This window comes from Patiria miniata, unplaced genomic scaffold (genome assembly GCF_015706575.1).
Source record: "Patiria miniata isolate m_02_andy unplaced genomic scaffold, ASM1570657v1 HiC_scaffold_28, whole genome shotgun sequence".
Taxonomy (NCBI): Eukaryota; Metazoa; Echinodermata; class Asteroidea; order Valvatida; family Asterinidae; genus Patiria; species Patiria miniata.
The window spans coordinates 6630735-6739627 of NW_024037067.1; the positions used below are offsets into that span (position 1 = coordinate 6630735).

The 108893-nt window shown below is 39.6% G+C and overlaps 2 protein-coding genes and 1 long non-coding RNA gene across 5 annotated transcripts; 2 read left to right on the plus strand and 1 right to left on the minus strand.

Annotated features, from left to right (window-relative positions):
- The first annotated feature begins 24137 nt into the window (after window positions 1-24137).
- LOC119734708 lies at window positions 24138-26128 on the plus strand. Its single transcript, XR_005272101.1, has 3 exons — window positions 24138-24369; window positions 24491-24561; window positions 24975-26128. It is a non-coding gene; the product is annotated as an uncharacterized LOC119734708 (long non-coding RNA).
- Window positions 26129-29699: 3571 nt separating this feature from the next.
- Window positions 29700-96643, plus strand: LOC119734831 (mannosylglucosyl-3-phosphoglycerate phosphatase-like). Of its 3 annotated transcripts, none has more exons than XM_038208405.1 (16): window positions 29700-29769; window positions 38912-39135; window positions 54711-54965; window positions 63608-63694; window positions 64346-64485; window positions 66250-66375; window positions 71493-71615; window positions 72637-72805; window positions 78280-78375; window positions 79654-79821; window positions 81273-81445; window positions 84333-84535; window positions 85843-86051; window positions 91829-92022; window positions 93739-93897; window positions 94839-96643. In XM_038208405.1, exons 2-16 carry the CDS (start codon window positions 39045-39047, stop codon window positions 95052-95054), a joined length of 2409 nt encoding a protein of 802 aa, XP_038064333.1. In that variant the 5' UTR covers window positions 29700-29769; window positions 38912-39044; the 3' UTR covers window positions 95055-96643. The 3 variants fall into 3 exon arrangements, with proteins under 3 accessions (XP_038064333.1, XP_038064335.1, XP_038064334.1); XM_038208407.1 differs by lacking the exon at window positions 29700-29769 and adding an exon at window positions 33348-33366 and having other exon boundaries at window positions 94839-95054; XM_038208406.1 differs by lacking the exon at window positions 29700-29769 and adding an exon at window positions 37003-37197 and having other exon boundaries at window positions 94839-95054.
- A 7928-nt stretch (window positions 96644-104571) lies between these two features.
- On the minus strand, window positions 104572-107474 carry LOC119734940 (protein SYS1 homolog). Its single transcript, XM_038208581.1, has 3 exons — window positions 106998-107474; window positions 106136-106203; window positions 104572-105353 (listed from the first exon to the last, which is right to left on the minus strand). The coding sequence occupies exons 1-3, from the start codon at window positions 107157-107159 to the stop codon at window positions 105113-105115; spliced, it is 471 nt and encodes a 156-aa protein (XP_038064509.1). The 5' UTR covers window positions 107160-107474; the 3' UTR covers window positions 104572-105112.
- Between the last annotated feature and the right edge of the window lie 1419 nt (window positions 107475-108893).

The window sequence follows — 108893 nt, forward strand, 5'->3', positions numbered from 1 at the left end:
TTTTTGGCTTTTCCGCAAAGTTGCGGAAAAGCCTTTGTTTTTGTTCTCATTTTTTTTTTTTTTTTTTGGTCTTCTTTTTGTCGCCTAAACCCCATAGACTTTGTGCACGTTTTTCTCAACGCCACTTTTGGCATTAATCTTTGTCATACATCATTCAAAGTTAGCATAAGCATAGTCCCTATAGCAAAGATGTGTCCCAAAGATTGACGTCATGGTGACGTCATCGACTAATTTATTATAGATTTTTGAATATTAAATTTTTCCCATAGACTTTGTACACAGAAGATTAAAAAAAATTGTCGATTTGCAAAGGGCATTTTGACTCTTTGCCAGTAATTCATTTACACACAATCTTTGTCTAAGCAAAGACCCTAATTTAAACAACATTGTGTAATGATGACGTCATGATGACGTCATCAGGTGTGTATTTATAGGCAATTAAATTGTGACACTTTTAATATTCAAAAATGCATAAGAAATCAACCGTACGCGTCCGCAGCATTTTGTTGCCGGCAAGAGGTAGAATAGGTTGAGGTCTTTATTTTATTCACTGTGCGTGAAATCACGTGACCCTTGCTTCCGGTCGAAAAAGGCCCAAACCGGAAGTGGCTTATCATTTGAAAGTGGTAATAGATATAAACTTGCTTTTAACGGTGTTAGTCTCTTGGCCAATAGTATTCTTCAAATCATCTACCGATGACGTCATGCAATCTTCGAGCGCCCTCTAGCGACGGGTTGAAAATTAGCAAAAATGTATTTTGAATAGATGTCTGTGGCGAAGTTTGTCGTAATCGCCTAAATATTGGTGTATATGATGACCTTGACCCACTTAAGACGTGTGCAAAGTTTTAGGCAAATGACGTCATCAGACCGGAAGTTACAATAAAAAAAGACCCTTTTTTATTTGAAAATTCCTGAAAAATCAACCATGGCAGTTTTTATATTTGTTTTTACTTTAATTGTCGATTGAAGGGTAGGTCTAAAACATTTCAAAGTTTCGAGGCGATAAGCAAACTCGAACATACCCTGTGCACGCTTAAAACTTCACGTTGACAATACCTCTGCTTCAAACATGCACAGGACAGGACGTCCACAATGTACATGTACATGTACATGCACGTACGTTGTACATAGGCACGTACATCGTATGTCAGTCAGCCTGCAGCGCACGTGTTGCTGAGGTCAAATCCTGTCCACAGTGACCGTTTTAGCCGATTTTCGGCTAACTTTGACAGATTTTATGTTCATGCATGCGCATAGACATGGACGTATTATAGCACTCTTGGCATTAATCTTTTTCAGATATCATTGAAAGTTGCCATAAGCATAGTCCCTATAGCCAAGACGTGTCCCGAAGAGTGACGTAATGGTGACGTCATCAAGTGATTTATTATGGATTTATGAATAATTAATTTTTCTCATAGACTTTGTACACAGCTTTCTCCACAAGTCTTTCCCTATACAACACTGATATATCTTACTGAGTAGTTCTGAACTTCGGCTGAGAATTACTATGAGAAGGAAAAAGAAATCGTATTTTTTACGCCTTTCATTTGATTGAAAATATTCCCAAGAGTTAGAATAGCAAGTAATATTTTATAAAAATGTTTCAGTTTAAAGGAAAATCACGCATTTAAAGGTGCAGTTTTTCTGCTGTGGGATTTTTAACCTATTGACTTTGTACACGTTTTCAAGCCACCATTTTCGTATTTTGGCGATCTGGAATCGTCATCAAAGTTATAGCCAAGAAAGACCCTCATACAAAAATTATGCCAAGACTATGACTCACGATGACGTCATCACCTAATTCTTTATTGATTTTTGAAAATTTACGTACATATTGTGAAGTCTTATATCTACAGAAATGTAAGTCCGATTGGGTTGAAACTTGTATGTGGCTATACCAGGATGTGTTATAGATTAAAAAATGAGGTGACGTCATGATGACGTTATCCTGAGATTTTATATAATATTTATTTGTTTGGACTTTTAGCCATATCTCCCGAACGCAACATGCAAAATGCAAAATTCTTTTTTGCATTTGGTCTGTTATGTAATAGCTATTTGCACAAAACATGAAAAAAAATGTGTGACGTCATCATGACGTCATCAAAATGCGATTTTGCAAAACTCATATAAGGAAAGGTCCAATTGTCATGAAACTTGGTGGGTAGGTAGTTAATCATACTAGTATGCAAAGTTCGAAGTGACGTCACGATGACGTCATCAACAAATTAAAATTTTTGTCGATTTCAAAGTGTGTTTTCGACTCTTTGCCAGTAATTTATTTAGATCACTCTTTGTCCAAGCAAAGACCTTGTGCACACGCACATACATCGTATTGCCGAGGTCAAATCCTGTCCACAGTGACCGTTTTAGCCGATTTTTCGGCTAACTTTGACAGATTTTATGTTCATGCATATTCAGGGAATATTATTGATTAAAAAAAATCATAATGCGGAAAAGCCCTATGTTCTGTTGCAAACAGACATAGATCTCTAGTTTTTTTTTCTTCCTCTTCCTCTTCTTCTTCTTCTCCAAAAAGCCCATTCAATTTGTACACGTTTTTTCTCTACACGACTTTAGTGCTTTTGCAACTTCGGATTTTCATCAAACTTATACCAATGAAGGACCCTTATGCAGGGATGATCCTAGAACAATGACGTCATGATGACGTCATCGACTAATTTATTGTATATTTTTGAATATTTAATTTTTCCCATAGACTTTGTACACAGATTTTTTTTTTACAATGTCGATATACGAAGGTCATTTTCGACTCTTTGCGAGTAAATCATTTGCACCATTCATTGTCCAAGCAAAGACCCTAATTCAAACAACATTGTGTAATGATGACGTCATGATGACGTCATCCTGTGTTTATTTATAGGCAATTAAATTATGACACTTTTTAATATTTAAAAATGCATAAGAAATCAACCTTACGCGTCCGCAGGATTCTGATGCCGGCAAGTGGTAGAATAGGTTGAGTTCTTTATTTCATTCAGTGTGCGTGAAATCACGTGACCCTTGCTTCCGGTCGAAAAAGGCCAAAACCGGAAGTGGCTTATTATTTAAAAGTGGTAATAGATATGAATTTGCTTTTAACGGTGTTAGTCTCTTGGCTGATAGTATTCTTCAAATCATCTACCGATGACGTCATGCAATCTTCGAGCGCCCTCTAGCGACGGGTTGAATATTTTCAAAAATGTATTTTGAATAGATGTCTGTGGCGAATTTTGTCGGAATCGCCTAAATATTGGTGTATATGATGACCTTGACCCACTTTAGACGTGTGCGAAGTTTTAGGCGTATGACGTCATCAGACCGGAAGTTCCGTTGAAAAGACCTTTCCTTTTTCAAAAATTGCTAACAAATCAATCCATACAGATATAATATTGATTTGCCCATTAAATGATAGCTTAAACATTTGCCTCAACAGTGCCAAGTTCCGAGCTTGTGAAATTGTTCACACAGTTGACGCAGCGTCGGCAAATTATACCCTTGCGCAAGTTGCTGCAGAGAGAGTCTCATCCACATGTAAAGCAAGCATATACCGCAAGTGTGTGCGTGTATTCATTGACCAGATTCGGCATCGCATGCTTCCCATACACCACACACGCACGTGGTCGTGAGGGCGCGGACCAAGCGCCACATTGTCAACTCATGAATATTAATGTCCCTTGTTGAACAACTCTAGCCCCTACAGCAAAGGTGTGTCCTGAAGATTGACGTCATGGCGAGGTCATCAAGTGATTTACTATGGATTTATGAATAATTACTTTTTTCCCATAGACTTTGTATGCAGCTTTCTCCACAAGTCTTTTCTATACAACACTGATTACTGAGTGGTTCTGAACTTCGGACGAAAATTACTTTGAGAAGGAAAGAGAAATCGTATTTTTTACGCCTTTGTCATTTGATTAAAAACATTCCCAAGAGTCAGAATATCAAGTAATATTTTATAAAAATGTTTCAGTTTAAAGGCAAATCACGTATTTAAAGGTGCAGTTTTTCTGCAGTGGGATTTTTAGCCCATTGACTTTGTACACGTTTTTAAACCACCATTTTGGTAACTTGGCAATCTTCAATCGTCATCAAAGTTAAAGCCAAGGAAGACCTTCCTACAAAAATAATGCCAAGAGTATGACGTCATGAAATCACGTATTGAAAGTTGCAGTTTTCTGCAGTGGGATTTTAAGCCCATTGACTTTGTACACGTTTAACTTCGTACAATTTTTGAAGATGATTTCTATTTTAAAATTTAGGTAGGTACGGTATACTATATTTCCTACGCCTAATAAAACCACCTACAGCGAAAAAGCCATTTGCTCCGTGCATAAGACGGACAAAAGTCTAGTTAGCTGTTCCCAATTTCAATTGGGAACAGCTATGTTTTCGTTAAAGTTTTTTTTTTTTCCTTTTTTTTTTTTTTTTTTTTTTTTTTAGCTGTTTCGGTGTACACACCAAAACAGCTCTTGTTTCTGTTATTTTTTTTTTTCTCTTTTGTTTTTCAGACTTTTTCTCATAGGATAACACGTGTTTTCGTTCTACAAGTCACTTTTGGCTTTTTTTCAAATCCGATCGACTTCAAACCTGGCACACACTTAGACCACCATCTGAAGATGTGCACTGAAACTTTTCGTCATGCTGACGTCATCACGTGATTTATTATAGATTTTGAATATTTAATTTTTCCCATAGACTTTGTACACAGAAATTAAAAAAAAAATGTCAATTTTCAGAGGGCATTTTCGACACTTTGCCAGTAATTCATTTACACCAATCTTTGTCCAAGCAATGACCCTAATTCAAACAACATTGTGTAACGATGACGTCATGATGACGTCATCCGGTGTTTATTTATGGGCAATTAAATTGTGACACTTTTAATATTTAAAAATGCATAAGAAATCAACCGTACGCGTCCGCAGCATTCTTTTGCCGGCAAGTGGTAGAGTAGGTTGAGGTCTTTATTTCATTCAGTGTGCGTAAAATCACGTGACCCTTGCTTCCGGTCGAAAAAGGCCCAAACCGAAAGTGGCTTATTATTTAAAAGTGTTAATAGATATGATCTTGCTTTTAACAGTGTTAGTCTCTTGGCTGATAGTATTCTTCAAATCATCTACCGATGACGTCATGCAATCTTCGAGCGCCCTCTAGCGACAGGTTGAATATTTTCAAAAATGTATTTTGAATAGATGTCTGTGGCGAAGTTTGTCGGAATCGCCTAAATATTGGTGTATATGATGACCTTGACCCACTTAAGACGTGTGCAAAGTTTAAGGTGTATGACGTCATCAGACCGGAAGTTATAATGAAAAGACCCTTTTTCTTTAAAAAATTCCTGAAAAATCAACCATGGCAGTTTTTATATTAGTTTTTACTTTAATTGTCTATTTAAGGGTAGGTCTAAAATATTTCAAAGCTTCAAGGCAATAAGAAAACTCGGACATGCCCTGCGCACGCTTAAAACTTCAGGTTGACAATAACTCTGCTTTAAAACATGCACAGTCCACAATGTACATGTACATGCACGTATGTTGTACATATCGTATGTCAGTCAGCCCGCACGCAGCGCACGTGTAGCTGAGGTCAATCCTGTCCACAGTGACCGTTTTAGCCGATTTCCGGCTAACTTTGACAGATTTCATGTTCATGCATAGTCAGGGACGTAGGATAGACACTTTTTGTATAGAATACGCATGTACATGTTCATTCGACCTGGATGAAACTCCTTTACGGCAGTCATTAATAAAACGGTCGAAACAGCTCAGTGTTTGTCCACAAACACATTTCTAGTTTTTTTTTTCTTTTTCCACTTTTCCCCATAGGTTTTGTACACGTTTTTATTCTACAAGCCACTTTGGCAATTATTTTAAATCCGATCAACTTTAAACTCAGCATAGTTATTAATCATCATCTGAGGATGTGTGCCGAAACTTTTCGTCATGCTGACGTCATCACGTGATTTATTATAGAATTTTGAATATTTAATTTTTCCCATAGACTTTGTACACAGAATTTTTTTTTAAAATGTCAATTTTCAGAGGGCATTTTCGACTCTTTGCCAGTAATTCATTTACACCAATCTTTGTCCAAGCAAAGACCCTAATTCAAACAACATTGTGTAATGATGACGTCATGATGACGTCATCCGGTGTTTATTTATAGGCAATTAAATTGTGACACTTTTAATATTTAAAAATGCATAAGAAATCAACCGTACGCGTCCGCAGCATTTTGTTGCCGGTAAGTGGTAGAATAGGTTGAGGTCTTTATTTCATTCAGTGTGCGTGAAATCACGTGACCCTTGCTTCTGGTCGAAAAAGGCCAAAACCGAAAGTGGCTTATTATTTAAAAGTGGTAATAGACATGAACTTGCTTTTAACGGTGTTAGTCTTTTGGCTGATAGTATTCTTCAAATCATTTACCGTTGACGTCATGCAATCTTCGAGCGCCCTCTAGCGACAGATTGAAAATTTTCAAAAATGTATTTTGAATAGATGTCTGTAGCGAAGTTTGTCGGAATTGCCTAAATATTGGTGTATATGATGACCTTGACCCACTTAAGACGTGTGCGAAGTTTTAGGCGAATGACGTCGTCAGACCGGAAGTTATAATAAAAAGACCCTTTTTCATTTGGAAATTCCTGAAAAATCAACCATGGCAGTTTTTATAATAGTTTTTACTTTAATTGTCTATTTAAGGGTAGGTCTAGAACATTTCAAAGCTTCGAGGCAATAAGCAAACTCGGACATGCCCTGCGCACGCTTAAAACTTCAGGTTGACAATACCTCTGCTTGAAAACATGCACAGGACGTCCACAATGTACATGTACATGCATGTACGTTGTACATATCGTATTTCAGTCAGCCCGCGCGCAGCGCACGTGTTGCTGAGGTCAAATCCTGTCCACAGTGACCGTTTTAGCTGATTTCCGGCTAGCTTTGACAGATTTTATGTTCATGCATAGTCAGGGACGTATTATTGATAAAAACTAATCATAATGCGGAAAAGCCCTATCTTCTGTTGCAAACAGACATAGATCTCTACTTCTATGTCTATATCTCGTACAAACAGACCTGTTCCCAAAAATATATTTTCAATTTTATGTTTTCAGAACCCAACCAGCTTCTCTTCGGAAAATGTGTCCCGAACAAGACCATCACCGATTCATATTATAATTTCAATTTAATAGTAAAATGTGTTTAGAACAAATCATTGAATCATTTTGTACTGTGCAATAGACAATCAAAAACATGTTGGGAACAGCTCTGTGGTTGTTCACTCACAACCACATAGTTCTAGTTGGCTTTTCCGCAAAGTTGCGGAAAAGCCTTTGTTTTTGTTCTCATTTTTTTTTTTTTTTTTGGCTTCTTCTTTTTGTCGCCTAAACCCCATAGACTTTGTGCACGTTTTTTCTCAACGCCACTTTTGGCATTAATCTTTGTCATACATCATTCAAAGTTAGCATAAGCATAGTCCCTATAGCAAAGATGTGTCCCAAAGATTGACGTCATGGTGACGTCATCGACTAATTTATTATAGATTTTTGAATATTTAATTTTTCCCATAGACTTTGTACACAGAAATTTAAAAAAAAATTGTCGATTTGCAAAGGGCATTTTTGACTCTTTGCCAGTAGTTCGTTTACACCAATCTTTGTCCAAGCAAAGACCCTAATTTAAACAACATTGTGTAATGATGACGTCATGATGACGTCATCAGGTGTGTATTTATAGGCAATTAAATTGTGACACTTTTAATATTCAAAAATGCATAAGAAATCAACCGTACGCGTCCGCAGCATTTTGTTGCTGGCAAGTGGTAGAATAGGTTGAGGTCTTTATTTCATTCAGTGTGCGTGAAAACACGTGACCCTTGCTTCCGGTCGAAAAAGGCCCAAACCGGAAGTGGCTTATCATTTGAAAGTGGTAATAGATATGAACTTGCTTTTAACGGTGTTAGTCTCTTGGCTGACAGTATTCTTCAAATCATTTACCGATGACGTCATGCAATCTTCGAGCGCCCTCTAGCGACAGGTTGAAAATTAGCAAAAATGTATTTTGAATAGATGTCTGTGGCGAAGTTTGTCGTAATCGCCTAAATATTGGTGTATATGATGACCTTGACCCACTTAAGACGTGTGCGAAGTTTTAGGCAAATGACGTCATCAGACCGGAAGTTACAATAAAAAGACCCTTTTTCATTTGAAAATTCCTGAAAAATCAACCATGGCAGTTTTTATATTTGTTTTTACTTTAATTGTCGATTGAAGAGTAGGTCTAAAACATTTCAATGTTTCGAGGCGATAAGCAAACTCGAACATACCCTGCGCACGCTTAAAACTTCACGTTGACAATACCTCTGCTTCAAAACATGCACAGGACAGAACGTCCACAATGTACATGTATATGTACATGCACGTACGTTGTACATAGGCACATACATCGTATGTCAGTCAGCCTGCAGCGCACGTGTTGCTAAGGTCAAATCCTGTCCACAGTGACCGTTTTAGCAGATTTTCGGCTAACTTTGACAGATTTTATGTTCATGCATGCGCATAGACAGGGACGTATTATAGCACTCTTGGCATTAATCTTTTTCAGATATCATTGAAAGTTTGCATAAGCATAGTCCCTATAGCCAAGACGTGTCCCCAAGAGTGACGTCATGGTGACGCCATCAAGTGATTTATTATGGATTTATGAATAATTAATTTTTCTCATAGACTTTGTACACAGCTTTCTCCACAAGTCTTTCCCTATACAACACTGATATATCTTACTGAGTAGTTCTGAACTTCGGCTGAGAATTACTATGAGAAGGAAAAAGAAATTAAATTTTTTTTACGCCTTTCATTTGATTGAAAATATTCCCAAGAGTTAGAATAGCAAGTAATATTTTATAAAAATGTTTCAGTTTAAAGGAAAATCACGCATTTAAAGGTGCAGTTTTTCTGCTGTGGGATTTTTAACCTATTGACTTTGTACACGTTTTCAAGCCACCATTTTCATATTTTGGCGATCTGGAATCGTCATCAAAGTTACAGCCAAGAAAGACCCTCATACAAAAATTATGCCAAGACTATGACATCATGATGACGTCATCATCAAATGATTTATTATGGATTCATGAATAATTAATTTTTCGCATAGACTTTGTACACAGCTTTCTCCACAAGTCTTTTCCTATACAACACTGATATATCTTACTGAGTAGTTCTGAACTTCGGCTGAGAATTACTATGAGAAGGAAAAAGAAATCGTATTTTTTTACGTCTGTCATTTGATTGAAAATATTCCCAAGAGTCAGAATATCAAGTAATATTTGATAAAAAGGTTTCAGTTTAAAGGCAAATCACGTATTTAAAGGTGCAGTTTTTCTGCTGTTGGATTTTTAACCCATTGACTTTGTACACGTTTTCAAGGCACCATTTTTATAACTTGGCGATCTGGAATCGTCATCAAAGTTACAGCCAAGGAAGACCCTCATACAAAAATTCTGCCTATACTATGACGTCACGATGACGTCATCACCTAATTATTTATTGATTTTTGAAAATTAACGTACATATTGTGAAGTCTTATATCTACAGAAATGTAAGTCCGATTGGGTTGAAACTTGGTATGTGGCTATACCAGGATGTGTTATAGATTAAAAATGAGGTGACGTCATGATGACGTCATCCTGAGATTTTATATGAATATTTATTTGTTCGGACCTTTTAGCTATATCTCCCGAACGCAACATGCAAAATGCAAAATTCTTTTGACAGATTTTATGTTCATGAATATTCAGGGCATATTATTGATTAAAAAAAATCATAATGCGGAAAAGCCCTATGTTCTGTTGCAAACAGACATAGACCTCTAGTTTCTTTTTCCACTTTTCCCCATAGGTTTTGTACACGTTTTTATTCTACAAGCCACTTTGGCAATTATTTTAAATCCGATCAACTTTAAACTAAGCATAGTTATTAATCATCATCTGAGGATGTGTGCCGAAACTTTTCTTCATGCTGACGTCATCACGTGATTGATTATAGAATTTTGAATATTTCATTTTTCCCATAGACTTTGTACACAGAATTTTTTTTTTTAAATGTCAATTTTAAGAGGACATTTTCGACTCTTTGTCAGTAATTCATTTACACCAATCTTTGTCCAAGCAAAGACCCTAATTCAAACAACATTGTGTAATGATGACGTCATGATGACGTCATCCGGTGTTTATTTATAGGCAATTAAATTGTGACAATTTTAATATTTAAAAATGTATAAGAAATCAACCGTACGCGTCCGCAGCATTCTGTTGCCGGCAAGTGGTAGAGTAGGTTGAGGTCTTTATTTCATTCAGTGTGCCTGAAATCACGTGACCCTTGCTTCCGGTCGAAAAAGGCCAAAACCTGAAGTGGCTTATTATTTGAAAGTGGTAATAGATATGAACTTGCTTTCAACGGTGTTAGTCTCTTGGCTGATAGTATTCTTCAAATCATCTACCGATGACGTCATGCAATCTTCGAGCGCCCTCTAGCGACAGGTTGAACATTTTCAAAAATGTATTTTGAATAGATGTCTGTGGCGAAGTTTGTCGGAATTGCCTAAATATTGGTGTATATAATGACCTTGACCCACTTAAGACGTGTGCAAAGTTTAAGGTGTATGACGTCATCAGACCGGAAGTTATAATGAAAAGACCCTTTTTCCTTAGAAAATTCCTGAAAAATCAACCATGGCAGTTTTTATATTAGTTTTTACTTTAATTGTCTATTTAAGGGTAGGTCTTAAACATTTCAAAGCTTCGAGGCAATAAGCAAACTCGGACATGTCCTGCGCACGCTTAAAACTTTAGGTTGACAATACCTCTGCTTTAAAACATGCACAGGACGTCCACAATGTACCAGTACATGTACATGCACGTACGTTGTACATATCGTATGTCAGTCAGCCCGCGCACAGCGCACGTGTTGCTGAGGTCAAATCCTGTCCACAGTGACCGTTTTAGCCGATTTCCAGCTAACTTTGACGGATTGTATGTTCATGCATAGTCAGGGACGTATTATTGATAAAAACAAATCATAATGCGGAAAAGCCCTATCTTCTGTTGCAAACAGACATAGATCTCTAATTATATGTCTATGGGTCCAACTGATAATCCATATTGGGAACAGCTCTGTGGTTGTTCACAACCACAATTTCTAGTTAGCTGTTCCCAATTTCAATTGGGAACAGCTCTTGTTTTCGTTAAAGTTTTTTTTTTTCCTTTTTTTTTTTAGCTGTTTCGGTGTACACACCGAAACAGCTCTTGTTTCTGTTATTTTTTTTTTTCTCTTTTGTTTTTCAGACTTTTTTCTCATAGGATAACACGTGTTTTCGTTCTACAAGTCACTTTTGGCTTTTTTTCAAATCCGATCGACTTCAAACCTGGCACACACTTAGACCACCATCTGAAGATGTGCACTGAAACTTTTCGTCATGCTGACGTCATCACGTGATTTATTATAGATTTTTGAATATTTAATTTTTCCCATAGACTTTGTACACAGAAATTAAAAAAAAAATGTCAATTTTCAGAGGGCATTTTCGACACTTTGCCAGTAATTCATTTACACCAATCTTTGTCCAAGCAATGACCCTAATTCAAACAACATTGTGTAACGATGACGTCATGATGACGTCATCCGGTGTTTATTTATGGGCAATTAAATTGTGACACTTTTAATATTTAAAAATGCATAAGAAATCAACCGTACGCGTCCGCAGCATTCTGTTGCCGGCAAGTGGTAGAGTAGGTTGAGGTCTTTATTTCATTCAGTGTGCGTAAAATCACGTGACCCTTGCTTCCGGTCGAAAAAGGCCCAAACCGGAAGTGGCTTATTATTTAAAAGTGTTAATAGATATGATCTTGCTTTTAACAGTGTTAGTCTCTTGGCTGATAGTATTCTTCAAATCATCTACCGATGACGTCATGCAATCTTCGAGCGCCCTCTAGCGACAGGTTGAATATTTTCAAAAATGTATTTTGAATAGATGTCTGTGGCGAAGTTTGTCGGAATCGCCTAAATATTGGTGTATATGATGACCTTGACCCACTTAAGACGTGTGCAAAGTTTAAGGTGTATGACGTCATCAGACCGGAAGTTATAATGAAAAGACCCTTTTTCTTTAAAAAATTCCTGAAAAATCAACCATGGCAGTTTTTATATTAGTTTTTACTTTAATTGTCTATTTAAGGGTAGGTCTAAAATATTTCAAAGCTTCAAGGCAATAAGAAAACTCGGACATGCCCTGCGCACGCTTAAAACTTCAGGTTGACAATAACTCTGCTTTAAAACATGCACAGTCCACAATGTACATGTACATGCACGTATGTTGTACATATCGTATGTCAGTCAGCCCGCACGCAGCGCACGTGTAGCTGAGGTCAATCCTGTCCACAGTGACCGTTTTAGCCGATTTCCGGCTAACTTTGACAGATTTCATGTTCATGCATAGTCAGGGACGTAGGATAGACACTTTTTGTATAGAATACGCATGTACATGTTCATTCGACCTGGATGAAACTCCTTTACGGCAGTCATTAATAAAACGGTCGAAACAGCTCAGTGTTTGTCCACAAACACATTTCTAGTTTTTTTCTTTTTTTTTTCTTTTTCCACTTTTCCCATAGGTTTTGTACACGTTTTTATTCTACAAGCCACTTTGGCAATTATTTTAAATCCGATCAACTTTAAACTCAGCATAGTTATTAACCATCATCTGATGATGTATGCCGAAACTTTTCGTCATCGTGACGTCATCACGTGATTTGTTATAGAATTTTGAATATTTAATTTTTCCCATAGACTTTGTACACAGAAATTAAAAAAAATGCCAATTTTCAGAGGGCATTTTCGACTTTTGCCAGTTATTCATTTACACCAATCTTTGTCCAAGCAAAGACCCTAATTCAAACAACGTTGTGTAATGATGACGTCATGATGACGTCATCCGGTGTTTATTTATAGGCAATTAAATTGTGACAATTTTAATATTTAAAAATGCATAAGAAATCAACCGTACGCGTCCGCAGCATTCTGTTGCCAGCAAGTGGTAGAACAGGTTAAGGTCTTTATTTCCTTCAGTGTGCGTGAAATCACGTGACCTTTGCTTCCGGTCGAAAAAGGCCAAAACCGGAAGTGGCTTATTATTTAAAAGTGGTAATAGATATGAACTTGCTTTTAACGCTGTTAGTCTCTTGGCTGATAGTATTCTTCAAATCATCTACCGATGACGTCATGCAATCTTCGAGCGCCCTCTAGCGACAGGTTGAAAATTTTCAAAAATGTATTTTGAATAGATGTCTGTGGCGAAGTTTGTTGGAATCGCCTAAATATTGGTGTATATGATGACCTTGACCCACTTAAGACGTGTGCAAAGTTTTAGGCGTATGACGTCATCAGACCGGAAGTTATAATGAAAAGACTCTTTTTCCTTAGAAAATTCCTGAAAAATCAATCCGTACAGATATAATCTTGAATCGCCCATTAAATGATAGCATCAACATTTGCCTCAACAGTGCCAAGTTCCCAGCTTGTCAAATTGTTCACACAGTTGACGCGACGTCGGCAAAAAATACCCTCGCCCAAGTTGCGGTAGAGAGCTTTAAAACATGCGCAGGACTTCCACAATGTGTATAGCACGTACACGTGGCTTTGAAACGTCGTTCAATGTACATTACGTCCCTTCATTCTCGCCAAAAGAGGGCAGCACATAACTTTTACGGTTGTACTTAAGGCACAGAGCTTAAGTTTCATGGGATCAAAATAAGGAAAGCTGCGCGTCACCAAAAAAATATAACGGCACACCGTATAAGCTGAATGGCGCCCCCATTCGCCTATCAGTAGACTTGTCTCAGTGATTTTTGTTCTGCTTTAGGGGAAGTTTGACACATGCATTTTCAAATATATATCACACGTTTTTATTCTACAAGCCACTTTGGGAACTATTTTAAATCTGATCATTTTTAAACTCAGCATAGTCATTAACTATCATCTGAGGATGTATGCCGAAACTTATCGTCATCGTGACGTCATCAGGGGCCACGTGACATCTATTTATAGATTCAATGTTTACAGCCTTATAACTATAGAACTAATTGACCAATTGATCTCAAATTTGGTAGGTATACAGATAGGGAAGTGTTATAAATGAGAATTGATATGTCAAGGTCACGTTACCTTCACTTCCGGTTTTACCGGAAGTGGTTATTTTAGACCCCTATATCATATCTCATGAATTATTAATCTGATTGGGTTGAAACTTCACATTGATACAAAGCTATATTGACAGATAATTATATTGCATTATTATTTATACTGTGCACATAATTATTGTCATGTTATGACGTCATGAATATTTAATGAGGCAATCTTTACAGTCCTATAACTATAGAACCATTCGACCGATTGATCTCAAACCTGGCAGGTATACAGACTGGGAAGTGTTACAGATAAATATTGGTATATCCGGGTCATGTGACCACTACTTCCGGTGTTACCGGAAGTGTTAATTTAAGACCCTAATTATCATATCTAATGAATTAGAAATTTAATTGGGTTGACACCTTATACATGTATTAGTATTAAGCAACATTAAAGGATAAATATGTAGCATTATTATTAATGGGCAGTTTAATGTTTTCATGTTATGACGTCATGACTATTTAATGAGGCAATCTTTATAGTCCTTTAACTATAAAACTATTCGACCGATTGATCTCAAACTTGGTAAATATATAGACAGGGAAGGGTTATAAATGAAAATGTATATGTCAAGGTCTCGTGACCTTTACTTCCGGTTTTTACCGGAAGTGCAATTATGTAAGATAATAATTTCAATTTTAAAAGTTAGAGATTTTTGCAAAAATCATTACATTATTTTCTACTATCCAATAGACAATCAAAAACAAGTTGGGAACAGCTCTGTGGTTGTTCAGTTACAACCACATCTAGTTTTTGTTATTTTTAGTTTTTAGCTGTTTCGGTGTACACGTCGAAACAGCTCTTGTTAGCTGTTCCCAATTTCAATTGGGAACAGCTATTGTTTTCGTTAAAGTTTTTTTTTTTCCTTTTTTTTTGGCTTTTCCGCAAAAAAGCGGAAAAGCCTTTCTTTTGTTTTCATTTTTGGCTTTTCCGCAAAAAGCGGAAAAGCCTTTCTTTTTGTTCTCATTTTTTGGCTTTTTCGCAATTCTTGCGAAAAAGCCTTTCTTTTTGTTCTGATTTTTTTTCTTTCTTCCTCACCCTCTTCCTCTTCCTCTTCCTCTTCCTTTTCTTCTTCCACTTCTTTATTGCACAAAATCCCATAGACTTTGTACACGTTTTTTCTACACGCCACTTTTGGCCTTAAAACAATTCCGATTTCCTTCAAACCTGGCACATACTTAGAACATCACCTGCAGATGTGTGCCGAATCATTACGTCATGCTGACGTCATCACGCGATTTATTATAGAATTTTGAATATTTAATTTTTCCCATAGACTTTGTACACAGAAATTTAAAAAAAAATGTCGATTTTCAAAGGGCATTTTCGACTCTTTGCCAGTAATTCATTTACACCACTCTTTGTCCAAGCAATGACCCTAATTCAAACAACATTGTGTAATGATGACGTCATGATGACGTCATCCGGTGTTTATTTATAGGCAATTAAATTTTGACACTTTTAATATTTAAAAATGCATAAGAAATCAACCGTACGCGTCCGCAGCATTCTGTTGCCGGCAAGTGGTAGATTAGGTTAAGGTCTTTATTTCATTTAGTGTGCGTGAAATCACATGACCCTTGCTTCCGGTCGAAAAAGGCCCAAACCGGAAGTGGCTTATTATTTGAAAGTGGTAATAGATATGAACTTGCTTTTAACGGTGTTAGTCTCTTGGCTGATAGTGTTCTTCAAATTATCTACCGATGACGTCATGCAATCTTCGAGCGCCCTCTCGCGACAGGTTAAAAATTAGCAAAAATGTATTTTGAATAGATGTCTGTGGCGAAGTTTGTCAGAATCGCCTAAATATTGGTGTATATGATGACCTTGACCCACTTAAGACGTGTGCGAAGTTTTAGGCGAATGACGTCATCAGACCGGAAGTTATAATAAAAAGACCCTTTTTCATTTGAAAATTCCTGAAAAATCAACCATGGCAGTTTTTATAATAATAATAATAAAAGAACATTTGTAAAGCGCCGGTATCCGCCAAAAATAGGCGCTCATGGCGCTCGAGGAGAAAGTCAAGTTAAGATTGTGTGTTGTGAGAGTAAGCTTGTTTGTACAGGTAAGATTTTATGTTTGTCTTAAATGTTGTGATGGATGGAGATGATTTGATAGCCAGAGGGAGTTGGTTCCACACTCGGGTTGACGCTGCCGCAAAGGATCTGTCACCCCACAGAGTGGAGGTCCTGGGCTCGTGAAGCATCATGAGCTCACTGGAGCGGAGTCCGGTGCGTGCTGTTGAGTACGGGTGGATGAGGTCGATGAGATACTCCGGCGCATTGCTGTGGAGGATTTTGAACACGAATAGGCCGAGTTTGTATTTAATTCTGTATGATACTGGAAGCCAGTGGAGATCTGCTAGTACAGGAGTGATGTGAGAATGTTTACTAGTGAGAGAGATTAGTCTGGCACTGATGTTTTGTAGTCGCTGCAAACGGTTTAGTTGATTTAGGTTAATGCCATACAATAGTGAATTGCCCATGTCAATTTTGGATGTGATGAAAGCGTGAACAAGTATTTCAGTTGTGTGTTTGTCAAGATATTTTCGTATGTGTCCGATGTTACGGATCGACATGCAGACTGATCTAGAGATTGATGTAAGGTGAGGTTCCATGGATAGAGATGAATCAAAGATAATACCAAGATTTCTGACTTGATTTGATGGCATGATGGTTGAATCACCAACCCTTATGGATGGAACATGAACTTTGCACGATTGCTGCTTTGAACCTATGATGATAAATTCGGTCTTTTCATCGTTGAATTTAAGCCAGTTTTGAGTCATCCAAGAACGTACGTCATCAATTTATATTTGTTTTTACTTTAATTGTTGATTGGAGAGTAGGTCTAAAACATTTCAAAGTTTCGAGGCGATAAGCGAACTCGAACATACCCTGCGCACGCTTAAAACTTCACAATGACAATACCTCTGCTTCAAAACATGCACAGGACAGGACGTCCACAATGTACATGTACTTGCACGTACGTTGTACATAGGCACATACATCGTATGTCAGTCAGCCTGCAGCGCACGTGTTGCTGAGGTCCAATCCTGTCCACAGTGACCGTTTTAGCCGATTTTCGGCTAACTTTGACAGATTTTATGTTCATGCATGCGCATAGACAGGGACGTATTATAGCACTTTTGGCATTAATCTTTGTCAGATATCACAGCTTTCTCCACAAGTCTTTTCCTATACAACACTGATTTATCTTACTGAGTAGTTCTGAACTTCGGCTGAGAATTACTATGAGAAGGAAAAAGAAATCGTATTTTTTTAACGCCTGTCATTTGATTGAAAATATTCCCAAGAGTTAGAATAGCAAGTAATATTTCATAAAAATGTTTCAGTTTAGAGGAAAATCACGCATTTAAAGGTGCAGTCTTTCTGCTGTAGGATTTTTAACCTATTGACTTTGTACACGTTTTCAAGCCACCATTTTCATAACTTGGCGATCTGGAATCGTCATCAAAGTTACAGCCAAGGAAGACCCTCATACAAAAACTATGCCAAGACTATGACATCATGATGACGTCATCATCAAGTGATTTATTATGGAGTCATGAATAATTAATTTTTCTCATAGACTTAGTACACAGCTTTCTCCACAAGTCTTTTCCTATACAACACTGGTATATCTTACTGAGTAGTTCTGAACTTCGGCTGAGAATTACTATGAGAAGGAAAAAGAAATCGTATTGTTTTTTTTACTTTTGCCATTGGATTGAAAATATTCCCAAGAGTCAGAATATCAAGTAATATTTCATAAAAATGTTTCAGTTTAAAGGCAAATCACGTATTTAAAGGTGCAGTTTTTCTGCTGTGGGATTTTTAACCCGTTGACTTTGTACACGTTTTCAAGCCAAAATTTTTATAACTTGGCGATCTGGAATCGTCATCAAAGTTACAGCCAAGGAAGACCCTCATACAAAAATTATGCCAAGACTATGACGTCACCACCTAATTTTTTTATTGATTTTTGAAAATTTACGTACATATTGTGAAGTCTTATATCTACAGAAATGTAAGTCCGATTGGGTTGAAACTTGGTATGTGGCTATATCAGGATGTGTTATAGATTAAAAATGAGGTGACGTCATGATGACGTCATCCTGAGATTTTGTATGAAAATTTATTTTTTTGGACCTTTTAGCCATATCTACCGAACGCAACATGCAAAATGCAAAATTCTTTTTTGCATTTGGTCTGTTATGTAATAGCTATTCTCACAAAACTTGAAAAATGTGTGACGTCATCATGACGTCATCAAAATGCGATTTTTCAAAACTCATATAAGGAAAGGTCCAATTGTCATGAAACTTGGTGAGTAGGCAGTTAATCATACTAGTATGCACAGTTCGAAGTGACGTCACGATGACGTCATCAACAATTAAAAAATAATTGTCGATTTTCAAAGTGCGTTTTCGACTCTTTGCCAGTAATTGATTAAGATCACTCTTTGTCCAAGCAAAGACCTTGTACACACGCACATACATCGTATTGCCGAGGGCAAATCCTGTCCACAGTGACCGTTTTAGCCGATTTTTCGGCTAACTTTGACATATTTTATGTTCATGCATATTCAAGACATATTATTGATTTAAAAAAATCATAATGCGGAAAAGCCCTATGTTCTGTTGCAAACAGACATAGACCTCTAGTTTTTTTTTCTTCTCCTTTTTCAGACTTTTTCTCCATAGGTTTAACACACGTTTCTTCTGGCAGTCCACTTTGCCACTTTTTTAAATCCGATTGATTTCAGACTTGGTACATACTTAGACCACCACCCACAGATGGTCCTAGAAGAAATTTGTGATCGTGACGTCATCAGGTGTCAGGTTACGTTACATTAAAGATGCATTATTCCCCATATGTTTTGTACACGTTTTAAAACACTCCAGTTTGGCATCTTCGTCAATCCGATCGACTTTAAACTTAATTCATACTTAGAACACCACCCACAGATGGTTCTAGACGAAATTCGTGATCGTGACGTCATCAAGTGTCTGGTTACGTCACATTAAAGATGCATTTTCCCCCATATGTTTTGTACACGTTTTAAAACACTCCAGTTTGGCATCTTCGTAAATCCGATCGACTTTAAACTTAATTCATACTTAGACCACCACCCACAGATGGTTCTAGACGAAATTCGTGATCGTGACGTCATCAAGTGTCAGGTTACGTCACATTAAAGATGCATTTTCCCCCATATGTTTTGTACACGTTTTAAAACACTCCAGTTTGGCATTTTCGTAAATCCGATCGACTTTAAACTTAATTCATACTTAGACCACCACCCACAGATGGTTCTAATCGAAATTCGTGATCGTGACGTCATCAAGTGTCAGGTTACGTCACATTAAAGATGCATTTTTCTCCATAGGGTTTGTACATGTATTAAAACGCTCCATTTCGGCACTTTCGTAAATACGATCGACGTTACACTTGGTTCACACTGAGACCATCACCCACAGATGGTCCTTGAAGAAATTCGTGATCGTGACGTCATCAGTTGTCACGCTACTTCACATTAAAGATGCACATTTTCCCTATATGCTTTGTACACGTTTTAAAACACTCCACCTTGGCACCTTCATAAATGCGATCGACCTCAGACTTAATACATACTTAGACCACCATCCACAGATGGTCCAAGAAGAAATTCGTGATCGTGACGTCATCAGTTGTCACGCTATCTCACATTAAAGATGCACATTTTCCGTATATGCTTTGTACACGTTTTAAAACACTCCACCTTGGCACCTTCATAAATGCGATCGACCTCAGACTTAATACATACTTAGACCACCACCCACAGATGGTCCTAGAAGAAATTCTTGATCGTGACGTCATCATGTGTTGGGTTACATCACATTAAAGATGCATTTTTCCCCATAGGGTTTGTACACGTTTTAAAACACTCTACTTTGGCACTTTAGTAAATTATGCGATCGACGTTAGACCTGGTACACACTTAGACTACCACCCACAGATGGTCCTAGAAGAAATTCGTGATCGTACCAATGCCAAGATGGGTTATGAATGAACATTCATGTGATGTCATCATCAAATGTCATGTGACGTCCCTTAAAGGTGCATTTTGCTCTTCATTGACCTATATTTCCAGACCTTTATGTTCGATTTGGTTATAACTTGACATGTACTAGTTATAACTTGACATGTACTAGTTTTTGGCTTTTCCGCAAAGTTGCGGAAAAGCCTTTGTTTTTGTTCTCATTTTTTTTTTTTTTTTTGGCTTCTTCTTTTTGTCGCCTAAATGCCATAGACTTTGTGCACGTTTTTTCTCAACGCCACTTTTGGCATTAATCTTTGTCCTACATCATTCAAAGTTAGCATAAGCATAGTCCCTATAGCAAAGATGTGTCCCGAAGATTGACGTCATGGTGACGTCATCGACTAATTTATTATAGATTTTTGAATATTTAATTTTTCCCATAGACTTTGTACACAGAAGATTAAAAAAAATTGTCGATTTGCAAAGGGCATTTTTGACTCTTTGCCAGTAATTCATTTACACCAATCTTTGTCTAAGCAAAGACCCTAATTTAAACAACATTGTGTAATGATGACGTCATGATGACGTCATCAGGTGTGTATTTATAGGCAATTAAATTGTGACGCTTTTAATATTCAAAAATGCATAAGAAATCAACCGTACGCGTCCGCAGCATTTTGTTGCCGGCAAGTGGTAGAATAGGTTGAGGTCTTTATTTTATTCAGTGTGCGTGAAATCACGTGACCCTTGCTTCCGGTCGAAAAAGGCCCAAACCGGAAGTGGCTTATCATTTGAAAGTGGTAATAGATATAAACTTGCTTTTAACGGTGTTAGTCTCTTGGCCAATAGTATTCTTCAAATCATCTACCGATGACGTCATGCAATCTTCGAGCGCCCTCTAGCGACGGGTTGAAAATTAGCAAAAATGTATTTTGAATAGATGTCTGTGGCGAAGTTTGTCGGAATTGCCTAAATATTGGTGTATATGATGATCTTGACCCACTTAAGAGGTGTGCGAAGTTTTAGGCATATGACGTCATCAGACTGGAAGTTCCGTTGAAAAGACCTTTCCTTTTTTAAAAATTGCTAACAAATCAATCCGTACAGATATAATCTTGAATTGCCCATTAAATGATAGCGTAAACATTTGCCTCAACAGTGCCAAGTTCCCAGCTTGTCAAATTGTTCACACAGTTGACGCGACGTCGGCAAAAAATACCCTTACGCAAGTTGCGGTAGAGAGCTGTAAAACATGCACAGGACTTCCTCAATGTGTATTGCACATGCACGTACGTTGTACATACGCACATGTACATCGTATGTCAGTCAGCCCGCAGCGCACGTGTTGCTGAGGTCAAATCCTGTCCACAGTGACCGTTTTAGCCGATTTTCGGCTAACTTTGACAGATTTTATGTTCATGCATTGTCAGGGACGTATTATTGATAAAAAAAATCATAATGCGGAAAAGCCCTATGTTCTGTTGCAAACAGACATAGATCTCTATTTTTTTTTTTTTCTCTCCTTTTTCAGACTTTTTCTCCATAGGTTTAACACACGTTTCTTCCACCAGTCCACTTTGCCACTTTTTAAAATCCGATTGATTTCAGACTTGGAACATACTTACATCACCACCACCCACAGATGGTCCTAGAAGAAATTTGTGATCGTGACGTCATCAGGTGTCAGGTTACGTCACATTAAAGATGCATTTTCCCCCATATGTTTTGTACACGTTTTAAAACACTCCAGTTTGGCATCTTCGTAAATCCGATCGACTTTAAACCTTATTCATACTTAGACCAGCACCCACAGATGGTCCTAGACGAAATTCGTGATCGTGACGTTATCAGGTGTCACGTTACGTCACATTAAAGATGCATTTTCCCCATAGGGTTTGTACACGTTTTAAAACGCTCCATTTCGGCACTTTCGTAAATCCGATCGACGTTACACTTGGTACAGACTTAGACTATCACCCACAGATGGTCCTTGAAGAAATTCGTGATCGTGACGTCATCAGGTGTCACGTTACTTCACATTAAAGATGCACATTTTCCCCATAGGTTTTGTACATGTTTTAAAACGCTCCAGTTTGGCATCTTCGTAAATCCGATCGACTTTATACTTGGTACACACTTAGACCACTACCCATAGATGGTCCTAGAAGAAATTCGTCATCGTGGCGTCATGAGGTGTCAGGTTACATCACATTAAAGATGCATTGTTTCCCTATTGGTTTTGTACACGTTTTTCTTCAAACTGAACTTCGGAAGTACTAGTCTGATTGGGTTAAAACTTGGTACATGTATGCATATTCACATGGATGTGTTATAGATGGAAATTGAAGTGACATCATCATCAAATGTCATGTGAAGTACCTTAAAGGGGCATTCTATTCTTTTATAGGTCTATATCTACAGAACTAAAATGTTCGATTTGGTTGTAACTTGACATGTACATATTATAATGTGCTGTTATAGATGACATTTTTAGTGACGTTACTGATTGTACATCCCGTGCTCAGAGTATTTCAAATATCCGAAACAGCTTGTGTTTGTCCACAAACACATTTCTAGTTATTTTTGAGATAGTCGGTAGCTCTATGTAAGAACTATCTCCTGCTTGAGCATAACGGTTTACGTTAATGTAAAACGCGAGTATTTTATCGACTACCCAACCTGATCCTCGATTTGTATGACTCGCGTGTTTTTCTTTTACTTGATCGATCGCTTCTTTAAGAATTTGCTTTACCTGACTCTCCCTCAAAATAACCACATTGTTACTGATAAAGGTAAATTCAGCAGTCACCCGTTCTCCATCAGGTACATTTTTAACATATCTCACTGTAATCGCAATCTGAAGCTTCATGTTAGTGAGTTCTCTCAGTTCTGATACGACTTTGCATTCGATCTGTCGCTCGTGAGTGCGAAAAAAAAACAGTTCAACGTCATTATTAAACTGTCTCGGAATCAGTTCCCAGTTACGAAAGTTATTTCTAAACCTTCTCGTACCTCTGAAGTCAGCCTCTTGAAAATCTTCGGGAGATTTAAATCTCTTGATCGCTGAGAATAAATCTTTTTTTAAAAATCGACCATTATAACCCGTCGGTACGTATTCTAGATTTTGTTCGTCTACAATCTGTTTGAGCTCATGTAGTGTCTTTTTCTCAAGCGTTTAAATTTACTCTCTTCAGCCCTTATGGCTTTAATATAGTCTCGACGAGTATAATTTTCTCGTTCATCGATCTCTATATTATTTTGATCAACGTAACTCTTCAATGCAGCTTTAACCCACCGCGAATAGCCTTTAGGTGATGGCTTTGAGTTGGTCTCCATTTAATATATAGAGATATTATCTCTTCAAATATGGACTAGATAATATTTTTTTTATTTTATTTTTTTTGAATAAAACCAAAATGTTTATCCACTGACATCAGAATTAGACTCGGGAATAAAGAGGGCCAACTTTGAATTACAAGTACATTGAAAGTGAGTTGACACTATTCGAGAGTGCATGAGAATGCAGATGAATAGATTTTGAGCGCTCAAAATCTATCAGGCTTGAAATGGGAATTTTCTGGTACATGTACGCACAATTGTGTGTTGGAAAACACCCATTGCACAATTGTGTGTTGTGTAAACCCCAGTTCTAGTAAACTGTTTGATTAGTCATGATCATCACAGTGTTTCATAGTAATGACGTAGTTTATTTTTTGTTGTAGTTTTCGGAAACAGGAGAATATTACACAATGCACAATTGTGTGTTGTGTAAAACCCCAGTGACGTAGGTTATTTTGGTTGTTGTTTCCTGAAATTTGAGAATATTACACAATGCACAATTGTGCAAGGTGTTATAGTCTCGAATTGGAATTTTCTAGAGATTTCCAAAATTGCAACCACTTATGAAACACTGTGATGATCATGACTAATCATTTTTTTGGTTATATAAGTAGACAAATGAACAGTCCTGCCATTCAACAGACATTCTACCCAGCAGATAGACGTTCATCAGCCTAGCAGCATCAACAACTGCAGTAAAAATACAGAGCAGTAATATCTACACTTGTTTTAATCAAGCAACCCCCACTGAAAAGGTAAACTATAAGCTTTGTTTTTCACTAGAATTTTTAATAAAAGTATGCGAGGGAGCTGTACAGTACGTAACAAAGTTTTAAAGTGAACTTTTAACTGTTTAAATTATTATTATTTTTTCAGATTCCTAAAAGAGGAATTGAGACACAACGTGAAACCCAGCAATCCAAACAAGTTGTCTGCACCATCGAAAGGTAAACATAAATATTCACCCTTGACTAGTGTGGTATATTCCCCGTAAATTGTATGAAAAGTACTCACAATAATCGGAAGAAAACGACACAATTTTGCAGTAGCGCGTACAAGACTCACGTTCCACACAACAACCTTTTACTAAGTACAATTTCAACCCTGGAGGGCACTATCACACAAATGCATGTCGACTAGATTTTTGAGGAAGGATATGAGCAGTTGCAGAGCACATAACAATTTTTGTAAATAACTTTCAACTTTTTAGTATTTGTATTTTTTCCGATACAACAGCAATCATGACTACTATTTGTAACAAAAGGTTGTCTGAATACTACATCAAAATTACCATTTCATAAAACGGATGAAAATATATATATGCCACTTTATTTATTATTTTTTCGTTCTCTCGTTTTAGAAACACTATGGAGATTCCAAGGCAGACCATTGGCATAACTCACGTTGAGGAGGGTCTAAACGAGGCTAACGGAATCATTTCCTCGTTCAGCGACTGGTGTGTTGTGGGATTCGTTCAATGCTTACAGGTAGTAGCACAGGCAAAAGAACTGATAGCGACTCCACAGTTTAATGATCACGTTGAAGCCCTTCAGCGTCGTTTTCGTAATCCACCACCACTCCCCATTTTAGAAGTACACATTGATGAACCTGAAGATGAGCAGCCTCGAGTACCAAAGAAAAACCCTGTAAATCACCAAGAAATCTATGAAAAAATAAAAACCCGTTATGAGCCATGGCGGCAACCAGTAAATGAGGATATTCCAGCTGTACCTGTAAATCAACGCCATAGTTTAAGTTATTTAGAAACATGTATCAAAGACTGTAATAAATTATACAAAAATGGGGAAAACAGGGTTTTGTTAAATGCAGCAAGGTTTGGGGAATGGTTAGAAGTGTCGTTTCAAACATTTCGAGAAGATAAGAAAAGGGGAGGGTACTTTCGCCAAAATTCGATTTATGGTTAAAAAACAATTGCGGCATTTGGGAAGAAGTGGGCAAAAGTATTGAGAGAATTTTACGATCTAACAAAGGATTATCCCCAATTAATTTACTGCCGCCTACCCTTAAGTTTTTTCCGAAAAAACAAAAAGCATATAGTGAATTTTTTTAGCATACACGACAAGGAAGGTAGAAAATGGGGACACCGATTAGATTGCAAATGCAAACATTGTGGCCCCTTGTAAATAAGATATTTAACCATTAGCACAATGTCTGGATGTCAGTGGTCTCGAAAAGAGCATTTTGTATGAAAAACTAAAATGTGCTAGACAATTATTTAAACAGAACTCTGACATCATGCTTACGAATAAAATTTGTTTGACAAAGAAAAGGGAACTGGCAGTTCCCTTTAGTTCAATAGAACTAGTGATGACATCATGCTTATGAAAAAAATTTGTTTGACAAAGAAAAGGGAACTGGCAGTTCCCTTTAGTTCAATAGAACTCTGACATCATTTTTTGATCTATATTTATTATATTATATATTGTTAAAGTTATATGTTTTAATGGTAAAGTCAGCCGTTTTTAATAAAGTGAAAAACTCAGACATGTAAACCTAAGAAAACGTTGTATATCTATTTATTTATAAGTATTGATAGAGGGCGCCACCAGTTGCTGTGAGTCTGTGTAAAGATCTCCAAGACGGCGAAAGATATTAGATAGTAAGAGCCTGGTCTGGTGCCTAGACAGAGGGAAATATGGGGTTTGTCGCCGTACCCCCCCCCCCCACTTATAATATAACAACTCGGAGAGAGAAGAGATATATTTGGGGAGCTAGAGGGGGAGATTATTTGGGGAAGGGGGATCTATTTTGGGGGAGGGGGATCTATTTTGGGGAAGGGTCATTTGGAGGGGAGGGGGTAATTAAGGAGGGAAAGATAATGGGATTTGGAATAGTGCCTGTCCATCTCCCTACTTCTCATGTAGTGGGGGAGACGACACCAGCCTGGCCAACCCAGGAGGTACACACTTGGGTCTTAATAGTAGGGTTGATCGCTTTCAGGTGACTCACAGTGTAGCACTGCTGTGACTGGTCAAGAGCATCGGTCAATGTCTTCTCTATCGCGGTAAAGCATGTGTGTTGATATGCTATACACTGCTGGTCGTCAGCATATGAAGCGCTTTGCGAGCGAGTCTGTCGGTTGGTAGCTTGTATAGATGTTGTACAGGAGAATACAAGCACACTCCCTTAGGGGAGACCGTTCCTTTGAAGACGTCGTACTCTACTCTGCCATTGAATTCTACAAAGAAACGATAATTCTTCAGTAGAACACCAATAAACTGGGTAAGGGTCAGGTCTGCCGTCATGTCCAGGATCTTCTGAAGGAGTTGGCAATGGTTAACAGTGATATAGGCAGCTGTAAGATCAACAAAGACAATGCCGGTGATCTATTTTTTTCTGCGGGAAGCCGTCCTCAATGTACAAATGGACTGAGTGAGGTTTAGAAGCTGTCCAGTTGTAGATTTGCCGGGACGGAAGCCTGCCTGCCTGTTCCTGTATGTTTCTCAATGAAGAGGCAAGACAGTTGAGGAGGAAATGTTTCAGCAACTTGATTGTGTGACCGCACTTGACTTTTTTGGGTCAAACTAACCGAGACTATTTAGAAGGGATTTGGGACTATAAGTTTTGACCTGCAGTGGGTCTTTCCCAGGTTTTAGGGGGCGATTACCTTTGATTTTTGCCACACTTTAGGTATTGTTTGTGTGGCGAGGCAGGTGTTGAAGAGCTGGAGTAACCAATTTGAGTCGTTTGATCCAAGATGTTTCAGTTCTTCGGTGAAAATGTTATCCAGTTTGGTTGCTTTCGTGTTCTTTATTTATGCCAGTCGCAAGTTTATTAGCAGAGAAGGATTTGATGAAGCCAAGGTCGATGGCGGGGTCTTTCTGGCGGAGCTTGCGTTTCGGTCGCTTTACCATTTAATAGCAGTTGTTGTGGGCTATTTGGTTGGCAGTGATGTTACAATGCTGTTTACTAGGCTCTGTGCGGTCATTGCTGAGCTTTTTGATTATACTCCAGGCTTGGAGGCCATATTGGCTTCTTGGCCATATTGGTGGTTACCACAGGGGTTTGCCACAAGCTTAGATAACAGAAGCTGTTCTGATATGGCTGTTATTAATTCCTCCCCAGCTGAGATGGTATCGACAGCAAGAGGGTCGTTTTCATACAGGCGTTTGTATTTCCTGTAAACGGCAGCCCCTAGAGATGTTCTTGCACCACCACATCAACAAACCGATGTCATAGTTATCGGGGGTTGGATCAATGTCAGCTAGATGGTGTTTGAGCTCATTGGTGAAGCCTTCCCAGTTGGCCTTACTATAAAGTTGAAACGGCGGCGGAATGGAATTGTTGCGGAGAGACAGCAGCAGTCACTTTGATTCCAATAGGGCGACGTCGGGTCTTTGGAATGGGGTCAAGGACCATCTTGTTGGTCGAGGCGATATTATTTATCGCCTCGACCAACCTTTATTATAAGCGAGGCGATATTGTGGCTCACAAAGGCTAGAGCAGGAATGAAACTTTATCTCCAGCTTCCACAGTGGAAAGACTTCGGCCTCCATTGTCGAAAGACTTATCGGCAGTTTCGCATTGCAGGCTCAGTTGACTTGCTAGCTTCGGCCAGCGATTCCAAAGCGTCGCCGTCTGTGGTGGAATGGTAGCCAATGATGCTGCTGTGGCTATTAAATCCCCGATAATTATGCCCGGCTTTAACTGTTTTGTGGATTGTGGCGGTGGCATTAGGAAGGGGCGTCCGGGTGGTTTGTAGACAGATGTTATGATGACAGATGTCAGAACTTTGATGTTCTGGTCATCGGATATGGAAGTTGACTGGATGACAGTCCCAGTTTTGACCCCCCCCCAAAAAAAAACCCCAACGCACTCCCTTACTTCTCGTTGGGGCGCTCTGACATCATTGTCAGTGTCACACCATGAATTTTTGGTCTGTTGTTGAGACTACGGTGCATTTCTTGCAGGCAAAGGACACCGCACTTGGTGTTCTTGCAGATATTGGCAAGAAGGTAGTCTTTGGTTGTCCATGTCCCCTCAAAGTTAGCAGATATTACTGTTAGCGCCGGCCTTAACAAAGGCCTCCGGGAGTCCACTGCTGTGCCCTGCTGTGGGTGGGGTGGAGATGACATCTGGAATTTGGAGAGACATCTGGAATTTGGGGAATCATCTTCTTCCTCCGTCGATGTTAATCAGATGAACAGCTCGTTGGTTGAATTGTTTTTGTTTCGTTGGTTGCAGTGGCACTGGGACTAAGAAACAGGAAATACCATTGGCACCAATAATAGCCAATACCCTCAGCGGCGCCTCCACAGATGCAGGCTTCCATGCTTTCACTGGAGCTAAGCAGACGGGCAAGTTTACGATGAAGGGCAAGCTTTATTGTTGGCAGGCACTAAATTAGTGTTCTGCTGAGGTGTTATCTGCCTTTGCTGCGTTGGGAGCTACCTGCAAGCTGACAGCCGCAACAGAAGGAGGCATCAAGGCATTTGTATGCCAACCTGTCACGTTACTCGAGTGACGACGATGATGAGGGGGATGATCCTTCAATTTAGTTCTGACACTGCAGCAGTTTGTACTGCTGCTATGGTCGGCCATGGACAGAATCCTTTATAAACATTAGACAGATGAACATGTGTCTGCTGGAAGATCTAAACGTGTATGTACATGTATGTAATGTTCCAGCAAAAGATGTCATGTTAATATTTAAATAGTCGAAAATATGTTGATGTTTTACTGGAAAATTCAGCTGTTTATACTCCACACACTAACAGGACTTTAAAGACGCATGTACTTAGTATAAGAAGCATTATTAAAAACCCCAAAGGGGTAAATGGATACTTAATGAATACTTAAGCTCCGCTTTCTAACACCATGTTGTGTGCATTTTGACCCGTTTTGGGGTATATTATGGAAAATAAGATTAAGGTATCAGAAAATGGTCAGAAAAAAATGGCAACATCATTTTTTTGTAAGTTAAAACATCCCAGAAGATGGTCCAACCTATTGCCAAAAATTAACATTTCATGCCAACGGAAGTACATTGGCCCCCCACTTGAAAGTTTGTCAAAAAGTTAGACCTAAACAAAACTGGGCACGTGAGGGCGCTGTGCTACTTTCTTTTGCGAATCCGATGTTTACTTTCTCATCCATCACTTCAGCGACGACTCGACTCATCATCAACAGATTTAGTGAGTTCAATTCAATTCAATTCACTTTATTTTCAACGTAAAAGAAGACAATCAGAGTTAAATGTATACAAAATATGTGGATGGGGATCCGTAAAAAGCAATGCTTGTCGAGTAGAGATCCCGGACCCCAGTTGCAATACAAAAATTTACAAGTTACACACACAACAACAATGTCACAAACAACACAACACATAGGATTGGTTGCCATATTATCGCGGTACTTATCACGTTTCTCGTTCGGAATAGAGATTGCCCACTAACCTTCCCGAATTGTCCTGTCTTTTGTGTAGTATAACTCTTCCTTTTCAAATTGATATAAAAAAAATCCTTCGGTGGTGTGGTGTATTCCGTGTACGATGCCTGTGGAAATTACGGTGGCCCACAACTGTCACGGCAAAAGCAAAAGCGCCACGGCAAGCGCAAAAGCGCCGCGGCAAGCGTAACAGCGCCGCGGCAAGCGCAACAGCGCCACGGCAAGCGCAAAAGCGCCACGGCAAAAGAAAAAGCGCCACGGCAAAACAAAAAGCGCCGCGGCAAAAGAAAAAGCGCCACGGCAAAACAAAAAGCGCCACGGCAAAAGAAAAAGCGCCACGGCAAAACAAAAAGCGCCGCGGCAAGCGCAAAAGCGCCGCGGCAAGCGCAAAAGCGCCACGGCAAGCGCAAAAGCGCCACGGCGAAAGCAAAAGCGCCACGGCGAAGGCAAAAGTGCCACGGGTTTATTGGGAAGGGGCGTAATCATACATGCCGCTACTACATCAAAAAATAAAATGGGAAGGAGAATGGCCGCCACCAGGAATTCTTATTAAGCACAGAATTTAATTCTTTGAGAAGTGATTTTATGGCTGAGAAAATAGCAAGGCCAAGGAAAACCGGTCAGGAAATAAATCGTCGATATTAATTTGTTGTAGGATAATTATTATTCCAAGAGAGTTGCTGCCGTGAATCAGAGTTTATCAAGGAGTGGGACTCGCTATCGGCACCATCAGGGCCGTTCCTCATTTCTTTACATTTCGTGGGATGCAAACAATTACAAGGACGGGAGGCTCTGTGAGCTGATGCATTTTTGAAAACTTTTTTTTCCCCTTCCGACTAGCATGCAGAGAAGAGTTCCGTTAATTTGAGCCTTTTTTCACAGGTGTGTATACCAGTGTAGGCACGAAAGTGAGCTGCCCAGAGTGTATGAGTTATTTTTTTTTTCTTTTTCAGTATATCATACACATCTATAGGAAGTCGATTAAGGCTCTCCTGCAGGGCTGCGGCAGTGGGGGGGGGGGGGGGGGGGGGGGGGGGGGGGGGGGGGGGGGGGGGGGTAAGGCTTGTCAACACGTAACTCGCCCGCGGGCCCATTAGGTTAGAAATTCCCAGAGAGCGGGAATTTCAAAACTCTTCGCTGAACGTTGCTTGCACTGACCGGTTTTCCTTGCTATTTTCTCAGCCATAAAATCACTTCTCAATTCATGGTGGCGGCCATACTCCTTTCCATTTAATTTTAGATGTAGTGGCGGCATGTATGATTACGCCCCTTCCCAATAAACACGACTGAGTTGAAGCCTAACTCACAAATCGAGAAATGGATCGTTCTATTAGACAGTTGCAACGCTTTCGACAGAGGAGGTTAGGTCGTGGATTTCATGTACGGAACGTAACACAGGCGAAGACTTTGGATATAGAATAAGAAAGAAAGAAATTAACTTAAAAAAGGGGGGGGGGGGTAAGGGAGAGACACTAAACAAAGGAGAAGTGTTATCGTTGAGATGCACAGTTCTAAGCTCTTCTATGAAAATTTGGTGGCTCTGAAAAGAGCCGTTTGCTTTGTTTCGAGTGAATACGGAACTATTTGATGCCGGAAACAAGCCCTCTTTCTGCCCTGCAGGCTGATTCTGCGATGATGTGGAAGACTTTCCACAGGGCAACTCATCATCGCTATCGCTAAGCATCATGAGGTCTTGTTCGGCTTGTTGGTTTCTTGAGCCGGGGGTGGGTGGGCCAATGAGTTCTAGGTTCTGAGTTAATTTCTTTCTTTCTTATTCTATATCCAAACTCTGGGCAGCTCAATTGTGTGCCTACACTGGTATACACACCGGTGAACTCATGGGCGTCGCCAGAATTTTTTCTAAAGGGGGCAAAACATATTTTTCCCAAAAAAATCTTGTATTTCTGAACAAATTCTCGATTTCTCAGTTTTAGACGGGGGCAGGGACATTTTGCCCCCCCCCCCCCAACTCATTCAATTTACACCACTATGACTTCGCGCCTCTTTTTCTTTTCTTTTTTTCTCTCAGTTTTTTCCCCTTCCTTTTTTGTGTGCTATTCCAGGGGGGGGAGCGCCCCCTTGCCCCCCTCGCGACGCCCATGGGTGAACTAAGTCTCAAATTAACGGAACTCTTCTCTGCATGCTAGTCGGAAGGAAAAAACTCTTCAAAAAAATGCATCAGCTCACAGAGCCTCCCGTCCTCGTAATTGTTTGCATCCCAAGAAATGTAAAGAAATGAGGAACGGCCCTGATGGTGCTGATAGCGAGTCCCACTCCTTGATAAACTCTGATTCACGGCAGCAACTCTCTTGGAATAATAATTATCCTACAACAAATTAATATCGACGATTTATTTCCTGACCGGTTTTCCTTGGCCTTGCTATTTTCTCAGCCATAAAATCACTTCTCAAAAAATTAAATTCTGTGCTTAATAAGAATTCCTGGTGGTGGCCATTCTCCTTCCCATTTTATTTTTTGATGTAGTAGCGGCATGTATGATTACGCCCCTTCCCAATAAACCCGTGGCACTTTTGCCTTCGCCGCGGCGCTTTTGCTTTCGCCGTGGCGCTTTTGCGCTTGCCGTGGCGCTTTTGCGCTTGCCGTGGCGCTTTTGCGCTTGCCGCGGCGCTTTTTGTTTTGCCGTGGCGTTTTTTCTTTTGCCGTGGCGCTTTTTGTTTTGCCGTGGCGCTTTTTCTTTTGCCGCGGCGCTTTTTGTTTTGCCGTGGCGCTTTTTCTTTTGCCGTGGCGCTTTTGCGCTTGCCGTGGCGCTGTTGCGCTTGCCGCGGCGCTGTTGCGCTTGCCGCGGCGCTTTTGCGCTTGCCGTGGCGCTTTTGCTTTTGCCGTGACAGTTGTGGGCCACCGTAGGAAATAGACATGCGCGGAGTGTGCGAACGGAGGTGGACTCCCTTATTATCGCGGTATGCGGGAAGTGGTTTTTATAATGATCTCAACTTTTTTATTCATAGTTAATGTTTGACCAAAACATCCCCTGAATAAAGTCTGATATTTTCCCTGTAAGTTCAAGTTGCTTAAAGACTATTATGTCTGCAGGATGATTTCTTAAGACCCTGCCCTAATTCCCCCGAAAGGAGAACACAACTCACTGAGGCAAGTCTACTGATTGGCGATTGGGGGTGCCATTCACTTTACACGGTGTGCCGTTTTATTTTTGTTAACGCACTTGATCCCGTAAATTTTTTTACGATTTCGCGGTGCAAATATCGTCCTTCGACTTCATTTTACATTTGCAGCTGAAGAATGGGAACCAGACAGTGGAACTTTCATGGAAAGAGCACCATTAAAGATTTATGTTAAAATAAAGATTGTACCTTTTAGCAGACACGGTGAGGGAAAATTTGCAAGTTTTGGAAAACGCTATTATTTATTAAAAATTGTTAAAAGTCCCGAAAGACACAACATTTTTTAACAGGGTTGGCAATTTTTTTGATTCAGAAAAATAAATAAAAAAAATCTGATTTATTTGATTTAAATCAGATTTATTTGATTCAAATCAGATTTTTTGATTTTTTTTAACTTTCAAAATATTGATATGTCTAAACATGTGTTTAAATCTCCCCATTCACCCTCGCACCCTCAATCCATCACAAAGGAGTTTACATGTTCCTATAATACCCAACATTGAATTGAATCAGTGATTTAAAAAAAATCAGTTGATTTCTTCTACATGTAGTCTACGTCATTGGTTCAATGGTACATTAATACTAAAGACACTTTAAAGGTGCATTGCTTGATTGATACAGCTGAGATACGTTGTGTGTGGATATGAATAAAAACTTGATTTATGGTACGTGTACATGGTATACAAAAAAAATATGACAGTTCTCAATGGGCATGTTGATTTCATAAATATGCTTCTAATTTCAAAACCGGAGGCACTGATCCTTGTGTAACTTATAGTGTTTGATTGATGGTCCAAGGTGGAGAACAGAAATCAGGCCTTGCACCTTTAAAAGGTTTTATACAAATCTCAATCTAAATTTGTAGGGAGAAACGTTAGGAAAAAGACTATCAATTGGGACTTTTAATACACCTCTTGATGGTTCATGTAAGACTACACCAGCACAGTTGATTCACAACATTACTGTAAACAGATCAAGGAATGATTAAAGCTACCGTGAGTGTGCTCTCTTTTAAAATCAAAAACTTTGAAGAAAAACTTTTAAACTCGAATCTTGACTTGATCAAAACAACAATTTGTGTAATTCTGCAAAACCTAAATTGAGTCGATGTTGATGAGTAGGGGTGTTTGAATGTGTTAACAACATCTTACACTTTGTAATTAAGTAGGTCAGTTGATTTAAATGATTAAAATGACCCTCAATCAATTGATTTTGCCAAAAATAAGATTTTACAAAAGAGTGATTTCAATCAGTGATTTTTATAAAAAAAACAGTTGATTTAAATCGCAATTTAAATCAGTGATTTAAATCAACGTGATTTAAATCAGCCAACCCTGTTTTTTAATCGTTCTTTTTATACAACTCGGCAAAAAGTCCTTAATGACTGGTGAACTGGATAAAAATCGCCACTTCAAGGAGTTTTGGCAACGCCAAAAAAAAAATTTCCCTTGCCCCGATAATAGGGATGCGGCGATAATAGGGAGTCCGACTAAGTGTTGCAGCGTAACTAGGAATCAACGGATTTGTAAATTTGGTGCGCCGAAACTAGGACTTTCAATTTCGGTATCGCATTTGTAAATCCGGTGCAGTACCGCCTCGGCCTCGTTCACGAACATAACATGGCACGGACGGTAAAACAAGGATTATTGGCTGTTTCGGCACTTTTTGCCGAAACAGCCTTTGTTTTCGTTAAGATTTTAATTTTTTTAGCTGTTTCGGTGACACACCGAAACAGCTCTTGTTTTCGTTAAGATTTTTGGCTTTTTCGCAATATTTGCGAAAAAGCCTTTGTTTTTGTTCTCATTTTTTTTTTTTAGCTGTTTCTGTGACCCACCAAAACAGCTCTTGTTTTCGTTCAGATTTTTTTTGTGGCTTTTCCGCAAAGTGCGGAAAAGCCTTTGTTTTTGTTCTGGTTTTTTTTTTTTTGGCTTTTCTGCAAAGTTGCGGAAAAGCCTTTGTTTTTGTTCTTTTTTTTTTTTGCTTTTCCGCTTAAAAGCTATTTATGCTATGTTTGTCCTTTGCAGTCACTTTTTAGAGTGTTTAATACAGTTAAAGGTTGTTTACAGTGCTTAGAATAATTCCAAAAATAAAGCTCTTTCACATTCATATGCCCTGCGATGACGTCATCTTGAAAATCCTTCTCAATGCACATTTTGTGCAATTGTGGAAGTAGAATAAAATTATAAATATTAAAAAAATCATTAAAAAAATCAACCGATGACGTCATGGTGACGTCATTTCCTATTTTTGTTTATTCTAGTGCCATTATCTACCTACCCACCAAGTTTCATGACGATCGGACCTTCCCTTATATCCGTTTCAAAAATCAAAATTCAAAAATTCATATAAAATCACATGATGTCGTCATCATGACGCCACCTCCAGTTTCACCTATAACACATCCCGGTCTACCTACAAACCAAGTTTCAACCCAATCGGACTTACAGTTCTGTAGATATAGTACTTCAAAATATGCACATTTGTGATGACGTCAGGTGATGACGTCATATGCTTAATTTGAATGATGTATGACAAAGTTTAATGCCAAAAGTGGCGTGTACTAAAATTGTGTACAAAGTCTATGGGATTTTGCATGGAACAAAAAGAAGAAAGAAAAAAAAAAAAAAAAAAAATCAGAACAAAAAGAAAGGCTTTTTCGCAAATTGCGAAAAAGCCAAAAATAAAAAATAAAAACTTTAACAAAAACAAAGGCTATTTTGGCTGGTTGCCGAAACAGCCAATTAGATCAAAGCCAGCACTTGTTTTGTTGGGCAAATTACTTACAACATCAATTATTTCTTCTTCTGTAACAGGAGATAAAAAAAATAAATTACAGTTTTGATTTGAGACCGCGCGAAAAAAGAAAAAAAATTAAAATTGCTACCGTCAGCTAAACCTAAAGTTTTTGATAGCCTACGTGATTTATTAATCGAAGACGTCTGATCGGTGAGTAAATGTTCATAATATTACCTAGAAATACAATCTAAGGTATCTCCTAGGCAAGGAAGAATATCAACTTCGTTATTAACGACAAATGTAGGAAAGAGGGATCAGGTTTTTCACTTTTTCAATGTTTGTGCATAACCCTTAGTCGTGTTGGGCGCGTGGGCTGGGCGTGATCGATTGATAGCACTGCGCTATCGCATCGGTCAATCGTGACGGTTAGCTCGAACTTTGTGTGCCTTAAAAAAAAACCAGGAGTAACTATAGAATGCAGGGCCACATCGGAATTTTTTTTTTGTAGTTGGATGCGATGTGAGGAGTGGGGTTGTTGAATAGAATGGCACTCTTTTGAGAACGAAGCAACGCAGGTATATGAGATTACTACGGGTATGAACGTAGATGTGTAACAAAATATAGAGGGCGGCATAAAGAGTGAATGGGCATGAAGCAAATTGTGATGAATAGAGGACACTGTAGAGAGTGAATTATTGACGTTGAATTACACATGAATTATAGTACTTGGAATTAATACCGAGTGAGACGGCTTGGGATGCCATGGATGCGTGGATGCGCAGATGCGGGGTGGATGGGCATGAAGTAATCAATAGAGGGCGCTTTATTTACCCCAGGACCCTCTACTTTATTTACCCTAGGACAGGACCCTCTACTTTATTTCCCTATCTAAAACCAACCCCAACCTACACACTCATTCCGCCTTGGATGCGTGGATGCGCGGATGCGTGGTGGGCATGAAGTAAATTTTAATCAATAGAGGCGCTTTATTGGATGCGCGGATGCGTAGATGCGGGGTGGGCATGAAGTAAATTTTAATCAATAGAGGGTGCCTTATTGGATGCCTGAATGCGTGGATGCGCGGATGCGGAGTGGGCATGAAGTAAGTTTTAATCAATAGAGGGCGCTATAGAAAACCGACTGCGCATCCATGCAGCCATGGATGCGCGGATATAGAATGGAGTGGCCCTGTATTCTATGGTTGTACAATAACGGGGAGCAAAAAACCCCAGAGCCGTGAATTAAGAAGAAAAGGTGTTCGACTGGTGGCAGCATGATCGACCGACATTACCGATGCAGGTATACCCCGATGCGATATAGCATCACGATCGATCAATAGCGCAGTGGGATTGACCCATCAAACAGATCGACCGATCGCGCTCAACAAAAACAATTTATAAATTATAGCGCATTACTCAAGCTATTGTGTGGCCAATTAATATGGCCCTCTTTAAAAGGGCACTAGGTCCTTCAAGTCCTTTAATGAAGGTCATTCATTGCAAGTCCCTACTTGACCCAAGACTAATGACTAAAAGTAAAACATGTGTAAAAGTGACTTTTTGTTTTCTTATTAATACTAGGCTGTATAGGGGCCAGTATATACACAATAGTACAATATTCATACATCATGACATTGTTCCTAAGGCCTGATCCGACCGTATCATGACCGTTATCGGTAGGCCTATATGTTAAAGTTGAGGTTAAGTTTTTGAGAAAAAAAATTTGCATGGATTTTGATGAAACTTGGATGTAGTGTCCCTTGGGTGGGAAGACATTACTGAGGTGAAAGGCAGGATTGGCTGATAAAAATCACTTTGATTTAAATCACTGATTTAAATATTTTTTTTAATTCACCGTTAAAATCAGTGTTTTGTAAATCTTATTTTTTAAATTGAATTCACTGATTCCAGTTACATGTAATTACAAAGCGTAAGATGTTGTTAACACATTCAAACACCCCTACCTCATCAGCATTGACTCAACTTGCATAGGTTTTGCATAATGACCCAAAATCATTGTTTTGATCAAAGTCAAGATCTGAGTTTAAAAGTTTTTCTTCGAAGTTTGAATTTCAAAGACAGCACACTCACGTTTGCTTTAATGATACCTTGATCTGTTGATAGAAAAATTGTGAATCAACTATGCAGGTGAAGGCTTACCTGAACCATCTAAAGGTGTATTAAGTCCAATTTATTGATATTCTTATTATGATACTTTATTGATGTTCTGCACCTTGTATGAAGGACCATCAATCAAACACTTTAAGTTACACAAGGATCAGTGCTGCCAGTTTTGAAATTAGAAGCATTTTTATGAAATTAACGTGCCCATGGAGAACTGTACTCATATTTTTTTGTATGTACGCTGTACACGTACCATAAATCACGTTTTTCATTCATATCCACACACAACATAATATCTCGGCTGTATTTATCAAGCCACTTCAGAAAATAGGCTGTTGCCGGATTGGTCGATAGAACTAGATTCACAACATACACATGCTGTATTGAAGAAAATAATATCATATTATTAATTAATATTTTATTAACACCCCCCCCTCCGCTCTGAGCCTCATGTATTTGTGTACACACAATTTGTACGGCTCAAAAGTTTCCCTGGAAAGAGTTTACACTCATTAATTGTCACATGAAAAGGTCGGGTGTGTTATCTTTTAATTAGAGGAAGTTGGATAGTATTCTCTAATCGTTGCGTGTGACCACCCCACACGACTTGCAACTGAGACATACTGTAACCACTCAGTCTCGTGTCTGGATGAATTGCTTCAAAGCTCACAGTTTTTAAAAGGTGAAAGTTTAACCTTTTTAAACTGCAGTGCTTTACTTACATGCGTTTCTTGAATTATGAGTTTAAGTCCTTTATTGTTTTGACTTATTGGCTTCGCCTTGGGTGCTACGCGCCCCTCGGGTGTTAAAAACACCACATCCCACATCACAGCAGTCAACAATTATTACCTGTATGTTCCATGAATATCCATAAATTCTTGACACTGCAGACACCTGCACACACCATGGCATTTATAATGTAGCAACAGTGATGAGAGAATGGGCCGTCCGTACAGTCACACAATGAGAGGCAGTAGGGACTACAGTCGTTGATTGCCTGCCGCTGGGAGGGAAGGGCCGGATATGGGCACTACCTGCTCCTTTGGGTCCACGGCCGTCAAACATCAGGATGAAGAGGTCGTCAGGTGGAGAGGCCATGTGCTCTATGGCAATGGTGAGCTTTGGTTACAAATATTCATCTTTGCTTGATGTCCCTGTGTGCCAGGGCAAACTATAGGCAAGTAATAGTGCATGAAAGTCCTGGTACCAAAACCCTGTGGTACCAAATACCCTGTGAAATCATTCTGCCTGAATTGGTATCATTCGATCATTGAAGGTGTTCTAAGAAAAATGTGCCAATGTGCTTAGTTTGTAGGTGCGTCGGCAACAGAGTTCAGTTACAAGACCCCAAAAATTGTGCATACATTTTCTCTGTTTTCAGGAATATTATCCACTGAGCTAAAACTTCAACAAGTTAGTGGTAACACTTACAATGTAAATGCACCAATCATAAGATTTTGGGCAATTTTGTTGCTTCAAATGAAAACAATGTACAAAACGCTAATGTTCCCTTGTAACTTTAGAAGTGAACTTATAAGTAGTACTTGTAATAGCAGCTTACAGCAGTTGTTCCCGATGTACGATACATGCCAAGCTATATAGCTAGTGCAAGATTGGTGTCTGATTGTACTGCATACAATTTATCAGACTCGCACCAAGAAACTATCATTAGATTAACACCAGTGCAGACCATGCAACAGTTTTGTACCCCCCCCCCCACCTCTCTCTCTCTCACAGAAGTATCATTTAGGGCCCGTCTCCATTCATATCCAGGACAAGTTCTGGACAAGGTGCGGTATATACTGCATTTGTCCCAGACATGTTCAGGGGAAATTTTTATTAGCAAACTGCTCGACTCACCAATTGCGGGAAGATTGCCGGGAAGTTCTTGCTCAGAATCCTGCAACTTATACCCGATGCAATGTCGGCAACTTGTCTGGAACTTGTCCCGGATATGAATTGAGATGGGCTCTTTATACTAACTTGTGAAACAAGACAGATTAGAACAGATTTTGCAAAGCCCTTCCATCTTTGGAGTTGCCCAACGACATCCACACATACATGTACCGGTACATGTACACGTGTACATACTGTACATGTACGTACATTTTGTGAACTGCTAATAATACAACACATAAAATAATTTTTTTGTCGCTTGAACTATCACCCCAGTATGCACACTGCTCAAAGCCCGCCTTTGGAAAAGTGATAGCATGCACTTTCCAGTGCTCAGTGTGCTGGGAAGGATTGCTAATGAATTCTTAACGAGTTACTGCCATGCATGATTGATCGCAGTAATAGTGGCCATTAATTTTAACCACCCAAGCTGACAAAAATCATTTCCAAGGTTAATTTTCTTGCTGTGGATTGAAAAGCGAGATAATTGTCTCCAGAACAGTGTAAATTGGTCATAAAGTATACGGTACATGTACATGTACATGTACAATTGAATGGATTACCTGGTCTTGAAAATCGTGTGTACATCTACATGTATGTGTAGAACCCTTTTTTTAATGACCGTTTTCCTTTTATCCACATAATATGTGAGGCGTTCTGGCAAAATGAGACGGAGCCGGGCACAGACCGTAGTGGAGAAAAATGCAAAAAAACCTGATTGGGGTTGATTTTTTTCGATATTCGGATTAATTCATTATTTGTTATCTTTGATATGTCTACTACACATGTGTTAAAAAGCTAACTAGTATGTAAATGTGGAATTCAAGTGTTTTTAAGGAAAAACAATTGGCATATTTCATTTTCACAACAAAACTCAAAACTTTAATGGCCTTTTTCTCATTATTATACTCATTTGACATGTCGTTAAATGCAAACTTTAAACAGCCTTATAACTTGTCAACGGAATGTCTGATTGAAATGCAACAAACAGTATTGTAAGGAGAATTTTATTCTCTTTCCTTATATCCATAAACCCTCACATGATTTCAACCTCTGCTCGGTTCTGTCTCATTTTGCCAGAATATATGTACATGTATTTTTCAGTTTAATTTCTCTTCTGCAGTTTTGAAAATGTTTGCTTCATGTTCTTTGTACATGTATAATGATTTGTGTTTTTTTTTGTTTTTTTGCATTCATAGAAGATTCAATGCATTTGATTTGTTAGTAGTAAGAAATACGGGAAGTGCTACAACATGTAGAATGAGAATTGACACACATTGTAAAATTTTGGTGAAGAATTTTGGTGAAGAAAACAATTCTTGTCACTTGGGGATTGTAGGCCCTACTGTTTTTTGGGCTACATGTACATGTAGCTACATGGATTTTAACAAAGGGAACCAGTCATCTATTGATGAATGGATGAAGTAGGAAAAAAACAATTAATAATGGATTATAAATGAAGAATGGGTCATTGGTTATTAAACTTAACACTTTGGTACATGTACTGGTACATCACACATTACTTGTGCATGTAAATTTGTATGGTGTGTACATACATGTGCATGTTTCCATATCAACCCGAGTACCATTTTCCCAAAAAAGAGAGACAATTAATGATGAAGTGCAGACCTGTGTGGTACATTTACTGTGTTCAGATAGTCAGTTGTCATGGCTGCGAGGTGAAACCTATTGTGACCAGTCTAATGAGGACTTTTTGAAGTATTCTGGATAAAAAGGATGAGTACAGATTCTCCATTGGAGAGGCCAGTGGGGGTGATCTCAGAGAATGAGATGGATTATCAGTCCAAGGGGGATGTAATCTATCCTTAATCCTTGAAGCTCAGACCGGAAAGCTATAGGGTTGCAGACCAGTAAATAAACTGCCATAGACCCCAATGATAAATGCCCCCACTTAAATTCAGGAAAAATACTCACAACTCTCCAAGGTATTCCAGACACACATCAAATAAAAGCTAGTTTCATCATCTTTCATTTTCTTTTCAATTTTCGGGGGGTTAACTGATGACTTTTAGGACAAATTTCCATCCGAAGATGATCACCCCTTAAAATGGTCCTGAAGCCCATCGCCATTTTGAAAAAACGACACCTACACTCCATTGCAAAATAGAGCGCTTTTAGGGCTCCAATTTTATCCAAACTGCTCAGAACTACAAGCTCACAGTCCTGTGCACGGCTTCCACCACATATTTTTTACAAACCCTCAAGTTCATGGACCACAATATGCTCAAATATAGCGAAGAATTTTAGGGCATGCAAATCGTGATTTGGCCTGCGTAGGCGATTTCGGACAGATTTACTGACCTGCAACCATAGACCATTATCATGTTGCGGCCATCGTGATTTTTTCCCATTCAAATCAATGTAACCAAAACGAGGCTGGAAGGAAAAGTAGTCTGGCTCCTTTTTGCACAAAAATCATTATCATTCAGTACTGTTATTGGGTACAGGGAACATGACTAAAATAGTGGCAGCATGATAAAGGTCTATGGCATAATAATGCACAGCATTTGCAAACATTACAAAACAAAACTAGAGGTTGTAGAAACAACCACACGGTGTTGGGCCATGGATTACCGCAAACTTTGCCACACACATCTACTCAAAATATGCATGTTTAAATCCATGTTTGACTTTTTCAACATGCCGCCAGAGGGCGCTCTAACATTTGATGACGTCACCTGTAAAAAATTTTACGCAAATTTCGCCACATACATCAAGTAATAATGCATTTTTCACTTTGTTAACCTGCCGCTAGAGGACGCTTTAACATTTTATGACATCACCTACAATATTAGGCAGACACTCACATCGTTGAAAGCAAATTTGTACCATGCCACACACATGGATCCTCAAAATGCATGTTTAAATCCATGTTTGAAGGAAGGGTCACATGATTTTGCACTTAATACCGAAAATTACCACCCTGCAATATTGTATCGATTGCCATAAAGAACAAAATCAAATCTGTAGCGGTTGATTTTACATTGATTTTCAAAGATTAAATCTAGAAATCTTTGATTGCTTGTAATACGATACTTGATGACATCATTGTGATGTCATTACCAGAAAGTTCAAGAGCTATGGTAACTGTGCTGTATATAGCCAAATCTGGGTCGCACTAAAAAGCGTCAACACATGACAGAAGCGTCAACACACCGTCAACACATCCAAAACACATTCTGAATTGACAAAAATGGTATATAATTGTAAAGCATAGAATAAAAGAGAATTTCCATTGGATTGAGTTTCCATTTCGTTGTTAAAAATATAGTATTTTCACGCGAAAAAATGACCTTTCATCTTGACTTCGCATAAAGCTTGGACTACACCATTTCAAGTAGGGGTGTGTAGGTAATGACATTATCTTGCCATAAACAAGAGAGGGATACCAGATCTGTGAGGACTGAGGATCGGAGTGTTGGATCATTATTTTTGTGAGTTGTATTTATGTTTCATTTACTTTATTGAAATGGACATCTTTTGGTATTGGCCGGCCGTGCCCTCTCTGTTGGTTTATTGTACAACGCTATCACCCTTTAGCTTAATGGTATGGTCCGCACTGCCACTGAGGCAACATGGCAGCCAATTTTGGAGCGGCACGGAGAGCGCAATTTTCAGACGTTTTATCTATTAATTTAAGCCAAAATCTTGTTTCTGTCCATACTGTATGGGTTACATACTGCTTTTGTCACTTTTAATGCATTTTGGATGTGTTGATGCTGTGTTGACGCTGTGTTGACGCTTTGGAGTGTGTTGACGCTGTGTTGACGCTTTTTAGTATGACCGCCAAATCTTGATTATATCTGGGCAATTCTTTGGTAACGGAATTACGCCCATTTGTCACTTTGTTACGGATTATTCTTTCCCAAGAAAAATATGTTCTATGCTAGGCAACTAATCTAAACATGGAAAGGGAGCCAAGACCCAATACAATTGATTGACCGCTAAAAAAAAAAATCCCACAATATAACCCTTTAAGGGGTGGAGCTTAATATCGGTAACGGAATTATGGACGGAGGACAAGCATATTTGAGTTCTCGCATAAATTAATAAAACTCTCTGAAGTTTTGAAATTTTAAAATTGGACACTACCTGTTATTTGTAGAGTTCAGGGTTGTTGTTAACTTCAATGCAGAACAAAGTTGGAAAAATTATCACTCTTTTCATAATTTGCATTTTAATCACGGTAACGGAATTACGCCTGGGCGGTAACGGAATTACGCCATAGGTTTACATGTAATAGGTAAATGCAATACATTAACATTGAATTCAACATAAACTCATCACAATACAAATTTTAGAAGTTTATAAAATGGCACAAGGGGAAAGCTAAGTGAAAATTAGCAGATCAAAATAGTAAATGTAGGCCTAAACATGTCTGGCCTAAACATGTCTGGGCTTCATTTTTTTAGGTCAAAGGTCAAGGTCAAATGAAAGCAGTCTGGTGATGGCTGCATTGCTGGTTAGCAATGTATATTTTTTTGTACCGAAAATCGAATTTTACTATGAACAATTGTATTATCAAATTTCACTAGTTTATCGTGCAAAATACAATAAAACTGTACTGGTTGGCATCTCTGAGCAAGGGAAGATCTTAAGAAAGTAAAGAAGTACAAGTACAGTCTGGTACTCAACTTTCATATACTTGTTGTGGAATATATTTTCTACGGGTACCAGACAATAGCTTTGGCAACACATATTTAAAGGGAATGTACATTGTACATCATTGGCTTTTGCTGTAATTTTTAGAAATGAACTATTTGAGGGGTTAGTATAATAGATCAAATATTGTTACACTGACATGTTTGAAGTTTTGTGTTCGAAAATGCTGGAAAAACCAAGAAAAACAAAACTGTTCAAGTAGTCTGGTTCCTTGACTCCACTAAAGATAAAATGGATCAATTTATACATGTAGATGCCGAAAAATTGTAGGGTAAGGGAACCAGTCTAGCTGGCCTGCACCCGTTTATGAATATGTAACCAATAGCAAACAAAATTTGGACTGAAAAAAGGGTACAGTTGGAGCAGAAGTTGCAAAATTGTTAGGTTTTTTTAACGGTGGTCTGCCGACCACCGTTGGAAATGTATACAAAAATACCATTTTCTTGAAAATGACTTCACACCAGGTGCCATAATTTTACACGATGCTTTAGACTGTCATTTACCAACACCCTAGTAAGGCATTTTGTAAAAACTTGGTAGTTTTATTTTTCGATGTTTGCAAATGTTGTTTATTCCCTTTAAGCATCCGAACAACTATTAGCATTTTTTAAATAGTAAAACAGAAATATTAATGGAACACCTGATTATTTTTAATTGTATAATACTAATAGCAAATTAAAAAGGGAAATAATTTAACTAAGTAATTTAGTATTTAAAGTTATTGTCCAAGGTTACATGAAAATTTCCTATTCAATATGTCATGTACATGAGCTGGAGGAAATGTGCATACTTTGTGCATGCGTAATTCCGTTACCGTAATTCCGTTACCACTTGGAAAAGTGCCAAGAAATTACTATTTTAAAGTTTTTATTTTTCATTTATGTTTATAGTAGGGTCTTTTCTCAACATACATGATTTGAAGAAAAAAAACAAGAACATTTGTGAAATAAGTAACTTTTGCCATTTTTTCGGTAACGCAATTACGTGCTAATTTTGACATTTTTAAATGAAGGCCTACACAGTATACATATATATATTTATATGTATAGATTTTTTATAATGACCCTGAGCAATGTTAGTAACTTGTAACATTATGAAATAAATCAAATTTTTTGCCCGTAATTCAGAAAGTAATACATAAACAAAATTTTATTTTTTTACCAAATCTAAAACGTTTTTAATCATAAGTTGCAAAAATAACTTTTTTTACCAGAAATATGTATTTTTTTTTCAATTTTGTTTTTTTGAACTGAATTCCCCATTTAATTGAGGTCTGGAAAAAGTACAAAAAAGGTTTAATATGTAAATATTTATTTTTGACATTTTTTGCTCTCCCATGGAGAATTGCCCATCTATCACGGTATCTTTTTTTAGCAATTTCTTTAAAGGTCTTTTCATTGTAACTTCCGGTCCGATGACGTAATCAATTCTTTTTTGCGCACAGGTCTTGTCTGCATTATGGTCATGATGTACATTAATTTTGAAGCGATTACCGTAAACTTCGCCATAGACATCAAGTGAAAATGTGTTTTTGACATTTTTTAACCTGCCGCTAAAGGGCGCTCCAACGCTTCATGGCGTCACCCATCATTTTTTGAAAAGGTCAATCCAGGCAGACACTAACATCGTGAAAAGCAAGTTCATTTCTTTTTCCACTTTCAAATTATTAGGCACTTCCGGTTTCGACCGGAAGGACGGGACACGTGATTTTACGCGCACAAGATAAAATGAAGAGCATGTAGTATCATGTCGATTCCCGCAAAATTCAGGTTCCGGTCTCTCACGGTTGATTTTATATTGAATTTCAAAGATTAAATCTATTATTTTTTGGAGTGACATCACGTGACCCACGATGACGTCATGATGACGTAATTGAAAAAAACTACATCTTCAGTGGGTTGTGCATTCATGTATTGACAGTTGAAGTTCATGTACGTTTTCATTTTGACAAACAGTTCCGGAGAAGAATTGTGTCTAGAAGAAATTTAAAAAACAACAAAATCAACTAGAGTTTGAGGAAAAACACACGGTGTTGGGCTAGAGGTTTTGCTTTTTTTTGCATTGTTGATTATTGTTGTTGATTGTTGATGTTAGTTGTTGATGTTGATGTTGATTGTTGATTGTTGATGTTGATTGTTGATTATAGTTGTTGGTAGTTGTTCATGTTGATGTCGATTGTTGATCGTTGATAATTGATTGTTGATATTGATTAACAATTATTGATGTAGATTGTTGATGATTGTTGATGTTGATTATTGTTGATGTTAATTGTTGATTGTGACTGTTGATGTTGATTACTGATGTTGGTTATTGATGTTGAATGTCAGATTGTTGATTTTAATTGTTGATGTTGATTGTTGATGTTGATTGTTGATTGTTGATGTTGATTGTTGATGTTGATTGTTGATGTAGATGTTGCTGTTGATGTTGATTGTTGATGTTGATTGTTGATTATTGATGTTAATGTTTATTGTTGATTGTTGATGTTGATTGTTGATGTTAATGTTGATTGTTGATGTTTATTGTTGATGTTGCTGTTGATTGTTGCTGTTGATTGTTGATGTTGATTGTTGATGTTGATGTTGAGGGTTGAGGGTTGAGGGTTGAAAAATAGCGCGTGGAGTTATTATACAAAGGATAGTTAAAAAGAGTCAGGTGAGGATCTGCACGCGCGTATGCTGCTGTACTATAAACTTATATAGTACATGTACAATTGTTACAATAACCCATATAATAGCTTAAATCTCTAAAAGTAAAGGTCGCACACCATTGGCGCAATACAAGATATTGCTCGCCATACCCTCTTGACCCCAATGTGCATGTTTTTAGAAAAAAGCGCCCAATTTAAAAAAGCGCCCAGTTGGGCGCTTTTGCCAGCCCGATTTTTTAGCTTCATATGACGGGAAGTTCCCTTTTACGCAATCGCAGCGCACTGTTTTTCGGGATTTTCCCTTTGTACGCAATTATCCCCATGTGCTGTACACGCAATGTACCTGGCATTAAATGAGCGTTTCAATGCGTAGGCGTGTTCAACTTCAAACTTCAAGGGGGCTGCAGGGCATCTTCTAGTAAACTTATTGTAACAAAACCTTAGGAAGTTTTAGACCTATTATTGAAGTGCCATTTAAAGCACAGAACTGGATTATATCTCGGACGGTTGATTTTTTAGCATTTTTCAAAGGAAAAGAGGTCTTTTCATTGTAACTTCCGGTCTGATGACGTAATCATTTTTTTTTCGCGCACAGGTTTTGTCTGCATTAAGGTCATTATGTATATTAATTTTGAAGCGATTACCGCAAATTTCGCCACAGACATCAACTGAAAATGCGTTTTGGACATTTTTTAACCTGCCGCTAGAGGGCGCTCGAACACTTGATGGCGTCACCGATTATTTTTTTGGAAAGATCAACCCACCCACAGGCTAACATCGTTGAAAGCAAGTTCATATCTTTTTCCACTTTTGAATTATTAGGCACTTCCGGTTTCGACCGGAAGGAAGGGTCATGTGATTTTACGCACACAAGATAAATTGAAGAGCATGTATTATCATATCCATTCCCGCAAAATTCAAGTTGCGGTCTTTCACGGTTGATTTTTTATTGAATTTCAAAGATTAAATTTATCATTTTTTGAAGTGACGTCACGTGACCCATGATGACGTCATGATAACGTAATTGCAAAAAAATACATCTTCAGTGGGTTGTGTTTTCATGTATTGACAATTGAAGTTCATGTCACTTTTCATGTTGACAAACAGTTCTGGAGAAGAATTTTGCTGAGAAGAACTAAAAAAAAAAAAAAAAAAAAAAAAACAATAATAGTAAACTCTTACAATAACAATAGGTGTTGGGCTCAGGCCCAACACCTAACTAGAGTTTGTGGGAACAAACACACGGTGTTGGGCCATTGTTGATGTTGACGTTGATTATTGATTGTTGATGTTGATGTTAATGTTGATTGTTGATTGTTGATGTTGATGTTGATGTTGATGTTGAGAGTTGAGGGTTGAGGGTTGAAAAATAGCGCTTGTAGTACAATCAGCAATGAACTCTCAAACTATTTAACTGTCAATGAAACAACATCAGAACGATCCAACGATATAACTACATTGATAAGCGAATTATTTGCAAATATTTAAGCGACGAAGAAGCAACCAGTGCAAAACCAAAATGGCACTCATTACACAACCAATCAAAGTGATCTTACTCAGCTGATAGTAGAAGTCAATTATCAGTTCAGTTTGTGGCCTCAAACTACTACAGTTCTCCCAAAATGAAGTGATTTCGATCAATAATTCTCTACAAAATAACAGCCGTCACGTCGCTTTTCACTTCCGTGTTCGATACTTGGTTACTGAAAAAGCGCCCTCCATCGGCACTTGCAAAAAATGTAAACAAACGTTCATTCATAAATTTTTCTGTCCGGAACAAACGTTTCAAGACGTAGGCGTCGTCAACTTCACATTTCAAGGGGGCTGTATGCAGTGGCGTAGCCACGGGGGGGCGTGGGGGGGGGGGGGGGGGTGACAGCCCCCCATGAAACCTTGTCGCCCCCCAGTCGCCCCCCCCCCCCACTGAGATTTTGAGTTTCACAAAAAATTATCATTGATCTACATGACGCCCCCCCCCCCATGAAATGTTCCAGCCCCCCCCCAGCGCCCCCCACTGAAAAATTCCTAGCTACGCCACTGGCTGCATGACATCTAAAAGTTCACTTATTAGCACGAAACTTGAGGAAGTTTTAGACCTACTTCTAATCTGCCATTTAAACCGACAAATCGAGATCAAATCCCTCAGGGTCGATTTTCCAGGAATGTTCAAAGGAAAAGAGGTCTTTCCCTCTAAATTCCGGTCTGATGATGTAATCAATTTTTTTTTCGCGCACAGGTCTTGTCTGCATTAAGGTCATCATGTATATTCATTTTGAAGCAATTACCACAAATTTTGCCATTTTTTAACCTGCCGCTAGAGGGCGCTCGAACTGTTCATGACGTCACTGATCACTTTTTAAAAAAAATGTCAACCATCCAGACACTAACATCATTGAAAGCAAGTTCATATCTTTTTTCCACTTTCAAATTATTAGGCACTTCCGGTTTGGACCGGAAAGAAGAGTCACGTGATTTTGCACGCACAAGATAAATTAAAAGTCATGTCTAATCATGTCGATTCCCGCAAAATTCAAGTTGCGGTCTCTGACGGTTGATTTTATATTGAATTTCAAAGATTAAATTTATTATTTTTTGAAGTGACGTCACGTGACCCGTGATGACGTCATAATGACGTAATTGCAAAAAAGCACATCTTCAGTGGGTTGTGCATTCATGTATTGACAATTGAAGTTCATATACATGTATGTTTTTCATTTTGACAAACAGTTCCGGAGAAGAATTTGCAAATTTTGCATAGGAGAAAAGTAAACAAACACAAAAATACACTAGAGTTTGAGGACAAACACACAGTGTTGGGCTAGAGGTTTGGCTTTTTCGCATTGTTGATTATTGTTGTTGATTGTTGATGTTGGTTGTTGATGTTGATTGTTGATTGTTGATGTTGATTGTTGATTATAGTTGATGGTACTTGTTCATGTTGATGTCGATTGTTGATTGTTGATAATTGATTGTTGATATTGATTAACAATTATTGATGTAGATTGTTGATGATTGTTGATGTTAATTGTTGATTGTTGATGTTGATGGTTTTTTTGGTTAATGATTGTTGATGTTAATTGTTGATTGTTGATGGTGATTGTTGATGTTGATTACTGATGTTGGTTATTGATGTTGAATGTCAGATTGTTGATGTTAATTGTTGATAGTTGATGTTGATTACTGATGTTGGTTATTGATGTTGAATGTCAGATATTTGATGTTAATTGTTGATAGTTGATGTTGATTGTTGATTGTTGATGTTGATTGTTGATTGTTGATGCTGATTGTTGATTGTTGATGTTGATTGTTTATGTTGCTGTTGATTGTTGATGTTAATGTTGATTGTTGATGTTGATTGTTGATTGTTGATGTTGATTGTTGATGTTGATTGTTGATTGTTGATGTTAATTGTTGATGTTAATGTTGATTGTTGATTGTTGATCTTGCTGTTGATTGTTATTGTTGATGTTGATGTTGATTGTTGATTGTTGATGTTGATTGTTGATTGTTGATTGTTGATTGTTGATGTTGATTGTTGATGTTGCTGTTGATTGTTGATGTTGATGTTGATTGTTGATGTTGATTGTTGATGTTAATGTTAATGTTGATTGTTGATTGTTGATGTTGATTTTTGATGTTGATGTTGATGTTGAGGGTTGAAAAATAGCGCGTGGAGTAATTATACAGAGGATAGTTAAAAAGAGTCAGGTGAGAATCTGCACGCGCGTATGCTGCTTAACTGTAAACTTATCTAGCACAATTGTTACAAAACCCATTAAATAGCTCATATCTAAAGTAAAGGTCGCACACCATTGGTGCAATACAAGATATTGCTCGCCATACCCTCTTTACCCCAATGTGCATGTTTTTAGAAAAAAACGCCCAATTTAAAAAAGCGCCCAGTTGGGCGCTTTTGCCAGCCCAATTTTTGAGTATCATATGACAGGAAGTTCCCTTTTACGCAATCGCAGCACACTGTTTTTCGGGACTTTCCCTTTGTAAGCAATTATTCCCATTTGCTGTACACACAATGTACGTGGCAATAAATGAGCGTTTCAATGCGTAGGCGTGTTCAACAAACTTCAAGGGGGCTGCAGGGCATTTTCTAGTAAATTTATTGTAACGAAACCTTGGGAAGTTTTAGACCTATTATTAAAGTGCCATTTAAAGCACAAAACTGGATTATATCTCTGAAGGTTGATTTTTTAGCAATTTTCAAAGGAAAAGAGGTCTTTTCATTGCAACTTCCGGTCTGATGACGTAATCATTTTTTTTTTCGAGCACAGGTCTTGTCTGCATTAAGGTCATTATGTATATTAATTTTGAAGTGATTACCGCAAATTTCGCCACAGACATCAACTGAAAATGCGTTTTGGACATTTTTTAACCTGCCGCTAGAGGGCGCTCGAAAACTTGATGGCGTCACCGATCTTTTTTTGGAAAGATCAACCCACCCACAGGCTAACATCGTTGAAGGCAAGTTCATATCTTTTTCCACTTTTGAATTATTTGGCACTTCCGGTTTTGACCGGAAAGAAGGGTCACGTGAATTTGCACGCACAAGATAAATTGAAGATCATGTATTGTCATGTCAATTCCCGCAAAATTCAAGTTCTGGTCTCTCAAGGTTGATTTTATATTGAATTTCAAATATTAAATTTATTATTTTTTGAAGTGACGTCACGTGACCCATGATGACCCAATTGCAAAAAAATCATCTTCAGTGGGTTGTGTTTTCATGTATTGAAGTTCATATCACATTTTCATTGACAATTGAAGTTCATATCACTTTTCATGTTGACAAACAGTTCTGGAGAAAAATTTTGCTGAGAAGAACTAAAAAAACCCAACAATAATAGTAAACTCTTACAATAACAATAGGTGTTGGGCTCGGGCCCACCTAACAAGAATATTAAACTCGTAGTTTTGGGCTAAAGCCCAACACCTAACTACCAATTTATTATGAAATACATGCACCTCACTTGACTGTAAGTTAATTCTTGTCTCAAGCAAAGCATCCTGTGAAATCATTGCGCCTGGTATGCTAGCATTTTCAAGAAAAGTGGAACTTTAAAACAATGAACAAGAATGTTCTAGTAATGGCAATTAAAAACTAGAGGCCTATGTCTGTTTCCAACAGAACATAGGGCTTTTCCGCATTATGTTTTAAAAAAAAATTGAGGTCATGTTTTTCTGTTTTTTGCCAAACTGTGTGCATTTACCTTTTGTCTAACAAACCTAATTCAAAAATAATTTTGATTTTGGAATATTGCGTTTGTGAGAAACGCCAAAAGTCTTCAAAATTTTAAAATATTTATATATATATAATCACAAGATGACGTCATGATGACGTCACCTCAATATTTATTTGTAACACATCCCGGCCTACCTCCATACCAAGTTTCAACCCAATCTGACTTACTGTTCATGAGATATAGGGGCTTAAACGATGACGTCACATCAGTGGCGAAGCCAGGAATATTTCAGTGGGGGGGGGGGGGGGGGGGGGGGGGGGGGGGGGGGCTGGAACATTTCATGGGGGGGGGGGCGTCATGTAGATCAATGATAATTTTTTAAGAAACTCAAAATCTCAGTGGGGGGGGGGGGGGGGGGCAACTGGGGGGGTGACAAGGTTTCATGGGGGGCTGTCGCCCCCCGCATGCCCCCCCCCGTGGCTACGCCACTGCGTCACATGTCTAATGATGACGTCATTGTAACAGTACTTTGCAGTGCTCATTATTTTTTTGTGGTTTTAGTCTGTACCAAGTTTGAAAAAAAATCGGATGAATACAAGTGTTCAATTTTGTAGGCAGAATATAATTGGCAATATTAAAAAAATCGTAAAAAATCTACCGATGACGTCATCGTGACGTCATTCAAGATTTTGTGTACTAGTGTTATTATCTACCCACCCACCAAGTTTCATGACGATTGAACATTCCCATGTGTTTCATAATAGCGCATTTTTGATGACGTCATCATGACGTCACACATTTTTCAAAATTTTACACATATACCTATTGCCTAACAAACCTAATACAAATAGAATTTTGAATTTAGCATATTGCGTTCGTGAGATATGGTTTAAAGGTCCAAAACTTCAGAAATCGATATAAAATCACATGATGACGTCTTGATGATGTCACTTCAGTTTTCGTCTATAACACATCCCGGTCTACTACATCCCAAGTTTCAACCCAATCGAACTTATGGTTCTCTAGATATAGGGTCTTAAAGTTTGCACATTTAAGATGACGTCACGTGACCCGTGATGACGTCATCATGACGTCACTCTTCGGTACACAATGTCACTATGGGGTCTTTATGTATGGGGTCATTATGTATATTAATTTTGAGGCGATTACCCCAAATTTCGCCACAGACATCAAGTGAAAAGGCGTTTTTGACGTTTTTTTACCAGGCGCTAGAGGGCGCTCTAACATTTATAACGTCACATGTAATATATTTCTAAAGTACAGCCTAGGCAGACACTCACATCGTTGAAAGCAAGTTCGTATCGTCTTTCAATTTCAAATAATTAGACACTTCCGGTTTCGATGCATGTTTAAATCCATGTTTGAAGGAAGGGTCACATGATTTTGCACTTAATACCGAAAATTACGACCCTGAAATATTATTTTGATTGCCATATGGGGTCTTTACATGGGACAAGTTTCATTAGAATACGAGTTTGTTTTAGGTCCAAAATGCCGCGGTGAATAAATGTGTACAAAGTCTATGGGATTTGGGGGTGGAACAAAAAGAAAAAAAAAAAAGAAAAAAAAGAAAAAAAAAAAATCGGAACAGAAACAATGCTTTTCCGCTTTCAGGCGGAAAGGCAAGGGAAAAAAAAAAAAATCAGAACAGAAACAATGCTTTTCCGCTTTCAAGCGGAAAAGCAAAAAATACTTTGGCACCAGTCCCTTTTAAACATAAATGGTAACATTGTTAAAAAAAATGGTGTATTTACAGTATAAACTGCCTAAAAGTTATCCAGGAAGGTACAAAAAAATGTAGGTACATGTAGGAAAATAGTTTTAGTTTGTAATTTGTCTATGTTCATCTATTCATCTTTTGTACTTATCTCTTTACTTTTGGGTATTTTTAACAGTATGCTGTTTAATTAACCTGTTTAATTGTTTCATGTTATTTATTTTGTATATATATTTATTGTTTCATTTGAGCAGGGTAGCCCAATCAGTTGTCTAAGAATTGTTCTCCCTGGGGGCCCTTAATTGACCAGTAACACACACACAAAAACATACATGGGGGAAGACTTTTTGGATTTTCAAAATAAACATCAATCTAAATAATTGGCAAAATGTGGCAGTAAAATGTTTGAGGCTAAAAAAAATCCAGGTAGGTCGGGTTACCGTTGACACATAATTGTGTTTTTTTTTATGCCTTAGGTTTCTTTCATGAAATTTGAACCCCACATCTTCCTTTTTTTTTCGTCTAAGGCCTGGATGGCTCCTCGCCCACCCCCAGCCACAAGTCGGCCCGCCAGCGCCAGCTCTCGGCCGACATAAGGGCCATGTACACCAGAGACAATGCGGTGAGTCTGACCCTCCTGCACTTCAACGACGTGTACAACGTGGAGCCCCGAGACTGGGAGCCGGTGGGCGGAGCAGCACGGTTCGCCACCATTGTCAAGGGTTTCCTGCCAGAGAACCCACTGGTCTTTTTCAGCGGAGACGCACTGAACCCATCCATTAGTAAGTGGTTGAACAGAAGACTGAGGGGTTTAGTCCACGCAGTGATGTAGTACTTGTGCTAGTTACACATACTCGAGTACGTTTTGAGAATTAATACTCGTACTCACACTCCTACTCGAATATCAAAATACTCTGGCTTGAATTCACGGTACCAGTTCTCAAGAAGCAAAGTACTTGGACTCGAAAAGTGCTCAAAATCTAAATAAGGGTGCTTAACAACTAACCTGATGAAGTTTTAGCTCAATGAATGTTTTATATTCGGAGAAAACAATATTCTAGATTCCATTACAGAAAATACCTCACCTCTGTTTACCTACATTTGCATATCAGCGCGCATGCGCACAAACATTCGCTGAAAAGAATAGCGCCCAAGCCACACCCTCATTGTCCACTGCATGCCCCACGCCCACAAAGGACCCTGTAACATAATAGCTCGTCCTAGTTTTTTCAGCGACGCGTAGCGTCAACACGTACAAATTAACCGTACTCGCTGTGCCTGTAAAGAACATGGCGGCCTCCGCCAAAAATAGTAAACTATTACTGTTAGCCCAAGTCGTTCTTCTAAAGGAAATTAAACCACCACCGTACACTCCAAGCGTGATATTTCCGCCACTACGACCGGATTTAATTCCCGGGTTCGACGGTAGGAAATACCGGGAACAGGCACGTCTCTCCAGCGAGAGTCACTGCAAGATTTCCGGAAAATCCCGCCACTACGACCGGGTCTACATGTAATTCCCGGGTTCGACGGTAGGATACACCTCGGGAACTAGCAATTCTCTCCAGAGAGAGTCACTGCTAGATTCCCGGAAAATCCCGCACATTCGACGGTCTACTAGTACTACAGCACATGCAAGCAGCGGAATCAGAGATCGTCACTCATGTGCTTGCGGGTAGGCGAGGCTTGGCGTTCGATACCCAATGGTCCCTCGGTAATTATAATTCGCCAGCCCGCCCGGTCACAGAGGCGGGGCACCACCCACCACCGCCTTCTTCATCAACACTACACGCAAGTACAGACGTACACCAGGATCAAGCTTTCCGGGCGAGCCCGAGATTTCTCCATCGCCTTCGACTGAATCAACACCAAGTGGACTTTTTCGTGTATTTTAAATATTTATCGTGTTCTTACGGTTTGATTTACTTTATTGTGAACACTGGATTAAATGAACTGAAATTTCAAAGTTTGATAACATTTACAAGGACGGGGCCATGCATGCCGCGCCACACGATATCGACACGTGGTGCGTGCGCGGTGCAGCATGGCTACATGTACATACATGTACACATGGAACCAGTCTTGCCATACGTACGTGGTTTTGCCCTACAGAGGGCGCACTTTCTTAAGTGACCTTCATGACTTTGCGTTACCGATGGGTACTCGTCGATCGTCTTGGGATTCCATTACAGAAAATACCTCACCTCTGTTTACCTACATTTGCATATCAGCGCGCATGCGCACAAACATTCGCTGAAAAGAATAGCGCCCAAGCCACACCCTCATTGTCCACTGCATGCCCCACGCCCACAAAGGACCCTGTAACATAATAGCTCGTCCTAGTTTTTTCAGCGACGCGTAGCGTCAACACGTACAAATTAACCGTACTCGCTGTGCCTGTAAAGAACATGGCGGCCTCCGCCAAAAATAGTAAACTATTACTGTTAGCCCAAGTCGTTCTTCTAAAGGAAATTAAACCACCACCGTACACTCCAAGCGTGATATTTCCGCCACTACGACCGGATTTAATTCCCGGGTTCGACGGTAGGAAATACCGGGAACAGGCACGTCTCTCCAGCGAGAGTCACTGCAAGATTTCCGGAAAATCCCGCCACTACGACCGGGTCTACATGTAATTCCCGGGTTCGACGGTAGGATACACCTCGGGAACTAGCAATTCTCTCCAGAGAGAGTCACTGCTAGATTCCCGGAAAATCCCGCACATTCGACGGTCTACTAGTACTACAGCACATGCAAGCAGCGGAATCAGAGATCGTCACTCATGTGCTTGCGGGTAGGCGAGGCTTGGCGTTCGATACCCAATGGTCCCTCGGTAATTATAATTCGCCAGCCCGCCCGGTCACAGAGGCGGGGCACCACCCACCACCGCCTTCTTCATCAACACTACACGCAAGTACAGACGTACACCAGGATCAAGCTTTCCGGGCGAGCCCGAGATTTCTCCATCGCCTTCGACTGAATCAACACCAAGTGGACTTTTTCGTGTATTTTAAATATTTATCGTGTTCTTACGGTTTGATTTACTTTATTGTGAACACTGGATTAAATGAACTGAAATTTCAAAGTTTGATAACATTTACAAGGACGGGGCCATGCATGCCGCGCCACACGATATCGACACGTGGTGCGTGCGCGGTGCAGCATGGCTACATGTACATACATGTACACATGGAACCAGTCTTGCCATACGTACGTGGTTTTGCCCTACAGAGGGCGCACTTTCTTAAGTGACCTTCATGACTTTGCGTTACCGATGGGTACTCGTCGATCGTCTTGGGATTCCATTACAGAAAATACCTCACCTCTGTTTACCTACATTTGCATATCAGCGCGCATGCGCACAAACATTCGCTGAAAAGAATAGCGCCCAAGCCACACCCTCATTGTCCACTGCATGCCCCACGCCCACAAAGGACCCTGTAACATAATAGCTCGTCCTAGTTTTTTCAGCGACGCGTAGCGTCAACACGTACAAATTAACCGTACTCGCTGTGCCTGTAAAGAACATGGCGGCCTCCGCCAAAAATAGTAAACTATTACTGTTAGCCCAAGTCGTTCTTCTAAAGGAAATTAAACCACCACCGTACACTCCAAGCGTGATATTTCCGCCACTACGACCGGATTTAATTCCCGGGTTCGACGGTAGGAAATACCGGGAACAGGCACGTCTCTCCAGCGAGAGTCACTGCAAGATTTCCGGAAAATCCCGCCACTACGACCGGGTCTACATGTAATTCCCGGGTTCGACGGTAGGATACACCTCGGGAACTAGCAATTCTCTCCAGAGAGAGTCACTGCTAGATTCCCGGAAAATCCCGCACATTCGACGGTCTACTAGTACTACAGCACATGCAAGCAGCGGAATCAGAGATCGTCACTCATGTGCTTGCGGGTAGGCGAGGCTTGGCGTTCGATACCCAATGGTCCCTCGGTAATTATAATTCGCCAGCCCGCCCGGTCACAGAGGCGGGGCACCACCCACCACCGCCTTCTTCATCAACACTACACGCAAGTACAGACGTACACCAGGATCAAGCTTTCCGGGCGAGCCCGAGATTTCTCCATCGCCTTCGACTGAATCAACACCAAGTGGACTTTTTCGTGTATTTTAAATATTTATCGTGTTCTTACGGTTTGATTTACTTTATTGTGAACACTGGATTAAATGAACTGAAATTTCAAAGTTTGATAACATTTACAAGGACGGGGCCATGCATGCCGCGCCACACGATATCGACACGTGGTGCGTGCGCGGTGCAGCATGGCTACATGTACATACATGTACACATGGAACCAGTCTTGCCATACGTACGTGGTTTTGCCCTACAGAGGGCGCACTTTCTTAAGTGACCTTCATGACTTTGCGTTACCGATGGGTACTCGTCGATCGTCTTGGGATTTCTCCAAACTTTTTGTAGGATTTTGGGTTCCTTTTTAACTCGGGGACTAGGATTCCATTCTACCGTGGATTTTTCATCCAAGGTACACACCGTCGTGAGGTTTTTCAACATGACTTCAGCAGTTAATCTTACCAACTGCTCGACTGTCCACGGCACTGGGATTTGACCCGGCGCGGACCGCCTTCCGAGCCCAGCCTGTTTGTGGTTCCAACTTGCGTTTTCAATTGGACTCGGACGGAGGATTGACTTCGGTCATTAGGGCCGATTGGATTGTGATTACTTATCCCTTGGAGTCGTCTCCCATGTTCGAGATTGCCTTCTGGGTTTTCTCTTATAATGTTATGTATTCAGTGAAAATGCGTGATAACACTACAGCCTTTCCATTAGCAGCACTCGACCGGCTATCGGTAAGTTTTCAGATTCTCCATCCTATAGCAGTGGGTTGGTCCTTTTCAGCATGTTCATATTACAGGCTCACATGTTTCTACGTTGTTGTGTAGGAGGACTCCTTTTTCGGATTCTTTGATATTCTATCATTTGAATATCTTGCTTAGCTGGCCTGTTTATATTCATCAGCCTATTGGGATGGTTCGTTGATTTTTACAATAGACCAAGGATTACTGCCTTACTCCTCGATCTTTCTAATGCCACGGGGCCTTCACAGAATATTCTTCTTTGTCTGGTGCCCATGCAAGTTGCCATGATATCTCCCTTAACTGATACAGTTTTTATTGGAGATTTTATCATTCTGCTTTATTGTCTAGATTGGTGGAATTGCATTTGTACTATTTGCAAATTCTGGCTATTTGGCATTCTTGTCTTGAATTAATATTGCTTTGCATATAGCAAGACTATGGTGCAGGATTCCATACTTTGAGATAAGTTAATCCTCATAGGTGCTTGGCATGCATGTACATCTTCTATGTCGGTCTCCAACAGGGTCTCAAACCAGCATGATTCAGCTAGGAGTGTGTAGACTGGCCTTCTCTCCATCCTTGGCTTACAGCAGAATCTCGACATATCTCCACTGCTTTGAGTCTTTAGAACAAGTATTTGTCCTACAGAGTCCGGCCAGATGTGTGGTTTTATGTAACTTCATACATAACGGGGTTGTCAGACACTTCTTCGAAGCATTGTTCAGAATTCTTATCTACCTCGGTTCTCCCTGACCACGAGCTTCTGCCTCAACATGCACTGGTTTGTTGCTTTAGAGAAGGTTATCTTTCCTTAAGGAAGGATCTATACCAGGATACTTCCAACTGGATCAGGTTTCGGCTTACTGTGTAATTGTAATTGTAATTGTTCTTTATTACAGTGGGGGTCTCCACGCGATAAGCTTATGCTTTTGGAGACCTCCATCCAGCCATACACAATAATTCAAATGTTGAGTAATATTATTATGTACTTGTATGCGTTGGGAAAATTAAAGATTTGATTGATTGATACTTCAACCTTTTCTCAGTCAGTAGCAGTCTGACGAATGGCGGCCCATTATCAGACTCGACATGCAACAAGGAATTCAGATGGAAATGATTTCTACTTCCCTTCAGTCTCTTGAGACAGTTGGTTTGCTGCTTCCATCTATCATTGGGATACTAATGTCCTTGTACAGTACCCATGCATGGATCATCAGGAGTTCCGCATACCTACAGGGTTTCGCTACAGACATTTGGATTTTCACAGCTCCTTTGGTTCTTTATAAGAATCACCGTTGTGACAACATTCCTTTTTACAACATTGCTGTGGTACTTCGATATTAGGCTACAGCATACCTTACATGTAAATGTATCTCCAGTTTAGCCTTTAACAGTCTACCAAACTCGCACTTGAGGTGGTTTTTCATTTTCAGCATTAAGCTCCTTCAACTTTGTTTCAGGCTTTACTGGGAAAGGTTCAACACAATGTGATGACATCAGAACCTTCTGGCATCTTGATGATAGACCTAGTTCCCTAGTGCATGACACACAGAAGCTCTGCGCAGCCCTTCCTTTGGCTTCCCATCTACGCTAAGGGTCTCCTCCTAAGGGATTCCAGTTACCCATTTTAGCTATGACCTACTGCACCTTTTAGGACTATGTACCGGGTAACTACATCTTCTACCATCGCATTGGGTATCTCGGACAGGGTTTGAGATTCCATCTGGATGGTCATTTAATACCTAGCACTTGGCCAACTATAGAAAGCCAGTTGCATTCCTTCAACTAGAGCTATTGACAGTGCTCAAGACCTTGCATTTGCTCATCCAAAGTCATAATCAAGCTTGTCTTGGTCCGGATGGACAATTCCACAGTTCAGATGTAGTGTACTACATGCTTCTTCCGGGGAACTCGCTCTTTCTTCTTGCCTGTCCACTTTAGAGACACCCAGTTGGCTGTTGCTTTAACGTTTCACCTGGTCAGAAAGAAGGTGTTGAATTCACTTCAACAGAATTATTCTTCTCCCGTCAGTATTCAGACAAAGGTCCTCAACATTCTCAGTTTGCTACCAGTACTTGCATCTGTCTACAGGTATTTGCATCCCTTCCAGGCTACCAGCTTCCAATTCCAGCCTTTCGCCAAGTTTATACTCATCCTATAGTCCTCTGATCTAGCAGAATCCTTCAGCTTCAACGGCAGGAATCCATACATGTAGCTCCTTTTTGGCCACAGCAGCCATAATCCCTTTACTCCTGGACCACCTTAGTCTCACAACAGTAATTCTACACGCAGACACAACTACATGTACTCTCCATCTTGTGCCTGGATGCTTTCATTATCTGAAAGCTACAGTCTTTACAGTCAGATGCAAGTTGATTCCCCATGGGGTATGACAGTAGCTGCCAATCCCCGATCTGCATCTACACCTTCATTTGGGATTTCGCTGACAGTCTTTCAATCCAGTTTCAGATATCTACTGTCCAGGGTTACTGATGAGCCATAATTGTAGTCCTCTATCAGGGTTCCAATGATACATCGACAGTTTCCTCAAAATCACTCTGATACACGGCAGGTTTATCAGTTGACCGCCTACTGTAAAGTACCGGTAGATAGGCCTACCATCTTTGGATCCAAGTATCATCATTGGGTCACTCGCCTTAGCCCCATGCGGAACCAACAGGTACATTGCAACTCTCCTTTCTGTCAGGTTGCGAAACCCATATTCTTACTGGCTGCTGCAGTTGCTTGCCTTAAGAAGGGAATTTCACTAAGTTACCAGGTCATAGCCATTGGCACAGGACTGCATTTACTTTATTCCATAGGTGAAGTTCAACATACGGAATAAATCAACTTATTTTCAGACCAGATATTTCCGGCCAAGTTGACATCCTCTCCACTAGTAGTGGATATGGTGGTGCCCCATGCGAGCTCTGCAGAACTACAATGCTCGCACTGATGGCCTTCAAGAGGCTTCATCATCAAGCAAATGCTCGTACAGTCATCTAGCATCATCTTCAAGCCTCTGTGACCACGATCGCTCGATGGATTTCGGTGGCCATACAATGCCATTCCGACCATCGAGGATCGAAATCAGGAGCCCACGAGACACGCAGCATGTCGACTTCATGGGCCCATCTGCTTGGAGTTCCTCTTTCAGAGATTATGAAAGCGGCCTGCTGGAAAAATCCTTCGACTTTCACATCATGCTACCTGAAGGATGTCGTGCAAGCGGAGGGACACATGGGCAAGAAAGTCCTCCAAGAAACAGCCCGCTCAGCCCGCACAGCTCCTTTGAAATAGATAGGCAGCTCCCGGGTATGTCTAGACAACCTTTGCATGTTATTTAGAATTGCATGTAGGCCTAGTTTAGACTTTCAAGTACCACTGCATGTCCCTTCCCCCCCCCTTGGAACTTTCGGTGCTACTCTGCAAATGTAGGTAAACAGAGGTGAGGTATTTTCTGTAATGGAATTCCTAAAATCCAAAGGGATTTTCCATTCTAGTAAGAAAATACTCACCTCTGTTTACCATCCCTCCCTTTATAAAAAAAAAAAAAAAAAAAAACTAGGACGAGCTATTATGTTACAGGGTCCTTTGTGGGCGTGGGGCATGCAGTGGACAATGAGGGTGTGGCTTGGGCGCTATTCTTTTCAGCGAATGTTTGTGCGCATGCGCGTTGATATGCAAATGTAGGTAAACAGAGGTGAGTATTTTCTTACTAGAATGGAAAATCCCTTTGGATTTTAGGAAATCTCGATTTCAAATCAAAAGTTGCCGAGTCATGTTTTGAATTTGCGCCCGAAATCAGTGCCCAGGGCACATTTTCATTCAGCTGATTGCAGCTTCGCGATGTCACAGACGGAACCGACGAATTATAGCACGTCGGCTCGCGTGTGTGTCGTGTTGGCGCTTGTGCGCACCCATTCACCGCTTCACTAAAATAGAAACAAACTGCTAACGGAAATCTCCAAAAATGCTTTTGAAATGACCTTCTTTTATTGTTTTCTTCAAAATGACAGCATGCCAGAAAGAACAATTTTGAAGGGAGTTTAGTGCCATTACTATCTTTAAACCAAGTATGCTTTTCAACAATAATTTTGTCAGTTACTTTTTTGATACTCTACCTTTAAATCCTGCCTGTGTAACTTCGCAATCTCCCCTTACTACTGGATCCCTTTTCAACCTATTTCTATTCAACCTGATCTTAACAAAATAGAGTTGGACTTACAATAGTTGGACTTACAGTAGAACTTCACTGTAGCAAACACAGTGCAGTCCAGAAAAGATTGTTTGAAAAGGCAGTGGTTCATTAAGGCATTTTTAGGCTTCTGATAATTCTTCTCAGTAAAGGAACTTAAACTTTTGGAACCGAAGGAGATGTTTATTGGGTACAGCAGCGGTATTCTACAGTACCATCAGAAATACACATATTTGTACAAGGGTTAAAAAAGGGACTTCCTTTTCATGTAGAAGTTTCACTCAGGCAGGTATCTATAATATCTTAATTAGACAATTTTTCTCTGACAATACTGTCTGAAGCATTTGTTTATTCGTTTGTCTTTGTTTTCTTTTCTGTGATTTTCACAGTGAGCAGTGTGACACGAGGTCGGCACATGGTTCCTATTCTGAATGCACTCAAGGTGAACACGGCGGTGTATGGCAACCATGATTTCGGTAATCTATTATAATTTCCTGTTTGAACACCATCAAGTAATTTATTGTGATAGTGTAAAATCTTTGTCGGTCCTCATCAAGTGTAAACTGCACAAGGTGTAATAAAAATAACAAGTATGACCTTTGAAGTGATTGATTTGAAATGAAATTTTTGGACTGGAGTTTTTCAAGTTTTTTTCCCATTATGCAAAGTTGCAGTCTAAGGCCCCCAAAAAAAATATTCGGTCTCTGGTCAGACCAAAATTCTGGGATTGACGCGGGGACGCAGCTTCTTTTTTTTTTTTTGCTTTTTTTTTTTTCTTCAAGCTTGGATTGTACAGACAAGGTGGGGTACTATTTTGCTTTTTTGGTGTCCTCATGTACATTGGTGTCCTCCATAATTTGCCTTGGTGCTCCCGATCATTTGCCTTGGTGCAATTTCCCATTCCTTGGTGCTCTTTGGTAAAAAAAATGGAGCGGGTACGGCAATAGAGGGCGCTGTTGGAGCTACCGCGGAACATTTTGGAGAGAAAAAAAGATTGACGCGCATGATTAAAATCGACGTGCACGCTGACCAGAGACCGACTTATTTTTTTTTGGGCCTTACAAGCACTATTTTCCACCATGCAAAAATCTGAACTCCTCACAAACTCTGCGTATTTTCCTCCAAAGACTTTGGAGTGGATGAGCTGGAGGACATTGTGCGGGATACCAACTTCCCCTGGATGATCAGTAACGTCATTGATAACTTCACCGGTCAACAGTTGGCAGATGGCCTGGTCACACGGACTGTCACATGTCAGGGCAAAAAGGTAGACCTTGTTTATCCGATCATTGTATGAAAGTACGACCGAAAGGCATTGATTGTACACCAAATTTGTAGTTTACACATATGTGTAATTTGATTTAAAGTTGTATACACCGTGCTTTTCCCAAAAAATGGGTTTTTTTCTCCTAAAAAAATTCCAGTTTGTATAAAAAAACCCTACTTTTTTGCTTCAGATTTTGGGCGTGAGCAACCCTATGAATAATGGCTTTCTTTTTGCCCACAAATGAACCTGCCCTGCGAGAGCAGAATTATAGTCTGGCAGTTGATATCTTGATTTTTTTTGGAAGAAATAATTCAATAAGTAAATATTGGTGGATTTTTGCTAAATGTCTCATTTGAAAGTGAATAACTTTTATGCCGCTAGGAAAATAGCAATCAAGAAGAGCAAATCTATTTTTCGAGGTGGTACTCGAAAAAAGCATGGGGGATGCATCTTTAAAGAGTGTACATAATGTTCATTAAGTTATTAAATAGGATTTACACAGTTTAATGCATATTACTTTGTCCATCAAAATGTTTGATGTCTTTTACCCTTGCTCATGATGATGGGCCAGTGTAACCGTAAAGTATATCATTGCAGCTATCCCAAAAGTAACAAGTTATATTTGTATCTTAAAATTAATGTGGCCTGACGTTGCGAACTTAGCAAGTTCTTCTTCAGAGGCTAAAACAGAAATGACAGAGGTACATACATTTACATGGGGGTGCACACAAACATGCAGGGCTGAAAGAAGAAACACAAAAGGAGGATTAGGTGTGAAAGGTGTGGAAAGATGCAGGGGAGGGTGGATGAGAGAACAAAGAAACAAAGGGAGATGGCAAACCACAGGGGGTCTTGTGTGAACAGGGGAGGGACCAGAAAGGGGAAGGATCAAAGGTCACAGGGAGTGGGAACGGACGGCGAACTGAGTCCTTGCGATGGCCAAGAGATTCAATGCCCTGCAAAATCATATCAGAAATGGAGTGGTTAGGCAGGTTGAAGTGATGACCAACAGGGGTGTCTAGTTTCTTGGTGTTGACCGTTGACCGGTGGGCATAGAAACGCTTCTTGAGCCTAACCACTCCATTTCTGATATGATTTTGCAGGGCATTGAATCTCTTGGCCATCGCAAGGACTCAGTTCGCCTCAGCAGAGAGAAAGTGTGGATGAATCGTCTTCGAACTATTCAACCACATGGTCTCAACATCCAACTTGGAAATGATTAATCCTTTTCTTCCTCCATTGTCTTCTGTTACAGATAATCCATCTGGTCTTCCTTGTTTGTGTTTACCCATCTTCCCCCATCTTTCATCCCTTTCCACCTCAATACTGTCCCCCCCCCCCCCCCCACATCATCCCTTCACTCTCACACTCTTTTGTCCGTTCCCACTCCCTGTGACCTTTGATCCTTCCCCTTTCTGGTCCCTCCCCTGTTCACACAAGACCCCCTGTGGTTTGCCATCTCCCTTTGTTTCTTTGTTCTCTCATCCACCCTCCCCTGCATCTTTCCACACCTTTCACACCTAATCCTCCTTTTGTGTTTCTTCTTTCAGCCCTGCATGTTTGTGTGCACCCCCATGTAAATGTATGTACCTCTGTCATTTCTGTTTTAGCCTCTGAAGAAGAACTTGCTAAGTTCGCAACGTCAGGCCACATTAATTTTAAGATTTATATATTTCAGGTCCATCCAGTCAGTAAGCAGTTTGCAGCAGTTTTACTTTTTTTCAAGTTATATTTGTAATAGAAAACTCCTTCGAAAAATTTCAGATCGGCTTGATGGGTCTCGTGGAGGAAGAGTGGCTGGTTACCTTGGCAACCATTGACCGGGAAAACCTGACCTACTTGGACTTTGTGGAGCAAGGCAAGAAGCTGGCCCAAGAACTCAAACAACAGGTGAAGATAGAATAGACCTTCTTGATTCTTCCTTGCTTATAAAAGTATTCTGCCAAGTTTTTAGTACTCGTACTCAGTAATCATACTCAAGTACAACTCAGGTACTTTTTTATATTTTTTTTTGTTTAGAGTACTTGTACTCGCACTCCTACTTGAATATCAAAATAGGACTTTTGAAAGCCTCTCTGAACTAAGTGTAAGAGATATATGTGCTGCTATCAAGCTTAATAAGCCATTTGTCAAGAATTTTCATTTGGAGATTCAGGCCAACATAATAGTGAGGTATCTTAGTGAAAAAATCGTGACACGGTGGACAAAAGCACCATTTTTTCACCAAAGCATCTCCATGGTATACCTTTTCGAAAGAAAAACGGACGCAAAAAATTGGATGATGGGAAGGGCATGTATGACGTCATTATGACGTCATCAGCTAGTTATTACATAAAATATATATAAATTGATAATATCTTCTGAACTATAAACATCACAACAACAAAAGTCGCATCAAATGAAAGGGAACAACAAGATCTTTCATTTGAGTGGTATGTCAGGGGCATGGAATGTAGTAAAGGGTGGTATTTGGGGCAAAAAAACCCCACTTTTTTGGTCAAACAACCTGATTTTTGGCTAAAATCATGTATTTTTGTTTGGCACCTTGTTTAACATGCAAACCGTATGTGTTATTGTGAGATTTTGTTTTTAAGTCGGAGAAAAAGGTTCAAATTCTATGCCAAAAGAGTTTTTGCAATTGATTATTATATTTTGTAATAGATTATTAGTATCTTAAATGCTTAAACTTGTTCCTTAGATAGGTGGAAAAACCGCAGTTACCAAAAGGAAAGTTATCACCATGTTAGGGTATGGGCCAAAATGGGACTTAAGATTTCCTGTATTACCTTGATAAGGCCCAAAAAATAGTTCTGCTTCCCATTACATGGAATTTGAAAACAGGGTTGGTAGGTAAGGATTTTTGTGTGTGTGTACACTCATATATGGAGGCGTCTGCGTGTAGTCAAGGGTGAAAGGGAGAAATTGATTGTTTTGGGTTCTTTTTTTTAAATTTTTCCCATAAAACAAATTAGGGTAGGGGCTGTCAGAATAGGGTAGGTAGGGAAACCGGAAGCAGAACAGTTTACTATCATTTTTTGGGCCTAATACATAGTTAAGTTACCAGCAAATAGATGGTATGCATTACTTTTATCAATGCATGTCCAGTTTGAGGAGACTTTTGAATCAAGACCTCCAACAAATCATGCATAGGCCTACGTTCTTTTTATATATCGAAAGTAAAAAAGCTTAAAGTGTTGTGCAACAGCCCACAAATAAAAGCTTACCACTTTGTATTCATTATGTTCAAATTGACTATCTGATTGTTGAAACCAATGCATTTAGTGGTGAGACTCCTTTTTGCGTTTTAAAGTGCCTGAAAATGTAAAGTTGTCGTGGATTCGCCCATAAACAATCAGAATAAGTCAGGAGTAAGCCTAATCCATTTGGGGTCAAATCGGTTAGGATGTGCTGGGGTGAAATGGAGAAATGAGCAGCCCTATCTCCACTGAAGTACTCCATTGCATAGCACAGCGTCTCAACATTATCATCTTCCAATAAAATTCTAAGGACCAGTTCTACGAGGAACTCAACACCACCATCAGAGGTATCCCTGTCGTAGAACAACTGTACCTCCTTGGCGAATTCAACGCCCGAGTGGGATCTGACCACAACTCCTGGCCCAGCTACATCGCTCACTTTGGCATTGGCAAGCTAACTGAGAATGGGCAGAGGCTGCAGAAGCACCTCAGATCCCGTCACTGGCTTCAGCTTCATCTCATCATCACAGGAAGACCCTCACGAAACTGCGTTCTCATCACACGCAGAACTGACTGTAATACAGGCCACTCCCAAATAAACAGATCCACCGCTCGAAGCAAAAAAGACACCCATACTTCAAACATCGCCAGGACGTCAATCCCAGATCTGTGCAACACGAGGAATCTCCCTCTTCAGTATCGTTAAGAATGCCTTCGCCCTTGTTGTGCTGAACAGATTGCAGCTGCTAGCTGAACGCATATACCCTGAGAGGCAGTGCGGTTTCAGAGCTGAAAGATTAAAGATCGACATTATCTTCTCCATTGTCTTCGACTTACGGCAGCTCCAGGAGAAGTGCCGAGAGCAGCGACGGCCGATGTACTGACCGCCGACCTAGCCGATGAAGCCCTTTAACCTTCGTCAGTAGAAAAGGTTTCTTCAGGCTACTGCAGAAGATTGGATGTCCAAGTCATCAAAAACATTCAACTCCATTACCTTATCAGCATCGGACATATGATGCACAACAGCGAGCACCGCCGAGCACTGGATGTGATCTGTTCGGATCATCTCTAGCAACATGTCTGCAACGAGGTTAACACAAACTCGAGTGCAAATACCTTACCAGTTCGTTGAAGAAACGAACCCTCCCAATGAAGGCATATAATGTTTCCGGAATCATCTGCCATGGTTCGATACACCTTATGGGTATACCAGCAGAATGACTGGCAACGTGAGAAGTTCCAAGTGGTCAATGTGCCAGGACCAGCTATCAATGGGCTCCCTACTATATGAGCCGCACGTACCCTACAAGCCGCACCCTACACTTGGTCAAAATCTACACTGGCACACTGCCCCGTAAGCCTCAGGCCCCCACAGGAACCAAAGGGCTGACCACTACCACTCCGGTGAGAGACATTCAAGACCTGAAGTACCGGCTCCCAACGCAGTTGGATACTTTCGACGACTTAGATACGCGCTCTCTTACACCTCAAGCCAGATACTCAGTCCCACATAAATCCGCCACATAGGTGCAGCTTTCAAGTCAAACCAAAACCGCAGGCCAAGCTAAAAAAGACTGAGAAAGGCTGGGTCATACGAAAAGTCTTCCATCACACGGACGGATACAGCTCTATCACAGCAACTGCCAAAAAAGACGGCCCGTTCAGGATGTGTCCGGATCCCAAGCAACGAAACACATAATGTTTTCTAAAAATCCCCACTCTCGAGGAGCTCAAGCCAGAATTTGCACTGGAAAGGTTCTCCTCCAAGCTAGACGTCAAAAGCAGGGTATTGGTCTGCTCATCTAGGGCAGTCTGAAAAACTGACAACATACAATTTGGTTGTTAACAGCTTTCGTCGCCCATTCATCGGCTTATCAGTAAGCCAAGATAATAGTCCCAAAAAATATGATGGCAAAATAAGCTAGATGCCTTGATGCGTTGGAACAATCACCGTGACGACATTGCAGTATTCGGTCTCCCTTGAAGAGCATGACGAGCGGCCGAATGTCTCATCGCCCTGATGGAAACTGCTGGTTCCTTAGCATAGTCAACAATGTCTCACACTACACCCCAAATTGCGCAGACAAAGTTGCTCCCTTCAGCGATCTTCTTCGAAAAGATGTACAATTTCTCTGGGAAGAGGACCATCAAGCTTCTTTTACAACCCTTAAACACTCCATCTCAACTCAGTCCTGGCTACGATTCTCCGACACACAGGTATAGAAACCATCCTCAAAGTAGATGAATCTGAAAGAGGATTGGGCAACACCCAGGAAGGTAAACCCATCGCATTTTCCTCAAAGAGCCTATAGATCCTCTTCCCAGAGCATATTCTCGAATATCGAGAGGGAAGCCGTGGCACTGCTGCAACTTCATTCGGCTCAATCTTCATTGATGTCACTGACCATTAAAACCATTGGTTACGATCTGGCCCAAAATCCTAGCCAGTACACCACACCGCTTGCAGCGTCTTAAAGCTACAAGGATACAACTTCGACGATATCTACAAACCTGGTGCTATGATGGTGATCGCAGATGCACCCGGCAGATTGCCTAACCCCTCCAAGCTCGACAACGAGACATGTGATGAATCTGTAACTTAGATACTCTGGGATGGGCATCCGACTGTAACTTATGTTACATTTTTTTGTCCGCCTATCTTATCTTTGGAATAAGTTTAAACATTAAAAAAAACAATAATCAATTACGAAAACTCACTTGGCATAGTATTTGAACCATTCTTTCTGACTTAAGACCAAACCTCACAATACCACTTACGGCTGTATGTTTAAACAAGGTGCCAAAATGATTACCCCAAATCCATGATTTGAGCACCAATTTATTTATTTTTTACCAAAAAAGGGCTTTTTGGCAAAAAAAACCCACCCTGTACTACATTCCATCCCACTGACATACCACTCAAATGAAAGATCTTGTTGTTCCCTTTAATTTGATACCACATTTGTTGTTGTCATGCTTGTCGTTCTAAAGATATTATCAATTTATATGTTTTTCATGTAATAATTAGCTGATGACGTCATAATGACATCATACATGTTTCGATAAAATAGCAACCGCTGGCAAGGTTTTTGCAATGTTTGCAACGACATTATCAACTACGCGTCGAGTGGAAAGAAATCGCTCATATCCCATGTGCATGTGAAACACCCAAAGCACATCAAAGCATGGCAAATACGGCGAGGTATTATGAAAATGCATGGTTCTCAACTTTGAGTACAGAAGAAACTTTATATTAAGTACAAGAGTACATTTTAACAAATGAAGGAAAATCTTCTTAAAATTAAAACAAATTCTGCTCCAAAATTTCAGGGGAAAGTGCCCAGTAATCGCCACAGATTGCACCACAGAGCATCTACAATCAAAAAATTTTCGGGGCCCTTAAGCGGGCCCCCGACTCCACGCCGTAATTGCTTCACACTCGCCGGAGTCTGCACGTCATGCATAAAGTTTTCAGGTTTCTTTGTCACAGACCAATCACACCCCTGATTTATAGATTCAATGACAAGGCTTTATGATATACAGAGACTAGAACAAAATTTACTAAACACAAGAACAAATATTTAATACATCTCTTTGTTCGGGAGTTTAGACTGGAAGTGACTGTTCTATTAAAGCTTTGTGTTTTCTGTGTAAATAATTCATTGCGCATCATTAACCTTTGTCAAACGAGTTTGCAACTGGGGTTGCTTGTAAGTATTTCCTATACATTGTGGTACTTTATATCAAAATGATGACTTTTATGCACATAAGCGAGCTCTTTGTGTATTTCTGTGTTCTAACCTTCTGCAGGGAGCTGACTACGTGATAGCACTGACTCACATGAGGATGCCTAATGACGTACGGCTGGCCGACAACGTGGACGACGTTGATTTGATCCTTGGTGGGCACGACCACGATTACGAACTCATGGAGGTAACCATGGCAACCATCGTTACACTTGTCACATTTGTGAGGCTGCTAAATGCCTAATGGAAGCAATACATTAGGGCCAATTTTGTTAGTGATGCCCTCTCCATACGAATTATCTAGGGCAATAGATATTTCAGTTTGGACTCTGAAGCTACTTTTGGAAATTTGGAATAAACTGACAGTTAAATTTGGGTGGACCTTGATCTTTTGTTCTCAGAGTTTTACTTATCTGCAGCTGCAAAGGAGTCTTCGAAAAATGTCTGCGACAGGAAACTTTTTAATTTAGACTTTGCGGAAAGAAGGAATGTGACTTATGATAATTATAACTTGGATACCGTGTAGCACATCATTGGAATTGAGGCACAACACGTTGCACAGTATGTTTATGCACATGATGCAGCCTGGACTCAGCTTTCACATCTGTCGAAAAAAGCATAAGGAATCAGAGCCTTTTTATTCTTTTCTTACAGAGTAAGTCACAACATTTGTCTTTTTGACTTATTGGTCTAAAGCAGAATAAATAATTCAAATAGTTTTCATTCAGGCTTTTTGAAAAAATGAAAAAGGCCCCCCCCCCTTTTCTCCCCAAGATGGTAGATTTTCCAACATGGGGGATGGGTTCTTCCATATTTACCCGACTCTTTTGCTGATATAAAATTATGACCAAAGGAGCTGTCGCCCTTTTTACATACATGTAGCTAAAATTTTGTTGGAAACAAATGAAAATGTATAAATAAAACAATATTTGTGCAAACTATATTTTAGAAAATATATTACAAATGTTTGAATTACAAAAACCCAAAAAACAAGGTATGCGGGAAAAAGGAAGTGGGCGGGGACAAAAAAACTGGTTTATTTTTTTACTTGGCCTAACATAAAACCAAACTACTGTTGGCTGCGTATGATATGGGACATTTGTGTCTTTTTGAAACTCTCGGGAATGCGCGGCAGCCCCTGCTATTCCTCAGGAAAAGTCATTGCTTCATTTTGAATCAGATTGTACTGTAAATTTGTTTTCTTGCAGCGGAACGGGAAGTTCATCGTAAAGAGCGGCACAGACTTCAGGACCCTGTCCCAACTGCAGCTGACCTTTTCTGATTTTGGCCAAACCAGGGTGAAGGTGGAACGCATCGACGTCACGTCTGAGGTGCTCGAGGACGCGGAGGTGAAGGAAATCATCACCAATTACAAGAGTAAGTTGCCTATCGGCCAAAAAGTATGCAACGTAAAAAGTCTGTCCTTGGCATGAGATGACTGAGAATATTTCTATTTTCCCCTGGATGGGATGCATTTTCGTTATACTCCTGTGTGGCAATGGCATACCCAAATGGGGGGGGGGGGGGGGGGGGGGGGGGCAGAGGGGGCCATGGCCATCATTGTTCCCTATGCCTTAACAATAAATTTATGACAAATAAAAAAAGGTGTTATCCTCAAAAAAACAAATCCCCACCGTAGTACCTGTACCCGTACGTACAAATAGGCTGATATCCATGCTATCATGCATACGAACGTATGCATTCTCTACAAAGAACGCGCAGCACGATGTACTGTGCAGTGTCACTGCCAGTGTGATCCACATGTACGTGTCACACACAATACTCTTTGGACCACACAATTTACGGTCAAGGGTTGTGCTTTAGTATAAACAATTTGCCTTCGTTCCCTTTCCTTTCAAAATTACAAATGATACTTTAATTACTTGGAGTCGGATACATTTTCTTGTTTGAAAATGAGTTCTTCAACATCACCATATAATTACCGTAAAGTATTTACTCAAAAAACGATGTATAACTCTGAAGAAATGTTTTTAGTAGCACCCCTGAAACTATAAATGAATCTGTCCAAAAAATTTCGGCACTGGCTTGATTTTTCGAAGGGAGTCGCAATCTGAAAAAAAATTGAACTCAAGTGGCTGTCAAAAGAAAATCTGAGAAGTTTGGTACTAATTAAAAGGGACATGTTCGTTCTCAGGAAAAAACAATCAGCCATTTTTGTCACAAAACCCTTTAGTGTTGCAGACATGCTCTGACCACTATGCTCTGACATGACGGAACGTAGTGTGTTGTTTTCTCAAGTGCACGCAGGTATTTTTTTGGACTCAAGATCATAGTTCAGTGGTAGGGTATAGCTAGGTAGCAATTCCCAATATCACTGATGTTTATTCTCAGCTTGAGCAGCGTCATCTACAATTGAGTTATTTTTTTACATTAAAAAGTGACAATGCTTCCTGCAAATTGTGATGTAACATGTGCAAATTACAATCGCCGATGATTTACTTTCTGTTGATGTCAGACGATAGAAGAACACATGCATGTACATGTATCTTTCACATTTTGTCTTGCCGCCGATCTGCTGATGGTTTTGCGTACAGTAAACCTGAACCTAAGGTTAGGCGCGAAAATTGAAATTGGACTGAATAATAATACCAAGAAAATTTTGGGAAATTTTTCATGGAAAACGTTAATTTTTGTGGTCATGACATGGCTAAACACTAGTGTTAAGCTGTTGAGTTTGACTGTTATTGCTCTTTTGTTTGAGTTTTTTTTGGATTAAATTACACTGATTTCAAATGTATCGGCGACACTGATGTATTGTTTCAATCCATGAGAAGCAAGCACATACAAAAACTGAGAAGGGTTTGCAGCTGATGGATTGTCCATGTGTATGTTGAAGTCCCCAGTAATGAATAATGATGATTGCACAAAAAGGTAGGTTTCGATAAATGGAGCAAACTCATCAAGAAATGCACTGACAGGAAACCCTGGTGGCTGGTAGATGATCACAAGATGAATAGAAGTCTCTGTGCCGGCCAGTTCCGCTTGCAGAACTTCAAAAGTAGAAAACTTCCTGCAATTCTTCTTGATTGTAATCTTGATTGAATTCTTGCATAGTAGGCCAACACCTCCTCCACGTTTACTGGCACGTGGTATATGATGGAAGGAGTATCCATCAGGAGTTAAATCAGCGATAACAGCTGGGTCATTCGGAGTAAGCCAAGTCTCGGAAATTCCTTCCACATCCAAACCCTTATCCAGCACAAACTCAACGAACTCATCAGCCTTGTTTTTGATTGATCGAGCATTCAACATGCAGAACGTGGCAACTTTCGACTGGTTGTATTTACTGACATGACTGGTATGTATCTGAATCAGATTCGTGCAAGTGCATACATTCCGACAACTATGGAGTAGTGAGGCACGGTTTCCAACTGTAACAGGAATCATGTCACAGTTCACTAGCAAGGAACTACTAGGATGAAAAACTATCTCTGAGTCTGTTGATGAATGAAAGCACAAATAGTTGTGCCGCAATTGCTGTGGTGAATAAGTCAATGTGCCACTGAATGATACAAGCTGACACAAAACAGTCACAAAAATCTCGGTATAGAACGGCAATACACTGGCAAAATGCATCATACCTTAATCTATGACGACTCACAAGGCTAAAAACAAGTCCAAAAAAGCAGGATGGTGTACACGCAACATGATAAAAACGGATTTTTTACATTCAAACTGGAGACAAATTAAAAACCCAGCAGCCATGTTCAACAGCGCCCTCTTTTTAACAAACCGAAAGCACGTCCCACGAAAAGGTACCGAGCGGAAAAAGTACGGCAGGCCGGCCGGCCATATGCGTGAGTGAAAGCTCACGGTCTCTTCGATGCTGCTTTCGACCAGCCGTACCGGTACGTGATACTGGTGCTGCTGCATGCGCTGTATTCCCGGCCCCATGCAGACCACACCATTTGTGGTAATAAAGGGGTGTACTTTCTTGGGAACAATAATTACCAATATTTCCACTGTTTTAAAAAAGAAAAAAGACAACTAATACTTTTTTATGGAGTTCGAAACATTTCTTTATTCGATAATCAGTTGTTCAACGTTACAATATATTTTTTTTCTTGAAGTGTATTCAAGAAACGATGTAAAACTCAAAACAGGGGCTAAATTACCCCTTACGAAATTAATGGATGCGTCCATAAAAATGTCAGCATCGTGGTGACTGTTTTTGAAGAAATTTACGATCGAAACTTGAATTTTTGACCTTACTTCTCATTAGTAATAATAACAATTTGATAACTTTTGTTGTAAAAACGGACCTGTTTATTCTTAGGACAAAACAAATCAGCATCTGTTGCCACAAAGCAAGATTTGTAGTGCTCCAGTCAGACGACACATGGTGGGTTGCATACTCTCTCAAGTGCTGCGGGAATACGTTGTCATTCGCAAGCCGGCGCAGGCTGCCAGGCCATGCTCTAACTTTTAAGGCCGGGGACGTACGGGCCAGCCAGCAGCAATTCCTGGTGTTTATTTCTCATCACAAATTTCCATATTTGTTTGTAAGAGTAGGCCTACTGACTGTAAATGATTTGATATAACTTTTGTGGCCCTTGTTATAGTTTCATAGTGTAAATGGAACTGGTTCAGAGCATTTTGACTAGAATTTGGAAGCCTTAAAAAAAATTGAAACCGCTGCGGTCGGTGCGGCTTATATGCCAGTGCCAGTGCGGCTTATACGCCGACTTCAAATCTTAATTTGCAGATTTTTGCGTGCTGCGGCTTATACGCCGCGCGGTTTATATTCCAAAAATTACGGTAATCCCTTTTCCAAAAGTAAATTTTATTAAAAATATGGAGATGGAAAAACATGGTTCTCAACTTTGATTAATATGAAACTTTATAAGAGTAAGAGTAAACCAATGAAATGAACTCTCCAGAGTCTCCTTATAATCTTTATAATCTTATAATCTTGCGAAAAAAAGGCAGGGGAAAGTGGCCAGGAATCACCTTATCACAGAGCATCTAGAATCCAAAATTTTCCAGGGCCTGCTTCACGCTGTAAGGGCTTCATGCTGTGCGCTTGCCTTAGTCCTTGACGAACAAATTCCCCCATGCAATTATTTCACCCTGTCTAGGACACTGATTAAGAATACATGTGGAACAACGATTAACGCGCAGGTCTGCACAAAATTATGGGACTACAAAGCATCAGTATTATATTGCATGTAACTCGCACTGTTGAATATTTAAACAGCTTCCGCAAAATTCATTCATCGACTATAATCTGTTGCCATGGCATGATGAACAATATCGCTTCAATATTAAAGTGCCCATGCAATGTAATTTTTTTAATGCAATCCTTAAAAATGTAACTTTGTGTCCCATTTTAACCTTATTTTGATTTTCGTTTTGGCATTTTCAAGAGTGTTTTGGTGCCTTTTTTTGTTTTTATGCTGATGCAAATTTCCATATTCATGAGTAAAACTGTGATGTCATTCCGGGCAGAAAACTCAATGCTACAGCTATTTCAGCACAAAATGTTGCCAGAATTTTGGATATATTGCTGTCGCAAAATTTCTTTTCTTTGGTGATTCGTTATTGTGTCAGAACATGGCAGTAAGCCAATAGGCAACCTTTCTCACAAATGTTTTCAGTGAACAAATTTTGGGTTCACAATTTGAACAGCAAACCCCTAATAAACTGCTTCCTGAAATAACATTACAGCAAAATCACTCTCAGTTGTCCGTTAAAGCATAGAATTTTAAAAAATGTTTAAAGAAGTGCTCTTTTCACTTAAATAACTAAAAAAGGGATGTCAAATAGTTTTCATGCATTTAAGAGGAGTAGAAAATTAAACAAAATGTATTCCTAAGAAAATGTCATCACACGGACCCTTTAAATGATTAAACGCACAAACCATACACAAAGGGGTTTGTTAAGGTTGGCCGGACTTGGCCCCCCTTGTTTTAAAATTCCTGGCTACGCCTGTGCTAGGTGGAGAGAAACAAGTGGAGGCGAAGTGGCTTGCCTGCAGGATGCAACATGTGGCCCCAAGCTTGACTGGGATTCCTGACCTTCTGATCTTAAGTCACACAGCTTAACAACGAGGCCTATGCCCAAAAGGGAACTGGCATGCATAGTCAATACGGCTAGCTCAATGACGGCCATCTATGTACGAAAACTGCAACTACGTACACATTGTGCAGTGTTGAAAATGTTCCTAACACGCACGCTTGTTGCTCGTCATGTGTTCGAAATACGACGCAGCTGTTGTGCGTTGTGCAAGTTGAAGCTCAAAATGCTGATGCACGTGGATTGTCTGTAGGAAATGACGTCATTTGAACGAGGCCTATTATGAGCTATTAATGCAGAGTTTCAAATTCAAACACACTTACATCATTTTACATCACATCACATATTACATCACACTTACATCACTTACAGTCATGCAACAAACAGTTGGGAAAATGTCAAACGTCTGTTTTTAAATTCACCTCTGAACATGTTGTGTACAGGGATGAAGGAAACTTGGTCTTCAATTGAACAATATACTTTTTCTCCTGTGATTTCAGGGATATTTAACGACTTGCACATTGTTGAGATTCTGTGTTAAAGATGTTGCATTCTGCCATTCTTATATAGGCCTATAACATTTTTTTCAAAAAACAGATGTTATGCAGAGATTCAGATTTTGTTTACACTGGAATACATTTTTTCTTACTGACCATACAGGTTGACATAAAGGTGAAAGTTGTATTACTACTTTAAAGATCAATAGTACTTTTAAATACTACAGACTTTTAAATACTGTTAGATGGGTGAAAAATATTAAGCTGGCTTTCACACTGTTTTTTTTAAGAATGTTCTTATTTTACCCCTCAAACCAGAAATTCTTGGCACAGAGTTAGAAGGCACACTAGGCAACATTGAGGTGGACTTGGACGCCAGATTCGCTTCAATCCGAACCCAGGAAACTAACTTAGGTAATAAACAGGTGCTTGATAATGGATTACAAGTCATTGTAAGTCCATCACAAGTCATCCAACTCAAAAGCTATTCAAATGAAGTGGGTCAAAGGCATTCATTTGTTATTTTTATCCCCCTGTTTCTTGTGACTGGACTTGTGAATGGTCTTTTGAATACCTATGACAGCACTTGTGATATACATGTGATCCATTACAAGACTTCGACGACAGCACGGGTAATAAGCCAGTTGATATTTCAGCTGTGCTAGTACAATTTTTCGTTTTGGGTTTTTACAATATCCCACTTGCATGCAAAACTGTAGTAGGTACGAATGGAATTAAAGTGAATGTACAGCATATGCTTTTGTTGTAATTTTCAGAAATACATGTAAATGGATTTGGAGGATTAGTATGTTAAAGCAAATATTCTTAAACTGACTTTGTTTCATGTTTTGGGTTCTTAGATGTTGTAAAAACCAAAAAAAACAATCCTGTTCGTGTAGTCTGGTTCCCTGACCCCACTTAAGGTAAAACAAAGCAATTAATAGACGTTGGGGAATTATAAGGTCAGAGAATCAGTCTAGCTGACTTGTACCCCTTCACAGGTGAGTAATCAATTGCAAGGAAAATGCGGAATAAATTATGAAAAATTAGGAGCAGTTTAAAAAAAAAGCCAGTTTTCTCCAACGCTGGTCGGCTGACCAGCGTTGGGAATTGATACAAAAATACGACTTTACTTAAAAATGTCAGCACACCAAGAGCCACGATTGTACGGGATGCTTTAGACTGTCATTCCCCAACAGTCCAGTAAAGAATTTCGTGGTAACTTGATCATTTTGTTTTTGATGTTTGCTAATGTTGTATCTTCCCTTTAAAGAAACAGTTCTTGTACGTGTACAAATGTGAGTGCAAAATTTCCCCCTCCAAAAAAACCCCCCATTGTACAGCATAAGGATGCTATGTGTGTTCCAATGTTTGTGCACAGCAAGTGTCCATCTTTTCTTTGCTTGCGTGAAAGAATGCGAAATGAGGATTCAGTAATTACCATGTACCCATAGACTTCTTTGCAAAGTTGAAAACATGAAATCTTGTTTAGCATATGTGCAATGTCGTATAATTATAATTTACAAAATCTGCCAGAAATCAAAAGAAACGCAAATGCCCGTCAGAACATTTGCAGTATTTAGGAAACGTACACTGAAAATTCAGTATTCCTACATGTATACTGGGAATTTAGAGAATGTTGGAACTTTGCATCTGAGGGTTGAAATGGTCACTGTTTTCTTTCTATTATAGGGAACTTTGTGACTGACATAATGCTGGCCTCCACCAATGCCGATGTAGCATTGCTGAATTCAGGGACTTTCCGGTCCGACATGATCCACCCAGCTGGCTGGTTTAAGAAGAAAGACCTGACGTGTCTCCTGCCAATGGTTGACTCGTTGGTTGTGCTTCAATTAACTGGTAATTACAGCATTTAAGAAAGAAATTGAAAAGATTTGGAAGATTGATCTTGGTTTTGTTTTACTTCAAGTTGCAAAACACATCACTGCAGTATAAGTACTCCGTATGTTATTTTAGGGATCTCGCGGCCTGAAAAAAAACCTGGACAATTCATGGAATTTTACTTTCAATTTTCGGGTCTGGAGAAGTCATAGAAATTTGTAAAAATGACAGAAGTCTTGGAAAAGTCATGGAATTTTCATAATTTAGCATCGGAAATCTGAATTTTGTACCTGACAAAATGCGACAACATTGGCTAATGCTAGCATTTTGACTTCAATTTATTTTGCCCCGTGAACAAGTTTTACAGTTGTGATGTGCATTTTGATGAACGATGTTGTGGATTTTCGTAATGTGGTCATGGAAAAGTCATGGAATTTTATTTTCCTAAAGGAGCAGGAGTCCTGTTACATGCTTCCACAAAAATAACGAAGTTCTCAGGTGCATTGCATAATTTTGCTTAGACCCCCTTTGAAAAAAATTCTCCAAAGTTAACTCATGTTTAAGGTGTAAACAATTAAGGTAAAAACAATTGTTGACTGCTGTGATGTGGGATATGACGGTTTGAACACCCAGAGGCACATATTCGCCGAGGGTGCTATGCGTCCCAAGGAGGTTAAAAACGACATATCCCACATTACAGTAGTCAAAAATTGTTTTGTTATATCATGCCAATAACTCTAAAAGATACATGGTTGTAGCCTACTGTATGAGAAGTAAATATTAAATCACTGAGATGCAACCTTTGATAACTGAAGGTTTGATGTCCTGCTGGACACGAGACTAAGCGTTTGACGTTGCAGTTCTCATTGCGCAGAGCTAGTGCGCTGCCAGGTTCCACATGCGGGCGCAACGCGCAATGAAAGCAATGTGATATCACCCTCAGTGTGTGACATGCATTTTTATTGTCCAGACACGTGGCCGTCCTAGACCAATGAAATTACAGTATCCAAGCACGATATAACAATAACATTTCATCAAAGATATAACGTCAGTTGATGCCAGATAACTATACCATATAACTCTATCAGATACATCAGACATATACAACTCTTTCTGCCTTTTACATTGATGTCAAAACCTTAGTGTTAATTTTTGTGACATTTCTGTCAGTTTGTGAGAGCTTTTGCTCAGTTTTTTTTTATAAAAAGTGCAGTTCCATTATTTGGGTTTTTTCCCCAAACTTTTATATCTGTATGTGCTTCGATAGCTACACGTTCAGAAATTTAGTTAGCAAATTCAAAGACGAGTCTGACGTATATTTGTAAGGAAATAATACAGTTTGGTTTGGTTTTTCACCTAGTATAAATGCATGTAGAACTTTGGTTGTGGCAATGTTGTTTTTGGAATTGTATGTTATTCCATCAGGAAAATGACCCATGTTGATCATAACTAATGTTTTGTGAATGCAGGCATTCAGCTGTGGCAAGCTCTAGAGAACGGCGTCTCCCAACATCCTAAGAAAGATGGCCGCTTCCCTCAAGTAGGAGGAATGAAGTTTGGATTTAACCCCGAGGCTTCCCCAGGCTGTCGAGTGGATCCTTACTCCATTAGTGTCGGGGGTCAGCCTGTTTCTCCAAGTAAGGTAAGTACCAGGATCATTTGCATTTTTCCCAAATATGGTACTGGTACTTAACACACTGTCATTTTATAGCAAAATCAAGAAGTGTTCATGTAGGTGATTTCCAACAATCACTCAATTAACTGATCGTTGGGAATAAAGAATTTTATTTTATGAAGAAATCATGTTTCGTAATCAAAAGGTTGTGCATGGTTTTTTCACTGTTTTCTCGAAAGGTGTAATATCCACTGAGCTGAACTTCAACAGTTTAGGGTTTGCACAATCTTCATTCTATAAATTTGTGGTACACTTTGTGTCCCTGTTGCATCTGTCATCTAAAATTGTTACCCCTCAGCCGAGAGGCTCGAGGGGTATTGTCAACGCCTACGGCGTCCGTCCGTCCGTATGTCTGATGTTCCTTTCAGGACACATCACCCCACTATTTTCACAATAGAAAAACATCACCCCAGAAGAGAATCTTTAGAAAAAGGGATAATGGGAACACAATGCTATCACCCCACAATTCCGTCTGGCTGGAACGTCCGTCCGTCCGTCCGTCCGTCCGGGCAGCTTAGTTTCTGGATGATAACTTGAGTTAGAAATGTTGTTTGGGATTGTAACTTCGGTAGGGGGTTGCCCTTGGAAGTAGGTAAATTGGGATTGGTTTTGGGGTCAAAAGGTCAAAAGTCAAGGTCACCGTGGTGAGTTAAACGTAAATGGTTTCCGGATGATAACTTGAGTTAGAAATGAGATTTTAATGTCTAACTTTGGTAGGGGGTTGCCCTTGGGAGTAGGTAAGTTGGGATTGGTTTTGGGGTCAAAAGGTCAAAGGTCAAGGTCACTGTGGTGAGTTAAAGGTAAATGGTTTCCGGATGATAACTTCAGTTAGAAATGAGATTTTGGTGTCTAACTTTGGTAGGGGGTTGCCCTTGGGAGTAGGCAAGTTGGGATTGGTTTTGGGTCAAAGGTCAAGGTCACTGTGGTGAGCTAAAGGTAAATAGTTTCTGGATGATAACCTGAATTAGAAATGAGATTTTGGTGTCTTACTTTGGTAGTGGATTGCCCTTGGAGTAGCAAGTTGGGATAGGTTTTGGGGTCAAAGGTCAAAGGTCAAGGTCACTGTGGTGAGTTAATAGTTTCTGCATGGAATGTCAGTTTGCCCTTTTCGACAAACTTCGGCTGAGGGGTTTCAACAGCAACGCTGTTATTTTATAATTCTGATGCACTCCTTATTAATGCAGTGGTCCTCCAAAAGTGGTCGTTAATTGCAAACTACCTACCCAACAAATAAAAAATCATTTGAAGTCATTGGTGATGATGTTTGAATGGCAAATTACAAAATAAACAGTTAACAGGGACAGAAATATGCACACTTTAAATCCTTTATTTATAGAATGACACATACGAAAATACATCAGTTTTTTATACGTTGATGAAATCTTTACACCCATAATAGTCAGGTGGCTTAGATCTAATTTTCGTCAAGATCGTGACCGACTGGTCCAAAGCACCAAACTTGGCAGATAGATTCTTATGGACCTAGAGAAGATATTTAGAAGGGGTGACACCTGAAATTATTTTTGGAAGGGTGCCTAATTTGCATAATTTGTTAATACCTGCGTGTAATATATTTATTCCCATATGGGGGTATATTTAAAAAAAAACAAAATTGAAAAGTGTATTTTGGGGATTCTATATCTTTACTTAAATAACATTTTCCAAAGCATAAAGTGACTGAATAATTATGAGGATATAGAAACGATCCAAAATGGCTACTATAATGCCCTAAAGTTGCGCGCATTTACCTTGTCTCCAGATATCATCAATTAGTCTTGCCAAACATCAGCATTGATGAACTTCAAATTCACCGAATGGCTTACTGGCACAGTTACCCTATTAAAACCTTATGTAAAATCATGTGAACAATGATAACATTGTGATATTTAGCCCAGAAAACAAATAACTGGAAAAAAAAACGAGGAGTCCATAAATTGGGCTAACAAGTAGGTGAAGGGTTGCCTAACATGGAAGACTGGAACAAGTTCAAGGAAAGTCCCAAAATTATTGTTGAGAAAACGTTTTGGCGTAGACAAAATTATTGTGAACAACAATAATCTCTTATTTGGGGGGATTTCTTTGAACTTGTTCAAGTCCCCACATTACCCTTCCCGTAGTAGCCCAATTTACAGACACCACATTTTATCCCCTTTTTTGGTCTTTTGGGCTAAACACCAAGATGTTATCAATTTTCACATGATTTCCACTTATTTTTGTTAGGGTAACTATGCCAGTAAGTAACTTTGTGAATTTGAAGCTCATCAATTCCCACGTTTGGCGAGACTAGTTGATGATATCTAAGGAAAAGGTAAATGTGCGTAACTTTAGGGTACAATAATAGCAATTTTGGTTCTTTACTATGTCCTCCTAATTATTCAGTCACTTATATGCTTTACAAAACGTTATTGAAGTAAGAATATGCAAGTAGAATCACCAAAATACACTTTTCAAAAAAAATAAAAAATAAAAATATACCCGAATATGGGAATAAATATATTACACGGCAGGGATTAACGATTTATGCAAATTAGGCACCCTTCCCAAAAGAATTTCAGGTGTCACCCCTTCTAAATATCTTCTCTAGCGCTATAAGAATCTTTCTGCCAAGTTTGGTGCTTTGGCCCAGTCGGTCACAATTCCGACCATATGCCACCTGACTGTAAGGGTTAACCCTTTGTCGGACAGGGTTGTCGAAATGTTATAACCTGAGCATTAAATCAAAAAAATGTGTGCACCAAGGGTTTAACAGAACAGACCCATTTTAAACAATGTGTCAGTATTATAACTTTACTGCCCTTTTTAAGAGTGAAGAACTTTTATCAAAAATTAAGTAGTATTGTTTTTCCATGTACAGATTTATAGATTGTGTACCAAAGACTATATAGCCCAAGGTAAAGATGGTTATGATGTCCTCCGAGCCTGCAAGCATCTGTCGTCCAGAGAGGAGGGTCCCATCCTGTCTACCATCGTCCAGAATCACTTCATGTCCATCCACATAGTCAAGGGTCTCAAGCCCTGCCGTTCAGGCCATAGGCAGAGCCTGATTAGTCTCAATAGGTAAGGGCACTTGGTCAAATTCTTTTAGGCTGTTTGTCTCCTGTGAAAAAAATATTAGCTTGGGATGTCGCCTCTTGAAGACAGTACAGGTCCATCTCAATTCGTATCCCGGACGGGTTCTGAACAAGTTGCAGGTAAAATCATTCACTTGGCAAGAATTGAAGCTCTGTGTGTCCGGGACATGTTCCAGGAAAATGTTCATTAGCAAACTACTTGACTCACCAATACTGATAACTACCTTGCAGGAAGATTGCGGGGAAGTTGTTCAGAATCCTTAAATTTATACCCAATTAAATGTCTGCAATTTTTCCGGAACTCATCCCGGACGGATATGAATTGATATGCGCCCTAAGTCTTTTGAAAACATTGGCACTAATCATTCTGTAGACAAAGAGTTATTTGGGATGGGGAGAAGTGGTGTTTTTGTTTGTTTGGGGGGAGGGAGAGATAGCCTGGAATGGTCTCCAACATGGTCAACGTTCAAGCTTCATGATTTCTAAAGCAGGCTGTCTTTCATTAATTAGTGCCTTTTGCAATTTTGTGTATGGTAATCATTTGACTTTGAGGAAAATTAATTATTTGATCTGATGCGTTAGTCTTCTTCAAAGGGAATGTATGTACCTGAAATGACAATTGTGGATGCACATTAATTTGTTAAATGTGTTGACTCTGCCTTGCTAAAGATATGAATATTGCTGGTAAAAATCAATGCAAAAATATTTACTCGCAAATTTGATGGCACTAAATTTTGTGTTTGTTAAGCTGACATATATGGCTTATCAGTGGGCTCACTAGATCGTAGCTAATTATAGGGCTGTGCATTGGAACCGGGTTCCCGAGTACCTGACCGTTGATGGCAGGATCTGGTTCCAGATTATGGGATCGTGTACCACAATTTATAATTTGATACCACAGTTGAGGTTGTGATGTTCTGCAGTTCTGAAGATATACATTTTCCATTTTTAAGCCGTGTCCACTGTCTCATGGAATTGCCTAGTGAACTCTATAGTTCAAGAGTTGAGGTAGTTGTAGGTCTCATTCAAATGACGTCATTTCCTACAGACATCCATGTGCATTGGCATTTTGAGCGTCAACTTGCATAACGTGCATCGGCTGCGTCATATTTCAAACACATTTCGAGCAACAAGCATGCGTGTTTGGAACATTTTTAACACTGTGCAATGCGTGCTTGATTGCGTAAAATTTGCAGTTGCAGTTTTTCTACAGAGATGGCCGTCATTGAGTGAGCCCTATTACAGGGTGCTGCATGGTCTAAAGTGGTATGTCTCTTTCTACTTAATATGAAGACGTCACAGTTTAATGCGTCAGGCCAGCCTAGACCTGGCCGAGAGGGCCCAGTGCACCATCTCACCAACAGTGGAGGGACGCATCTTCCATCTGACCCAAGAAGAGCGCCACCACTTGACGGATCGCCAATCGCAGTTCATACTTGATTACAAGGAGGAACTTGAGATACAGCTGACGGACAATAACAACACTCCATTGCATTACGCTGGTATGAGTCAGTGCTATTGTGGCCTATAACAGGGTGTCCAAAAAAAAAAAACACCTCAAAGCACCCTCTTTTTCACAGGTTTTTAAAAAATACAACAGAAATCTTGATACGTATTTGACAAGTTTAGTTCCTTAGCTTTCCTACGACAAAACATCTTTTGAATTAGAAAAACATTTAGTGAGTTATGGTCACTAAAAAAAGTGCGTCTTTTTTTTGGGGGGGGGTTCCATGGTCTGAATTTCCACTTACAAGGATTGTAATGGATTTGGAGTGAAGGAAATTTTGCTGTCTTAATTTCGTAATTTTGTTTGTTTGTTTGTTTTTATTTTTTTGTGGGCAAAAATTGTCATTTCTCTCTTTGGAAGAATGGTAGTCCTGAAAAGGACTGTTCTGTATAACTTCTTAGGTGTTTATTGTTCTGCTGTGCCCTCTGCTTGCTTTTTTGTTTTAAGCAAATGCTTGATTATAAATTTCCATTACAGAAAATACCTCACCTCTGTTTACCTACATTTGCATATCAGCGCGCATGCGCACAAACATTCGCTGAAAAGAATAGCGCCCAAGCCACACCCTCATTGTCCACTGCATGCCCCAAGCCCACAAAGGACCCTGTAACCTAATAGCTCGTCCTAGTTTTTTCAGCGACGCGTAGCGTCAACACGTACAAATTAACTGTACTCGCTGTGCCTGTTAAAAAAAACAAAAAAAACATGGCGGCCTCCGCCAAAAAAAGTAAACTATTACTGTTAGCCCAAGTCATTCTTCTAAAGGAAATTAAATCACCCTCCATCGTACACTCCAAGCGTGATATTTACGCCACTTCAACCGGATTTAATCCCCGGGTTCGACGGTAGGAAATACCCCGGGAATAGGCACGTCTCTCCAGCGAGAGTCACTGCAAGATTTCCGGAAAATCCCGCCACTACGACCGGGTCTACATGTAATTCCCGGGCTCGACGGTAGGAAACACCCCGGGAACAAGCACTTCTCTCCAGAGAGAGTCACTGCAAGATTCCCGGAAAATCCCGCACATTCGACGGTCTACTAGTACTACAGCACATGCAAGCAGCGGAATCAGAGATCGCCACTCATGTGCTTGCGGGTAGGCGAGGCTTGGCGTTCAAAACCCAATGGTCCCTCGGTAATTCGACCAGCCCGCCTGGTCACAGAGGCGGGGCACCACCCACCACCGCCTTCTTCATCAACACTACACGCAAGTACAGACGTACACCATGATCAAGCTTTCCGGGCGAGCCCGAGATTTCTCCATCGCCTTCGATAGAATCAACACTAAGTGGGCTTTTTTGTGTATTTTAAATATTTACTTTATTGTGAACACTGGATTTAAATGAACTGAAATTTCAAATTTTGAGAACATTTACAAGGACGGGGCCATGCATGCCACGCGATATCGACACGTGGTGCGGTGCAGCATGGCTACATGTACACATGGAACCAGACTTGCCATATGTACGTGGTTTTGCCCTACAGAGGGCGCACTTTCTTAAGTGACCTTCATGACTTTGCGTTACCGATGGGTACTCGTCGATCGTCTTGGGATTTCTCCACACTCTTTGAAGGATTTTGGGGTTCCTTTTTAACTCGGAGACTAGGATTCCATTCTACCGTGGATTTTTCATCCAAGGTACACACCGTCGTGAGGTTTTTCAACATGACTTCAGCAGTTAATCTTACCAACTGCTCGACTGTCCACGGCACTGGGATTTGACCCGGCGCGGACCGCCTTCCGAGCCCAGCCTGTTTGCGGTTCCAACTTGCGTTTTCAATTGGACTCGGACGGAGGATTGACTTCGGACATTCGGGCCGATTGGATTGTGATTAGTTATTCTTTGGAGTCGTCTCCCATGTTCGAGATTGCCTTCTGGGTTTTCTCTTATAATGTTATTTATTCAGTGAAAATGCGTGATAACACTACAGCCTTGCCGCCTTTCCATTAGCAGCACTCGACCGGCTATCGGTAAGCTTTCAGTTTCTCCATCCTATAACAGTGGGTTGGTCCTTTTGAGCATGTTCATATTACAGGCTCACATGTATCTACGCTCAAGCTACCTTTGGATAGTACTTTTTAGTAGGATGCAACCTGATGCCACTTTAGTTTGATATCATTACAAGATTGTTACTCAAACGTTACTGGCGTCTGGATGCAGCATTCTTTCCCTGCTTCTTCCCAATATATACGATTGGGTTGGGGTTTGTTGTGTAGGAGGATTCCTTATTTGGATTCTTTGATATTCTGTCATTTGAATATCTTGCTTAGCTGGCCTGTTTATATATTCATCAGCCTGTTGGGATGCTTCGTTGATTTTTACAATAGACCAAGGATTATTGCCTTACTCTTCAATCTATCTATGCCACGGGGCCTTCACAGAATATTCTTCTTTGTCTGGTGCCCTTGCAAGTTGCCATGATATCTCCCTTAACTGATACAGTTTTTATTGGAGATTTTATCATTCTGCTTTATTGTCTAGATTGGTGGAATTGCATTTGGACTTATTGCTAATTCTGGCTATTGGGCATTTTTGTCTCGAATGAATGTTTCTTTGCATAATATCAGGTTATATAGCAAGACTATGGTGCAGGATTCCATACTTTGAGATAAGTTAATCCTCATAGGTGCTTGGCATGCATGTACATCTTCTACGTCGGTCTCCAACCGGGTCTCAAACCAGTATGATTCAGCTAGGAGTTTGTAGACCGGCCTTCTCTTCATCCTTGGCTTACAGCAGAATCTCGACATATCTCCACTGCTTCGAGTCTTTAGAACAAGTATTTGTCCTACAGAGTCCGGCCAGATGTGGTTTTATGTAACTTCATACATAAAGGGGTTGTCAGACACTTCTTCGAAGCATTGTTCAGAATTCTTATCTACCTCGGTTATCCCTGACCACGAGCTTCTGCCTCAACATACACTTGTTTGTTGCTTTAGAGAAAGTTATCTTTCCTTAAGGAATGAACTAGACCAGGATACTTCCAACTGGATCAGGTTTCGGCTTACTTCAACCTTTCTCAGTCAGTAGCAGTTTGACGAATGGCAGCCCATTATCAGACTCGACATGCAGCAAGGAATTCAGATGGAAATGCTTTCTACTTCCCTCCAGTCTCTTGAGACGGTTGGTTTGCTGCTTCCATCAATCTTTGGGATACTAATGTCCTTGTACAGTACCCATTCATGGATCATCAGAAGTTGGAGTTCCACATACCTACAAGGTTTCGCTACAGACCTTTGGATTTTCACACCTCCTTTGGGTCTTTATAAGAATCACCGTTGTTGTGACAACATTCCTTTTTACAGCAAAACAGATCTATTTGCTGTGGTACTTAGATGTTAGGCTACAGCAGACCTTACATGTAAATGTATCTCCAGTTTAGCCTTTAACAGTCTACCTTACTCGCACTTGAGGTGGTTTTTCATCTTCAGTATTAAGCTCCTTCAACTTCGTTTCAGGCTTTACTGGGGAAGGTTAAACACAACGTGATGGCATCAGAACCTTCTGGCATCTTGATGATAGACCTAGTTCCCTGGTGCATGACACACAGAAGCTCTGTGCAGCCTTTCCTTTGTCTTCCCATCTACGCTAAGAGTCACCTCCAAAGCGATTCCAGTTACCCATCTTAGCTATGACCCACTGCACCTTTTAGGACTATGTACCAGGTAACTACACCTTCTACCATCGCATTGGGTACCTCGGACAGGGTTTGAGATTCCATCTGGATGGTCATTTAATACCTAGCACTTGGCCAACTATAGAGAGCCAGTTGCATTCCTTCAACTAAAGCTATTGACAGTGCTCAAGACCTGGCATTTGCTCATCCAAAGTCACAATCAAGCTTGTCTTGGTCCGGATGGACAATTCCACAGTTCAGATGTAGTGTACTACTTGCTTCATCCGGGGAACTCGCTCTTTCTTCTTGCCTGTCCACTTTAGAGACACCCAGTTGGCTGTTGCTTTAACGTTTCACCTGGCCAGAAAGAAGGTGTTGAATTCACTTCAACAGAATGATTTCTTCTCCCTTCAGTATTCAGACACAGGTCCTCAACATTCTCAGTATGCTACCAGTACTTGCACCTATCTACATGTATTTACATCCCTTCCAGGCTACCAGCTTCCAATTCCAGCCTTTCGCCAAGTTTATACTCATCCTGTAGTCCTCTGGTCTAGAAGAATCCTTCAGCTTCAACGCGGCAGGAATTCATACATGTAGCTCCTTTTTGGCTACAGCAGCCATAATCCCTTTACTCCTGGACCACCTTGGTCTCACAACAATAATTCTACACGCAGACATTGCTACATGTACATGTACTCTCCATCTTGTACCTGGATGCTTTCATTATCTGAAAGCTACAGTCTTTAGAGTCAGAAGCAAGTTGATTCCCCATGGGGTATGATAGTAGCTGCCAATCCCCGATCTGCATCTGCACCTTCATTTGGGATTTCGCTGACAGTCAATCCAGTTTCAGATATCTACTGTCCAGGGTTACTGATGAACCATAATTGTAGTCCTCTATCAGGGTTCCAATGATACATCTACAGTTTCCTCAAAATCACTCTGATGCACGGCAGGTTTATCAGTTGACCGCCTACTGTAAAGTACCGGTAGATAGGCCTACCATCTTTGGATCCAAGTATCATCATTGGGTCACTCGCCTTAGCCCCTTGCGGAACCAACAGGTACATTGAAACTCTCCTTTCTGTCGGGTTGCGAAACCCATATTCTTACTGGCTGCTGTAGTAGCTTGCCTTAAGAAGGGAATTTCACTAAGTTACCAGGTCATAGCCATTGGCACATGACTGTAAATTTACTTCAAGCCTCTGTGACCATGATCGCTCGATTGTCGGTGCCACCAAAGAGTGCCCTCCCAAAAATCGAGGATCAAAATCTCAAGCTCAGGAAACACCCAGCGTGACAACTTCCTGAACTCAACTGCTTGGAGCCTCCTTTTCAGATACAGGGAACAGGGCTCTCTTTTTCAGGTATCAGAAAAGCGGACTGCCGGAAGAACCCTTACACTGTCACACCTTGCTTATAGCTGTTGTGCAAGCAGAGGGTTGCATTAGCAGAAAGTCTTCAAGGAAACTGCACAATCAGCAGCCCGCAAAGCCCGCAAAGCTCCTTTAGAATAGATCGGCAGCACCCGGGTATGTCTATATAAGCAACCTTTTCATGCCATTTAGAATTGCATGTAGGCCTAGTTTAGACTTTCAAGTACCACTGCATGTCCCTTCCCCCCTTGAGACTTTCGGTGCTACTCTGCAAATGTAGGTAAACAGAGGTGAGGTATTTTCTGTAATGGAATTCCTAAAATCCAAAGGGATTTTCCATTCTAGTAAGAAAATACTCACCTCTGTTTACCATCCCTCCCTTTAAAAAAAAACAAACAAAAAACTAGGACGAGCTGCATGTCCCTTCCCCCCTTGAGACTTTCGGTGCTACTCTGCAAATGTAGGTAAACAGAGGTGAGGTATTTCGCAGAGGTGAGCACAAACATTCGCTGAAAAGAATAGCGCCCAAGCCACACCCTCATTGTCCACTGCATGCCCCAAGCCCACAAAGGACCCTGTAACCTATACAGGGTCCTTTGTGGGCTTGGGGCATGCAGTGGACAATGAGGGTGTGGCTTGGGCGCTATTCTTTTCAGCGAATGTTTGTGCGCATGCGCGCTGATATGCAAATGTAGGTAAACAGAGGTGAGTATTTTCTTACTAGAATGGAAAATCCCTTTGGATTTTAGGAAATTCTGCCTCTTTTGTACACAGCCAAGTCCTACCCACACACCCTGACCACGCCCATCCCTGAGGTGGTGGTATCCAGCGACATGTTCTCTGGTAGTCACGGCAATGAAGATGACGATGATGACATAGCCTCCCCCTCCTCCTCCTTTGTTGCTATCTACGATGACGATGAGATGAGATGCATGTGGACAGCTGTACAGCAAGACGATGTGACGGAGGTAGGCTGTATTCATTGAGCTGTTTTTTTTTGTAATCTTGCAACCGGGGGAAGGAGAATTTGGCCCCCTCCCCCCCCCCCCCCCCCCCCCCCCGCCCGATATAAGTGCTATTTGGTAGGCCAGTAAACATTTTCATGCTCATGCATGCACAGTTTGAGCTCAATCGATTTAGTGTTTGTAAGTATGATCTACAGAATTCCACATATCCATCCATGAATTAGTGCATTTTTCTTTACATGGTCAGTTGAGAGAACAAGACATTTCAGTACCCTGAGAACACTATGTCCTATTTAAATGTAGTTGGTGTCAAAATGTCCATGAGACCGCAGTCCACAAACTGGTAAAGGCTTGGTGACATGGCTAGCCATGCACAATAGTTACAGGCTTGGTGACATGGCTAGCCATGCACAATAGTTAAAGGCTTGGTGACATGGCTAGCCATGCACAATAGTTAGAGCATTTCTAACTGCCCCGTCAAGTGTTTTTGTTATATCACAATTGTAATTATAAGATAGTTGACCAGCCAAACACTATTATAAGATGGAATTTTGCGTCGGGGCGATATAAATCAAATTAGGTTTTGCCCTTCACCGACGTTTTTTAAACACTGTATACTCAGTGTGTTACCTCCCGAGTGAAAGTTGGAAAAAATCACTCGGGTGGGACTCGAACCCACGACCTCCTGCTTTCTAGTGCAGATGTCTTACCACTCGACCACCGAGCTAACGGGATCGGTTGGCCGGTTCGAATCTGATGTACATAGCAGCGGGTACCGCATAAACTATTATAAGATGGAATTTTGCATCGGGGCGATATAAATCAAATTAGGTTTTGCCCTTCACCGACGTTTTTTAAACACTGTATACTCAGTGTGTTACCTCCCGAGTGAAAGTCAGCCAAACACTGTTAAGACTTCAATTTCAAAGGCTGTGGCCTTGTAGTCTGGGGTGTCAAACGCAAAATTGTGTGGGTTATTTAGCACATTGTGGGTTCAAGTACACTCTGAAGGCTGGTTCAGACTTCAAGTAAATTTTTTCAATTTAATCAACATTTATTTCCATAATGCCACAATTTTCATAAAACAGTGTAACAAAGTGAAGTAATAAATAATATTATTAAGATTATACATGTAGATCTTATAGATAAGAAAGAAAGAACAATAAATCAATGGGTAATTATGGAGGCATCTGCTGAAGCCGGGGGCTTATATGGAGATGCCTTGACAAAACCAAACCCAAATAACAACTCAACAAATACAGAGGCAGACTAACAATCGGACAAACATAACTACAATCAAAAGTGATGAATGTAAAGGAAGGGGGAGGCCCTTTTTTCCCCCTCCAAAATGGCCGCCCGACCAGGCTATTTCAGCTGATCAAATAAATAATGGGAAAAAACTCAAACACAATAAAGTTAACAGTAACGAATTAGTGAGCAAACAAAATGAATGATAGACAACAAATTCATTATAATCTTACACAAAATAAACAAACAAAACAATCAAAAGGCAAACAGAAATACACGAAGAAAATGAATTGTAAATGAAGTTTTACTGTGATGTTTGCTGCTACCCTAACAAGTTTTCCATGCACTGAATTTTGCATGGAGTACAGCTTTGAGTCTTGTGGTGTATATGTGTCGTCTTGCAAGATGCTTTGTAAAATACAGTAAAAATGATGTGGATATACTGGCACTATGCTTTCTTGTCCATTTTAGGTGCAAAGACTACACCAGGAGCAGTATGTCAATCTGAGTTTCATGTATGAACAGACCTCGGCCCTTCACGTTGCTGCTGAGCATGATGCATTGAGAGTGGCAGAGTATCTGCTGCAAGAAGCAAAGATGGACCCAGACGTCAGAGATGCAAAGTGCAAGGTAAACTCTGAGCCAGGACTGGTATGGGACAGTGGTGATTTCCTTTTTCCTCTGTCTCTAGTGACCATGGTTCGAATCTCAACTGAAAATCACTGCACTGTGCGGATTGGGTTTGTCTAGCTTCACTTGATACTGTAGGTTTATAAAGGATTAAATTTGTTTGGGGCATTTCCCTGTGTGACATGTGATTCTTGGTTGCATTTTGTGCTGATAAAATCTGGGAGTTCTTTTCTTTAAAATCTTGTGCCAGCATCAAGTATTCAGAGACATTCTACTGTCTGAGTTGTCATTTTTTTATGGAAAAAAGGAGCTATGTATTTTAAGTTTCTTAGTTTTCTTGGGTCCATTTTTATGTGATAGTTTAACCATACAAGTTTCCCGATGTGATAAGGATTGAAGTTGTTCTCAAATATAAGCGATAGAATGTTTTATGGTTTTAATTGTTTCTCAGCTGACTTCTGTCAATCTAAATGGTGTGATTAATTGATTTACGAATGGGAAGAGTTCCGGACAAGTTGCGGGTAGAATCATTTGAGTTGTCCAGAAGATGTTCTGCATTTGTCCCGGACATGTTCCGGGGAAAGTTTCATAAGCAACTGCTTGACTCACCAATACTGATAATTTCATTGCGGGAAGATTACGGGGAAGTTGTTCAGAAACCTGCCAATTATACCCCATACAGTATCTGGAACTTGTCCCGGATATGATTTGACACGGGCCCTTAAGGCAAATTGTGCAGTTTTTTAAACTGTTGAAGACTATGGTAGTACAAAAATGTATACTACCAATTAAATAAAAATCAAATCTTGTTCTCAGGATGTCAATAAGGCATACACATGTAGGACATATTCAACCACACGTTTTGCAGAATTTAGTCTTTTCCAACGTGTTTTGATCAATTTCTAACAGTCTATTGTAAAAATTATATTTACTTTATACAGAACACCCCCTTGATGGTGGCTGCCATAAAAGGCAACCTTGAGATGGCAGAGCTTTTAATTCATAATTCAGCATCTCTAGATACTGTCAATCAGGAGGGGAAATGTCCCAAAGAGTGCTTGCCAGAGAGCTGTTCAAGTCAGTTGATGAGCCTTCTAACTGTCCAGGGTAATGTTGAAGACAACCAGACAACTAGGAAGAATGGAGCTATGCTATAAGTACATGTTTTTTATTAATATTCTTGTCATGTTGAGACTCTCCAGGGTAGCCAAACACAATTTAATATCCAGAAAGCATGAAGCTGTACAGCAAGTCAAGTATCCCTGAAGAGGTCCAAGTCAGTTGATGCACATTCTATCTGTCCAGGGTAATGTAAAAGACAACCAGATAACTAAAAAAATATTGAGTTTCTGTTGTTTCCTTAGCCATGTCTAAATCAGGTGAGGAGCCTCTACAGGGTAGACAAATTCAATCAAACAATAACAATGGCTGGAGCTTTTCTACAAATGAGGGTTCCTTGAAGGATGTCTAGTCCAGGGTAAAAGACATCCAAACTACTCATAAGAAAGAAGCTTAAATCTTCCATCATCAGTTGATCGATTTCTCTTGCGTAACAAGGAAGCATCAAATCCTGCTTTTGGTTGACGTTTCTTTGTAGAACCTTCTACTTAATATGTCTGAGGAACAACACTTTCAAAGTTGAGCCTTGATTTCCTTCCTTTTGTTCATTTTACGGTGTTACAGGGAAAAGGGTGACTAGCTGAATTGAATGAGTTATTATAGCTTCTTTGAACACTGCGCTATTCAAGCTGTGCTAAGGTCTTGAAATACATTCAAGACAATTGAAAGCCTTTCTTAAATTCTACAGACCGAATCCAAGTTACTTAATGTGCCTTCAGAGTCAACTGGGTAATATTCTTGTAAAAAACAAATACACTTTAGTTTTGTTGAAAAAAAAAATAATGCAGGATAAAACTCAACCAGGGTAAGATCTTTTCCTCACTTTTTTAAATCAATATTTTTGCTGCCTTGTAAGTTGAAGGTTTCAAAGGCATTTTGACACACCGTGTTGCCTTTCATAGCGGACCAAAGTATACCTTCTGTTATTTTTAGTCTTAGTCATAGTTCACTTTAAGAAGTGTTTATTTGTAAATAAACAAGCAAATAAAATTGCAGTCCGTTGCTTACTCCGTGACCAAACATTAAATAATTATTTAAAAATGTACATTTGATTGTTATTGTAATTGTTTAAAGAAATTTTGAAGAGTTTTGTTGTTGTTTAATTGCCCACTGAGCCAACTTTATGAGCATTGAGGGTGCAAATATTCACTGTTGTGTGCTAATTGTAATGCTAAGTTTGATAGTGGCAATGAATTGTTTATGTGGAGAATTTATTGTATGAAACCTTCCACAAATTGGGAGTATACATGTAAGTTGCAAGGTAGCATTTGCCAATAAACCTTTTTTTAAAGATGCAATTTGCTTAAGTAAGTTCTTGAATTTTCCAATTTCACAGACGTTTTACAGCCTGACAGTGTTGTAAACATAAAAAGAGCTTATCTTCTCTCCATATCTCCAATGAAAGTGAAGTTTGAGAATTTTATTTCTTCTATTTTACTCTTTTTTGAGGGGGGGGGGTTCATTGTTTGCCTTGAGAGCCGCATGCTGTGTAAGAAACATAGAGGGTAATACATAACAAGTACACACACTCTTGTTTTACTATACTCCCGAGGACATGCTTTGTGTTTTCCTTTGTCCCTGTAATATAACACTCTCCCATAGACTAAGCACACAAACCTACTACAGAGGACTGTTTTGAAAAAAAAGACCCAACTCCCAACATGCCCAAGGACTGAAAGGATCTGTTGTTCTCCCTTTGTGTGTCTGTCCTTGGGGGGGTTATGTAGAACAAGTACACATTGTCTTGTTCCGTAGTTGTGGGGACATACATGTACACTCGTCTGTACGAGGTATTTGTGGGGACCAAAAATGCCGTGGGGACAGCAGAAAGTGCCCATAACTCAGTCCTTATTTGCCTAACAATAAAAAACTTCCCCATAACGCAGTGTAGGCCAGGGCACATTTACATGTTAAAGGCAAACTTTGGGTAGTACCATGCATTTTACCCTTAAAACTCAATTCAAGGTGCACATTAAGTCTGGTAGTGGACTCGGAGTCCACACAAATACTAAAGGCATTGCTCTGTATTGCCTTGCAGCAAGGGTACTTTGGTCGTATAAATTTAAGGTCCAAAGCAGGACATTTTTCTTTGCCCGTTACCTTGACACTTTGTAAGTTACACACTTTGTAATTTACCTCTCAAGCATCATCATGATTAAGAATGGTTTTTCAAATGATTTCTATTTGTCGGGTAGGTAGTTTGATATTCAGCATCACTCTTAGAGGACGACTGCATTAAGGAGTGCATCAGAATTATAAAATCACAGACTGTAGATGTAATTTATAGAATGACCGACTTATAGTTTTCTCTGGTTTGCACGTGGCTGACATCTATTGATGTTTATGAGAGTGTACATGTGTACCAGTGAAGACAGTTCAGTTGAAAGGCCATGGCAATAGTGTGGTGCTGGGAAAGTAAAAGTTACACTTCAGTAATCGCTCCTACATGTACTTTGGATGACTTTAAATTTGTATTTGTTAACCTAAAGTAAGTAACCTGTTACAAGGCAATTTTTAGCATGCCATTTGATATGTTAGCATTACTACATTATATGTAAGCAATAATAAACATTTACGACTTAATATGCATATCTACAAGTGCCTGGCTATATACAAGTATTCAATGCAAGAACGTTTAAATATTATTGGTTTTAACAGTTCAAATTTAATGTGTAAACAGTTTCATAAGTACAATGTATATACATTTGTTGAATTACTTATCTTGTATGTTGCACCTTACTCTTGCTGTTCTGGTGTTAACGTTTGATTATTCATACCAAATTGGTGGGTTAATGTTGGATTAATCTACAGATGCTGTTTACAACTTAAGACTTTTCAAACAACCCATGTTCACTTTCAGCTGTATTATTGTCATTGTGAATATTTCAAGATCTGTGCCTTAAAACGTGTCTTAAAGATGTTATTGTAAGTTGGTCAAGTCCAAGCAATTTTCTCCAGTACAAAGTGAATATTCTGTGTCATTGGGTTATGCAATGATATGGATTACATTAACACATAGAAGCATTTGCCAGATCCAGTGTTTTGTGGGTAGACTGTCATGACTTGGTTTTTACTGTAACTCTAACAGGGTAGAAACACACATCAACTTGGCAAAATTGTTTAAGGTATATGTATTTATGAAATTGTGTCATCTCTGTATTAGCTTTTTTGGTGATGAAATAGGGTGTTTTTTGTTCTTTGATGAAATATTACTCTTCCAAAACAGCCAAACTTTATGCAAGTTTGTAATGTAAATCACATAGATGTATCTGATTTATCAACTATAAGTTTTAAAAGAAAGGGGGGGGGGGGGTTCTTATTTTTACTTTCCAAACATTTTCCTAATCTGCTGAAATTCATTTTAAGGATATGATTTTAAAGACAACTTTGAATGTGTGGACATTTTTAGTAACAGTTTTTCCGAAGATTGGGATGGTGTATTCAAAAACATTCCAACTCAACGTGCTAAAAAAACTCGTGTAAATAATTTACAAATACTCACAGCTGCATTATGTATTTTCATGTATTGCACTTTCTACTAGTTAATTTAGTAGAATAACATTTACTCTGTTCCGTCCGAAATTTCAAGAAACCTCTACTGAAAGCTGTAAATGAGGAGTGCAAAGATATCGTGTTGGGTGTGCTTTCATGCAAATCTGTAACATGTACATGTTCATCATGTATCTCTGCTCCAGTTTCTCTCAAACTATGAAAGACATTATTAATGAGTTATTGTTTATGACAACTTAGAATTTTTAGTGGTTACAAAAATGTGTACATGACAAATACCTTGAAACAACTCATGGTGTTTAATGCACATGCAGCCTTCTTTGCGTTTGCCAGTGGTAGCTTTTTGGATAATGAATTCGAACCAGTTTAAAGGTATAGTCCATCATTAGCTGTTCCCAATTTCAATTGGGAACAGCTATTGTTTTCGTTTAAGGTTTTTTTTTTTCCTTGTTTTTTTCTTTCTTTTTTTAGCTGTTTCGATGTACACATCGAAACAGCTCTTGTTTCTGTTATTTTTTTTTCTATTTTTTTCCCCCACTTTTTTTCTCATAGGATAACACGTGTTTTCGTTCTACAAGTCACTTTTGGCTTTTTTTCAAATCCGATCGACTTCAAACCTGGCACACACTTAGACCACCATCTGAAGATGTATGCCGAATCATGAAGTCATCATGACGTCATCACGTGTCACGTGACGTCATCCTTAAGGAGCATACTATAAGGCCCTATATCTACAGAACCGGAAGTCCGATTTGGTTCAAACTTGGTATGCAAGTATTCCGGGACGTGTTATAGACGAAAATTGCAGTGACGTCATGATGACGTCAACGTGTGATTTTACATAAATTATTCAATTTTTATATCTCATAAAAAGAATGTGGTAAATTCGAAATTCTTTTTGTAACAGGTTTATTAGGTCATAGATAGATGCATAAAATTTCATCAAAAACGTGATTTTTTTAAATTCACATATAAGGGTAGTATGTCGGATCGTTATGAAACTTGGTGGGTAGGTAGGTATAGATAACAGCATCCAAAATCGGAAGTGACGTCATCATGACGTCATCATCTGATTTTTTATGAAATTTTCAAATTGAAATATTTTCTTCAAATTTTGCAAAAATTATATAACATAGGGTCCGATCGACTTCAAACCTGGCACACACTTAAACAACCATCTGAAGATGTATGCCGAAACATGACGTCATCATGACGTCATCATGTGTCACATGACGTCATCCTAAAAGTGCATACTTTAAGGCCCTATATCTACTGAACCAGAGGTCCAAGTGGGTTCAAACTTGGTATGCAAGTATTCCGGGACGTGTTATAGACGAAAATTGCAGTGACGTCACGATGACGTCATCATGTGATTTTATATGAATTATTCAATTTTTGGACCTTTTACTCAAATCTCATCAATGGAACATGGTAAATTCAAAATTCTTTTTGTAACATGTTTGTTAGGTGAAAGATAGATGCACAAAATTTCATAAAATGTGTGACGTCATCATGAGTTCATCAAAAACGTGATTTTGTGATTCACATATAAGGGTATGTCCGATCGTTTTGAAACTTGGTGGGTAGGTAGGTTTAGATAAAAGCATTCAAAATCTGTAGTGACGTCATCATGATGTCATCATCTGATATTTTATGAATTTTTCAGATTTTAATATTTTCTTCAAATTTGGCAAAAATGATATAAAATAGGGTCCGATCGACTTCAAACCTGGCACACACTTAAACCACCATCTGAAGATTCAGGTCGAATCATGACGTCATCATGACATCATCACGTGTCACTTAACGTCATCCTAAAACTGCATAGTTTAAGTTACTATATTTTGAGAACCTGAGTATCAATCTCGGTATGCAGATATTCCAGGAAGTGTTATAGACAAAAATCGCAGTAACGTTACGATGACGATTTTATATGAATTATTCAGTTTTTGGACCTTTTACTCATATCTCATCAATGGAACGTGGTTAATTCGAAATTCTTTTTGCAAAAGGTTTGTTAAGGTCGTAGATAGATTTCAAAAAATGTGTGCCGTCATCATGACGTCATGAATTTCTTTTTTTTTTCATAGGATGGACACTTTTTGTATAGAATACGCATGTACATGTTCATTCGACCTGGATGAAACTCCTTTACGGCAGTCATTAATAAAACAGTCGAAGCAGCTCAGTGTTTGTCCACAAATACATTTCTAGTTTCATTTTCTTTTTCCACTTTTCCCCATAGGTTTTGTACACGTTTTTATTCTACAAGCCACTTTGGGAATTATTTTAAATCAGATCAACTTTAAACTCAGCAAAAGTCATTAACCATCATCTGAAGATGTATGCCGAAACTTTTCGTCATCGTGACGTCATCAGGGGTCACGTGACATCTATTTATAGATTCAATTTTACAGCCTTATAACTGTATAGAACTATTTGACCGATTGATCTCAAATTTGGTAGGTATACAGACAGGGAAGAGTTATAGATGAAAATTGATATGTCAAGGTCACGTGACCTTCACTTCTGGTTTTACCGGAAGTGGTAATTTTAGACCCCTATATCATATTTCATGAATTATTAATCTGATTGGGTTGAAACTTCACATTAATACAAAGCTATGATGACAGATATATTATATTGCATTATTATTACTGTGCACTTAATTATTGTCATGTAATGATGTCATGAATATTTAATGAGACAATCTTTACAGACCTATAACTATAGAACCATTTGACCGATTGATCTCAAACCTGGCAGGTATACAGACTGGAAAGTGTTATAGATAAAAATTGGTATGTCCGGGTCATGTGACCTCTACTTCCGGTGTTACCGGAAGTGTTAATTTAAGACCCTAATTAGCATATCTAAAATCATTACATTATTTTCTACTGTCCAATAGACAATCAAAACAAGTTGGGAACAGCTCTGTGGTTGTTCAGTTACAACCACATCTAGTTTGTACATTTTGTTCGTTTGAAGCAACAAACGTGCTCAAAATCTAAAGAAGGGTGCTGAACAACTAACCTGATGAAGTTTCAGCTCAGCTTCAGCTGTATATTTCGAGAAAAACAGCATTTTAGGATCTCGATTTCAAATCAAAAGTTGCTGAATCATGTGTTGAATTGGGCCTGAATTCAGCATCCAAGACATGTTCTCACTGAGCCCATTGCAGCTATGCGATGTCGCGCACTGATGTGACGAATTATAGCAACCGCGCGCGCGCGCGTGTACGTCGTTTCAATGCTTGCGCGCACTTCACCGAATAAAAAAATGAACTACTAACGGAAATTTCCAACGATGGGTCTTAGGACGCACTGTTGGAAAGGCCTTCTTTTGTTGATTTCTTCAAAATGACAGCTGGCCAGAAAGAATAATTTCACAGGGAGTTTAGTCCCCTTACTATCTTTCAACCAAGTATGTTTTTCAACAATAATTACGTCAGTTACTTTTTGGATGGCTGCAAATGATGGACTATAGCTTTAAGACAAATTCCACTTTTCAGATATATCTCTTGGCAACTTCTCCTTTCAAGGTATTCAAAGAATTCAGAATATAACATGGTGCCACTTTGGCTCTTCAGTGATGTACATATTTTATTATGTACATGTAGATACTAACATTAACTTTTGCAAGTTTCCTTTATAATTTAATGGTGTTTTTAAGGCAGCTGTGAAGAGGTTGAAATTTATAGTTTTACATTTTCAGACACGGACGAGACAGTTCACTGAGCATGTTTGAAACATTTACACATGCATTTATTTATTAAAATATGACATTACATGTATTAATTCCAGCTTGTACTATGTTTTTGTTTTGTTTATATAAAGAGGTTCACACGTACTTTTATTTTACATTAAAATAATAATCTCTTGCATGCATATTTGTGCGAAATAAAAACATTTACATGTCGTTTTAAAAAATGATTTTCCAACACTGTAATTACAATAAGTAAATTTTTTGAAATAGGAACTTAAGGAACAGGGTTGAAAGTTGAAACTTTTCAAATGTTAAAAAATTCATATGAAAATTGGAAAAAAGGGCTAGCCAAATATTTTTTTATAAATTGGGAAACTTTCCTTAAATCTGGTCAGTTGTTAAGCTGTTTGTCAACAACCATTCTAACACACTCATTACACTAATAACAGGAAACAATGTAATTAAGAACTGATTAACACAATTTTTGACACCATTAACAAATATCTAAGGGTTTTACCAAGCACAAATTAAATATCCTTACACGTTTATACATTTCCAGCTAGATCGAGACATAAAAAAAACAATAAATTACATTATTTTACATACACGTGTCCTCTCAGATAATAAGTTAACAAATCTTCTTGTTGTCAGCTCTTGTTTCTTAATGCTTTGGCAGTAATTTTGTAATTAATAGTTAAAGTTATCCTGTAATGTCTCTAAAAACAAAAACAAAATTTGCAGTTCAACATTACAAGCCCTCTGTTCTCGTGCGAAGATGTAGACTTTCAGAGTAATTCTTCCGGCCCACATGGAATTTAAAGTGATTTTTTTACATCGAGATTTTGCAAAAATACTTTTTAAAATGTGTACAATTTTTGCGAAGTGACCCAAAGGATAGAAATACATGTACAATACATGTACATGTATGTACGCTAATTGATAGTAGTTTTGTGCATCGGGTCAGGTTGACCATGCCAAAAATGACCTGAAACATTATACATGTAGATACATGTACCTGGTATAAATCAAATTTGAGCCAAACCTATCTGAACTCCCTAAAACTGACCGGACTCGTCAAAAATTCAAGGTAAACCGACCCGAACTGACCCGAAACCAAACCGACCCAAAAAAACCCTGAATATCTGGCAACTGTGTCCACTTTTTGTGCCTTAACAGTGTGGCGTGAAAATCGTCATCTCTCGGCAAATGAATCATACTGTATGGCACTCATAACGCGAACTACTGGTGGGCCTACATGTTATAGACCGTGCATGACAGACCGGAAACCATTTTGGTGGTACCGGGCACAGTGACTTTGCACTAAATAGTGCACCATGTGAATTTTGTTTCTTTCCGAAATGGCTTAGGCCAAAAAAAAAAAGTCTCCGTTTCTGGTATGGAGCTTGCCCAAAAGTGGTGCGGCGACGCGGCTTTCCCCTCCCCCCCCCCGACTTTTTTGCTTCAAATGTCGGCGGATGACTGCAAATGGTGCCCGACTAAACTTAGTACAAATAGGCCTATATGGGATTGGGAGTCCAGAGAGGCCACATAAAGCTTATTCTCGACCATAACTCCATCTAAAAACACGTTAAAATTGTGCAGCAGCAGGATTCCAGTCAAACCAGTGAGTTTGGCGGTTTTGAGACATCATCTTCATTGCGCGCGCATACCAGAAACCGGAGACTTTTTTTTTTTGGCCTTGACCAACCCGACGCAAAATTCGCAAACGCAAAACTGAAACCAACCCGACCTGACTGAAATGATGGATAAACCAATCTGATCCGACCTGAAGTCGGTTTCAGGTAGGGTTGGTTTCGGGTTGAGTTTGCACAACACTAATTGATAGCATACTTAGAATTACACTAATTGATAGCATACTAAGAATTGGGGCTATGGTGGTTCTAGACAGATAAACTGTATATTCCGAGAAAAACAGCATTCTAGGATCTCGATTTCATATCAAAAGGTGCTGAATCAAGTTTTGAATTGGGCCTGAATTCAGCGTTCGAGACGCGCTCTCACTGAGCTGAATGCAGCTACGCGATGTAGTGCCAGCGCCGAATAAAAAAAAAGAACTACTAATGGAAATTTCCTTTTGGAAAGGCCTTCTTTCGTTGATTTCTTCAAAACTACAGCTTGCCAGAAAGAATAATTTCACAGGGAGTTTAGTCCCATTACTATCTTTCAACCAAGCACGTTTTTCAACAATAATTACGCCAGTTACTTTTTTGGATAGCTGCAAATGATGGACTATAGCTTTAAGTTGAACCTCAAGCAAATGGATAAAAAAATTGTACATGAATGGCTTCTTCCGTTACTGACTATTCAATCATTGGCACGTTATTTGGCACACTTTCCTTCTTTATTAAAATTCTTATGGTGTATTTTTCCTCAGATCATTTTCCTCAGATTTCATATTGTTCTAACCTGAGCTAAACATTTTGGAGCTAAACATTTTTGTGATGTTGTTTTATATGCTTCTTTATGACTACTTTGGCGGTGTTTTCTATGGATTGGCCAAACAAAAGTTCAGGCCAGTTCAGACCGATGGGGTATTTCAAGGTACGGGGGTATTTATGTACATAAAATCCTATTCTCTTGATGGGAATGGGGTATTACTTTGAGATAAACAGAGTTTTGAGCTAACGAGAGTTTACTGTATGTGATTTCAGGTTTAGGTCCCCAGTCTAGTTATTAACGTAGCCCAGCAAATGTCAAAGGTCAATGGGAAGCACGCAAACGACTGGAGTTTGCTGACAATGTTGACCATCCAGGAATTTACATGTATATATGTTGGGTCTAGATAGTTGGGTCTGTAAAAAATCTTGGGCACACAAAAAATGACAAATGTCAGGAGGTTAACAGACACGTCCTCACGAGGTCATAAGTCCGACCTTGCCACTGTGCTCAGCGGGATCGCCTTCATCTCGCTCCTCATGCACAGGAACTCGCCCAGTACCGTCATCATGGCGATGCAGACGATATTGACCAGCCACCAGGACACTGTGTGGGGGAACTGTCTGTTGTAGATCCAGCACACTATCAGGTGAAACAGGTGCACTGTGAAGGCAAAGTCTGTACACTGCTTGGCTCTCCCGACGGCAACCCACAATCCCAAGGCACTGCAAACAAAAATAAAAATTAGATCAGAATCATTGTGTTCCAATTGTTAAGTAATAATGTTTACATTTGGAGCTCAAGCACAGGCTGAATGTCTCGATCACCACCTCCAATAGAGAAAGTATCTACATGTAGGCAGGCCAACACCTCGTTATGGGGAAGTTTTTTATTGTTAGGAAAATTAGGACCGAGTTGCGGGGACTTTCTGCTGTACCCACAGCAATCTTTCACCATCTGGCGCGTCTAGTCGCTCCTAATTGTTTCAGGCATCAAACTTTTCATGTACTTAATTCAAATCTTGACTTTAATTTGGTACGGCGCGACTTTTGAACACCAGTGTAAACCGGGGTTAAAAGGTCTTTAATAATGCACATGTAACTAAAGGCCGGTTCATACTTCACACGAAAGCAAAGGCAAAGGGATTTCAACTTCAGGAAATATTTGCTGTAAAATTCACCAGAGTTGAAATATGTTAAAACTTTTGCGAATTCACAGCAGGGAAATGCCATGACATGACAAATTCACGTTCGCGTTCGCTTGTTGTGCGGAGTATGAACTGACCTTTAGGCTACATGTACGTCCAAATTGCTTGGCTAGGGCTGGTAATAATACAAGTGGCTATGGAAGCGGTTGAATCCACTTTTCATAAACGTGTGTTATTGTCAAGTTGTGTACGACCAAGAAGTATTAAGAGAGATGCGGCCGTACACCAGATGCATGGTACAAAATCCTTTGTTTCCATCTGGTACATTGCATATGACGTCTTGGTCAAAGTTCAACTCACCATGTTAATGAATTCAAGACGTACACTGCCACAATGGTTCTACCTTTGGAGCTGCCAAACTCTAAGCACTGTGTGGAGGATAAAGAAATCATTTAGGGGTTTAAAATTCATTAAAACCAAACAAGTTGACAATAATTTGAAACCAAAACACTTCCGATTCTGAACAGCTTTATGGAAAAAGATTAATATTTCACAATGAAAAATTCATTATTCACTCATGGAGCGTGTATGAAATGTGTCAATGTGCCTGTCTCCTGCGGAATCATTGAAATACCCATTTTGAATGACAACTTTCGTAAATATTTTGGTGAAGATCCTTTGTTTTAATGCAAAATCATCCTGCCCCGTTCTACCGGGAACTCTCGAAGTTGACCACATGACCAAGATTATGTTTTGTGTGTGCTACATGCACATGTACTTCTCTTACATGTGCAAACCTGACAGCAATTTCATGATGTTTGCAATTTTTAAAGGTAGGTCTCCATATTCCGAACAGCATTAGGACTGCGTCCCCTGTACAGAATCGAAATCGGTATCCCAGTGAAAGGTAAAGAGGATGAACCTGTGTTCACAGGAATGGAGTGCCCATCTCTCTTTCAAAGTGATTGGGCCAGACTCAAGTCCATGCAATGCTGCTGTGGGGGATCGCCACACCTCTTCCACAGCAAGCATGCCGGTACCTATTCAACACTTGGGTTGAGAGGAGTAATTGAGGAAAAGCGCCTTACTAAAGGGCACAACATGCATGGCCATGGCGGGGCTCGAACCCACAATCTCAAGATCATGAATCCTATGCTCTACCGCTAGACCACACGTGCCCCTGGTATCCCTCATAAATTAATCGCAATCTACATGTACTAACCTCATACTTGAAGACTTGATCAAGAATTTTGGGATTATCCAGGATTAAGTCAACGAATACCAGCCAGAATCCATAGAAGACGTAGAAAGTACACTGCATGGCAATAATCTGGGAGACCAGGAGAACCGGATCCCAGACGTGACTCCGGAACATTCCCACCATGGCGACGGGGCAAGGGTTCGGGAAGTGGTAAAACGTCTGTTGTGACAATTCAAACTTGAAATGGATGCCGCGGGTATCAGAGAATATCAATCTAGTGTCGGGGTAAATTTCCAGTGTTGTGTCTGTATTGTCACAAACGACACATTCATTGCCGAGTTCTTGTCATGCTTTTCAGCGGTAACTTGATTTGATGTGGATCTCTGTTACTCGTTGTTTTAGCAGTGGTGTACTCTTCATCTACGAGGCCAATATGGCAGAACAATTCTGCTGTGACTGTTGTCTCACCAAACCTATAAGAAACAGAATACAACAATTGAATGGAAAGCATAGAAAGCTGAAAACAAATGAGTGTTCTGCTTTTCCTAAGGTCGCCTCAGGAAAAAAGAATGCTCGTAACATAGCAGTGTCCTTACCTTTAAGAAGACTACCGAACTCTTCACAATACAGCTACAAGCCATTTAAATACCAACCATAGACCTCCTTGCACACATATTCATTCAGCATGCGAGAATATTCTTGTGAACAGCCATATCATAATTTTTTTTTTTTTAAAAGGGCCCGTAGGCCAACATGGTTTAGAAGTCTGATTCTTCAGTGCAACTTTTTATCACGCCCATCCTGGCAAATTCTCAGCCCCGTAACCTGGCATTTTAAACTCATTAACACGATTACTTAAAAACAACTCCAAGCAGCACCATGCTTGGCATTTGACCAACATTCCAGTGACGCAAGACAAACAACGTCCGTGAAGGCTAGGGCGGCCTAGTCCGAGTAACTTGGACCCAACTTATCGCCTTTTTAACATTCGGACATGGTCTGGCGATAGTAGGGTCCAAGCTAATCCGTATATGCAAAGCAACACAATTTTGTCCTTGATGCAAAAACCCAACATTGCCCAACAAAAACATCAGATTTCACCGTCAAAACGGCCTCCAAATTACTAAATACGCCACCTGAGGTACAAGTAGAGATCGATAATTAAGATGGTTGTACTGAAATTTACTTATGATCTGGATGAAAAGTTAAATTTCCCGTTAAATTCTGAGAGCTCCTATCGCGACCATGAACACGTTAAATTCCGATTTGTGTTTGAATTGCGATGTGGTTGCGTTGGCGGCTACGAGGCTACGGAGTGGGAGTCCCCTTGAATATGCTTGAGAACGAAGCAACACAAAAGGAATGGGAGTTGCTGAAAAAATTCTAAGTCCAAACCAACTACCCTGTTGGCGGCTACGCGGTCACGAAGTGGGAGTGCAATGGAATGGAGCATGACGCATAGTAGCCCGACTGCGTCTGGCCGTACAGTACTATCGCAAGCTCTGTAGTACGGCCAGACGCTGAATGCTTCCAAAAAGACAAAAAAAATTTTGGCCGCTGATGTAGCGATTTTGCTACATCTTTTGATCGAGATTATCTTTTCATCCAGGACAAAAATTTCCACATTTAAGGTTCTTAGTCGTAGAGCAACTCATACCTTTTCGAAAAAAACGTTCTTTGGTCTCAATATTTTCATCCATCTGGCCAAAAGACGACTTTCAGTCATCATCTTCCACAAATATCGTCCCGAAAATGCTCCCCTATGCGATTTCAAAATGACGGCCGTGCTGTAACTCATGAATATGCATAAACAGTCTGTGACGTATGACCTCGTGTTTTTGGACGTGCGTGCGGCGGGGCCGTACGTACATATGTACATGTACATTACTTGTAGACAACAGCCCAGTACGTGCATGC

What these genes read in the sequence shown, in the direction of transcription:
- LOC119734940 (XM_038208581.1), bottom strand. Translation starts at nt 107,159, where the DNA reads ATGGTGGGAATGTTCCGGAGTCACGTCTGGGATCCGGTTCTCCTGGTC. An exon ending in ATCAAGTCTTCAAGTATGAG is followed by an intron (nt 106,204 to 106,997) that starts GTTAGTACATGT and finishes TCCTCCACACAG; the next exon opens with TGCTTAGAGTTTGGCAGCTC. An exon ending in GTCTTGAATTCATTAACATG is followed by an intron (nt 105,354 to 106,135) that starts GTGAGTTGAACT and finishes TTTTGTTTGCAG; the next exon opens with TGCCTTGGGATTGTGGGTTG.
- LOC119734831 (XM_038208405.1), top strand. Translation starts at nt 39,045, where the DNA reads ATGGGCACTACCTGCTCCTTTGGGTCCACGGCCGTCAAACATCAGGAT. An exon ending in CCCAAGAACTCAAACAACAG is followed by an intron (nt 66,376 to 71,492) that starts GTGAAGATAGAA and finishes AACCTTCTGCAG; the next exon opens with GGAGCTGACTACGTGATAGC. An exon ending in GGTTGTGCTTCAATTAACTG is followed by an intron (nt 79,822 to 81,272) that starts GTAATTACAGCA and finishes TTGTGAATGCAG; the next exon opens with GCATTCAGCTGTGGCAAGCT.